This window comes from Rhyacophila brunnea, unplaced genomic scaffold (assembly GCF_057557595.1).
Source record: "Rhyacophila brunnea isolate RB1 unplaced genomic scaffold, BYU_Rbru_1.0 scaffold_23, whole genome shotgun sequence".
NCBI lineage: Eukaryota > Metazoa > Arthropoda > Insecta > Trichoptera > Rhyacophilidae > Rhyacophila > Rhyacophila brunnea.
In genome coordinates this window covers 15,193,918-15,338,096 of record NW_028232893.1, presented here as the reverse complement: position 1 = coordinate 15,338,096, position 144,179 = coordinate 15,193,918, and positions in this window count along the sequence as shown.

Here is a 144,179-nt window from a genome sequence, read left to right as displayed (position 1 = left end):
GCTCATAAATACTGTCATGTAAATTTAATGAAATGCCTCTTTTCTCCTCATGTATGTATATTGTACGTATATACAGAGTGAAACATGGCAGGGTATAATATTATGACCTAAGGGAAAGATTTATATTAGGGATAAGTAAGCAGACTACATCTTTTTTTATACTCTGCGACAGCGGGTTGCAACATTTTTATAATCAAATGCATGTTAATTTGAATATATTATGTATTATTGGGAAAACCTCAACATACACTTATAAGAAAATATCTGGATTTTATTTTAGACCAAATAAAATTTGAACCCACATACTTAATATCGTAATAATAACTTCGAATAAAACAGTGAACGATACATAATTTGAAAGGTAATAATATTTGGGGATGATGGGGGTGTATGAATATAAAGTCATTGTTGCTTCGATGTTGTGAGGAGAGAGTTTATTTATCGTTACAAGAAGTCGCAAAACAGAATAGGATTAAACCATATTTTCACTTCGTAATCTTCACTCACAGTTTCTTAACTTCAGCTTAGTCTGAGTAGCTCTGACTCTTTTAATCATCCAGGTCCTCTATTTTGAGACTAAGCACCTTACACTATTGACATCTGTTTCTAGTACTTAGTGTGGTTATCTAGTTGTCAAATGCGATACACACTGAAAGTGAACTAATCCTTTGGCAAGTTCATCTGCTCATTGGATCGAGTTATCTTAACTTATTAATTTATTTCCGTGTACCGTTTGTATTAACCTTTATTGTTGATCAATCTCTGTGAACGTTTGTGAAGTGTTTCTATTTTTTTTTTTTTAATAAACAATCTTATAATGTTAAATTAAGATAATGTGCAGTGATGTCCCGTGGGGGTAGGCAGATTGAGTGTCACTTGGGGGCGGCAGTTACTCGAAGGGCGGCAAATCGAGGAGAATAATTAATTAGGCATATATAAAAATCGTTACACGGTTGGAACAAAATTTATTAATTAACATGGTTTAACAGGGCTGTTCGCGATGTCTAGCTTATTTTCGTTGTCCTCGGACGTCATTTTCTTGATGACAAGCAATGACAAGTGCAGATTTGCAAATTATATATAGGTACCTATTTACCTGAAACCGTGGAAACTCGCAATATTGTCTATTTAAGTAGTGATGGCATTTAAATTAGATATAGTGGTATATATCTTGTTTGTAATATCTGGGGGTACATACAGCACATTTTTCAGATATTGGAGTCATGAAAGGATGATAAAAAAATATGTATAAAAATGGGGGGGGGGGGGGGGGGATTTTGGCGCTGCTTAGCGGCGGCATTTTGTCTAGGGAAGTCACTGATAATGTGTATTTATTTAGACAATTGTGACAAATTTTGATTCCTACTGAGTGTTTATAGCATACTATTTGACAGTGACATACCAAAGGAACGACATTATTTTTATCATTCAGTGCTCGCGGACAGCGAGTTGTTGACTACTGATCTGTAAAACTTTTTATATAATATGATAATGGCAATTATTAACGTACATAATTATAAATTCTTTAGTTTAATGCTAATAATATATCAACATGATATTAAAAACGTTAAAATTAATAAAAAATTCACGGACGATACATTATGAAAGGTCACTATAGAGTAGATTGGCATTTCTCAATTAATTTTACCAAGGATTCTGATTAATATAACGCAGCACATACTACATTATGAAAATAATTCAAAATAAAAATACATTACGACTGAAGAACTTTGGTTCAAAATAGCGTTAGTTTTATTGGCCGCTCAGGTTAGAGTTCAGGTGTAAATAATATCGCAACTTCACACCATATTGCGTTAATGAGTACCTACCAAAAACTTTACAAATTGGGTGTTAATAGGGGGTTAATGTTCAAGCCTCAGGAATAGGGTAGGCTTAATATTTATACATACCGATAATAGTAACGATAGGTTATATTTCAAGTTGTATTAACCCTTGCCAAACATTTTGTACCTGTAATTCAAATATACTATTGGGTAGTCAGTGTGTATTATTTTATAAGAAACATTCATTCGCAATATTTAGTCGTAGCAGATTTTTAAACCGTTGGTGATCTGGATACGATTGAGCCAGAATAGGAAGATGTAGTCTAATAACCTATAAATAAATAAATAAACGGTTTAAGCTTTCTTGCATAAGTCTATATTATATCATTATAAAGTAAAAAAATACCATTCCAATCATAAAAGCATACAAACTAGTAAATATATTAACTAATTCAGTATTTCTATACGAAGCAAGAGGTAAAAACATAAGCAGAGTAACTGCTGCAACTCTCTTCCTTGCGCACAAGTGAAACCGTGCTTGGATAGCTGAAACGAATGAAAAAGCAGCTTTAGCACATGCAGCGATGCGACATTTTGCTATTATACCTGAGCCCCATGTCCCATCGACGCTATAATGTGGCAGTAGGTACATTAAAAGTTCAAACACAATAATATGATCATGTTACGTGCTGTCACAAGCTGGGGCTACGGAAAAAAGTATGTAGTGTCATTTTTTTGGCATCAGACTGATGCTTCCATCCCGTAGCACATTTTGAACATTTAAACGAACATTGTCTTGTAATTTTCTAAGTCTGCCGAAATCACCAGAACAGTGACCTCACCTCACGCGTACCGTGCTATATCGACACCCGCATGGCTCAATGAACGTTTTTTTTTATCATTTTATACATGTTTACACATTTTTGGCTCACGTGTTTTTTGTTTTTAGTGGTTGGCACTACGAATTTTCTATAAGAATAGAGTTATGTTCAAAATATTATCTAGTAATTTTAATAAAATTATTTAAAATTAGCATGAGTATTGAATAATAATTAATAATACTAAGTAATACATTAGAGTTGGCACTCTCCATTATTAAATTTATAGAGATAGTAATCATTCAAAATATTCTGCGGAATGATGAAACCATAGACAAATTTTTTCGCCGTACCTACCAGCATTTGACAGCACATGACATGACCATAATGTAATTGCAGTATAATCTTACTTAATGTTGTAATATAGTAATAACGTAGTGTGTTTTGTGAATGACAACACAATAATTACATCGATAAAGTCAACGTGTTGAAGTCCACACAATTGTCTATGTGTGACCGGACTAAAACTATTTGGGGGTGAGATTGTAACTGAAAAATTGACATAAATTATTATCAACCAAGGCCTGAACAAAAATGAACCAAATATCTCCACTCTATGCGTTAGAGTAAGATAGAATTTCTACGGCTGAATTTTAAAACTTTGAAAACGTCGCCAGAAAAAAAATATTTGGCTGATTACATGCATTTAAAAACTCCGAGCACGTGTTACTGAAGTTTATTGTTTTTGTGTTAAATATAAAGTTTGAGGTTAGTTATTTTATGGTTAACTATGTTGTGTTTAAATTTGGTATACGTACTGAGAAGCAACACGATGGTATAACGTTTCATAGTTAAGTTGATAATAATAAAATCGTTGTTATACTGTGCGTTATACGCTAGAAACACGGCTCCGTTTTGCCGAAAAATAGGCATTCTCCATACATCATTACTCTAAGTTATTAACGCTAATAAAACTCCCATAGAGGTGTCTCATTGACAAAGGCAGTTCTTAATAATTACACATTGTAATTTTCTTTAAAATGCTTTTAGTTTTGTAACTTTTTATCCCAAACTATATTAGGTTTGTAAAGAGTTTCACTTGATTATTAAAAAACTGATGCCAGTGATAACAAAGTCATTGTTATGAGACAACTCGAACTCTTGTTTAAAAGCACAAAGAATAATAATAATATAAGCACGCTGAAAGGCGCCGTGACGCTGCCGACGTCGTCGCGTCATTTTTTGAACGCGTTTTATCCCTCATTTTATATTTTAAGCCAGTGAGAATAACGTGTTTTGTTCATATATTACGTTTCAACGTAGATAACGACAGACGGTATCAGTGTGTCATTAATACTACACCTATATTCAAAGAGGCCATTTTGCACACACTGAATGTTTAATAATATTACTATGTATATATTAATTAAAATAATTAGTTCCAAGTACCTAATTATAATAACAATAACAATCACTACCGATTTCGTCGGTTTTAATAAGACATTAGCAACTAATATACGAAACTCATTTTAAAGCTATTATAATTAACAATTTAATGGTAAAAATATTTATTAATGAGACAAACACTAATTAAAATTAATATGTTAATATATAATATAATAATATATTAAATGGTTTACTAAAAACATACGATTGCGTCGGTTACATTAAAAATAATAATTCTGAAAGCTTGTTTTGACAAATGAAATATAATTCTTAATTAAATTGAAGTTTGGTTATGAGACTGCCAAAAAGCTGATTCTGGTCTAACTGCAATTGTTTTTTTTAACGTTATATCTCATATATCATGTCGATATATAGCATATATTTCCTTCACCGAGAAAAAAAAAAAGAATCGCATTCGTTATGTTTACAATAATTCAGAAAATTTGGTTTGACAAATGAAATAATATTCATAATTAATTGAAATCAGCATGAATAATGAGAAATAATTAAAAATACTAATATATATTAGAGTTGGCACTATCCATCATTGAATTTACCGAGGTGGTGATCGTTCAAAATATTCTGCATAATGACGAAACCGTAGATCAACTTTTCGGCGTGATAGCGTGACAGTATGCGACATGCATCGCAATATTTATTTATTTTATTTAAGGTTATACTTCAACTGAAGCATGGTCTAAAATGATCGTGACTACGCGACGCGCAGATTGTGAAGACGACGCGTGACGAAAAAAACATAATTTGTCATAAAAATTCAAGATGTGTGCATTTAATGTTATGTTTATTGTAATTTAAGTAATAATATATTCATTGACATGTTTTGTTTTTCGAGTAAATACTTAATGTTTTTTAGTCATTTTTACACGATTTAAGAATTAATTCCTCCGACGCCATTACAAAACAAATTGACGTGCTCACAAATGGACTATCGCTCTCCGACTGGCAACACATGCGAAATTACGTCCCACCTATTACTGAAAATTATTTGCCGTTTCGCCCTTTCGCCGTTATTTGAACATGTACCGTTTTTTTAAAAAAAAAAATCTGTTAGGTTAGGTTAGTTAACATGATCTTACTCCCTACTTCATTTATCGTTTGTCAGTTTAAGTGCTACGGCCGTATGTTCTAGCTTAACCACTGGGGAATGCCAATAAAAATGGCGTATTTCAAAAAAATACTACCTTATTCTTAAGTCAATAATTGTTATAAAGCAAACATTATTCGTAGAATGTTTATCACATTTGAATGATCAAAGACATAGCTTATAATCAGTACCTTTAGAATTATCTTAAAATGTGTAAATTTTGCCCATTTTTTTTAATAATAAAATGCCTAATTCATGTCAAATTTGGGATAACAGAGATTATCAATATAATTTTTTGTCGTAAATATTTCACTATATGTCAAGATAAATTTTATTAATGGTTTTATAAATGCTTTTAAAAATTAATAAATATAAAATCTTAACACAGTGTGCACATGGATGTACTGAAATATGACTATATTCTAAAACATTAGAGCGAGAGGTTAAAAAGAATACTATTTTATGTAATAAAAATACTTTATGCAGTCATCAACTGTTTAAAATAAATATAAAGGATAATAAGGCTTCAAAATTATATAAATATATTATCTACAACGTTTAAAGAGTGTCCAGGGTTATGCTCTGAAAATAGCATAAAACCTCCATTTTGACCTACGCTGAGCATGTGAGCCGTTAAGAAGAGGCCTTTATCCAGCAATAATAATATATGGAGAGTAGTTAATATTAATAATATATATCATACTTTATATTATTATAGATTGATGTAAAGTTATAAATGTGAAAAAAAATATATTGGTATAATTAAAACAAATTGCTCTGTTATTGATTGGTTCGTCGGTAGACAGAGCAGACGTTGCCGACGAGAAGATATTGTGTCAAAAGCACTCCCCCATTACAATTATTTGCTCTCTAGTCGTGTTCTGGTCTAGCAATTTCGATGCGCGCAAAACGTAACATTTTTTTATAAGAGATAGCTATGTACACGGTCGCGGAGAATATTCAAATCGAATGACTCCTTCTGAGAAATTGACGAAAAAAATATAGGGGTACGAAAAGTATTTGGCCACCTCGGTAGGTGATGTTTTAGTATGCATTTGGTAAACTTTTGGAGTCTTTGTATCATGTCAGATTATGGCTACATGTAAATTGTACGTATTACATTTCACCGTAGCACAGTTCGCCTTCGATGATCTTATACTATACCAGTGGCGAAGGGTGACTTTTGGAAAGAGGTAGGCTGTGGAGATTTGATACTAATGAATAGGTACACACTAGTAAATGACAACGACACACTAATTCAATGAAACTTCAAAAACTCATTGACGACATAAAAATGAGCGACGTGTTTAAATTACGTATTTTTCAAAACATGTATACCCATCAAAAATCATTAAATAAAATTTATTTTTATTCATAAAAACAATCTATACTTACTTATTTATTAATATTCGATTAAAAGCCGTTAAAATATTTTTTTTAATTATCTCATTATTAATGATTTTGGACGAAGTGCGCAGTCGTGACAACATTATTATGCGCGAATGTTTTAGGCTCTGCGATAGGAGCTTACTTTATTTCGTACAAATCAGCAGACTTGCTGAGGTTACGAGACGTAAAGTCCATACGAAAAATATTCAGAATTATTTCACACATAATCGGAGATTTATTTACGTCGAGACGTCGCGGCGTTTATTATTTATTTACGGCGCGCTGTGGTATATTTTTTAATACTTTTGCAGTTTTTTTGTAAACTGTGTAATACTATAATACATTCCTATATATACGACATCTCTCGTTGGCAAAATAAATTATTTTTATATAACATAAAATAATGAAGTGATGAAGTATATAAATATGTCAATATGCAATTAAAAAATATTTTTCTTAAGGAAGGTAGGCTTTAAATAATCGCCTAGTATGGAGTCTTCGCCACTGTACCATACGAGATGAAAAAATTAGGCGTTGTTTATGGAGCACTGCAGACAATAATGTTTCAATTTTATTAGATTCAATATGAACATTAATTTGATTGGTTTCAAATATCTGAAAATAGCGCTACCATTATTGAACATATTAAATAACTCTGAAGACATCCATGAAAAAATATTGCCAATAGAAAAAAATCTTTTTTGGAAAAAGGAATCGAACCTGCGTGTCTTGAGTATCGCACCCTGTCAATTACCACTATAATACGACTGCCATGCTTAATTGCGACACATTATAACTATTGGCCTTTATTGTTATGCTACCATTATTGTTATCGGATATTAAATTTGATATGTTCGATTTGATATTTTACCTAACTTAACCTAACCTAACTTAACTTAACTTAACCTAACCCAGGGATTGGCAATCCGCGGCTCGCGAGCCACATGCGGCTCTTTGCCAAATTCCCAATTCACAAGTTTTACAAAAACTTTTGCAAAATTCACAATTTTTATTTTATGTCATTATTTGTACACTTATTATATTATATAATGACATTAGCGCGAGCATAATTTTTGCTCCGTGATGGTTGATGCAAAAAGGTATGATTGTTGTTGTTTTAAATCTGCCCATTGCAAAAGTCGACAAATTAAACTTTTCTCCATTTGATATTGACACGAGTACTTTTGAAATACAATTTTATTGGTGGATTTAACAAGCAAAGTGTTATGGAGCTCCAAATTTGTAGGTCTTGCCACCAAAATTGAAGATTTGGAGAGAGAAAAATGCAATTGAATTTCACAACACAAGTGGAGCGCTCTAAGAGATCTACATATCATTATAAGGTAGATACTACGATTTTTAATACATGGAATAGCTTTCCGAACTCATATTCGAGTCTACGTAATAATATGTATGTGAACAATCATTTTCAAACATGAACAATATAAATAGCATTCAGAGAAGCCAAATAACCGATGAGAATTTGGAGTCGTGCCTGAAATTAAAAACTACAAGTTACATACCAAACATACAGAAACTCTCAAAAGAAATGCAAGGTAGGCCATTGTTTACATTAGTTTTAAGAAATGCGTGAAAATTAAGTGTAATTCATATTCTGTAAAAAATATATTTATAATTTCAACAATATAAAACATATAAATTTCGTTAGTTTTATTCGGGAAATCTTCTTCACTTAATACTTAATAAATAATCAATTATAACATGTAATTAATTCACTTAAATACCTATATCATATTTATAAAAATATATGTATGGCTCTCGAAATTGTTTTTAACCGTTCTGATACTCATATTTGGCTCTTTTGGTCCAAGAGTTTGCCGACCCCTGACCTAACCTAAGAAAATTTCTTATTTAGTAATCCAGTATATCGGCTATTTTCAAAATTTGCTTGCCGCTGGCTTCCTGTAAAGTTTAGAACCATATTCTCTGTATATTCCATTGGTAAGATTATATTATGTAAGTTGTATGTATTACATTTCAACGTGAGTTTTCTTATCAGAAAAAGATGAGCGTATATGGTACCGAGATGAAAAATTTACGCGTTGTTCGTGGAGCATTGAAGATAATAATGTTTTAATTTTATTAGATTCATTATGAACATTAATTTGATATTGATCAGTTTTAAATATCCGATAATAACGGTGTCATTATTGTTATCAGATAATAAATTTGATATTTTACCTAACCTAACATAACAAATAATCCAGTATATCGGCTATTTTCAAAATTTGTTTACCGCTGGCTTCCTGTACAGCGACAAGAACCGTGTTTTATTTAGACATGATTATTTTATGTCAGTAGGTACTACACGATTCAAATGCGACAAGAAGTATCCATTAGTTGAAGGCTGGGTTAATGTAGATGCCAGTGGTGCCTGCCCTTGTTAACCCCGCTCCATCCCTTCGCTTTTATAATCAATAAAAAAATATTATAGATATTTTTTAAAATGGGCCTCCCCTAAAACGCTTTCATGTGTGCGCGCCTGATAGGTACCTACTATAAAACACAAAGTTTGTCCGGAATTTAAAGGCTTCATTACAACTAGCTATAAAGCGCTGAAATTTTTACTGAAGGTTCCTTGGCTGAACATAAAATAATATATTATTTTACTTATTAAAAAAAAAAGACAAAATGCACTAAAATAAATATATTACTTGATACACAATGTGCATTAAACTTGTGCCAAATATCACTGTTTCATTTATCCACTTTGGTATCCTCTAGGACAGTGTTATCCAAATATTGTACACCGGTAAAAATAGGAGAAATATTTCGGGGACCACTAATGCAGAAAAAAAACCATTATTTATATAGTATTTTGTTTATTAGTGCTATATACTCGTATTATAATATTACAACAAAAATGCAGTCATACAAAAGTCTGCGAATAAAAAAAAGTAATACGTAAATTCTTTTGTTAATTGAAATAATCAGAAACCTTTTACTTAAATAATATATTGTTAAATAATAATAATGCAAAGTCTGCTGCTGGATCTTAGCTAGATCAGTTAATAATCTTGGCTTCAATGCATTAACATCTATTTCCGTTTCTATGTTTTGTTTTTATTACTGACATGGTTGAAAAAATCTTCACACATGAATAGGTGGTCGAAAATGTGAACAATTTATGGACTTACTACTAACAATCTTTGTATTTTATGTCTGGATACTAAATTAGTATTACAGGACAACTAGATTAGGTTTCCTTAACCTCGAGTATTAATTTCACACTGATTAACGTCTTCCAGATAGATTACTTTTTTTGAATGACAGTTGGGTTGGGATTTTTGGTACGAGTATATATAATTATTTGCGGACCAGCGGTTGAGAAATACTGCTCTAAGCCACGACTGGACAGGAGTTTTAGGAGGTATTTTGATAGGTTGATATTTTTATATTCAACCATTCTAATTTCAAAATAAATTATTCTTATACTACATTATTTTATACAAGATTTTAAAAAAATAAACAAAATAACGCCACATCTAATGTGACTTGCATACAATATATATAACAATCAGTGTTCATGTTTGTTTTGTGATTTTACCGAGGCTTTGACTGCGACTTGCTGTCACAACGCCTGTTCTCTTCTAGAAGGGGATCCGCCGATCAGGTCCTCACTCCTATTCTGTTAAAGAACTTTACAATTTTGCCAAGCTCTTCCATCTTACTCACCGTCAGGGCATCTTTCAATTCATCGACAGTTTCATAGATCCGTAATTCGCAGCTGTACTCTGTGAAGTTCATATTTATGGCATTGTACTGCTATATGTACAATGTCCTCTAAAACATCACATTCATCGCAAAGCTGCGATTCGCTTCTTCCCATGAGGACATCAAATCATTTGCCCATTGTGTGCCCTCTTCAAAGGAGACTCTACAAACCAGGACACCAACCGTGGTGATGGTAGAATAGACTTATTCCATTTCCCCTTTTCTAATGATGCCCTATGGTAAAAATTTATCCACATACTTTGGTACATTTTCTTTATAGCCTCATTCCAGTCCATGTTTTCTGGTATTCACTGATATGGCACCCCTGAATGGCCAGCTTCCTTTGCCAGATCATCCGCTCTTTTATTGCCCTCAATACCCATTGAAGGCATAGATCTCCTCCTCTATTTTTCCTGGCGTCGATCTGGTCAGTGTTAATGTTAGAAGATGTATTTTTTTAAAATGAATTTTCTCTTTTAAATAATAAATCTTACACCACACCACATTTGCTCCTATAGGGATAAGTTTCTGGCAACTAGTTATAGTATTAAAATTTAGTTAAGTATAAAAGCATAAAATAAAATATAAATATAAGAAACGCTGAGGTTATTGATTTATAACTAGATGAGAATTTTGCCACAGTGGCAACAGAACTACAACCAGTCCTGCATGTAAGCGATAAGTTGGGTATGTCGACTGGTCTGCGAACGGCCCATGGCCCCGAATGTCTGAGATGGGGCGTCAACCTTTTTTTCGGCTGAAAACTCAATCGAGTGAAAAAACTTGCAACATTTCAATACATTCGCCGAATCAGCATTTATTCTTCGATAAAATTCCAGAATGGAATTATTTCGCTGCAAAAAAAGTTCAACTCAAATTTATTGAATTGGATTTGGCTTGGCGTAGGTGCTGGAAACTTTTATATTATTCTCTCATTGTGCTCGTCTTATTAAGTTTTGTAGATTTTAAATTTTGAATAAATTTAAAATGCAAAACATACTTAAGTTAAGTAAGTGCCACACCTCGCTCTAATTTAATTTGAATAAGATATTCTATTCAACTATGCAGATGCATATTGTGTGTGCAAATGTCTCAATCTTTTTTATTTGAAAGATTTATCGTTCGATTATATTTTTTTCAAGTAAAACCTTTTAAGGAAAAAGAGGAAGGATGGGAAAGCAAACCACTTAATCGTAATAATGATAGTAATTTCAAAATTTTTCAATGCAAATCTAAAATAATAGTTTATATTTAAATAAAAATAAAGACATTAAAAGTAATAACATATCGACTGTACAAAAGAAAAAGGGAGTAATCCTCAGTTTTTTTTCAAAATAGGTTTATTGCATAATAACGTTGTATACGACTAAATTCACGTGGTGTCCAAAGGATATAAGCTACAAATCTTGATTTATTATCTAAATTTAGCTAATAATTAAAAAAAAAAGAAGAAAGTGACATGGGAAAAATGACTTAACTATCATTTTTGTTGTTTTTTTTTATTAACAAAATAGTTAATAGAAGATTATAAATATAAAAACCAACGTGGAAATTTAATTTATTATAATGCATTTTATCTATTTTGTATTTTAACTTTTACCGAAAATAATAACAAAAACGTTTTTGTGCCTCCTGTAACATTTGGTTTGTGTGGATTACGTCTTTTTTCCTTCCCACATTCGATATTAACAAAAAAATAAATCTAAATTAGTTCAATAAAAACATATGCGTTTGACTGACAAAGTTTAGCGTATACTATTTATGTCGAATCTTAACAGCCTACCTCCACCCTTCGCTACACATACGTATACTATGACCGTAATGAATGTGACTTACATACTTTTTGCTTTAAGATAACATTGTATATTCTTCGCATGGTATTACGCTCAAACAACTTAAATAAAACTGGGATAGAAATCTCTCGAAGATATAATCTTGTTCTGCAAAGTTAGAAGTGTTCAAAAGCCAGTAAATCGTGACAGTAGCCTGTGTTGCAAGTATTATTTACGAGCCTAGAGCAGAGCAATAAATAAACATTCAAAATGAGTAAACACTGCGGGGAACTGATAAAATATAATATTTGATAAAATATAATTTTGCAACCATTTGAAAATTGAGTGTGTGTAACACTTTGCTGAACAAAATATATAATTAAAATTACAATTCGGATTGAATTTTGTACTATTCCATTTGAGTAATTTTTTTGCGACCCAGATTTTGCTTTTCGGCATCTTCAGGTACAATGCGCACTCAACGATAGCACAATACACAATGACAACGAATGCAGTTGATTATTACTTATGCAGTTATGTAAAAAAACATATTACCAAAGTAACGGATCAACGAGGCTATTCTAACATTTTGTCACTTAACATCCGACAAGAGCTAATTGTGATAAATTATCAAATTTATCACTTTACGTATTCTGGCGGTAAATTATGTAAAAAAGTTAACCGTCTGAACTATTAACAGCTCCTTTCTTGGCTGTGTTAACTTTTAGAGCGAGATAGAGTCCGTCAATTTATTTTACATATTTAGAATTGAGATGCAAGTTACGAATGGCTTGTACATGCTGCAATCCCAATGAGATAAATGTCACTTGACTAATACAGTTGTAGGTTATGTTGATATATTTGACGTTTCAATACAAAATTTTGTTGTTCGGGTGTCTACACCAGCACGAACATACCAAAATTTGACCGACATGTCTACCAACCTAAATTTACGCCATATTACGAATTTACCAATTATTGTAGATAAACGTCGAAGCCACCGATAGCCGTTTTGTGTATGAAATGCTTCCTTATAAATTTTAAACTACCTAATGAAAATAACAGAAATATGTGTGCTAACTGTTAAGAATAGCTGCGCAGAGATCAAGTGTTTGTAAAAACCAGTAGTAAATAACTTATATACGATGTGAAGCGTATTTAGGTTAAAAAAAATATTCCGACTATTATAATACTAATACACGATTTATAAGTCTTATATTCAATATTTATCGCAGGTTCGCTCTAATTGGAATGAGTTGTTGACAACGCCTGTAATTTCAGTGATCATCATCCTCAGTAATGAGAGAAATTATATTATGGAGAAGAGTTACAAGTCTCATCAACGCATTATCATGCTTGTGCTAATAGGTATATTATTAGTATGTTATCCATTCTGTCAATTTGTCCAAAACAATTAACTGATACTGGAAAATGTTTTATGGAAAATCTAAGTAAAGTTCCAAACTAAGTTATGTAACGATTTTCTTCACCCGAAATATTATTATTTTTATAGGATTCGTTTTCTTTGGGTACTCTATAAGTGCTTACATATTTTCTTTATTGTTTTAATTAAGTTACTTTGGTGAGAGTTTTTCGTAGTGATAATCTTATCCGATTCTAAGTTTATGGTACAATATTTAATAGCTGTATACGATATTTTTCAAAGTTATCTAATGCTGTTAAACTATAAGAAAGGTATTTTTAACGATCACTCATGATGCATTTTTTAATACCTTTCTAAACAAAAGAAAAACCTTTGCTATATAGACGAAGCTCGAATATAATATGAAAGTTTTGCTAAAAATGCTATTTTGCTTGACGTTATTTGCAGTAAAATTGAAAATGATATCGATAGAATACAAATTTAATTTTTCTTCTTCTTCTTCTTCTTTCACCCTGTCACGTCATAACATTGGGGCATAGGGCAAGCACAAGTTGGCGCCACTTCCCTCGCTCCATCGCCAACTCTTGCGCCTCCCGCCATGTCAGACCTGCAGCACGTAGGTCGCTCTTGTAGCAGGGTGAAGGAGGGCCGGCCACAGCGACGGAATCCTTGAGACTGTGCCACAAGGGTACGAAGTGTCGCACTCTTTGGCGGCATCCGGAATACGTGTCCCAGCCACGTAAAGCGAAAAGTAAACTTCAATCACCGAAGGCTGTTGTGTCTGCTCACGATCTCGGGTGTTTGTAACGCGGTCGTACCAATGTACCCCTTAAGATTCGGCGGAGACTTCAAAGCTTAAAAGCCGAGACTCTTGAAGCTTAGCTTGCCATGTCTCACAGCCATACAGGAGCACAGGTAGCACGCACGCGTTAAACAAACGACATTTGGTCATCACAGAATATAGCCTTTAAGACAAATTTAATTAACTACACAAATTATATCTATACCTCAGAGCGAGTATTCTCATTAGACCGATTTTATAAAAGTACCAACAAATTTTAGACATGCATTTACATATTATTTTTCAGGATCAATCCACCATTTTTGCGTGTATGTATTCGTAATAGAAATATGAATATGTATTTTAAAACCATAAAAACGTCTCTTCTATTATTGATCGTTTCCTTGTGGCTGAGTTATTAAACAAAGTGTATTAATAAACATAATAGGTTTAACAGGACTGTATTTTTTTTGTCCGGTTCGCGATATCTAGTTGACTTCAATTGTCCTTGCACGTCACGTCGTTGGTGACCAACAATCACACGTGCAGATTTGCGAATTATATTTATATTATAGGTGGATGCATGTACTCAAGTACCTAATTAATTTATCCAGATATTCTTGGCATTCATTCGCGAGTTTTGAATGTTGTCAGGTGTATTTTTAAATGTATCTGAAACTGTGGACTCCCAATTTTGTCTATTGAAGTAGGATGGCATTTAAATTAGATTTAGTGGAATATATTTTGTTGGTAATAGATATTGGAGTCATGAAAGGGTGATAAAAATACTGTATACAAATGGGCGGTATTTTGGCGCTGCCTAGGGGCGGTATTGTGTCTAGAGACGTCACTGATTGTGAGTATTATAATAATTAAAAACTCTTTTATATGATTACTCCAGGAATTGGTATATTCTGTGGCATGTATAATAAGTATTGGGTTAATTAATGCGAAATTAGGCAGGCAAAATACATTGTAAGCTACGTAATAACTAATAACTTTCTAAGAATAATACTTGTAGGGTAACAACCTAATCAGAATGTTTTCCATATAACACTGCTTCTGTGTGTTGCAAAGCATTTTGGCGGGAAATATATATGAGGATCTTTAGTTATGCTGCTAGTTTGCAGAGCTAATGTTAAATAAATAATTATATTATTATTACATGTTCGAGCAGTAACGGCACATCAATTTGGGTAGAATAATAAATGAATAATAAATATGGTATGGAAGTATGGATGCTAAACCAAGAGATGTCACGGAGACTTGAAGCTTTCGAGATGTAGCTGTATAGAAGAATCCTCAAAATTCCTTGGACTGACCGGGTGACAAATGTCGAAGTTCTCAATCGAATGGGGAAGGACCGAGAAGTTCTACGTAGTATCAAAACCAGGAAACTACAATACCTCGGCCACATTATGAGAGGACAGAAATACAGCATTCCCCAACTCGTCATTCAAGGAAAGATCAATGGGAAGCGTAGCAGAGGACGGCGCCGCATTTCGTGGCTTAAGAGCCTCCGTGATTGGTACGAGAACTTTTCCGGGTAGCAGACGACAAAGATAAGATCGCCTTGATGGTAGCCGACCTCCGCTAGGGGATGGCACAATAAGAAGAAGAATAAATAATAACTAATTATCACGATCCCTTTATATCATTAAAACCCTATGATAATTTCTCTAAAATTTTTGATAACACACTGATTTCTTGTTTAAACGCCAATTTGTGGGTACCAAAAAATCTGGACTGGAATGAGACCATAAAAAATGTACTAAAGCATCTGGATAGATTTTCACCACAGGGGATCCTTAGAAAAGGGGTAATGGAGTAAATCCATTCTACCATCCCCACGTTTGGTGCCCTGATTTGTAGTCTCTTTTGAAAAGAAATGAGCTTAAGCTAATACTGGGGCTAAGAAGAGACCAGACAATGCGTAAAAGATTTGATGTGCTCATTGGAAGAAGCAATTCACAGCTCTGCAATGAATGTGATGTCTTGGAGGACACTGTACATATAGCAGTATAATGGCCTAAATATGAACGACACAGAGTACAGCTGCGAATTGCGGACATCTTTGAAAGTGTCAACGAAATGAAAGGTGCTCTGGCTGGGAAGACGGAAGAATTTGGCAAACTTGTAAAGTTATTTAACAGAATTGGAGTGAGGACCTGATAGATTCACCTCTAGATGAGAAGAGGCAATATGATAGCGAGTCGCAGTCAAAACCTCAGTAAAATCATAAAAAAACGCCACTTTTTTGATTATTTAATATTTACACTTCGATTTTTAGACTCCCGAAATCTCTAAATTTTTACAAACTACTTGTAGTATCATTTAATTTTTTCTATATAATACTCAATATATCAAATAACATTCTACAAAACTATTAAAATCTGAAATCGGAATAATTGTGTACAATACTGCCCTTCAAGTAAAAAAACAGTGTTTTTGGTTATAGTGAAATGAGAACCCAGGTTTTAAATAACCATTTCTGTTATATTATGTAAAATTATTAGATTGTTCTGACATAATCTCTAAATATACACTATTTATTTATAGGATAAGTTAAAACAATCCAATATTTTTACATAATATAAGAGAAAATACAATTTTAATCCTGGGTTCTAATTTTACTAAAACAAAAAAACACTGTATTTTTACTTAGCAAGGCAGAATAAGTTTTGACCATATAAAAAAGGATATTTCTCCACTAATTACATCAAAAATAATTATAATCTGGAAACAGGACACCGTACCTACCTATCTGTCAAACTAATACGGGAATAATTAATTGTCATTTTTTTTCTTACGTGATCCGGTTATAAAGGATTTCTTTATTATTCTGTCGTGTCAGTTCAATTTCAAATTTAGAATTTGCCATGTCTGAGAAAACATCGAAATAATTACAAGATAAAAAGAACTTTTTATACACAACGTTTTTAAATTTCGTTAAACCATATAAACTTGACTTGACTAGCTTAAACGATCAAAAAGATTTGTACTTGACATGTCATATTGAATTTCCATAGTAACGTAACGCACGTATATAGTAATAATTTAGTTGCTAGGACCCCAGACCCCTAGCAACCAATAATGGTGTCGAAATAACTTTTCATACAAAACAGAATTAACTGAAAATGAATTCAATTCTACTTAAAGATGGCTAAAAGTATTTAAAAAATGCATTGGCATCGTGTTCTGATATATTCTAAATGTTTTAATTGCCTAGCTAGTCGGGAAGTTAGTTAAAAATCGATTGCAAGATTTGTACCTGACAAACAATTACCGGACAAATAAGAATACGACCTAAGAAAAACGTTGTTAAATGATGTGACTCTTCTATTAACATACATTTATTGTAATATGATTTAACTATGTTTATTACCAATAATTATATATAGAATTTTAATACTTCTATTAATAAATTATTTAATGCTTAAATATAATAATATAGGGAATTACATTGTATTATTATGTACTATGAAAACTAGATTGCAGTAAAGTTGTGTTAAGGGGGGACATTCTCAGTGTAGGTCAAAATGGAACTTTTATTGCATTTTCAAAGCATGATCCTGGACATTCCTTAAACGTTGTAGATAATCTATGTATATAATTTTTAAGCCTTATTATCCTTTATATTTATTTTAAACACATGATGACTACATAAAGTATTTTTATTACATAAAATAGTATTCTTACCGTTTAAAAAAAAAAAATCGGTTAGGTACTTAGGTGTTCAAACACGCGCGTTAACATGATCTTACTCCCTACTTCGGTTTTAGTTTGTCAATTTATGGCTACGGCCGTATGTTGTAGCTTAACCACTGGGGAATGCCAAAAGAAATGGCGTATTTCAAAAAAACACTACCTTATTCTTAGGTCAATAATTAATTATATAAATAGATTATCTACAACGTTTAAGGAATGTCCAGGATCATGCTTTGAAAATACAATAAAAACTCTATTTTGACCTACGCTGAGCACGTCCGCCCTTAATATGACTGGTTCGAAGCAATTTAGGGCTCCCCTTTTTAAAATCTTTTGATGAATCGATATATGCGTTGAAGAAACTCGCTGCTGGATTGCTTGCTCGAACCCAATTCCATCATCATTTTTTGTATCTACCACTGTAAAAGTATTATTTAATAACGAAGTTATCTAAATATTCTTAACGACCAAAATATCTTCTCTAATATTTTTTTAGTTCTACACCATGTTGTTCCGCCAATGTACCCAAGATTACGTTTCAAAGCTTTACACTGAGTTGCTACAAAGTTCAAAAGCTCGATTTTGTTTTTTTAGAGTGTGTTAATAGTTAATTAATAATATCTCCTCATTTATTAATATATAGTTTGCGTTTAACAATTTTGAAGTGCTCATTATAACTTCGTCTGGAAGCTTTCTTGGAGTGGCTCTCTTGATGAATTTTATGTCTATTCAGTCATAATGAGCCTGTGTATGATTCCCAATGCGCCAAGATGAAAATAAAGTTTTTATTACTGATACTTCACGTTTAATAACCCATTTATCTCAAGATATTCTTAACCTGTCGTTTCTCAATCCGGTTAAGATGTCGATAGAAGTTGCTCAATACCGTCTATATGGTTTACACAATGGAGCTATAGGATATGCCATGGAAAGACGTAACTGGTGAACAACATGGCGTCATCTTGCAGGCGCTACATGGTGTTTATATTCTAATTAAGATCCTAAGGAGCTTCTGAACTGTAAAAATATACGTTCCGCTAAAAAAAAACGAATACTAAAATCGATGATAAAACTTGTGGCAAATGTATACTTGACTGCAATAAAATACACTGAAAACATTGCGATTAAAAGAGGAGTGAGACAAGGCGATATCTTATCTCCGATAATATTATTTAATATATTGTATTCCAAAGACATTTTTGAAGAATTTCTGATGTGATTACAAAGTAGATGGAGCCACTCTTAATAAAAGTTGTGTATATTATAAAAATATGATAATGTATTTTATATAAAAAAAACTTGTTATCATCATTCGCGGACAGCCACGAGTGAAGCATGACCTTAAAATATCTTTCTCTCGCACGTAGATTTTCTGAAATTTTCTTCTTATCCGGAATTCCGATTGCTCATGAATTCAGGGTCACGCTGTCCAACCCTCTCAATACTCCTCAGTCTACATGGCTTCGCTTCAAAAACTTTCTAGACTCACCGGACATGTTGATGATTTAGATTATGTTGGGTTCTTCAAATTCTTCGTTGACTTCGCGGTTGTGAAGTTTGCGACATACTCTATATTTTATTAATGAGTCCAAAGATTTTTCGTTTGAAATTAAGAAAACTATTTTCAGATTCGTTGTCCAATATGTGAGGTTCTGTCCTAACTGTATTTTTATGTTTCGAGATAACACTTTTGTCTACGGATTCCAAACTAAAACTTGACCGGTATCTGTATTCGTCTTTTGATTTCTATATCCAATAATCAATGGAGCCCAACTAAGTGAAGCCATTGGTTTTCTCGAATGAGTAATTCCCAATGGTAATTTTCTCACTTTTTATCACACATGCTCAATGAAGGTATACGCGAATGACCTAAATATAATAGACCTATCAAAAGTGGATATTAACAATTCATTTAAGAAACTGGTATGCATAAACACGTGATATTCTCCAAAGCCACAAATCTGATGCAACTACATGGAAATAATAATATAAAACTTATAGCAATAGATTATTTTTTACAGCGTTTTTCTTAGCTCGTATTTTTATTTGTCCGGTGGTTCTTTGTACAGTACAAATCTTGCAATCAATTTTTAACTAACTTCCCGACAAGCTAGATATTTGAAACTTTTAGAATATATCAGAACACGTTGCCAATGCATTTTTTAAATACTTTTAGCCATCTTGAAGTGGAATTGAATTTATTTTAAGTTAATTCTGTTTTGTATGAAAAGTTATTTCGACACCATTATTGGTTGCTAGGGGTCTGGGGTCCTAGCAACTAAATTATTAATATATACGTGCGTTACTATGGAAATCAATATGACATGTCAAAATGACATTTCAGTATTATTTCAAATCAAGTTTATATTATGATTCAACAGAAAATTTAAAAACTTTGTGTATAAAAAGTTTTTGTAATTATTAATTATAATAACCATGTACTTACTTGCTTTTTCGTATAAGTGGTTGTTAGTGATTTCGAATAATCACAAATACCCAGGATTTGAGAACCAGAAATCGAACCCAGAGTTCCCAGGTGGATGCCCAGCGCCTCGCCGACATAATTGGTTGTATTATTGATTAATATTTTTGTTGTTATTTTTTAGCAATTCTGGCTTGAACCATTAATTTATTAATTTTATATTTAGAGCATTTTTCCGTTTAACATGGCTTGGAGAGTTTGATAATAAATGGGCTAATGAAAGCATGAAATGAAAAATTAAAGATGGCGCAGAGAAACGTAGAGAAGTTGGCACTAAAAACTGCTGACGTGAAATTGTTATGCGTTGCTGGTTCAGAAAACCGCGAGTTTCTACATTTCGTTCTAATTTCCGCAAATGACACAATATTTCCAATTCATAAGTTAACCTACTTGGCAAATAAATACTCGTAAATAGGCCGAGATGCCTGTTAGCTCCTAACTCAATAATCATAAAGAAGATATTTTAAATTAAGAACTCATTAGAATTTTCGATGAAACCGAACTGTAGGCAACTTATATTACAATACATCACCATGTTCTATGTTATATTATTATGAGCCTCCATGGAGTAGAGATAGTATTACCTAACAGATATTTTGTTTTGAAGAATAATGGATGTCAGCCAATTAATCAATCTATCAGGTCCAAAGACATATTGAAAAACAATATTTTATGTATTTACCAGACCCGGGATAAGAATCTGGGACCCACGAAATTATAAGTTGACATGTTATCTCTCGGCCATGGTGGGCGTTTCTTGATTGTCTCCGTGACGAGCTTGTCCAGATGACGCGTGTCTCGCCGCGGTACTCCGTGAGTGCATGTGGACAGTTCAATGAGGTCACCTGTACCTCGACCGCGTGCGAGAGGTGACACGCGGTAAGTACATGTGGACGGCTCAATAAGGTAACATGTAAGCGCGAGTCAAATAACGCCACCTGGAAAAGGCCTAGTGCTGGGTATTCATTAGCGAGTCGTAACTGTGACCACTGCAGATACAGTAACCAAACAATTAGTTCACGAACCTAATAAATAATCATTTCGCATCTAGAGTTGGTTACAGTATCAGTGGGTCTATTCTATACTTATCGAACACTAAATTGATAAATAGTATCAAACTTAGGGTAGGTTTGTATCAAAATATTAGCACTTATTGTAACAATTACACGAAGCCGGTTTTTATTGTTGCAATAAGTGCGATATTTTAACAGCAGCAAGATAGGTGCTGTTAAAATATAGCACTTATTGCAACAATAAAAACCGGCTTCGTGTAATTGTTACAATAAGTGCTAATATTTTGATACAAACCTACCCTAAGTTTGATAATATTTTTCACTTTATCACTTTAGCAGTCGATAAGCATAGAATAGACCCACTGGAGCGGTTACAGTTACGGGTCGCTAATGAGTACCCGGTTTTAGGTGACGTAAAGTATTACTAGAAAACACTATATTATAAAAAATGTTAAATCAAAACATTATATGGAAAGTTTATATGAACAAAAGATACGAGTAAAAAAAAAACAAAACTTAAATCAATTAGAATATGAATACATAAACAATGCGTCTTTGATTATACTTTATATTATATTACTTTGTTTTATAAAATATTGTATAAATAAGGAAAGAATATTAATATATTCGTATAGGTAGAGGCCCACGGTGGCCGCGCGGCTTAAGCGTTGGACTATAACGCCGTGGGTCGCAGGTTCGAATCCTGGGTCTGGCAAGTACACATATTATTTGTCAATTTGTGTGTATCAGGGTATGGACCTAATAGGTTGAGCAAGCGGCTGACATCCATTTCTCGTAAAAAACAAAATCTGTCAATACAAACCTCTACTCTGTGGAGGCCCATATGATCCTATTAGGATCAAACATGGTCGAAAGAATAAGTACACAGTATTGATAAAAGTATTAACATGAAATTAGTTTTTAAAAGCGTGATGGGGTGCCTGGCAGAATAAAATTGCTATCGAGACATTTTCAGAACAAAAAATCTTATCATCAATTACACCTCGTGATACGTCTGATTAAGATCGGGTTAAGAAGGTACTGGATAGAGTTTATTATGTTTTGGTTCCACTAAAGTATTCCATACACAAACAAAAAAAGTTTTTTACTACACAAGATTGAGAAGATAAAATTTTATTAACGTAGTAACAAACCGTAGATAGTATGAAAAACATTAAATACAACATCCTCATTAAACTCTTATAAACATAAATAAATACAATACATAAATGATACAATGATAATGCTGCTACGATAGTGCTACGGCGTAGGTCGTAGTTGATAACGTAGAGCCTGCTACGAGCCAGACTGCTACGGAATATTAAGACATGTAATATACGCATTTAAATTCGGAGATAACTCGAATTGATCTTTACTATTGCCGCATTACTAAGTAATTTATTATATTGTATGGATATTGCACTGTGGAAAATATTAAATACAATTAAATACATAAATGATACAATGATAATGCTGCTACGATAGTGCTACGGCGTAGGTCGTAGCTGATAACGTAGAGCCTGCTACGAGCCAGACTGCTACGGAATTTAAGACTTGTAATACACGCATTTAAATTTGGAGATGACTCGAATTGATCTTTAATATTGCCTGCATTAATAAGTAATTTATTATATTGTATGGATATTGCACTGTGGAATATATTATTTATTAGCGTTGGTTGAGCGATTTGTTGTCGCCGTCATTCCAATATTTCCCTCCTACCTCAAATCTAAATTACTATCGCGAGTCCAGGGACTCAACGCAATTACGGGACATCAGTCGACCGTAATTGATACACAGTTAATTATTCTTAGACCACGACCATGTCAACTTGTTATAGTGTGACCGTCGTCAAAGCAATAATTCAATTCGAATCTCATTACGAACTCCGTGAACCTGGCAAGCCGTGATACCGGCTCTTGTGATTTAACAACCGTAAATGCCTACAAAGTGACTCATCGAACGAATATCCTTTCGAGTGTCATCATTAACCTTAAAACCCCAGTGTACTGTGCGAGTACCATTTGCATAATAGTGCGTGAGTGCATGATTCGGGACCTGCATAAAGCCAACAACAGCAAGGATTAACTCCTGTTTAAACCGCCCTCCCCCAGCATCCACATGCACAATCATCCCAAATTACAGTCCACTAAAAAGCGCCGTCAGCATTATTTAAATGGTAGGAAATGAACAGAAAATGAATACTGCTTACTTACTCATACAATACAGTTGTGAATGTGAATTTCATTAAATCAGCGGAATGCAAGCCCTGCGCCAATTTATTCAAACAGGATTCGAACACTTATTTTTTTTAAATTCTTTTAATATGCAAACCAATTATGTTATTGTCAATTTGTTTAATAATAATAATAATTTGATCACCTTCTATATAATTTATCAAACTATATTTAAATTACATTAATATATTATATTTTGTATTGATTTATCTACCTGTATTGGATAAGCTGTGTCGCTTTGAAGCACGTAAATTTTCATGCGAAATGGTTTGCATCTTTGTTGCGTGATCGCATAAATAGAACACCCACATTGTATCTCTCATGCGCACTGCATAATATACTTGCTCTGTCACGTATATGAATTTCGCTAACATAATTACGTAAAATATACCGGTTTTATCGATATAGTTACCTACCCATCTATATTGGCATCAAATCGATGCGATCTTTAGCTATGAATATTCAATATTGTTACACAATATTGTTTTTCTTGTGATTACAAAATACGCACATCTATGTTTGATATATTATATTACAATAAGTTCTGTTAAATTAATTAACTAAGATAGTTATATATATTATATGTAATATAAACTGCACGCTTAATTAAGGCAAATTTGTATCTCTCCATTATATTCTAATTAAGATTATGTAACGAGTAATTCCTTCATCGTTTTTATGTGTTAATGTTATATGCAAAGCAATAAAGCATTCATAAATTCTTTCTTATTTGATGACAAAAGTGGAATACTCCTTTCTCTTAACGAGTCTGTTTATCTTATTTGCTGTCCTATTTAATGAAAAAGGAGAGATTATCATGAAAAGTGGGTTAATTACACCATAACTGCCAGGGCTTATACGAATATTCTGCAAAACGTTGAAACGTTTTCTCGTTTAAATTGTATACGAGTTCAACTATATTTTGAATACTATTATATAGTTTGCATGTTTGAAATTTTTGAGTCTACTATACTAGAGGCTGTATTTAAATAAAAATAAAAATAACATTGTATAGTGAACTTTACAATTTAATAATTACAAGATAAAAAGAACTTTTTATTTACCACGTTTTTAAATTTTCTGTTGAATCATATAAACTTGACAATTCTATGTAATAATAATTTAGGATAAATAAGGCAATTGTCAACAAATCATTTTTTTGCTATTTTGCAACAAACAAACAATTAATATAGAATACTGAAATGTCATTTTGATTTTCATAGTAACGCACGTATATATTAATAATTTAGTTGATAGGACCACCCCTTAGCAACCAATAATAGTGGATTGGATTATGGATTTCTTCTGAAATAACTTTTCATACGAAACAGCTGAAAATGAATTCAATTCTACTTAAAGATGGCTAAAATTAAATAAATTAAAAGAATCCATTGGCTTCGTGTTCTGATATATTCTAAAAGTTTCAAATGTCTAGCTAGTCGGGAAGTTAGTTAAAAATCGATTGCAAGATTTGTACTGGATAAACAACCACCGGATAAACAAGAATACGAGCTAAGAAAAACGTGGTAAAAATTCAAACCGTTCATTACATGACATTTTAAAACAAAGAATTAATATTATATGTTATAAAAATATAAACCATTCAAGAATCCAAATGTCATATGTACACTCTACGTTTCGTTAGTGCGTAGTATTTTTGAATATGAATCTATTATCTGGAGTCCTTATGAAGTTTACTACAAGCTTATTTTACACGACTTCACACGATTTTCGCTCTCATTTCACTCCAAACCTACTTCGTTGGAATGACAGATTATTAATCAGATATTTTTTGCTTTTTCTGAAAAAATGTGATATTTTGAGAGTCTTCCAAAAAACAAGTTCAAAGCAAAGCTGCCCAGTTTCGGGAAGACAGGCCAAATATACTAGGTCATGCTTCCCCCTACGCCAGTACAATATGCTAATACTTTCCAAAAACACATCGTTACGTGGACCCCGCCTGTGAATACCTTTCGATTCCTCGGCCTCGCAACTCTGTACTTATCCTGTAGATATCTTTGATCTTAAAATAAATACCGTTATCCGCCACAAATTTCGATTATCAATATTATTATTATTATTATACGTACTGTGAAAAATAAAATGGCTACAAAATTGTAGTCTACCCAGAATCATTCGATATTTTTTTATTCTTCCGTAACGAACGCGGCTTAAGCGTTGGACTATAAAGCCGTGGGTCCCAGGTTGGAATTCTGGGTCTGGCAAGTACACATTGTTTTTCAATTCGTGTGTGTCAGGGTATGGACCTAATGGTTGAGCAAGTGGCTAACATCCATTTCTCGTAAAAAACAAAATCTGCTAATACAAACCTCCCCTCTGTGGAGGCCCATATGATCCTATCAAGATCGGACATGGTCGAAAAAAAAAGAACAGATACGTATAGATCAAAGTAACAGCCAAATAAATTAATTTAATTTTTTTTGTGATAAAGGTAATTTTTCAAACTGCGTTAAATTTTATACGTCAATTTTTATTTTTACTTTAATTTAAAATAAAAGAAAATAATTACATTTTGTATAATATTTTTAAAGATAATTAATGTAAAAAAATATATACTCACATAATATATTGTAATAAGGGTGATTCTTACAGTTTTTTTGTCATATATCTATATTTTTTTCTGGTTTTATTTTTCTATAACCTATTTTTCTGTTTGAATTCTATGTAGTGGTGTACTCTGTTGATTTATTAATGAACCCTACTTACTGTAGTATTTATTATAACTAAGGTGTGCTGCAGAATATAATCCCGTTTCAAGTATTATCACTTGTATACCAATGGTTGCTCAGTTCTATCGTTTCTGTTATTTTCATAATTTAAAATATTATTTTATTCCGACCTCGATTGCTATCCCCTGGACACTGGGCTGTTAATAAGTAGAGAAAGTAGATAGGGTGACATCTGTCCTATGCAAAAGCAGGGTTGTCGACATAATTTATACAGAACAACTACTTGTTTTATAATATAGGTCACAGAATCCCACTGGAAATGTTTTTGAATAATTATATCAAAAGGAATCCGGTTTGTGTCGCGGATATACCCGAATTAAAATGATAGTGTTTTATATAATAATATACAATAATTATAATGCGGAAATGACGTATTATAAAATACTGTCATTATATTTTGGCTTTCGGCTGAAACCTTTTACATTTTCATCTTGAATATTAGCAGACAGTTATTAATGATGCTAAATATTGCTAACGTTAGATAATAATTGATGCTGCTTTTTAGAAATAGGGTGTCATTTAAAGGCAGAGTGAAAGAATTTTGACTCAAGATAATAGAAAGCATTCCGAATTAATTTTAAAGATAGTTCGAAACGAACGTCTGTACATGTGGTTGTATTACTGGTAACAAGTTCATCATTTTACTTCTTATTTTGTCAGCTCAAAAAATGGAGGCTTGCATTCTGGTTTGTAGTCTGTTGCTTTATTTATATCTTCTTCTTATTGTGCCATCCCCTAGCAGAGGTCGGGCACCATCAAGGCGATCTTAGCTTTGTCGTCTGCTACCCGGAATGGTTCAGTGGAGCTGCACTCGTACCAATCATGTAGGTTCTTAAACCACAAAATGCGGCGCCGTCCTCTGCTACGCTTACCGTTGATCTTTCCTTGAATGACAAGTTGGGGAGCGCTGTACTTTTGTCATCTCATAGTGTGGCAAAGGTACTGTAGTTTCCTGGTTTTGATACTACGTAGAACTTCTCGGTCCTTCCCCATTCGATTGAGAACTTCAACATTTGTCACCCGGTCAGTCCAAGGATTTTTGAGGATGCGTCTATACAGCCACATCTCAAAACCTTCAAGTCTCCGTGACATCTCTTGGTTTAGGGTTCATACTTCCATACCATAGAAAAAAATTGAGGAAACATAACGACGTACCATACGCAGTCTCAGACCTAGCTTAAGGTCTCGATTGCTAAGGAGGCGTCTCATTTTGAGAAAGGCGCTCCTTGCATATATATACATTTTATTTTATAAATACTGACCAACTTAATACACCAAATTAACGATAGAGTATCTATTAACATTTTATATTTAAAGCAAAATTTTATATTCATATGTCTGCTTTGTACAGTATGACAGATGCATGAAATGTCGAATTAAAGTTGAATTCATTTATAAACTATCCAACCTTATAATTTTTAGTATTCAAAGCATATTTTGGCAAATCTTCCACATATAATCAGGCATATTATTAACTCATTGGATGAATCTGAAATGAATATCATAGTAGAAGTATGTATGAAGTTCTCTTCAAATAAACCTGCAATGTGAAGTCATTTGTAGCTAATAAAATCAGTGAATCAGAGGCCTTTTTTGTTTGAATTTCATATATTACTCGTATTTAGATTTCATCTTTATAGAATACGATTTTTGGCAATATTTTTGGCAAAATTCCATATTGTCAGGGTTGTAAATACATAGTATGGAATAAATTATTCTGTTTAGTTCTGTGCTATAATATTTGTTATTAGATATCGACGATGATTTTAGCGATAGTTTGATTAGTAGTTGAATAATTAGCTTAATTAATCAGTAAACGCTTTCTTAAATACATTACGATATGATGAAAAAATAACATAACCGTACAATCATTTTAACGATATATGAAATATCGTGTCCGGAAACTTGAACGTGTGCAGTTCGCCGTAGCACACACCGTGAAATATAATATTGTAGTATATTAAAGACCGTCCAACCTCTTTGGGTCGTATAGTAGTGACATAAAATTCATGTCTAAATAAAATAGGGTTCTTGTCGGTTTACACTTTACAGGAAGCCAGCAGCGAACAAATTTTGAAAATAGCCGATATACTGGATTATTTGTTAGTTGTTAGGTTAGGTTAGGTTTTCATTCTTGAATTCATGAATATTGCCAAAATCAGCTATGGAAATTGAATTAATGTTCATACTGAATGTAATAAAATTGGAGACCGTATAGTATACGGTCATCTCTTTCCGATAAGAAAGTTCACGGCGAACTGTGTCACGGTGAAATGTTTTACGTATAATTTATATGTAACCACGAAACATAGGTCAGTACGTAGACTATTCTATGAATATCGTTTTGAGGTTAGTATTTTGACAGATTGTTCGATTAGGAAAATAAAGTCGATATGCGCATGCGCCAAAAATTGAGAAAACAGTTTGAATTGTCGAGTGGATATGGATTTCAGACTTTATGAAGCCAATGTGATGAAGACATTCTTGTGTAGACAACAACCAAATCATTTGGAGATTTCCAGTTGATCCTGTTGTGTCGTGCATAAGGTTGCATTGAAAAGCTATCATATTTATTTGTATATATTATTAATGGTGAGAATAATAAATTATATGATGTGAAAATTTGAAAGAATTTATAAAAGAGGTGTTTAACGCCATTCTACATGGGCAGATGAGCCGCTACGGGTTAACGGTTATCAACCGCGCCATCGAATAAAATCATATGTTTATAATGAGTTTGTCGCGATAAACGTTTTATCAGCAGCAGAGAGAGGCGTTAGGAAAGTGAGCGGCGGTCAGAACGCGTCGGTAGGCGTTAGCGAACGGTTGCAACATGTTACATGTTACAACGTTTATGTTTTACGCACTCAAATTTGCCGCGGTTTTACCGCCTGGTATATAGTTTGCACACCCACGGTAGGCGCGCGGCTTAAGCGTTGGTTTATCATGCCGTGGATCTCAGGTTATAAACCTGGGTCTGGCAATTACACATATGGTTTTTTCAATTTGTGTGTGAGTCAGGATATGGGCCTACTCGGTTGAACAAGCGGCTGACAACCATTTCTCGTAAAAAACAACATCTGTTAATACAAACCTCTACCCTGTGGAGGCCCATATGATCCTATTAGGATCGGAGATGCTCGAAAAAAAATATAGTTTGCAAAATTTAGAGGCGGTTGGTGGTTGGCAAATTGCAGCGATTCACTTGCTCGTGTAGAATGGGCCTTAAAATGCGTGCGTTCTTCAAAATTATTGCTTACTTCAATAACATGAGCGATTAAATTGTCCAGACATTAATATCGAAGCGAAATTAGCAATCTATTAGATTACTTATATACCTGAGTAGAAAAACACCCCTGAGCTTTGTTCCTAACAAGATTACAATCAAATTGGTAACGTAGTCTTACGCTAAAATTCATTTAAGTCACTTGTCACCGGATAAAAAAATAATTACGTTGATTGTTGCTGTAGAAGTTTTTTGTCCATTTTATGAATGTCTCTTTGCCGGTTTAAATCAGTCGGAGAGCTTTAGAGCTTTTCTGGGAATCTCAATTAAAAAAAGAAAAGGTTGGAACGCCTGTTTTTAGAATCACATAAATAAAGGTTAGTTGTTTTGTTGTGAAAAATGTAGCTCTGAGGGTAATGATCCTTATTCACAATAATTAGCATACATTATTTGGGTTGCCTAACGATTCTATTCTCAAATAATTTAAGAACACTCTTACGTATTGTATAAATCGTCATTAAGGGGTATTTTCCGATATACGTTTTTTTTAGTTAGATCTAACCATTCTAAATTCAAAACGCTCTATTCTGATATCCGCAAATTGTATACAAGATTAAAAAAAAACAAAAGAAAGTCGCAAATACTGTCAGGTGCATTATTATCTACACTAATTTTTGGGCAGTATAGATCTAGCAAAAATGCATCTGAAGTGGGCAAGCTGAACATTATTATCTTATTTATAAATATTTTTTTGACATTTACTTTGATATTATTCCACTTTTTTGTAATATTGAAACCAAAATTTGAAATTTTCACTGTGCCAATTTTATTTTTCATTTGAAAATAGAAAATCTCACACTATACCACATTAGTTTTGTAGAGAGTTGTTCCGGGCAGTTAGTATATTTTAATTTTTTACAACGCTTTTCTTAGCTCGTATTCTTATTTGTCCGGTGGTTGTTTGTCCGGTACAAATATTGCAATCGATTTTTAACTAACTTCCCGACTAGCTAGAGATTTGAAACTTTTAGAATATATCAGAACATCGTGTTCTGATATATTCTACTATACGGAAATTGTACTACATGGAAATAATAATATAAAACTAACATAATAGATTATTTTTACAACGTTTTTCTTAGCTCGTATTCTTATTTGTCCGGTGGTTCTTTGTCCGGTACAAATCTTGCAATCGATATTTAACTAACATCCCGATAAGCTTAGACATTTAAAACTATTAGAATATATCAGAACACGATGCCAATTCATTTTTTAAATACTTTTAGCAATCTTTAAGTAGAATTGATTTCATTTTCAGTTCATTCTGTTTTGTATGAAAAGTTATTTCGGAAGAAATTCGTAAAAAGTAAAACTATTATTGGTTGCTCAGTGGGTCCTAGCAACTAAATTATTAATATTAATATATACGTGCATTACTATGGAAATCAATATGACATTTCAGTATTATTTCTATCAAGTAATTTTTTTTTGATCGTTTAAGCCAATCAAGTCAAGTTTATATGATTCAACAGAAAATTTAAAAACGTTGTGTATAAAAAGTTCTTTTTATCTTGCAATTATTAATTATTAATAACCATGTGCTTACTTGCTTTTTTGTGTAAGGTGGTTGTTAGTTATTTTGAACAATCACAAATACGAGATTCAACAGAAAATTTAAAAACGTTGGATATAAAAAGTTCTTTTTATCTTGTAATTATGATTTAATTTATTCGTTTACAATTATTATAGGTACCAGTATTTATAATTACGTATATCGTCTATCACGAAGACTAGACTCAAGACCATAAGATTAAGCTCAAGAATAAAATGAAAAGAAGGATTTGATGATTATTCACGTTATCCGGAATCCGATGGATTTTTTTCAAACTACGAATGTTTGATAAAAAATAGTAACAGTTGCACTTTGAGTAAAGTTGTCTAATATATTATTAACCATTTATTAGGTCGATACACAAATATGTAGATAGGCAACCTTTTCTGTTAAAGTTTGTGAATATTCAATTTTTTTTTACTTGAAAACTTATGATCAATTATTATTGCGCTAGTTGTGTGCAGCGTTGCCGACTTACCGTTTTACTTTCCAGATCTCCCATTTTTAATTAAGCATCTGACTTACAAAAAACCCAATTGACATATTGGCATTAAATCTATGATTTTTGGATACGGCAAACAGATTAAAACTTCTTATGAACAAGCTAGAATAGTAAACTAGATTTACTACTAGCATTCATTTTTAGTAGTACGACTTGTTAGTGGCAAGACAATAATAATTGTATTTTTCCTCGTGAAAATAATATTCATTATTATACCGCATTTTTTTGTAATGCTTGTCTCGTTATATTTTTTTGCACTTTTCTCTATCAAATAGCATATTTTCTTACTCTATTTGGCATATTTTTGCCAATGACACTTGGCAACATTGTTGTATTGTTACCGCATAAATCATGGCATCCTCAGAGGATCCAAGGCCATGAGGCCTGAATCATCATTGGGCGGATTCATGCAAACATGAGCAGATCGACTGCGTAAAAATCAAATTCGTCAAATTTCTAGCCGTAAGCTTAGACGTATGACAATTTATAGTCACCTTTTAGAAACTTAACCAACAAAGTCTAAACTAAATAAGTATTATTCCATGAATACGTGGGTATTAAGAATAATTACTTTCTCAGCATTAATAATTTTATCAGAAGCCTTGCCATTAAATTCGTCCCTAGCATAAAAAAAAATCATTATCCTAGCGTAAAAAAAGAGCATCCTAAAATCACTTACCTACTTATATTAAAGTCATGCATAATAATAATTAAATACCTATAAATTCATTCATTCCAAGCCATTCAATGTCTAATGTATTTAGATTAAAATTATGTATATTAAGATTTTATTTATAAGAATAAGTCTGTGTTCATTTTGTTTAGATATTTCAAAATATTATGTACCTACCAAGCAAAGAAATGCAGTAATAATAATTCCAAGAAATGCACAGCCCCTTTTCAAAGCATGTATTTAGAAAAGGTCTGAAATATGAGACCCAAGGTACCTACCTACAAGCCAGGTACATATGCCAGAGGCTGTTTTTGTCATTTTTTCAGTGACAGAATTTGTAGGTAATATTTTTAATTCTTGTCTAGAGTTAACCTACTCCAAAAAGGTTGATTGTCATTCGGTTTTCGGACTCTCAAGCGTGACGTCGGCCGCGGCGCCGCGCTGGCCGACGTCTCCCGCCAATTTAAATTATTTTATTTTTTAAAATAATTTTGATAAAAATTTTCTACGCTGTAAATTTACTGCAATGTATTCCAAACAATAAAACGCCCTTTTTTCGCCTGTAATTCCGTGTTGTCAATCAATAAGCATGTCCCCGGAAGAAGAAGCCAGCAGACGATATCACCGTGACCTTACATCATCAGGGGGGTCCAGCGCTACTCCTACACCCCCCCTTTTTTGGAGGTGACAGTATGACATCGTTTCCTGACGTATCCATACAAAATATTAACTAAAACAGAAATGTCGATTAGCAAATATTGCCAGAGTGCCCGTAAAATTCAATTTAATATTGAATCTTAATAATAGCTATTGTTTTTATTGACCGAATCTCAAATGAATAAACTAAAAATGGAAGCAGGAAGCGTCCCAAATCGGGCCCCTTGCTCGGCCCAAAAGTTAATCGACAAGAAAGAGTTTCAGAAGCGATAATGTCTATGGCCGTCCCCCCTCCGTCGAAGATTTATGGTGGGCCTGATAAAATATAAAACCTGAAACACAAGATCTCAAACAGATTTCGAGGAATTTCTCTGAAAACTTTCCGGCATAACACGGCGCCCACGCCCCTCGCTACGCCGAAGAATTGTCGGATATTTCCGCCAAAACAACGATGTCACAATCTATAATTCCATAATAATGAGTAGGTAAACGGAAGTATTGATATCAATCCATTTTAATATAATTATATTCATTAGTTACTGCGAGTATAGAATATTAATATAAATATAAATTAATAAACATATTTAAGACAAGTGATAATCCACAACTAGTCTGTATTACATTCTGAAATAAAATGTAAACAAAATGAAGAAAAAAACTAATTAAATTTTAAAAATTTCAAATAAATTAGATATATTTACACAGTCGTTCTATTTCTATACATATCGAGAAATTGTCTAAGAACGTAGGTACTTCGACTGAGTCCGTGAGATTGACACTGGATTTTATGAGAAATTAACGTTAGCCACTTGCTCAACAAAGTCCATGATCTGTGTCCAAACGCTCATTGAATTTTTCCAGACTCGGGATTCAAACCTGAGATCCTTGAATTATCAAGTAGATACGTTAACACTCGGCCATCATGGGCGCTGACCACTTTAATTACTTGTGAAAATGCATTACATTCGAAAAGTTAAACTTTTAACTTCAGAACTTTTTTTTATATCAAAATATAACTCCACTTAATTGGTATCAACATTGAAGTAGTCGATAAGCTGTGTGAGTTTCATCAACATTAGTTAAATAGTTTACTATTTATAATGGAACAACAGAGCCAAAAAACTATATGTCGTACTTATAACAGATATGGATAAAATGCTCATCAAAATGCAAGTATTTAAAAATAACAGACGCTTGTCTATCTTGACTATCAAAGGATGATGACTAACTTGCAGTACACTTCTGTATCATGAGTCAGCCGTATCAAATCTCGAATACCTTGGATATTGAGCCACTTACGGATGTCTCTTTTTATCCACGCTTTTGCTGCGCTCTATCTTTCCCTGTATTAAAGAAAATTTGACATTTAGTCGGCAAAAATCAATATAATATAATTTGAAAACACCTCTAATAGAAAAAAAACAATAAAACCCAGTGGGTCTCGCACCCACATCCACTAGATTTGTGCCAATGTACTTTGCCAAATGGAGCCATGTGCATGATATCTTATTAAGATGAAATTAATTAGTAATTGTAACATTTTGAAGCACTTTGACGAATTGTGTTAAATGTTGGCTTTCGGCTTTCACTTATCTACTTTAATTTATTAATATTAAAACTCTTTGAAAAAAGGACGCCCAGTGGGACTCGATCCTGCGCCTACTCGATTTGCGACAATATGATTTACCAATTGAGCGATGTGGGACCTATTTAATTATGACAAAATTAACTAGTAGTTTTTACATTTTAAAATGCTTTAAAAATACGTTTATTTTTCGCTATCGGCTTTTGTGTTTTAAATTAACAAAATCACTGCTGAAATTTTAATTACCTTTTAATTACCACATTTAAATAACACGTAATTATATCTAATAATTGCCAAGTACACCAAACGAGCCAGTCGCGGTATTAGCACTAAATGCATGCAATGGTATCAATTACTTTAGTTACTAACTGGTTAACTAACTCGTTAATTGACTTGCATAAACAAAAATAGTTTAATTAAATAGTAATTTAAAAACTGATATAAGTATGCTAGTTAGCTGCCAAAAAAAAAGTAATCATTTAACGCAATAGAGATTGAAAAATTAAAAATAGGTAAGTTTATTACTCTGATAATTTATCAATGCTGTTGTGAGAGTCCCGTGAAAACGGATTTTGCGACATCCGCCGGATAAACCTCCCATTTAATATAAAAGGGAAAACCCAAAATGAAGTATGCGCACAGTCCGTCAATGTCTCGCAAGACACTCCTTTAAATAAACTCCATTGAATATTTTCCTATACCATCAATGACGAAATGGGATTTCCCCTTAAGGAAGAAACATGAAAAATCTATTGCGAAAAATGTATAGACGACGTACGGTTCAATTGCTCTAAAGGGGAAAATTGATTCTTTGAACAAGACGTAAAATAAAAATCATTATTTATAATTTACATCATTATTCATGATCCAAACTTTTTTTGAAGTTATACTTCTTTAGGCGCGTTTGGAAAATCAGATCAGACTGTATTTTTTGCGTGTGACATGTAACACAAAATTTATTTTTTCACACAAAAAAACACACTCGATTGGATTCGAACCCAACAATTGTTCGGTTATCAGCCGAACGCACAACCATTACGCCACAGAATGATACTGCAATCGTGACGATTATACAGTATATAGTTTAGAATTGTTCCATTGCTAGGCAGCGAAGTTGTTATTGTCGGACATTTGCAATTCCTTACGTAAACAAACTATTAAATGTCATAGTGGCAGTTGCTACTTTAAAAATAAAAACAACCTAAAAATATACCAACGGCGTTCCAATAAGCGGTCCTTTTTCTTGAGTGTGTAATTTAACAAGATAAAAGTTAGTCAAAGAATCTAGTTTATCAGAAGTTTTGTTTTTGTTTTGTTACGCCAAATAAGTATAACTTCTAACGCGCGTACATAAGTGCACACCGATTTTTCTCTGATATAAAGCATTTATTGAGAATTGATACTGTATACTTAGGTACTCTTTGTCAAGAATTTCCAACCAAACCACCAAAAAGTCAATTCATGAGTCAAGTCAATCAATTCATTAAAATGCGTGTCTGGAAATTTGTACGTATGTAGTTCGCCGTATCACACTTCACCGTGAAATGTTGTATCGGAAATATAGTCGTATATTAAAGACCGTCCAACCTCTTTGGGTTGTATTATAGTACTGACATAAAATTATGTCTAAATAAAACACGGTTCTTATCGGTTTACAGGAAGCCAGCGGCAAACAAATTTTGGTAAAATAGCCGATATACTGGTTATAGGTTCGTATATTATTAGGTTCGGTTAAAATTTCATTCTTGAATTAATCTTAATAATAATAATTAATCTTACATTATTGTCTGCAATGCTCCACGTACAACGCATATTTTTTTTTTATCTCGGTGCTATATCGGTACAGTCATCGTATAGATTGCAACTGAGGTATTTTATAAGGTCCAACCTCTTTACAAACCTGTCGTCAAATTTTTGATTTCTAATGACAATAAAATAATTGATTTGTTTGCAAATTAATTGCGGACCAAAATATATTTTACAACGTTTTTATTAGGTCGTATTCTTATTTGTCCGGTGGTTGTTTATCTGGTACAAATCTTACAATCGATTTTTAACTAACTTCCCGACTAGCTAGACATTTGAAACCTTTAGAATATATCAGAGCACGATGCCAATGCATTTTTTAAATACTTTTAGCCATCTTTAAGTAGAATTGAATTCATTTTCAGTTAATTCTGTTTTGTATCAAAAGTTATTTCGGAAGGAATCCGTAATCCAATCCACTATTATTGGTTGCTAGGGGTCTGGGGTCCTAGCAAATAAATTATTAATATATACGTGCGTTACTATGGAAACAAATATGAATGTCAAAGTGACATTTCATTATTATTTCTATCAAGTACATTTTTTTTGATCGTTTAAGCTAGTCAAGTCAAGTTTATATGATGCAACAGAAAATTTAAAGACTTTGTATATAAAAAGTTCTTTTTATCTTGTAATTATTACCATATTATGATGTTTATTTAGCTAATTAAAAATGGCTTTCTATATAAATGAAGCAATTTAAAAAAGATTGGGTACCTGTGATCTAAGCATTCAAGATTGTTTGTGAAAATAATACTACCAATCAGCTATGACAGTCGAATAAAACATTTAAGCCCTAAGATATTCGCTAAATAAATCTTATTTGCCTTCGTAGAGACAGAAAAAGTATTCGTAGAATCTCACTCAAATAAGATGGCATCGGATTTGTTAGTTTAAAAGTTAAACAGGATAAAAATAATTACGTTTGCGGTCAGTTGCTTGAATAAAAGCTCTCACTTGAGAGGGTCCGGGTTCGATTCCCGTCTCTTAGGGACCCTTTTGCGGGGATAATGGGTTTACTCCAGTGGCGTGGGTCACACCCGTAAATAATTAATCAACGGTTAACATATTATTGTCATACGAGGGTATTTACATAACGTATTTTCAATGAAATATCAAATGAATAGATTGGGACATGGGTTTCCAACCACTTTATAGTCGCGGCCCGTTTTAACTATAGTCAAGTACCCTGCACCCCCAGAAACGTATACGTAAAAAGACAATTTTAATCGGACAAAGAAAACTCGTTAAAAGTTATTATTAATTACTATATCAGGCATATCCAAGCTTCAAGAAGGTTGTGATATAATACACCGTATCAAAACTGGCAGAGATTTCTACATTTTCAGCGTCATTCTTCATCCTGAATAGACGTACTATATTTGGCTTAGCCATTACAAATTCAACAAAACTTTTCTTACATCACAATAAATAAATAAATACTTACTAAATTTTCCATTCGTAAAAATGATAAGTTTTGTTATTAACAATAACGTTTTATTCACAAAACACACGTTGCCAAATGGAGCTCCGCACATTGGTGGAATGCGACTTTTTAGTATAAAAAAAGGTCTAGTGTTGCTAGAAACAAATCGCATGCGTCTCGGGCTGCGAGTCGAAGCCACTAGTACGGATACGCACACGCTACGAATTGGTAATTTCTATACGGGCTCGCCGGTCGCCGCATCCCATACATATCCACGTTTCGAGACGTTACGCGCAACTGTCGCTAGGCGCCTATGTGCGCAGTCTTCATAAGCGACATAGCTGCGACGTTCCTAGAAGGTTTGATTTATGGCTGTGTGGCAGACGGGCGAGGTGTAAATCACTGAGATCAAGGGCCCAGCAAAAAAGATAAATTACTAACTCTAGGGAACTGGATCGAACATCCAAGCGCCGAGACCTGACGAGAAGTCGGACGGAAGGAAGAATTCTGCAACGCTGGAAGCCGAGAAGAGGAACAACTGCGCGACTGGAAGAGCTACGCGGTGGCCTATGTCGACGGATGTCCTCGTGTTGATTGGTCACTTTGAAACAGTTTTTTTTTTTTTTAAACTTAATAGAGATCCATTAATCCAGACCTCCAACCTGGCCTCGGTCGGGCGCGAAGCCACCGAAGCCAGGTTCATCTAACTGAATAACCATGCTTCACTACAGATAGGAACTAGATATAAAGAGGATAGGCCTCAACAGTCGCCTAGGTGGCCCAAATTTATAAGCACATTACCCTAAGCAAGGGCGAGGTTTGATGTGCTAGTCGGCTAAAGCTCCTGAGTGATGCAATATGAATCAAGCAATACGACGAGGTCACACAGATTTTCTCATGAAACTACTTTCACGTAAGCTGGTCAAGATAGTTAATCCTTCCCTCAGTGATATAATATTAGATTACAACTGAGTGTCTATGCTTTTACGTTTTCACGACTAAATTCTTATAATCATATGGTGCGATTGACCAAAATACATCCCACGATCGACGCGTTGGACATGCCTGACCTATCAATCAATCAATTTTCTCTCACCTCATCACCTATGTTCACGTCATGCGAATAAAATTAGCAATCCACATATTTTTTTCACGTTACTGTGAAATAAATTTCATATGGATTATCAATCATTATAATATATTTTACATTCACTTTTACTAGTCTTTATTTATTTTTTACGTTACAACTTCCATTATCTTTTTAAGCGTATTTTTTTTATCTTTTCTACCGGTACCAGTTTTTTATGTGCTACATTTTATTAATTTTAACCTAATACTTATTTTTAGTTTATTATTTAAGTGAACATACATAATTTGAAAAAATCCATGCATATTAATACCCACTAGCAAAATCTGTTTTAGAAAAAAAATACGATACCAGTGGGTTTATTCTATACTTATCGACCGCTAAAGTGATAAAGTGATAGATATTATCAAACTTAGGGTAGGTACGTATCAAAATATTAGCACTTATTGCAACAATTACAACCAACGTGTTGTAAGGCCCGTTTCAGACGGAACGCCGGTGTCGCGCTCGATATAATATAGTAGGCCCTTGTATTCGAATAAACTGGCCTTTGTATTATGTTTATGAACGCCCCAGAGCTAATGAGTCAACGCATAATTTCGCGTTATAAATTAGAATATACAACTGGCTGCTGTAATAAAAACAAGTGCATCGGCGGCTGGAGAATGTAGCGGCCGACAGAAACATGTACAGGACACGCGTTGACTCATTATCCTGGGGCATTCATAAACATAATACAAAGGCCCCTTTATTCGAATACAAAGGTCTCCTTATTATATACGAGCGCGACACCTGTGTCCCGTCTGAAACGGGCCTAATTGTTACAAGTGCTAATACTTTGTTACAAACCTACCCTAAGTTTAGCGCACTTTAGCGGTCGATAAGTACAGAATAGACCCACTGAGGCCCCTGACGGGACTTAAACCTATAACCGCTGGATTCACGCCAATGTGATTTTCCAATTAAGTTACGAGCATCCAACTTAATTACGACGATTTTAACTTGTAGTACTGACATGAAGTGCTTATCAAATTGCGTTACTGATCCATGACGTCGGTAAGTAATTAAGGCATTTAATTGATACATACCTAGATTTAATATACACAAACCGAAAGCCATGTTGCAACGCAATTTGATAAGCATTTCATGTAAGTACTACTATTTAAAATCGTCGTAATTACGTAGGATGTCCGTAGCTTAATTGGAGAAGCACACTGGTGCAAATCCAGCGGTTACAGGTTGAAGTCCAGTCGGGTGTCGTTTTATTTTATAAAAAAATTTTTTTCTAGTGGGTAACATGCATGATATGTTTTCAAAATATCTTCTTCTTCTTCTTCTTCCACCCTGTCACGTCCCAACAATGGGGCATAGGGCGAGCACAAGTTGGCGCCACTTCCCTCGGTCCATCGCCAACTTTTGCGCCTCCCGCCATGTCAAGCCTGCAGCACGTAGGTCTCTCTTGCAGCACCGCTGCAGGGTGAGGGAGGGCCGGCCACGGCGACGGAACCCTTGACGCTGTGCCACAAGGGTGCGAAGTGTCGCACTCTTTGGCGGCATCCGGAATACGTGACCCAGCCACGTAAAGCGTCGAAGTTACCGGATGCTGCTGTGTTTGCTCACGAACTCGGGTATTTATAACGCGGTCGTACCAATGTACCCTAAGATTCGGCGGAGACATCGATTCTCAAATCTCAAAAACCGAGACTCTTGAAGCTTAGTAAGATGCCGTGTCTCACAGCCATACAGGAATATTACAGCCAATCAGAATGTTACATTCTGAAGTCTTGTGAATTATTCGTCGAATAAAAGAACTAGTTTTTTTTATATTATTTAGTGTTTAAAAAAATAATTATACGTGAATATGTCCTTAAAGAATGTAGGTACAAATTAGGCAGTTTTTATTAATTTATACGTGTGTCGTTTTCAATTAACGAACTATCTATTATAGGGTCTAGTTCTAGTACAAGCATACATACACTTGGGAGCAAACAAAATATAATCAAAGTGTAAAAACTGTTTATGAAATTCTATTAATCCTGCGGGCCCATTAGATGACCTGGTTGGTGGGTTAATCACCAGACGTTTTTCATGTAGAGCGATCCCCTCAGAGAAAACAAAATTAATGGAAACTCTAAAGTAGCTTGCCGGTACTTGTAGCCATCTGGATTCCGGTGCCCTGGGAGTCCGCTACATACAGTCTACAGAGTGTATACGTTGGAGCTACGGACTGATAGTATCACCTGGAATGACGCAAGAAAACTGGCGAGCGACAGGGATTATTGGAGTCAACCTGTGGTGTTCATATGCTCCAACTAAGGGGCTGACATATTTAAAGACAGATATCCCCGACCATGTCCGATCCTAATAAGATCATATGGGCCTCCACAGAGTGGAGGTATGTATTAACAGATTTTGTTTAACAGAGAAATAACTCTGACTCATACAAAAAATGAAAAACAATATGTGCACTTGTCTCAGGATACGAACCTGGGACCCACGCCGCTATAGATCAACGCTTAAACCGCGCGGCCAAGAATGCTAAAAAGTTTCGTGATTCAGATAAAACTTACTTAAGAAAATATTCGTCACGAGTAGATGAAATGTTCAGATAGCAATGGTGGATTGGTGAGGTGAGGCATATAACCGTTGTCGATTGCGTGCTATTAATAAAATTGAATTACGAGAAGAGTATTTGCTTCATAATTCTGCACTCCGCTCTAGGATGAAAATGATGTAATATATTCTGAAAATATTTTATTTATATTATCAATTTATTTATTTTTATTACTTCATAATATTATTACAAGTAAATATCATTTTATCTAATTTTATGCGTACCTCGCAATCAATTAAAGAGGCGTATCAGTGTAGTAAAAAGTGAAAAAAAATTATATTATATAAAGTCATCTCATAAAAAATTGAATTCTGTATATCTGTCTATTTTTTTATTTCCGAATTTAACGCGAATAAATGTCGCTAGTATCTTAAGACAATCGAGCAGTAGGCATGCCACAGGGCACCGTTGTTCTAAATCGGAGTGTTTATAGATATATTGGGAAAAGCTACAAAATCCGAATCAATTTCGTTTTACTCGTTTTATTCGGCGACGCCACTGTGAAAGACCATAGGGATTAAGGTTTGACCTTTCCCTAGCATGGGGATTTGGCAGGATGTGGATGGAAATAAAGCAAACGCACATATTCTACTTTCATGCTTATTAGTTTCGGAAATTTGGAGGTGTTGACACTAGAGAAATATTTGAATTTCGAGTAATTTGTTTGAGCATATTATTATAATATTATTTTGACAGCTAAAAGAACAGTATATCATAGCTAAGAGTAAAGTATTTGTATTGAGCCCAGGGCCGTTGCTAGGGGTATATCCGCCCGTATGTGAAATAAAATTGAACTGAAAATTATACGTAACGTGTCACGCTGACAAGAACAATGTTAGTGATATTTTTTGTGTATATTAATACGTTTTTGATAAGAAGTTGATTTTGATATGGCTTCCATTTTGGAAGTTTTTTCATGACTCAATATTGAGCGTTCAAACAATGTATCGTCCACAGAACAGATAATAAATAGAATACCGATAGACTATATTCAATACGCCGCACGTCGAAGCAGGGTTTTTGAATGTGTGAATGTCCTACGAAAATGAAGCACGCATTATGCACGTGCAATAGTGTGTGTAATACACCAATATTAAATGAGCGTAAATGCATAAACCGAGAGCAGTTTTTAGTATTCGAAGTACAACGTATTCGACACATGTGTAAGTTTAACCCGGCTTCTTCCTTACTCGAGACGGTTACCTGCCATCGCCTTACCCGTTGGGTATTTTAGTTTCCATTATTTCTGAGTTCCCTGGTATCGTCTATACTGTAGTTAATGAAGAATAATTTCGTACGTAATATGGTTAATCTGAGTTTGAAAAATCACTTCCCATAATAATTGTTTTATTAGAGTTTAGTTTCAATAATTGTGTTTATAGTTATATGTTTATTTGTCACAGTTGCGCACCGCATCGAAGAGATTTATGTTGTTATTATAAATTATTTTTATTAAATTAAATTAAGCTTAAGCATTAAATTAAGATTACTGGTGGCGCTTTTGCAGTGGACTGTATTTTGATGATGCTGGTGGATTACGGATATAGGGGGGGGGTTACATAGAATGCCAGACACTGACCTGTTATGTTGAGAGGGCTGCGCGCTGTGGCAGTTGTGCACGCACTCACGCACTGGTAAATAGACGGTTCGGAATGTCACTCTCACGGTTTCACTTGGTTTTGTGATGAATGGTGATGACAAGTTCAGGACGGATGATAGACATGACGTTCACTCAAACCGTATCAGATTTAGAGCAAGGAAGGTCAAACATATGCGTTTTGAGTCACTATGTGGTTAATGATGGCTAAGCTATAACAAGCCCGCACACGACCGCTTTCTTGATGTCACTCGAGCTTACTCAATGTTATGCAATTACGGTTGATTGATGACCCATAATTTTTGCTGATTGCCAGATCTTGTGTCAATAATAAATAAGGATGTGAGGTAAGGTGGGGAAATAAGGAATGATGGCCACCATATTTGGCCCAACCAATTACATTAAATTATATTAGCTTACATGTTCGAAAGAAACACAATGTGCGGCTCGGCTCCACAAAGTGGAGATTTTATTAACAAAATTTTGTTGTTACGAAAAATGGATGTGAATATATTATTAAGTACAAACACACACTGAAACCCGAGACCACCACATTATACGCATGTAGTCTATTTTGTTACGGCTCGACTATCGCGGGCGTGAATTAAGATCATTATAGGATTTTAGCATGGATACATGCTTTTGTCTTGACCTCCCGGACGGATTCGTTACGAAAAATCGCACAGGCGCAGCGGTAATGTAAAATAGTAACAAAAGTAGCGCGGCGCGAGCCATGAGAGACTTTATAACCAGCCAGCAGACCAGCATTCAGAGAATCCGTAGGCAAAGCATGTTCCATGTTTAATAATTTTAGCCGTCAGTGTTTAAGTAACCATCATCTGAGGGGCCCACGGGGAGCGGAGTTTTTTGCAAACAGCACTAGGTACTTCCTGGGAATTGTCGTGTCCGGAAATATATGGCCGTATATTAAAAACCGCCCAACCTCTTTGGGTCGAATAAAATTAGAGGCCCTATAGTGTACGGTCATCTCTTTCCGATAAGAAAGCTCACGGCGAACTGTGCTACGGTGAAATGTTTTACGTACAATTTACATGTAACCGGGAATTGTCGACTTTAAATACCAACAGCCAAAACAGTTTACTGTTGAATTTATAGTAATTTGTCAAGTTATTATTAAAACCAATTCTTCATACAATGAATAACGTTAGCCATTACGCCTCTTAGCATGTGAGTGAGTAACTCACGAGTGTCAGCTATATTGTAAATTGCGGAATAAGTGGCATGTCGGCAATGACTCTCTTCATTCCGTATTATTATTCCATCAGACCAACAAAGGGGAACATCTCCGCTCGTACTGAGAACCAGAAGAGTGTCTGAGAAGAGGTTGCTAATATCCAGAGCGTGTCGCAAATCCCCCATCCCTATTTTCGTATCTCTTTCATCACATACCATTTGACACGTTTGTGGCCTCAGAAAATACAATTATTTTTTTAACATGTAATAATTAAAAGATAATCTAATTTTATTTTATTCAATACCGAATACACACAAACTATAAAAATGCTATATTCTTCAATATAGAATAATTACAAGACAACAAGAACTTTTTATATAACACGTTTTTAAATTTTCTACTGAATCATATATCACTCGACAATTCTATGTATTAATAAATATTTTTTTTGTACTTGATAGAAATACTGAATAAATATAGAATACTAAAATATCATTTTGACATTTCATATTGATTTCCATAGTAACGCACGTATATATTAATAATTTAGTTGCTAGGACTGGACACAAGAAAAAATGTGTAGGTACTGGACAAATAAGAATACGTGCTAATAAAAACGTGGTAAAGTACACAATGACCTAAAAACAAAGGAAAATATTAAAAAAAAATCTTGTGAGCTTGCACAAGGGAGGGGGGGGGGGCGACAGTACTCTAGCTAGTAGGGAGCCCGGTATAGCTGCTCGACTAGCTAAGTGAGATAAAAACACACAACAAATTAGCTCTATTAGTAAAAAAAAGTTGCCTGGTGCGCTATTTTACTTCAAAAATATTAAAATTTTAAAGTACGTGATTATATTATGTAAGATGCAATTTGATGTGCGATTGCAATATGATGGTTAATATATTTGATGATTTTTTAATAATCATTTTTGGTGTATTTCCTGATTCTACTAAAAGTGTTTTATACAATACGGTGAGGGATCACATGCTACTTTTGGCTATGTACCACAAAAGGTACAAGGTAAAGGTGGTCGTGATCAGTGCTTCATAATAATATGATGCCGAGTGCTGGCCGAATTCAATTGGATTTATTTAAAAATACACAAAAATCACTAAAAATACACAGAATTCCTTTAATTTTACCTCTCGAACCATTGAATTTCACAGAATACCGTCTGAGAAATTCTGTTATAGAGCATCACACTGCTCTTATGCCGCGTTGACATGGTCCAAGTACGATCCAAGTACACTTGGTACTCGTAGCTAGCTTGGATAGGAATAATTAGTATGAAGATGTCTCATATGAGTGCGCTTGGATGGCACTCGGTCCAAGTGTACTTGGATCGTACTTGGACCGTGTCAACGTGGATTTAACGTTAGGGGGCATGTATTTAGTATTTAAGTTATAGTTATATATAATTTATATATATTATTACCCAAATGTCAATATAAATTATATGTGAATCATGATTGTAGACAGTATAGAGGACAATATTCAGTGATGCATTTTAGTTGTATTGTGGTGTATTTAAATATAGCCTAAAGCATATAATTGAATCAAATCAAATCAAATTTATTTATTTTATATATAATGAACATAATAAATTATAAATTCAAAGCGTTCACGACATGACATTAAAATAATTTTTAAAAATAAAAATACAGAGAAATGTGAGTTAATAATACAATAAGTAATAAAATAAGAAATAAAATAAAATAACAAAGGAAACACACAGAGTGAAGTTTAATAGACCCAATCTTAATAACATATAAAACAACGTCCACCTAAATTCAACCTAACGTAAGTGTAATATATCAATATCCGAAGCGATTTCATTAAACATGGTTATTGCCCTCCCAATTGGCATTACTAATGGCAGGTTAGTTCTACACCATGGCAGAACAAAAAACGGATGCCATTGATTCCTAAAGTAATTATCAGAGACACACAAGCCAACAACACCAAGAATGGCAGAGTTAATATTTACGCCGCGTATAAGTCTGAAAAAATATGTAGCTAAATAAAGATCCCTTCTAAATTTTAAGCTACAGTAACACCAAGAATGGAGTTAAAATTTACGCCGCGTTTAAGGCATAAAGCCCATCAAGACGGACGAGCGGGCGCAGTCGGCGTAAGAAGCGTATATTCATAACCATAATCACACGCCTCTTGCCGCGCATTACCCTTCACCTATGTAATAAGGGGCCCAAGAAGCACAAAATAATTATTATTACAGCGTCTCTCATAACAAAGCAATAAAAATATTATATTATTTCTCGGGGCTTGTAATTAAATATCGGACACGCAATAACTAAACAAAGCGTACACTGTTCTTAATAATGGCTTATCGCCCGTCTTATTGACGACGCTTCGAGGAGCGTGATTTTGCTTGCTGTGTTCAATGAATGGACTCCGTTGTATTTTCGTTAAATCGTATCGCTGAGAAGCGAAAAACGGTGACTCATGCGGCACGCGGGCACAAGGCGTCGTCAAATCCAGTGTGCGCTGGCGTATTTGATTACGTTGTATTTTCGACGATTTACGCGCCACTTGTAGAGATTTTGCGCGAGCGCCCCACTAGCTGCGTCAATGAGCTTTATGCCTAAGGTATCAAGAGGCCTGTGTCGACTATTGATTATTAATTAACCAATTATTGGTCGGACGATCTTGTAGATGATCTCCTTTTAAGGTTACGGCATGTTTGCTGATGATGACTTTTCACTTCTCGCTATGTAGCCAAAAATACTGCAGATCTATAGAAATATATTTTGAAAAGCCAGTCTTTAACCTATTTTAAAACTTAGCGATAATATATTTTTGAAACATTAATCAAAGCTAAAAGCATATCAATCGGTCGGCACTAATTGATGAATTAATAGGTATAATTAAAATGATATTTTTAGAAACGGCAGAATAAATTGGCTGAATCCGGTAGAACGTTGTGAGTCCAAAGAGTTTCAATCTCTGTGTGTGAGTCAAAAATTAATTTTGATTTTAACATCTAATTTTAGATAGGCAACTAAGACGTCATAGACAATAATTCTTATCCCTCGCGAATTTCACAAGGTTTCGAATTACTTTTCCATGAGCCCAAGTAGGTAGTCAGTTTTATTGTTGGCGGTTTTACTCAGCTCGCGACCTAAGCTTGCGCGCTTATTGCTGTTTTTACAGTGGAGTGTTATGAAATTAGAAACATCTAGGTGTAAGTAAATATTATTCATCGCTAAGGCGTCATAATATGGAGGATGGAATAATTCCGATCTCCCCTTGGATTTATCACTTTCAACTCGCGACTAAGCGTTTCAGTATACATGTACAATAGAAAATGTTGGCAGAGCAAGACAAGATTCTTTTTATTATCTAAAACTTTTTCTTTAAGCACTAATGTGCATGGTTTTATACATCAGTCCCGTGCAGCATCGTTTCGGGACAAGGAAGTGTGCCACTAAAATATTTTCATTCCAACATGTGTATAGCGTCACGGAAGGCGGCCGTGCACAAATTGCGGCTGCATATATATGGCGAGTGGAGATGGGGTAACTCAAATCACCGTTAAGGTAATTTAATGGCTTAAGAATCTCCGTGATTGGTGCGTGTGCAGATCTACTGGACTGTTCCGGGTAACAGATGACAAAACTAAGAACGCCCTGATGGCATAATAAAAAGATTGTAAATGTGATTGTGATTGGAATAAATTGTAATGGAGGTAGAGTTCAGTTTTAAGTACATACCTAATATCGTTATAGATCTTTGGGTTGTTCTTTCTCTTTCTTTCCTAGACGTTTCAGGGTTTTGGATTTTCTAGATTCTACAAAGAAACAAAACTACATGATAATGTATTCACCAGGGAACTCAGAAATAATCTTTATCAAACGCATTCTCAGCTATTCATTATGCATGCCTATTAACATTCTTGGTAATAATACAAAAATAAGCTCAAAGCTGCTGGGATATAACCATGCCCCCCACATCCTGAAGCGAGCCCCCAGGATAGGATCTTTGTAGGGCCCCCCTACCTATCGCTAAGGATAAAGGTACTGTGATGCTCTTCAGTGGCGTTTTTCAAATGGTGTACGTGGTAAAATTAATGTGAATATTTAGTGTTTTTTTTAGTAAAATACATCTATATGAATTATAAAGTGGTCGAGTATAGATACACAATTAAAAATTGTATCGTAATAGCACATAATTTAAAATTATAACATTAATGAAGGAAAATAGCGCCTTTTTTTTACTGTTAGAGCAAATTTGTGATGTGTGTTTATCTCAATTATCTGGTGGACACGCCACATCGGGGCCCTCCTGAATATGGGCCCCCAGGCTAGAGCTGACTATAACACTATAATGTGTAGTTAATTTTCGTAGGACACACACATTCAAAATCTTGCAACACAATGTAGTGTATTTGGGGTATAGCCTATCGGAATTCTATTTATTAATCAGCTGTTCTATGGTATTCACCATTTATAATAACCGGACAATTACGTTATTTTCTTATATTTCCTATAATTTTCTTATTATTGTTAAATAATACTAACTGTTGTACTTACTACCAATCACTGGCATAATTCATTTCTTTTATATCAATTATTTATTTATCCCCATGTAGATTGAATAGTAACACGGTGAAGTGTCAGTCTTCAATTATTAGTTTTGTTTGAGTAATAATAAACTTCACGTAGTATTACTATGGAATGAAAATATTGCGTAGAAATTTTACACGTAAGAGTCAAAGTTATCCAAATTACATACATGTTATCCCTTTTTCTTATACAAGACTAATAATTACACTAAGAATGGCTTGAAGTAGAAAATTACTCGGGGATGTGAAGGTGTTAGGTCGTTTCTAATGGTTACTCATAGTGGCGTAGCGAAGGATGTCTCGGAATGGAAAGAGAGGCGGCTCGAGGAAACGTTAAAGCGGGTGCGCAGAGTTTAAGAGCTAATGCAAAGCGAGTTAAAAACACATTACAGCAGCTACTAAAACGACTTAAGCACTATGAATATATTATTAATATTACACAGAATATTATTCTTTTAATCATGAAAATAATTAAATATGCACCATGGAGGATCAGTATTAGTAGTATACCGCCAGTCCTTGAAACCACGGTTACTGGTTTGAATACTACGTCTGGAAAGAGAGGAGAGTTTTAATATTATAGGTGCTCCACCTAAAGTAGCTCTCACGCAATAATTGTAGTAGGGTGAATCGTATAGCTATTGGCCGGTTGAGGATTTTTTTGACTTTGGCTGGTTATAACTTTCTTGATATTTAACATTTTTGAAGTTTCAGAATGGAATTGTACTGATCAATGCTTTGCGTTTTCATTTTTTTTTAACATATACTTCATTACTTTGACCATTTCTTGGTTATTAGGGTTTATCTAGATGGAGAGCAAAAATACAGTAATCGAACACTTTTTTATAGCTATTGGCCACTTCAAATCTGATCAAAATGTGTGTTTAAAATACAACCTTTGATTATTAATAATTCAGAGTAAATAAAGAAAACCATGACAATTTTATAGAAAAAATATATTTAATTGAAAAAAAAACACAGACGAAATATAAAAAAATACAAAAAAAATATATGGTCTGTAATTTATAAGAGAATCTAGTTTTTAGTAATCTCTATTACGAAACAAGTTAAGCATCTCTTCTGAATCCATCAAGTCAGAATCTTCCGATAGATTCAATTCTCTGGTTGATATGTCCAAATCATAACAGATACATCACTTGGTACCACACAGCACAAGTGTCTAATTCTGGGGTATGTTCTTTGTGATGTATTAAAATATTGCCATAATTGATAGAAAACGTTTGAAATTTTGGAGCTTTTTTCACCGCATATCTGGTGTATACTATTCTCAAATTGTTGTATTCTCTCTTCACCAACAACCTCTTTGAAAAAATCAAAGAGTATAGTTTTGACTTCATTTATATATCAATTTTAGAATTTTGGTTAGTTAAAATTCGTTTTGCTAATCATTTTGTATAATCAACAGCGTATGCATTGAAGGGAAAGAGACCAAATGCCCTGAAACCATTAATTAGATATTCCGGCTTAATTTTATCAACAACTTGTTTGAAACAAAATTGTTTTTGGAGACCACTCATGGACAGCCTTCTTCCACATTTTCTTCACCGGTCCAAAAACTGATACATCTGAGAAAGAATTAAGAAACGACACACAAATTCACAGACTTTTAGGTTTGACAGCCAAGAAGACACTAACACCTTCTGGTGGTAACTTCTGAAATGTGGCATACTAAGAAGAGGAGGGGGGAGCTATACATGGCGACAAATGTGAGAAAAAGATGGCTAACACCTTATTTTATCAACTAGAAGTTGAAATGGCCAATTACTATAACACGGCCAATTACTATACCAGTCACCCTACCTATATCGATATAAGAAGCAATCTGGTAGAACAAAAGTTTCTAGTCTAGTTTTAGTATAGTTCTAGTATAGTTCTAGTATAGTCCCAGTATAGTTCTAGTATAGTTCTAGTATAGTTCTAAAATAGTTCTAGTATAGTTCTAATATAGCTCTAGTATAGTTCTAATGAAGTTCTAGTATAGTTACAGTATAGTTCTAGTATAGTTCTGGTATAATTCTAGTATAGTTCTAGTATAGTTCTTGTATAGTTCTTGTATAGTTCTAGTATAGTTCTGGTATAGTTCTAGTATATTTCTAGTATAGTTCTAGTATAGTTCTAGTGCAGTTCTGGTATAGTTACAGTATAGTTCTAGTATAGTTATGGTATAGTTCTAGTATGGTTCTAGTATAGTTCTAATATAGTTATAGTATAGTTCTAGTGCAGTTCTATTATAGTTATAGTATAGTTCTAGTATAGTTCTGGTATAATTCTGGTATAGTTCTAGTATAGTTCTGGTATAGTTCTGGTATAGTTCTAGTATAGTTCTGGTATAGTTCTGGTATAGTTCTAGTATGGTTCTAGTATATTTCTAGTATATTTCTAGTATAGTTCTAGTATAGTTATGGTATGGTTCTAGTTAGTCTAGTTTTGGGATAATCCTAGTCTAGTTCTGGCCAAGTTCCTGTCTGGTCTAGTTCTTGTGTAAATTATTTGCAGTCTTGTGGAGGTAGTTCTATATAATTTTTATACAACGTTCATTTGTTCGCAGACCGATTCTAGTTACTTTATTGTCATGACTTGTATTTGTATAGTGTTATAGTTTTCTAGTCCAGTTTTAATCTAGTTCTAATTAATGCGGAGGTGCACGATCACATTGTCTTAGTTTCTGTATTCTTCAAGTGACCACATCTGCTTAAACTTTGAACTGCTCTTTTCTTATTGAAGAAGTTATGCACATAGAAAAATCGGATATGTCTACATTTACCAATGGCCAGTGACCGATTAAAATGTTGTAGAAAGGCTACAAAATAAAAAAAGTTGTCGAATGTGATTCTGAAGGGGAGATAGTCAATTGACAGCAAAGAAAAATTAAAAAATGTCTTAATGACATTCTGAATGGTAGTCAATTGAGAGGTAAATGAAAAAAAACTCTACAATAATATTATTCTGAATGTTAATTATTTAAGAGGTAGTACAGGAAAGCCAAAAACTCTCACATGCGATTTTAATAGGATGTTTTTTGTTCCCAAGCTCAAAAGATAAAAAAGGACTTGTCACTAGAGAAAAACAATCCCGACCTCACAGTAATAATAATATAAAGATAGTGGGTATTGTTCGGTAAAACGAAGCCGTGTTTTTTGCGTATAACGCACAACAGAACCACAATTTTATTATAACTTAATTATGAAACGTTATACCATTATATTATTGCGTCTCAGTACGGCTACCAAATTTAAACACAACATAGTTAAAAATATTTTCTACTGAATTAACTAAACATAATTACCGAGATTCTATCTAGACATATTGCGAAGAATTAAGCGTGCGGAATACTTTCTCACTCGCACTTATGGTTCGTTTTTGTCCAGGCCTTGATCCCGGCTTATTTGTTTTTATACCTCCATATTTTTTGGATAAATATTTTGATTACAAATTTGGATACAACGAATATTGATGGATAACAATTTTTAAAATTCATAAGTAAATCACTGAAGTGTGCCAACAATCTTTATAATATGACTTACGGATTAATTAGAGACAGGTGTCTTTTTTTAATATTTTCCCGAGGGTTTATGATAAATGAATAAAACTTTACAATAGTTCTGTAAGTGAGTTTTACTTCTGAATTAGTGATAATAATTTATAATTTTATGTAGTTTGAGATTAGTTTAGTATTGTAAACATTGTTTATTGAATAGTTTGAAAAACGTTTCAATTTGTTCATAACGAATGCTCAGTCAAAATTTTAAAAGCTTTCCGTATTAATATATTTTCTGCACACATATTTTCCATACCGATACACCTTTCATTTCTACCTAACACCCGACCATATCTGTCCATTATTTTACACATGACCGCTTTTACCAACGATGCAAGAGAAACTGGATAATGGCAGATGTTAAAAACTTATTTAACACCGGTTTTAAACTTATTTATCTTGAGATATAATATGTCGATAATAAGAAAATTTTAATATTCCAGTAATAACAGCATAGTAATACCTAAGTTAATAAAATTGAAGTTTTTATAATGCCATAAATGTAGCCGAGATTTAAAACTAAGAATATATATTATCAATGTTAAGATTAATCATAGTCAAATATATATTGGCGCTGATTTTTGGCAGACTGTAATTTGGAATGGTTATGGATGTAGATGCTGTGGGAGGGCGGTTTCAACGGGAGTAAACCCAGGTACTTACCTTGGTGTTGTTTGGCTTTATGGCTAGAGCAGGTCCTAAGTTCATGTACTCACGTCTTAGTAGATGGATGATTTTGAGCATCACTCTCACTGTTATACTTATGAATGATTATACTTATGATGATGACAAGTTTGTATGAATTATGAGATGCAACGTTCGCTCAAACCATACCAGATTTAGCGCTTTGCATGTCATACAGATTTGTTATGTATAAGACACTCTACCGATATCACGGCTTGATAGGTGGTCTAATTGACTGAGTTCGCAAGGAGACTCGAACGACGGTCACACTGTAGCAAGTTGACACGGTCGCGGTCTACAAATAACTGCCTTTGTATCAATCACGGGCGACTGATGACTCGTTAAATTGTTAAGCACCTTGATGACAACAATTAATGAGAATATTAGGTATAATATTTATGTGGGTATAAGGATAGGATTGGTATCATAGTCGGCCAACTATAGATTATAGAGGGGATGTATCGACGCATTCAATTTGACTATTTCAGGATATAACTATTTAAAAATATATTTAGTACTCAAATTAACCATCGCATAATAATAGTATATATACTTAAAGAAGGAAAAGGATGCGTTGAAACAATTAATTCAGTAAATTTCATATAAGAACATAACAACCCAGTGTTTATTTTGAATAACTATCTGAATTATTAATAAGTTGGCACCTAACCATTGTTAACTTAAAGATTACGTCGATATATTTAGAATAGTAAGTATTATTGGAATGATCAGTTAAACCTCAATTATTCTGATTAATTGGGAATGCAGATGGTCCGGATAACGATATATTCGGATAATCTAAATATGTTAAAATACCTATTTTACTTCTAGTTTTTATTAACAGCTAAATTCACCTTGTGTACTAATTATTTTTTCTTATAATCATAAATAACTGTTGACCACATAGAAATCCAAATAATTGTGGTCCGGATAACTGAAGTTTTACTGTGGACGTGGAACATAACTATGACGCTCCAACATGTTTGACGGTAACCCCCGTTTCACACGCATATAATAATACTATCGCGTGATAACATTAGCTCTATGTGAAACGGGGCTTATAAGTTGAAAACACTATAATATCTTGATAGCAAAGAGGGACATCCATCTCATAAAATTTAAACCCTATTTTCATTTCACAAAACAACTGTTTATTAATTTCAAAGTGTCATTTAAAGACGGATTCTACGCAAGATGCAGAAATATATCTACGTACGAATTGGAAAATTAGTTAAGTATGCAAAATTAATTACAAATAGAATATATAATAATATGCGTTAATGAGAAAATGGAAGACTCGAATTGATGCTGGTTAATTACTTAATTTACACTAAAAATAGTGGAGTTTCTATCGAAAGCTGTTTACAACTTAATCTTCTTTTGTCTTTTCTAACGAGCGGTAATTTACCTTTTTTAATTTTGGTAAAATACCATTTTTCTTTGGCACACATCATTGCAGTTCAATTTATTCTAAAAAGAATTTTTCACGACGATTCCGTCAATTATATAAATGGTGATGTATTTTTTTTTAATTTAAATCGTTTGTACAAAATGTTTTGAATCACTTAGCCCAGAGCGCATTGCAAAAGTGCGAGGGATTGAGTGGATGTATTATTTCGTCGCCATTTTGCAATTTTATTTCAATGTACAGCTACCAGTTTGCGATTTCAACACAATTTACCTTAACCCCATGCTTTTATACTATACTATATAGTTGGTATAGAGATAGTAGCGTTTTTGGTGGAATATAATTTAGTTGTATTTTTGCCAATATGGCTGTTACCTTCTGTCTACGTCTGTTTCAATATTAAGTTTATATGAAAATTTTTATTTGTTATACTTTGGAAACTATATTAATATATCAATGTTCTTTATATTAGGTAATTTAAAGATTGTATCGTTTGCTAAAAATGCATTATTTGCTTGATAATTAGTGTAAAAAATTATTTTCCTTATTCAACGGATAATTTACAAGAATTGTAATAATATTTGTAACGTTGAAACGATATAATTATTAGTACCTAGGTATACTGCCAAAAGTTGGTAAGTCTCAAAATCACGTTATAGAGTAATTGCAATTTAAAGTTTGACATTTACTTTAAAATTATGGATAATGATAATTTCTCTGTGCTTTATGTGCACTCGCGATGGCCGCGTGGCGTATGAGTCGTGGGTCCCAGGTTCGAATCCTGGGTCTGTAAAGTACACATACTGTTTTTCAATTAGTGTATGAGTCAGTGAGAAAGTGGCTAACATCCATTTCTCGTAGAAACAACATCTGTTAATACAAACCTCCCCTCTGTGGAGGCCCATATGATCTTATTAGCATTGGGCATGGTCCGAGTTATGTGCATGCCCAATATATCGGATGATCTTATTTTTTTTTCTATCATACATATTTATACATGACACGTAATCCATTATTAGCTCTAAATACCTAAAATATCGACTTATCAACTTTTGGCAGCAACCTCACGAATTATTATATCTCTGCCCGACAATAAAAATAATATTTCTATGATTTTTAGAATAATGGAAAATATACGTTATTTCACCCCCAGGTGGCTTGAAGATAAAGATAATACTCAGTCCGCAACGAGTCTAGAATCGCCGTCGCAAAAACCGAGGAACACCACCTTTCATGCCAAAGTGTCCGTACCCATCGATATTTTAATAATAATTCATAACCTGAATACAAAGTCCTTAAATTCAGTGAGTAAAGAAAATAAATCATTCTTTTACCCCTAATGACTAACAAACTGCCCGTGGCATCCTGATAATTATTAGATAAACTTTCATCTAGTATGATTTTATTAGTTCAGTAAACGACATTGTTCTTTTTATCTTGTGGAAAAAAATACCCAATACTCAATTGCTCCGAAGCTGTGGTTTTAATTGATAAGTCAAACAAACCTTGTGACATGCAGCTTCCATAGCAATAATTATTACTAAAACGATCTCAAAAATAATATACCTACCCTAGAAAGCTTATTATTATTATTTTCTGAATACTTGAAAGGTTAGGGGTGCAATGAACTGAAGTGGATAAAAAGAAGATTATTGATGTCACGAGTCTGTGTATTATGCTTCATATAAAGTGTCATGGCAATTAATCATAATATATTCTTTCATACAACGATGTGGAAAAAGCAGAATTTCTTGAAGAAAAATGCAGGAAATATTATAATGTTTATCCCTCTTTACTTTATCGTCTCTTTTCAACTCAATTTTCGTTCAACTTTCAAGTCAAAATATTAATATTGTATCTATATGTAAAGTAAATCAAATAGAAAATACAAAAAGTCATGTTACTATGCAGACCAGACAGTCTGGCTGCTGGGATGCCTTCACCGAGGTAAGGCAAACATTGGTATTTATTTTTTTAAATGTGCAATGGTGAATGGAGAAAACCGCTTTGACTCCTGACTACTACTATTATACCAGTCAATTTTTGACTGGACTCACACAATACTAACAAAATACACTTGAGTGCGTGATGACCTTAGTTTTTGGGTGTCTGCTCCTGAGACATTCCCAGGCGAAAAAAAACTGCTGATGATTCACATCAAATGTAGGGCCTCGTGATACGTTTGATTAAGATCGAGTGTAGTGCTGGGTTGGTTGGTTTGGAGAGGTATATGTTTTTGTAGTTTGGCTCAACAGATTTTGACAGGAACTAATAGAACTGACGATAGTCAAGCGGCTAATCATTAGGCCTATAATATCGTGGCTCGCGGGTTCGAATCCCGGGTCTGGAAAATATTCACATATTGTTTTTCAATTTGTATTTGGACTCAGCGTATGAACTAAATAGGTTGATCAAGTGACTAACATATATCTATCATAAAACCAAAATCTGTTAAGAAACCTCTTCGTGAGGCAACCTAGATCCACATAGAATTAAAGAGACAAATAAAAGAAGTAGAATTAAGTGCGAAAGTTAGTGTCCAAAATCTAATAAAAAGTTTTTATTAAATAACAAAGATTTTTTTTAAGTCACTTATTTATCGCCAATCCTATTGACGCTTCTCACTCATTATCCTCGTTTTCCAGTGCATAAGGCGCTGGCTTTTCATCTGGGGGCCCTCAGTTTAATTCTAGGTGAGGTCACAATATATTTATGTGATTTTCTCAAAGCCGGGTGTTTATGATTGGTCCTCTTCTATCACTAAATACTACCGTTTCACTATACTACTATCATTGGACCTCATGTCTTATTGGTATGTGAAATTAATTATTGTTTTATAAATACATCGCAAATAATAAGTATACTGCTTGTCAGATTCACATCATAATTCCTTATATTATGTAATATATAATACACGAAGAAGTGGTAAAAGTGTAACAAGGTGTATTTTCGAAATATAGGTAGGTACGAGTATTTATTTTAATATTATCACTTCATTTCATCAAAGTTAAGTTTATCCATAATATGTTTTCTAGGTCTATTTTTACTGACTTACTATTTCGTCTCTTTTCATATCGACTGTAGAAAAGCATAAGGATTTATTCCTTTTTTTCTTTAAAATACCTATTTTGATTGGATAATAATATTAAACACTACTAAATATACATGTTGTATTTAAAGGATATAAGCTGCAAATTCTTAATTATTGTCTAAATTTATCTTGTATTTATTTAAAAAAAATAATAAGAAAATGAAATGGGAAAAAAGACTTAACCATCATTTTTGTTGGGTAACCTTTAATTAAGTAACTCAATATTTAATATCATATATGGAAAATAAAACAGCAAATTATTATTCATCACATAGTTTATATTTATGTGTATTTTACATCTTATCTATGATCGAAAACCATAAACATTTTTATATCTCCTGTAAATTTTCCTTTGTGTGGGTTAAGTCATTTTGTCTTTTAAAAATCAATATGTATGTATAAAAAATAAAACATCTCAGTGTTCAACTGTCATGGGCTATTCGCCTATTTTCTGTAACCGCAGATACTTGGAAACTCGGCAGACAGGTGCTAATATGGCTACAATACATTATGTCCGGTCCGGTGCTTCAACCCTTAAGTCGCCTTCAAGTCACCGTACAACGTTCTTTAAAAAAAAAAAACGAAAAATAAACTGATAAATACTATTGATCAAAAATCTTGAGTGATTCCTCACAAATGCGCCAATGAATAGTGGAAATTTCATTTAACGTGGCTTTTAAATCACATACTATTTTGTTATTCCACGAACAGTGCATCTATTCTATACACAAGACTGTTATCGGCAGCTGGTTAGTAATTAAGACAGGTAATTGATACTTTGATTTCAAACACAAAAGTAAAGAAAGGATTTTTATGGTTTAAAATAAACCCCAAGAAAATAAAATTATTTAGAGTATCAAAAATAGCGACACCAAATACCAACAGAAGTTTTGTTATTAACGGTGAACCGATCAAACGTGTGACCCACTATAAATATTTAGGAACACGGATCGATGAGAAATGGGACATTTGCTTTTCCTTCCACCACCCGCCACGTCTCAAAACCCGTTATGCAGGCGTATACCGTGGCGTAACGAACGTTAGGCGCCTTTCAAATTTGTGCCGAAAGTATCCCAGGAGTAACTTTTCAAGACCTTGGTTGGTGTGCACTAGAGTGTGCGTGATTCCTACTTCGATAATATAATGTATTACGGTCAATTCTCGATTTGAAAATACCTTCTTGGTTGCCGTAAAATGCCGAAAACATTTTAAAAACTGAGAAAAGTTGCCAGGGACCAGTCTCAGGAAATAAAAACAAGAATTGAGATAGCAAAAATTGCCTATCTCAAAATGAGATGCCTTCTTAGCAATCAAAACCTTGATCTAGATTTGAGACTACGTATGGTTCATTGTTATGTTCTCTCAAATCTTTTTTATGGACGCTAAATCAGGAGATTTCACGGAGAGTTGAGGCCATCATATTGATGCATCTTCAAAATTCCGTGAATTGTTGACGTTATCAATATTTCTTTTCTTCTTCGACCATGTCCGATCCTAATAAGATCACATGGGCCTCCACAGAATGTAGGTTTTGTATTAACAGAATTTTTTTTACGAGAAATGGATGTGAGCCACTTGCTCAACCTATTAGGTCCATACTCTGACTCATAAATAAATTGAAAAAACACTGCCAGACCTAGGATTCGGACCTGGGACTCATAACGCTATATGCCGACGCTTAAGGCTATACTTCAGTTGAGGCATGATTTAAAAAGATCGTGGCTAGGCGATGCGCGGATTGTGCAAATGACGCGTGACGAACGAAATATAATTTGTCACAAAAATTCAACATGCGTACATTTAATGTTATGTTTATTGTTATATTACTAATAATCATAGTATATTCATTGACATGTTTTCTTTTTTAAGTAGGTACATACGTAAAGTTTTTTAGTCATCTTTACACGATTTAGGAATATTTTCAACCGACGCCATGACAAAACAAATCGACGTGCGCACACTTCTCTGTCGGTCTCCGATTAGCGACGAGTGAGAAATTTCGTCGCACCTACTGTTGAAAATTATTTGCCGTTTCACTGTATGTACACTATTCCCGAACTTGTTATCCAAGGAAATATCAATGTAAAACGTAGTAGAGGTTATACGCCACCTTTTTAGGCATATGAACTTCCGTTATTGGTACACTTCAGCTCCGCCAAACTTATTCCGGGTGATGATAAAAAGAAAGATGGCACAATAAGAAGATAAGGCTTGTTTTCTGAAGATTTGTTTATTTTTAATTTTTCATTGAAAAATAGGATTGCGTATTTATTGCAAAGTAATCTAACGTAATCGAATACTTTTTAAGGCCAAGTAATTTGATATAGGTAAATAAAAATAAAATAAATTGGTTTCATCCCACACGCTCAGAGGCAGAATCGATAACTCTAAATGAAGCAGTCGAAATTAATAGAGCATGGTACAATTGGATGGAAACCAATTTCCCCAAATACAAACCCACTCTTTCCAACTACAATGTTATACATCTAAATCTATTAGGTAAGTACTGGACCTTTTTCTTATTGGGGTACTCAATAAGGTGAAGCCCTATGTAGGAGCTGTTAGTGGCAGTCATTTAAGCAAGCTAGAATACTGATTTCAATTACTGTTCTACATGTGTATCTATTTAAATACAACACTAAAACGAAATAATTATTATAGTATCGGTCAAATTTAATATAGTTTGTATTATAAAAGCTTAAATAATCATGTGCATTTTTTTTTATTAAAATGGATGTTTGAATCTATGAAAAATTATCATTATAATCAGCAGGGGTCGATCCACTGCTGGATGAAGTTGAAAGCTTCCCCTAGCTCCCTCGACTCTTCTCGGTCCACAGTTCTTTGCTGCCACGTGTAAAGGTTTTACTCAACTCTACAACTGACATGTATATGCTCTAAAAAAGCAGACGGAAATGTCAAAAACGTCAGTTGTCAAAAGTAGACATTACGGGACACTAGTCCTTTCCTAAAAATATCAAGTTAAAAGTATCATTATAAACCTGTACGTGTACATCATAGATTAATAAACTTTTGTGCATTCTGCCATGTAAATATCACAAGAAGTGTATTTATTGTGATTTATACAAATTACAAAACGATAAAAATGCTCACGCGTGTTTCCTTTTGTAAAGATCCACATAATATCACATCGACACATCCAAACGCAACCAGGATGAATATATAATATTTTTTTTTGTGATTTTACCGAGGCTTTGACTGCGACTTGCTGTCATATTGTCTCTTCTATTTTAGAAGGGGATCCGTCGATCAGGTCCTCACTCCTATTCTGTTAAATAACTTTACAATTTTGCCTAGCTCTTCTGTCTTACCCACCGCCAGGACACACTTAAATTCCGCAAATCGTAGCTGTACTCTGTGAAGTTCATATTTAGGGTATTGTAGTGCTATATTATGTACAATGTCCTCTAAAACATGACATTTATCGCAGAGTTGCGATTCGCTTCTTCCCATAAGGACATCAAATCTTTTGCCCATTGTGTGCCTTCTTAGCCTCAGTATTAACTTAAGCTCATTCTTCGTCAAAGATGAATCTACAAACCAGGGCACCTCTCGTGGTGATGGTAGAATAGATTTACTCCATTTCCCCTTTTCTAATGATGCCCTATGGTGAAAATTTATCCACATATTTTGGCCCATTTTATTTATAGCTTCATTCCTGTCCAGGTTTTCTGGTATCCACTGATATGGTACCCCTGAATGGCCAGCTTTCTTTGCCAGATCATCCGCCCTTTCATTGCCCTCAATGCCCATGTGCGATGGGAATATACAATATTAACGGAGGTACTTGAAAAACACAACATCTACACCCCTAATACATACACCGAACTTTTTGAGTTTGTCTATCTAGCGGATTTTAGAGTATCCTTGTGGATACCACTGTATGACGGCAATTGTCCAGCGGTATTCCACTTGCCATGCGACATGTCCAGCCCATTGCTTAGCGACCTCTATCACATCGCGTACTATTGTCTAGTCCCTGATCCATTGGTTTCTTTTGAGATCTTTACGCGTTATGCCGAACATGTACCTTTCCGTAACACGTTGCGCTAGTCGTAATTTGTGTCTATTATATCAGTAGGTGTATCCAGTGGCGAACTTAGGGGCGTGGATGCCCGAGACACTGAGACATTATTATTGACAATTGGGAGGGCAATATCTGTATACAACCACATCGCTTGGCCAATAATTAATAATTATATTGCATTTAAAAAATTTGCGGCGTCTTATCACGGATGTGAAGATCTTTTCACATAGTTTTTGTATGTCCATATTATTTAGCTTGGTTTTAATATTATATCTATAATTAAATAAAATAATTTTATTTTATGTTAGTTCTTCGTGTTTTTCTCTCCTATGGCACTTTTTTTTAACTTAAGTGAATTCAGTAAACTCAGTCATAGCTCGCTTGAGAGCGTGGTGACCTCAGTATTGGGTATCTGCTCCTGAGACATTACCAGGCGTAAAACCTGCTGATGATTTACTTACAAACGTATGGTCTCATGATACGCTCGATTAAGACCGAGTGTGGTGCGGGTTGGGTTGGTTTTGGAAGGTCTATATTTGTATATTGATCCTCAAGTCTAATGATAACTAAAAACGGTCAAGTTTTCTGTCCTATCGGAGTTGTCATAAAGCGGAAAAATAAATTGTCTGTCAAATAACATACATATTGGAATGCAAACAGTAGAATTTTGGCAATTGTAGTACTCCGAATCTCTGTTGCTATTTACCCCGTTTTACGGTAGTTCGAATTCAAATTTATTTATTTTACATATAATGAACATTAAAAATTAGAAATTCAAAGCGTTCACGACATGGCATATAGTAAGTGTCAACAAAGTGGTAAATAATACAATAATTAATAAAAATAAGAAAAAAAGTTACGAAGCATACAGAGTGAACTAGGTTGATAAGACCCTATCTTAAAAACTCCACGTCCACCTAAATTCCATTCCAATCTACCCAGGCGTCGATCTAAATTCACCTCACGTAAGTGGAATATATCAATATCCGAAGCGATTTGATTAAAAATAATTATTGGCCTTTCAATTATTGGCATTACTAATGGCAGATTAGTTCCGCACCTTAGGAGAACAAACAAGGGGTGCCCTCGATTTAGTAATAGAAGAGAAACAATCACAAATACCCAAGCTTTAAGAAAATCATGTAAATATAATATGGTGAACTCACTAAGAATCGAACTCGGGAGAAAAAAGATATTGATTATTACGTTTGTCGTTTTTTTTTTTTTTTTAATTGTAGTGTCTTTTCCACCTGTATAATAATATCTTCTTCTTCTTCGCCCATATCTGCCCCGTAGTTAGAGCATATGGACACTACGAGGCGCCTCCAAGAATCACTGTCGCTCGCCAGTCCTCCTGCATTGTTCCAGTAGCTCCGTAGTTCCGCCGTATACACTCTAAAATATATAGTATTTAGCGGCCTTCCAGAACGCCGAAATTCGGTTAGCTTGAAGAACAGGAAAGCCTAGTTGAAATTCTCTTATGGCATCCGCAGCACGTTGCCGAGCCAAGTCCAACGTTGTCTCTTCATTCTCAGCGTGATGAGAAGCTGATTGGTGCATTCTCTTATTTCCTCGTTGGTCTTAAAATCATATCCCCAGTATCCGTCGCAAACATTTGTTTTCGAAGCTCAGTATACGGTTGCTCTGAGCCTTCGTAAGGTGCCATGATTTCCTACCGTAAAGCAACATCGCCAGAATACAAGCATCGAATAGGTGGCATTTGGTTTTGACCGAGTACAATTGTGAGTCCCAGACACTACGCATCGAGTTAAATGTCGCTCCAGCCATTCCCATTCGGATAACGAGCTCTCTCTACAAAATGCGATCTCCCGTGATGTGTACCCCCAGGTATTGAAAGGTCTCGACGCTCTCGATGTTTTGCCCTCGGCGTTTATATAATACCAATTTATTATTGATAAATTGAATATAGGTAGCGTACGTAAGTGCTAGGTATTAGTGACTTCACCTCTTATTTAACCAATAATTCTGTGTAAGCAGATTACCTAACGTTCTTACCTACACAGTGTTTGTTTATATACTAGAATTTTCTTAGTGTTTTTCTTACGTATTGTGTATTATATTCTAGTTTCTACGCGGTGTAAGAAAATAGAGTCAAGTAGATACTCTTTCATTTTCCTTCACGTCAAATGTTATAACAGTGAAGTTTCCCGGTACAACCTTCACATGCTTTGGATCGAAAACGAGCCACGTAAGTACATACGGATAAAAGCAAAGCTTTCCTAAAAAAAAAACCTCGTTATATATTAACCTACATGTGCAAAAAATTGGAGTGTTTATTACAGAGAAATCGTTGCTTATAACGTTATTGTGAGAAAATCAGTGTTTTTTTTTCTAGATAATATAGCGCCCCCAAGTGTGATACGCAACGCACTAGTTTTTTATTCGGGAGCTTTGGGTTCATTTAACCACGAAGTAACAATATGTGAATCATTATTTTTTATGATTGAGAATGTCTAAGGAACAGTTACTTAAGATTGAGGTTGCTATCTACTCAAATGTGCTTTGACTGAATTAATATGACTTTAAGTTAAGAGTGTAGAGGTTTACTCAACCCTACAACTGACGCATTATAACCAAATTGCCTCCAGACCATTGGACTTCTCAGTTCTTACGGACACGGTGGTTACGTCTCCATACTCTTTCAGCTAATCAGCCTAATAGAATTTTCGACTTGCTTATGTGGCGAATTGCAGGATGCTGATCACAGCTTCTGGGAGTGTCCCCATATGTCTCGTTGAAAGGGAAGAGTTTTTTAAGTCGGTCCGACCCTCAGTTGGACCGGTCGGCCATTGAGACTTAATAGCTACGAGGAAAAATTTCTCAACAGCGTTTTACGGCGAGGTCTTTTCGAGAATTGACCATAAAAAAAATTATAGCGAAGGAGGAATCACGCACACTCTGGTTCCCGCCAAATAAGGTCTTGGGATGTTGCTCCTGGGACAAAAACGATTTAAATCCTTTTAAAAAACGATTTTTTTCGGTTAGGTACATGTTTAAACACGCGCGTTAACATGATCTTACTCCCTACTTCATTTATCGTTTGTCAATCTATGGCTACGGCCGTATGTTGTAGCTTAACAACTGGGAAATGCTAATAGAAATTGCGTATTTGAAAAAAATTCTATTTTATTTTTAGGTAAATAATTATTATAAAACAATCATTATTTGTAGGATGTTTATCACATTTGAATGGTTAAAGACATAGCTTATAGTCAATATCTTTAGAATTATCTTCAAATGTGTTAATCGTGCCCATTTTTTGAATTATAAAATGCCTAATTCTTGTCAAATTTGGGATCACAGAGATTATAAAATATTTTATCGTAATATAATATTAACGTTAATTTTACTAATCGTTTTATAAAGGCGTTTAAAAATTAATAAATCTAAACAATCTAATTTGTACTCAGAATATTGACATTTTATATTATATTTATTTTTTAAACGATTGCAGAAATTAAATAACAAACACCCCTTTTCGAACAACTTCTAGATTCCAATTATATAACCAATAAATCATATTATCTTATCCCTGCGTAATAGGAAAACTGAAAGGTTATAAATTTTTCGTGCAAACAAATATTTTAGCAAAATAATTTATTGTCAATAGCGCACCATTCGCAGCCGGGATCTATTTGAATATTAAAGAAAGCTGTTTTTTTTTTTGAAAAATCTTTCGCACTATTTCTTGTAAAGAAAATTTACAGCATGTTTACAAAGTGCCACCTTATTGTATTTTGTGAACCATCATCGCCGATACATATTCCTTTGATGGTAGCATTATTCAATGGAATAGCCCCCCATTCAAGGTGACATGTTTATTTGCAAACAATATACAGATTTCACACAGCATTTTTTCCTCCAGCGGTAAAAATGAATTTCGATATGTAAATGATTTGTTATCCGCGTTGTAGGTATACAATTATTTTTCGAATAATTTTTTTATCGTTTTCTTCATTTTATTCACTCCAGGCGGAGCATATGGTCATCATAATGCCGAGGTAATTCAATAATATTATATTAAATTCCTTTTATACGAACTATATTATGGTGTTTGCGCCCACCGCTGAGTTATATAATGATGGTGTGTTTTAAGCTGAGAGCTATGGGCTTAAATCTCTAGATGAGGTTAAATTTACACGTTGTTTTGTACAAGTATCCAGACCATACAGACAATAGGTACTTACCTAAAACAATGTCACGATTCTCTGCCTTGTGATTGGAGATAGCGATTTACATAATGTTTAATGTTATGTATTTCACTACTTCAAATCTCGTGGTAGTGGTAACTAAGCAGATGAAATGGTAATGGGCCGGAAAAGTTTCTCGACGAATGGACAACCACTGGACAAATACAATCATACCCAAGGCGCACTAATACCCGGTAAAGTTCTAAAGAACGCTAAAAGTTCGGTGGATATACGTAGCAGCAAATAACTGAGAGCTGAGAAGAGTGGAAAGACCTAAGGGAGGCCTTCATTCAGTAGTGGATTGATACCGGCTGATTTATTTGTGTACGAAATAATTTTTATATGTGGTAAATACCAAGTAATTGATAAATTCACTGTCAGCACATGTAGCACTGTGACATAGAAAATTTGATATAGAAGTTCGTCTATAACTACAGTCGGCGCGGTATACGTGCGCAGGGTCAAGATGGGAATTAATAGATAAAAACACAACCACAGGCGGCGTTAATGGGCGCGCGCAATATATAACGCGTAATAATTACATATACTGCAGATACTAAAGAATGCAGGACTTACCTATCTTTAAGATTGTTAAAAAAAATATGTAAATAAAACACGATTAACTATTAGTATAATTATTGGTGACCCTATTTTCAAACAAATATCATACAAAAAAATGGTGAGAGTAAAATTTTTTATGGTACTGTTATTAGAACTCTAGGCTTAAGGTGGCTCATTATCTAGTGACAAGTATGTCTATTGCATTATTTTGTATATCAAATGCCATGCTTATGCATTGGAGTAAAAAGGCAAACAATATAATATTATTTATATTCTCTTAGAGAATCTCTCTTACTTTCATTATCTTATAATATCTGTTTTACCATGCGCTTATTAAAAATAAAGATTTTGCCCATCAACGCATTGAAATATGATAGGGGCGGTATATTTTGACAGTGATGATGCTGGTTTCGATGCTCATGTCGAGATCACCACTTTGACCGTGATGATATTGGAGGAGAAAAAAGAGGATGGTTGGAGGTTTCTCGGATGAATCGAGGAGCGATAATTTATTGCTGCGTAAACGATATACAAGTGGTACAAGAATAAATAACGTAGGAGAGGTTTTAGCGGTCCGAAGCTCGGTGGAAGGAATAAATTATTGAGACCCAGGAACGGTGAGAGAATGCTTCAGGGCTAGGCGTACCGAGAGAGTACGTTGGTCTGAGGCTCGGTGGAAGTGAGTGGTACTGAAACTGATCTGAGAGACTGAGACTGAATTTAATATTCCATCAATTATGACTCGCTATTTATATAGGTGAATATTCGATAATTTAAAGCAAGCCATTATTGATAACTATTGGTAATATGCTGATCGACACACCGTCGTAACTTCGCGCCGTTTTGCTAACCTGGCTTTGTTGTTTGACCTTCATAAAAGTATGTCACCCTTTCAGAATGTACTGACCGTTAGGTGATGTGCCATACTTTGTAACTCGCTGATCTGCACATTGTCGCAATTGCGCTGACATGGCCTGAGGTTATTGACCGTGACATATTTGAAAGCGGCACTTTGCGTAAGGACATTACTAATGATTCTAGTTATATATTGATCTCTTAGTATCATCAGTGCCTCATTAAATGTTCAAAATAGATCGTTAATACATATCAAAGCCTTACCGGAAAGCTCTGTCTGCAAACGGCTATAAAACAAATACATAAAAAGTTTTTATTATCAATATTGTTAAAAAACGAATTCGCAAAAAAAGACTATAATAATTTTTAGGCCTGATGTCACACCAACGCCTTCAAGATTCTGTGCTCTAACACATTACTACAGCCTCGCTATTATAAACTAAGGCTATTTTACTATAGACATACCAAAGACGCTAACTTACAAATACACCTAGCGTACAATATAATCCGTATGATTCCCCCATGTCTCCACATGAGACATAAGCGGTATTCACCACCGACCATAGTGGGTAATATTATCTATCTTATTTTCAGCATATCTTTGAAATCTCAGAGCGGGGTTTTTTGCCTCCTCCCCCAACCCTCCGATCGATCGATTGTAGGGGTTGAGTAGGGGTAGTAGGGGTTAACACTCGCCCACGGTTAGGAACTGGGTTGACATTTAACACTCTGTGCCACGGTGACGAATGTCTGCGGATCTTCACTGAGATTCGGCATATTGGTTTTTATAATATTGAAAGCAATGAGACAGTTGAATTCGCTGTCAAATTTTGCTTCTTCTTTGGAGGCTTCATGACTAGTGTAACTTTACGAATTCAGGGTTAGCTTCCAATATTAAACAAGGAACAACATAGTGTGATTTTAATGTAAGGTTAGGAGCACTTAAAATAGTAAAAGTAAAATTATTATGTAGTTATTATTTATTTATAGGTACGCTGGATGAGAAAGGTTTTGCACCAGGAAAATAATTGTAAGATTAACATGATTACATTAGACATGTATGACGAGATTGCTCGAAGAACCAAACTGGTAACGAGAGCATTTGAGTGCCAGAATAGTATCTTTAAAAGTGATCTCCTACAGTGTATTAAGCGTTAAGTATTCAGCCAATGTTTGCTACTAGTGCTCACGTACGAGTGTGAAACATTGACTCTTAATGTAATGTTACATTCCCAAATGGTCTCCATTTGGGGATGTCTATGTGAATCTGGAGAGGCCCAAATCGATGCCAAATCGACAAATAGTAAGGGTTGATTACGAAAATAAATATTAATAAACCGGCAACGTTGTACATGGTTGCCGGCAAAATTTCATATTGGGAACGCCGTATTGTGTCGCTTCGCAAGCGGCCGTTTTTGGTTTTGTTTTGGCGCGTCAATACGTGGCCGGCTACCAGACAGTAAAGATTGTTAACTTGCGCTACATATAAATAAATTATATAAAATGTAGTAGATATTAACGCAAATAAACGTCATCGTTTCCAACACAATTCCGGTGTGTTATTTGCCCACCTTCAAGCCCTGAATCCAGACGAAAATCCATACAAAGAACAAAGTGACAGCGTGTTTTCCACTTGCGAAAATGGAGGGAAATGACAGTAAGATATATCTAAAAATAATTACAAGATAAAAAAAACTTTTTATAAACAACGTTTTTAAATTTTCTGTCGAATCATATAAACTTAACTTGACTAGCTTAAACGATCAAAATAATCTGTACTTGATAGAAATAATACTGAAATGTCATTTCGCGATGTCATAGTGATTTCCATAGTAACGCACGTATATATTAATAATTTAGCTTCTACGACCCCAGACCCCTAACGAATAATGATGTCGAAATAATTTTTCATACAAAACAGAATTAACTGAAAATTAATTCAATTCCACTTAAAGATGGCTAAAAGTATTAAAAAAATGCATTGGCACCGTGTTCTGATATATTCTAAAAGTTTAAAATGTCTAGCTAGTCGGGAAGTTAGTTAAAATTTGATTGCAAGATTTGTACCGGACAAAGAACCACCGGAAAAATAAGAATACGAGCTAAAAAAACGTTGTAATTACAAGTAGCGCAAAGGCGCATATTGGGCATAACGCGGAAAGACCACAAAAGAGACTAATGGATAAGGAAGCAAACAAGCGTACGATACGTGATAGAGGTCGCTAAGCAGCAGATAAAATGGCAATTGTCTGAATATGCTGACAAATTTAATGCGGTCATATAGTGATACCAAAGTGGCACTACAGGGAGACCTTAAAACTAGCTGGATAAACGAACTTATAAAGTTCGGTGGATGTCAGTGGCACTAAACAACTACGAACAGAGAAAAGTGGAAAGATTTAGGGGAGACCTTCATCCAGCAGTGGATCCACCCCGGCTAATGATGGTGATTATACAGTGGTTATAAATTTATTGCGTACAACATGCCAAGTACAGACTAGTATTTATAGATCTGTGTTCAAACAGATAAACTATTTACAATAATTTAAAACCTGTAAAAAGTCTATTAAAATGAAAATATTCAAAATGTTTTTTTATACAAATGCCCACGTTCTTTTTGTATTCCATTGCGAATAAAAACATGTAAAAAAGCAGTGATAAAACAAGTGTGAACATAAACTGGATTCGTGAATTAGTATGTTTTGATTAAATACGTATTTTTTTAACGATGATTACTATCTAAATTTCATTTAATTTCATAGTAATATTAAATTTGCAGGTTGTTAAAGTGGATTTGTGTAGAAGCAAAACTCTCTAAATATATAATTTACTTGCGGAAGATGTCTATGTAAGTGTGTGATTTTTCGATGCTTGTCTACTGGAGTTTAGGAGTAGAAAGTGTTAAGACACAAGGCTTCAGATTTACCCGTGGAAATTCCATTTTATCTCTTGTGCAGAGGAAACTTTTTAATAGTGAGTGGAACAGTTACGCCATGAGACATGTCAGTTTGAAGAGATCCTCTTGTCTTGGTGGCATAACTTAGAATCACTTCTATCAGCTGTCTTTTTACGAGGAACTGCTACTGCATCTCTGTATCATCGTCATCATTATTCAAGACCAATCCACTGATTGATAGACTGAATGATTTACTTGAGACTGTATGGACACTACTCGTGACTTTATTCAACTGATTTTCTCTTAGGTAGGCAACACGCTGTAGTATAAAAGTTAGGTGTGATTATTTTTCTCGATTTATACGCGGTATAGTAATGGCATAGTAATAGGCAATTCAGAAATAAAGGTAACTGATATACCTAACGGGTGTGGAGAAGCAGAAAACCAATCTCGAGTCCGGAAGAATGCGGGATAATCTTAAACACGTGTCAAGAATACGTCATACGTCGAATACTAATAACTGCTCTCGGTTTATGCAATGACGCTCATTTAATATTGAGGTATTGAAGGTTGCAACACACACCATTGCACGTCTATTATAATGCGTGGTATCAAACTGTATTTGGATATAGCCTATCGGAATTCTATTTATTAATCTGTTCTGTGCATAGTATTGTGTAATCCTTATAACTATCTAAAAAATTACTAAGTAAAAAGTATCTATAAGTAAGTGCTAAATGCAAAACTATTCTAACTCATATTTGAAATATTTCACCGAAGTACTCTTTGAAATAGCCAACTATTGATTTTATTATTTATACAGGCAGATTTATACATTTTTTTTTTCATCAATAGTCCTAATGAATTCGTGTTTGTTATACCAATTTGCAGAACTAACCTGCCATCGGTAATGCCAACTAAGGGCAGGTGAGGTGTTGACTGTGTGTTTTAGGGTGGCACTGTATTCGTTAAGTACTGTTTAGATACCATGCTGGGGACACTACAGTATAAGGAAAGTGGTTTGCCTTTTGGGTGTGGCTGTAAGAAGGTGTGTGGATAAATATGAGATAAAATGTATTAAAAAATGTTATAAATATGTTATTTTCAATATTTCTTACGTATGGATAATAATATGCATTAAAAATTGTCACGTAAACAAAATGTGCATTTATAGGGTTGTATTTTTGTTATGGCCTAACTATAATTAGTAGTTATGAAGCAAAACTGGTTTCTAAGAGGCTTTTGCATATCTCTTTTGTCAATCTATTCTTTGGTACCACGAACAACTCAAACAAAGCACACTTGACTGTGTGAACAGCTCTTCTTATTTAACCATATCCAACCCTTAGTTGGAGCGTATGGACACCACACGACGCTTCAAAGAATTCCTGTCACTCTTGTCTTATTCCAGGTCAGCCACCATCCAACAGATTCTCCATATACACACCGTGTCGATTGTATATAGTAGTGGCTTTTTAGAACGCTAAATCTAGTTGGCTTGAAGAACAGGCGAGTCAGGTTGAAATTCTCTTCAGCACGTGGCCTAGCCAGGTTCAACGTTACCTCTACAATCTCAGTGTGATGAGAGGCTACATGGTTTGCTCTCTTATCTCCTCGTGACTCCTAAAGTATTCATCGCAAATATCTGTTCTCGAAGCTCAGTGCACGATTTCTCAAGGTGCCATGACTGGTGGCCAATTCAATCTTTGCAATATTCCCAAACTGCTGATGCTTGAAAACCAAGTGTGGTGTGGGGCGGGTTGGTTTGGTGGGTCTCTGTTTGCGTTGTCATGAATACATCCGGAACGAGGAGGTGATGTAATATTTATCTTTATAATGAAATTATTGTACAAGATATTTCTATTTGGAAAATTTCTTTTCCGAGTTAATATCATCTTCTTTTGATAATGTAATATATCAAAGATGAAAGAAAGATTTCCGTCCGCAAATGCAAAATAAGCCAACTTTTCTTTGTGGGATTTGAGCATTCTTTTTACACGAGCACGCAAGGCGATTGCACGAGAATATTATGTTACGATGTAGCAAGTACTTCGTATAGAAGAGTTCAATAATCTTTTTGAAATATATTATATGAAAAATAAAAAAAGCGATCAATAACATTATTAGGTTGACACGTATAATCAGCAAATACGTCGTGCATTGTTTGCAGATTTAACTTATGTTCACGTACCTTTTAAAAATTTAACGTATCTTGTAGAACCATCAATGTAATATTTGAGGTTTTGTATTATAACTATAGTAATAAAGCTCAATTTGGTTTAAATAAAACATTTGAAATTATATACCTACGTTGTTTAAATAAAATATTATTCTAATACATTCATTACTAATTTATGAAAATTAGACATGGGGTTAAAATAAACCAAGTCGAGTCAATTAATATTTATAATTTAAATATGCGATTTTAAATTCATGATAACTATTAATTAAATTATCTATTTTTTTATTCAATGAATAATTCACAAGATTTATGAATGTAATATTCTAATTATTGAACATACATAATTTTGAAAACACTTCTGAGAAAATAATATAGAAAAAACCTTTTTTTGAAAAAACCAGCACCAGACCAGCACCTCTCGGGTAAGTTACAACAAAAAATCTTGGTATAATCAGTGAAGTGATCATGCAAAAGGGTCTATAAGCAAAAACAAAAATGTTCAGGAGAGTGATGAAAAACCCTTAGCGAAATAAATAACAACAATTTAATGTTTTATGGATATATTTTGAAAAATAAGCATTTTCTTATCTCAAAAATAATATTTTAATAGAGTAAACAATAAAAACATAAAAAATCAAAGTCAAAGTATCAAATTGTACATCGCATGTAGACCCCTCCACGTTAGCTAACCTTTACGAACGAATTTTGATAAAAAGTGTGGCGATATTATGAAAATTAAATTCCTCACGGTGTGTAGGTATACACTGTATACTATTATATTATGGGCCCTTTAAATACAATAAAATCACTTTTGACACCAATATATTATATTGACCCTTTTTAGAGGGGCACATTCAATTTATCAAAGCATGGGAGATTGAGTTGTATTTCTTTGTGATGGTAAAAAAATGTTGTAGATCACTGCCACTTTTGATACTGGATAGTCAGTAGATCAAAATCTACTTGAAGATAATCTACACACGTTGGTTACATTATATTAATAGAATGTATACATTTAATATTCTCGAGTATTTTAGTAACTTTGTAATAAATAGGCTAGAACTTTAAAAGCCAATAATATGTGAGACAAGAAGTCAAGCCTACGTAGTTTTGGCGTAGAGTCACGTCTCTTGTGTGATGTGCTTAAAATTGAATGTGTTATTTGCCCATTAATTATCTAATTACCAAGTGTGTGTGACGCGTGCTGTGAATTTTAATTTAAGAAGGGCAATGTATCAAAATAATACATCGATTATCCATACCTACATAAGAAATCGTCACAGAATATTATTATTTGTGGTCTTTCACGATCAAACTAACATCTAGTACAGGGGTGGTGAACCTTTTTACGTACGCGTGCTAAAATTTCCCAAAATAATATTTTTCAACTGTTCGACGTGCCAGCAGATTTTCATGTCGAAAAAATTTTTTTTTTAAAGTTTTCTAAAAAATAGTTTTTAAGAATTCTATTAAAAAAGTTTAAAAATTACAATTGATTTGATATTCTATCTTTTACTATATTTCTAGCCAAAGGCATATCTTTTATTCTTTTAATATTTTCCCCCTTGTTTTCTGAACGGTTTTTCATTTATAAAGATTATGTTTGAGGCAAAATAACAAGCAGTTATTATATTTGAATGACTCACAATAATTATTTTATAAGGTTTGTTGATTAAATATTTTTATTTTTAGTTGCCCGATCCTAAGGACCCACCTATGAAATTGTCTATTCTCATTAAACGTAATGATTATTCTTGAAAAGGATTTGCCTGCTATTTTTTATACAATGCGACTTGTCATTTATACATGAATTTCGTCGTTTCCGTTTGCGCTGGGAATGGGCGATGGGAAAAACCATAAGAAAATACGCATGGCTATGTCGTCATTATTTTTTATTATTATGTAAAAGTACCTGTACTTATATATTTATTTGTAAAACTTTTTATAAAAAAAAACACTTTTTAAAATACATATATTATAGTAATTTCTTTTCCCTTCAAAATGAAAGATTCGCGTGCCATGCAAAATCATCTCGCGTGCCATAGGTTCGCCATCCCTGATCTATTATAACAGTGATTTTAAGGCCCTACCAAACCAAACCCGCTCCGCCCCGCACCACACCCAGTCTTAATCGTGCGTAAAACGGGATCCTACGTTTGATGATAATTTTTTTTAATGACTGGGAATGTCTCAGAAGCAGTTATCCAATAATTCTAAAGTCACCATGCACTCAAATGTGCTTTAACTGAATTAACACTACTTTAAGTTAAGAGTACCCATGGGAAAGAGGAGCACGTAGAGGTGAATTGAACGTAGTTATACAGAATGTAGCCAGTCCACAATAATGTCGAGCTGAGATAATGGCACTTTAGCAACAACATGATATTAAAAATGTATGTAAAATTGTAAATAGTAATTTATTTCAAGAATATTTTTTTTGCGGCTTGGCTATTTTCAGCAGAACGTAGAGAAAACCTTCTCGCATCTGATCTATATCATATCTCATTTTTATGGACAGGCTACTTTCTGCATAACTATGTCCAATTAAAGGTGAAGAAAATTATAGTAAGTAACAAAAAGCTAATATTATACAACTGCCAAACAATCTAAATGAATAGATCTTACGTTTGATGTGAAGAATATTTTTTATATGACTGGGAATGTCTCAGGAGCAGTTAAACAAAACTAAAGTCACTATACACTTAAATATGCTTTAATTGAATTAACATTATTTTAAGTTAAGAGTATCCATGAGAAGAAAGAAGAAATAAATTATAATAAGTAACAAAAAGCTAATATACAAATGCCAAACAATATATGTGAATAGATCTTCATGTTGGCAGTATGACGCCGCAAATTTTCTAATTGCAACAAAATTGGCCTTTGTGGCGACCAGATCAGGCGGTTCGATAGACCCAACAACTGGCTGAACCGACTTGAGCAGTTCTACCCTTTCCGTAGATATTTTAGGATATTCACAGATGATGTGATTTGCATCCTGTACCTATTTCTCCGTCACATGGACATATTGAATTGGTAATGAGACCATGTTCATAGAGCCTGCCAGTAAAGCCACAATGTCCAGTCAAGAATAGACTGGTGTAGTGATCTGGAGTCAAATTTGCCATTTGATATTTGGAAGAAAAATTATGTGTGCCTGCCCTTGGTTGAGGCATCCCATTTATGCTAAGTCATCTACTAAAACATCATCACTCGCGTAAAAGCAGTGTGTAGACGACAATATAAAAATAAAACCATATGCACTTATACAAAAGTATACCAGGTATCTGATACAGCATACAGCGAATTTACAATCGTATATTTGATATCAATTTACACATTTTTCATTCATGCATTTAGATCTATTTTGTCGTCAGATCCTTCATTATATTCAGTTCATTCAAATGTTACCATTGTTAAATAGTTGAAATAGCGGAGGCAATTAGTACATTTCCTTGGTGCTAATTTGAAATAAAGATATATATATATATATATTATACGTTAGTACTTTGTTAACTGTCTGTGAGTATAAACGATAGTTATATGGAACAATAATAGGAATAGTTTCATGTATATTTTCTAAAGTTTAACTCAAGTTATGCAAAGAGATATTACGAGTAACTAAGAATTTAACTACATTATTCCTAAATAAAATGACCAATATGACACTCTTGATTTGATCCGTCTATATTATAGCTCTTTCTCGTCTTCTTCAACTTCAACTTGATCAAATAACTTGAGTTTCCCAGGTTTTCACCCTCCCTGCGACGTAATGTGACCAAATAAGGCTGTGCGCACACGGCAAAGCGAAGTTTCGGATTCATCCGCCAAACGACGTTTGCGTTTTGTTTGCGAGCCGATTGCGTTTTAAATGCGTGTCAAATGCGTCAATGTTTCGACGATGCTGTCCAAGAGAAAACACGGTTTTCAAGGGGATTCATAAACGCCTTTTTTTGAAACTGCACCCTGCTGCGAGAGTATTTATCTTTCATTACAGTGGCGTACAAGGGTAAATAAATCAATATAAAATCAGTACATAATATTGCATTATACCTACATTTATTTTCCCACTATTGCTTCTTTTGGAGCTGGACTGTTTTATATCGAAAGCGTTTTAAAAATTACCTATTGTTGAGCCTATTATATACCATCATCATCAATACTATCGACCGGAAGCCATAATATATAATAGTAAAAAAAATACGAAATCTAACATAAATTTGGATATTTTATAGATAGGATAATACAATTTATCTATTACAGTTTGGTTTAGGCATAGCTTGATGAATTAAAAAAATTAACTTACAATATGTGTGATACGTATTTTTAATCTAAAGTTAAAAAAATAAGTAAGAATGAAAAAATGTGCACAATTTTGTCATATCGCCTAAAATATACCAATACTATTATGGCTTGGTAAGACAGGGCTTAATTGATTTTTAAAATCCAACCAATACCATCTGTAAATTGTAGTCGTATTTCAATAAGAACATATACAATTGACTGAAAAAGGTTAATGTGCACTATTTATGGCGGACCTTAACAGCTTACCTGCACCCTTCGCCACTGTACCTACATTTATTTTCCCACTATTGCTTCTTTTGGAACTGGACTATTTTATATCGAAAGCGTTTTTAAAATTACCTATTATTGAGCCTTGTATGTATCATGATAAAATTTGTCTGATTAATACTATCAACCGAGGGTACTTGATGGAGTTTGAATTTAAATTCTAATTAATTTAAGTTTTGTACTATTCCACTTGTGTATTTTTTTGCGATCAGGCTTTTGCCTTTCAGCATTTTGCGCACTCGCCAATGGCAAATACACATTGACATCAAATTCTAGCTACAATAAAAAAATATTATAACTTAATACACGAAGAAAGGGTAAAAACCTTATTACCTAGATACCTACTAAGTAAATGATGAAGTATAAAAACATAATATTTTGAATAATTTGAATATTTGCAGTGTTTCTAAAAAAACCCGTTGTAAATACGATTAATACATTCGGTAGGTAAGCGTATTAAAATGTCATTTCTCGTAAACAATAGTTTTCTCGTTGTGCAATATGTTGGGAGTTTAATAATATTAACTAATGAGAGATGTCACCAACTGTAACTACTCACTTAATAAAAAAAACGAATAAACAATGTTAAGGTATAGTTCGTAATATGCAAATTTAAATAATTTTTGATGAATACCTATATACCTATACCGAAAATATTTATATAAGTACCTATAGATACGTATTGAATTACCCACCTACCTATTCATATTATTATGAAATACATATTTAAAATAACACCATTCTTTTGGGAAGAATACAAGTAGGTGTGCATTTGGTTATATTCGATATTAAATAAGTATGTATCTTTAATAGAATCATGCCTCCTTTTTATGATTGTAGAATCTTTATGTAGGTATCGAATCTATAAAATATTTTTATTAAATTTAATCTGTTTTTAAACGTGAAGGCTCGCCATAACTATAAGGTAAACTAAACCATTATTATTTATTTTGTAGTAAGTATGTACTTCTTTAATTATTTTTTTTATTAGTTGACACTTTTATTTTCTATAGATACACTAAAATGGAAACGGGTGCCAATAATAACATATTGAAGTGAGAATAATGAATACCTTCCTACTACTATCGATAGGTATGTTCCTGTGTACTTGTGTAGGTACATGTATATTTATATTAATTATTGTTTTCGTGTTATAATATATTATTTGCGATTAATTGATAACAAAATTTAGATAATTTATCTATTCACCCGCTACAGTAAAATCTATAAAATATTTTAATTAAATTATATCTGTTGCTCTACATTGCATGAACGCCACTGAAGCAATGGAGTAATTAATTATGTCATACAATACGTGCCATCTTACCTACCACATGTTCTTTTAAATCTTCCCATTTAGGCCAGGACCGAACTTTTGAAAGCTGAAATTTATGGGGGCGCGTATTAAGAAATATTACTGATTAACCACATAATTATGTTCAGAAAGGCCTAATAAATTTTATTTACCAATGACAAACTCATGACCGGATGAGTGGGTATTTTTCATTAAAAACTTGGGTATAATGTAAAGGTTTAAGCCTACGCAATCTGCACCTAGCACATTGTCATATATAATAATATGAAGAATGTTAAATCTCAATCGGTTCCATGACAAAACAGGACAGTGACAAAACAGAACATGACAAAACAGAACACCTGGAGAAAACCTGGCTGTTCTGTTTTATCATGTTCTGTATTGTTATTGTTGTCGAAGTCATGATGAATTGTTTGCAACCAGAAAGATTCACTTGAATGATTAATGCATATTTAGACTATGTCTGCATTTGCGTATAGCTAACAAAAATCCGCATGAAAGTCATTAAAAATAATTTCTACACTATGAAAATATCATCAAATTAAAAAACGCTTTCGATATAATATAACAGAATTCTATTCCAAATCAAGCAATAGTGGAAAAAATAAATATAGGTAAAATGGTAAAAAAGAAATACTTAATAATTATGTAGGTAATGTTTACATATTATATTTTTATATTTTATTTATCTTAGTTCGCCACTGGCGACAAAAAAAAGGTTTTTTTTAATTCTTCGGATAGTGCAATAAATAAATTCTTACATAATAACACTAACGGTGAAAACAAAAAGTACTAATATCCATAATAGCTACAAGTTCGTCGAACACAATAAGGCACATATTGTATGACATAATTTATTACTTTAGTCCGTAAAAATTAAAAAAATCTTCCTTCTTTCTTAATTAGTGTCATCAAGAATTTCACAGTGGCGTTAATGCAATGGGGAAAACAGATATAATTTAATTAAAATATTTTATAGGTTTTTTGTATATAATTTGTTAGAACAATGTAATATATTATTATACCTATTGTATCTTTTATTAAATAAACATTTAAAACATATTATTCATAAACATTTGAAATATCTCCCCTTAAAATCTGTTCATATTTCCAATAGAATATTATTGCCTAGAATTCAATAGCTACATATTAAACAGAGAGCTATTGTAATGAGACTATATCAGGTAATTTCGTGTTAGTGTACCTACTAATATTTCAATCTATTTTTTATGAAAGGTGTTTTGAATTCATAACTACCAACTTTTTTTGAATATGTAATTGAATAATATGGTACTGTAGCGGCTAAATAGATAAATTATCTAAATTTTATTGTCAATTAATCGCAAACAATAATTAATATAAATATACTTGTACCGATACAAGTACACAAGCACATACCTATCAATAGTATCGATCGTTTCGTTTCCGATTTTACAATCAATCGTTTCCATTTTAGTGTATCTATAGAAGATGACAGTGTCAACTAATAAAAAAATTAATTAAATAAGTACATACTACAATATAAATAATAATAGTTTAGTTTACCGTATAGATATGGCGAGCCTTTCTTCTCGTGAAATACTTCTTCTCATAGCTGTGCTGTGTCACAACTTTTTATTATATTTTGTAAAATTGCTTACCTACCGAATGTATTAATAGTATTTACAACAGGTTTTTAGAATACTGCAAATATTCAAATTATTCAAAATATTATGTTTTTGTACTTAATCCTTTACTTAGTAGGTATCTAGGTAATAAGGTTTTTACCCTTTCTTCGTGTATTAACTTATAATCTTTTTTTATTGTATTAATAAATAATAATAGTACAAAACTTAAATCAATTAGAATTTAAATTCAAACTCCATCAAGTACCCTCGGTCGATGGTATTGATGATGATGGTATATAATAGGCTCAACAATAGGTAATTTTCAAAACGCTTTCGATATAAAACAGTCCAGCTCCAAAAGAAGCAATAGTGGGAAAATAAATGTAGGTATAATGCAATATTATGTACTGATTTTATATTGATTTATTTACCCTTGTACGCCACTGTAATGAAAGATAAATACTCTCGCAGCAGGGTGCAGTTTCAAAAAAAGGCGTTTATGAATCCCCTTGAAAACCGTGTTTTCTCTTGGACAGCATCGTCGAAATATTGACGCATTTGACACGCATTTAAAACGCAATCGGCTCGCAAACAAAACGCAAACGTCGTTTGGCGGATGAATCCGAAACTTCGCTTTGCCGTGTGCGCGCAGCCTAACAAGACTGCAGGCACACTAGGCAGACGAATTAGTTTAACATAATAAACAACATAATGGTTTATTAAGATAAAAAAGAACTGATATCCCTGTCATAAGTTTGAGATACAAAATGGTTCATGAAGCTCATATTCGTACCCAAAATCTATTTGCAAATATAACAATACATAAAAGGTACAGAGTAACTACATACTACACTAGGTAAACATAGGTTTACAGTTAAAGAAAACTACGCCAATGCTCTATCTATTATCTGATAAATATATTTTTACATCTTCTATGACTTATGTCTATAGCGTTTAAGTCTCGATTATTTATTTTTTAATGCCGAAATGCCAAAACGTGCGACCAATTATTCCAGTATTTATCGTAGGGCTACGTGATATTTGCAGTAATTGAAGTAGATAATAAATGGAAATTGGTTAACTGAGAAATTTTGAGTAAATTAATTGTAAATGTCAGTCGGTGGACCATATTGATTAAAATGCTTTCAAGTATTTATTGTGTTTAAATATAAAATACACGAAATAAACTATTTATTTTATTCAACGAACAATTATCAGGATTTAGAAATGTAATATTATTTATAAATAGAACATAAATATTTAATTGAAAACACAGTGAGATAAAGTTAAAAAAAAGTCAATTTTGAGATAAGTATGCCAAAAAATTGCTGAAACCTTCAGTTTTCGACTAGAAGACGTGTAAAATTTCAAGTAGGTAGTAGTTCAAAAAATAATTGGTAGTGATCTAAAAAGACACGGTCACTGACATTCTTTAACATAAACAAGCGTATTATATGTTGACTAATGATATTGAGGCCGCTACATATTAAACAACCATCACCATTCACCATCATAAAGAATTTTTGCACTCATCACCAAACTATTTGCATACTGTACAAAGAGCCTACTGCGCGACGGTAAAAGGAAAATTCAGAGACTCACATCAACTCTTTCTCTCACTTCGGTAGCAGACCGTGAGTATTGCAATATGACTCACATGATAAATGAGGTCACGTTGACTTGATTGATTTGAAAACGACTATTACATAAGTTGGTTAAGCGTCAATTACATTGAGCTTCTTTACGAGCTGTTTGTTGGCGAATTTAAAAGCGGGCGATTCAGCTACTGCGATTTGATGATTACAAACAAAACTTTCCATTCGCTGAGAAGCCACAAGCCAGCGACTATTTTGACAGAACGTAGTTCGTTTTTTTACCGGGAGGTTGCTACTGCGCTCTACTGCGCAGACGCAGAAGGCCCATACGCCGGCGTGTAGCGTGTAAAGTTGACCGGCTGTCAACTTTTCTCGTTAGAGTGTTTACAACCTGCTTGTTAGCTTATTCGATGATTATACTGGGCGACTTTACAGGCAGATTGTAAATTCGCCAACAACCAGCTCGTAAAGAAGCTCAATTTAATTGACGCTTTAAGGAAATAAAAATAATTAGTGCTTCCCTTTCAATACATCAATGAAATCATATTATATTACAACTGGTATAAACACTTTTAAAATTTTCACGAAATCCTATGGGTTTATTGACGCGTTGGAGATGCCTGGATTGAACATACAACAGTATTTCACAATATTGAACATTGATATCATTTCCCGGTATGATAAAATTCGTCAATCGTTATATTATATCGTGTGGCTAAAAATATATAAAATATATTATTGAACAATGAAGACAAATTTGTGAATATTTTTGTACAATATCTATTATAGTTCAGTACAAGATTTACAAATGTGAAAAGACAACATCGACATGAGTCGGTGTAATAACCATAATTCTCGCTTTATTATATTATGTAACCAGATACCCACTTTGTATTAAACTTGATTGTCTATTTGCTGGTTTAAATCATAACGCACGTGTATTTTTCGCACATTTCATTAATCTGTGCGGTACCCAATTGTCTAAAACCCAGTTGTTTCATCGCCCAGCTGTCTTTCTTAGCTACTTGAATGCCAGTGGCTACCAGGCACCTGCAAAGTACTGTAATATTGTTTCTGTGTATACTTACAACTGTCTAACCATTTAATTTATTTATGGTAAATAGAATGACAAAATATTGCCAGTGGGTAAAACGGTAAACTGCATGGTCGACTTAAATCAGATTTCAAATGTAGAACATCCGTTCGGGAAGAGGCGCCAATGTAGAATCGCTTTGAACGTCATCCGCCTTTCGTAATTACCTCAATTTCCGCTTTTTGTTTAGCGGCGCTGCGTTCGCAAATTTATGGGGTGACCGTAAATCACAGAAACATCGCGCGGTTTCAGTCGCCATTTTGTGAAAATGTGCGATTCGTCGTTATAATGGTATTACTGAAGCCAGAAGAGAGATTAGAATGGCATATTAACGAAATTGCTGCAGTTGATTCGAAGCCTCTAATAATGGGTTCCAGTAATTATCTACTAGCCACTGGAATGCCTTATATTTCACCCCGAATCTGTTTAGGTTAGGTATTTCTGTATAAGTTGTGTTTTTTAAATGACAATATTTCCATCAGATTATATTCTTACCTATGTTTGAAGTATTGAAACACCTTGCTGTTTGTATCAATTTTACTGTAATATAATAAAATTAAATAGCCCAATATAAGATAGTATCATAAAATATAGATAATAGTTTTGAATACCAGTAGAATTTGTTTGTTGTATGATGTCATTGGTTGGTGATTAATGAAACCGTGAGGGCACTTTCGATATTTTGTTTGTATGTAATTGGAATTTAGACTTATATGCATGATTGTGTAATGTGCGTGTGCACTAGTTCGAGGTTTACAGCGGACTGGTTGGATCATATTTGATACAATACCCCCCTAGTAGTGAAATATCAAATGATTCACCCATAAGCCATTCATAAAGAATACAATGTAATTTAAAATTTATTCGATATTGGTGTTTTCGAATAATGGTTTTTTGATAAATAAGTTTTGCAGAAGGTTTCTATGGCTATATTTTTTAATTGTTTACCTAATGAAATTTTATCGGTTACGATTTATAGCTTTCTTCTTCTTATTCTTTTTCCATTCTGTCACGTCCCAACATTGGAGCATAGGGCAAGCACAAGTTGGCGCCACTTCCCTCGGTCCATCGCCAACTCCTGCGCCTCCCACCATGTCAGACCTGCAGTACGTAGGTCGCTTTTGTAGCACCGCTGCAGGGTGAGGGAAGGCCAGCCACGGCGACGGAACCCTTGAGGCTGTGCCACAAGGGTACGAAGTGACGCACTCTTTGGCGGCATCCGGAATACGTGTCCCAGCCACGTAAATCGTCTCTTCGTGATAACTTCAATCACCGAAGGCTGTTGTGTCTGCTCACGAACTCGGGTGTTTGTAACGTGGTCGTACCAATGTACCGCTAAGATTCGACGGAGACATCGATTCTCAAAAGCTTGGTTCAACCAGCTTGGAGTCGCATAGAGGTGTAGGCTGACATTCTGTGAGGACTATAGCTGTAAACAAAGAATATATTTGATTTTTATCGAAACTAAGATTTTAAAGGTTAACACTGTTTTATTCCGAGGCTTTCAATATAATGATTTATCTAAAAACGAAATTATATTATTTAATAATACTTATACACACTATTATTTTAATAGGATGTACCCAGGCTATCCTAGTGAACACGATATCAGTAAGGCCTTGGTCAGATGGCGCGATTTGACTCGCGCGCATTCCAGGTACACGTGACCTCATTGAGCCGTCCACATGTACTCATCGCGGCAAGACACGCGTCATCTAGAAAAGCTCTTAGACTAACTTAGGTTCCGATACTAATATTGAAAAAATAACTAGGATTTTTTTGCTGGATTTGAAGCCGTCTTTACCGCGGCTTTTCAGAGGTGAGTGATCTACCAATTACTTCACCGTTGGGGCAATATTGTATTAATAACGATTGTGTCTTACTTAGAGTATAGTATACTGCAACCATAAGATTTTACGGGTCAGGTGTTCAGTGCAGGCACCGTTTGGTCATGGGGCGGGTCCTGATCTTATGAAAGTTTCGGTACTTAACCATCAAAATGTCGAAAAAATGGTATTTAAAATACCGTTATCCGCACTATTTTATTAAGCACTACACTACTAAACTGATAACAGTATACTTTTATAAATTTAACTCAGCGAATAAAAATTTGTCTCGGACTAACAGATCACGAGTGAATCTTTGCTAAAATTAGTTTAACGTTTGCCAAAATTGCTTATACCCAGTGTTCTAGTAAACTGGAGAAGCATACAATATGGCCGGGGCATATCCTGTAGTTTTTAGTTCTAAGAGACAGTCATAAATCAGTGTGACATACCGCGGTTTTCCAAATGAATGCAAAGGAAAGAGCGGGGAAAGGGGAGTATCCATTTCGACCGGCCGCCTTTTGTTTTAACAAAGACGCCAATTAACATAATGGATGCCTCGATTCGAATTTGGTTACCATAGTGATGATAGGTGGACTTCCGACTGTCATGACGGCGCCATTTTGTTTGAAATGATAAATTCCGGTTTCGAATTTAGAACGTCACAAGGACAAGAATATAATGACAATGTGTATTGTTGTACGCGTTGTATGTATTTATTTTGGATTATCTGTAACGCATTAAAACATATATTAGAGTTAGAGAGAGCGTAACAGGATGAATACGTATTAAATACGCATAGCATATAAATGCAAATACTAAATTTGAAAAATTTGATGAATCCCTTTTTTCACCAGATCGTGAAAGAAAACAAATTATACTCTCATAATAGTTTGACATATGTTTACAGTGTAGTAATAGCATATCGAGTGATTAGAGTAGGTATCGAGAAATGAGTGTGTTGTCCAAGAGATTTAAGGAAAATTATAATAATAATAGGGTGCTGTAACCTACTGTAAATTTAGGTCACGTACACAATCAATCAAAAATAGAAACATTATGCATGAGAAATAACCATCAGCTAAGCGCCGCCACTTGACAAATGAACGAGTTCAGTGATGGCGTGCTCAGCAAAATCAGGAGACTCTACAAAGAGTCCGACAGATTGATGCAGCAGCTCATAGACAAATAAATTAGTTTGAAACACCAGGACAAAGACACATTACAAGAAATTACACATAATCGTAAATGTATGAGAGAAAGGGAGACTGAAAAATAAAACGTATGTAAATGTTGACAGGTGGCACTGATACCTGTTAATATTATTTGTCAGTTGTTCATATAATTACGCGAATTAAGAGAAAAATAGACATGTTTCACATTTGCAAATTACTATAATATTGACATCTTTTAAAGAAATAAATATAACCATGAATTATAACTACTTATCGAATTTTCAAATTCAAATTTCAAATTTGTAAGTATGCCAATTAAGAGGGCAATCATCAAAAAGTTTCGGGTTTTGATATATCTATACTAGATATATCTATACTATCTTAGAAATAGAGAACATCAGTTGTTTATTCTCTTAAGGTGCATAACCAACCTGCCACTGGTAATGACAATTGGGAGGGCAATAACTATGTTCAACGAAATTGCTTCGGGTGTTGATATATTTCACCTACGTGAGGATGAGTATAGGTGGACGTTGTTTTATAAATTCTTAAAATAGGTTCTGCATAACTCATCTGGTGTAGGTACTTCCTTGTATCTATCCAATTTATATTTTTTGTATGTAAGTACTAATTTCTACTGTTTAATAACTACTCTCTTTCTCTATACTGATCTATCTCTTTTTTATGTAATACTGTTTTATATTTCTTTGTTTCTAAATCTCATGTTGTGAACGTCTTAAACTTCTGATTTGTAATGTCCATATATTCCTTTTACATGAGACGAGTTCAGATGAACACTGTTTTTATAAGTATATTTATTTTATAAAAAAATCTCACTATAAAAGTATTCTGTGGCTAATGGGTATACTATAATTTATTATCGTGAAATTATATTATTGTAATTATATCTAAATAATGTGTAATATGTATGTACATACTTGGACGTCGGATGGAATAAATAAGCGAAAAACAACAAGTCATATTGTTTTATTATAACAAGAAGTTTCTCTCCGAATATAATGTAGTAAATATTTGGATAAAAACTTCATATAATATTTACATTCTTACATATTGATACGATCTAGCTTTAAAATTTGGGATACGTACCTACTTTCTAATATAATACATAATATATTAGGAGAAATCAAAGGTAAAATTGACTATAAAAGAAATACGCTTTGAAAGATTTTGAATTTTATTAGCTCATAAAACCCGGACGGAAAGATTTCCTCTGTAAAATAGTAGACATAAAATGCAACTGATCTGCCCAAAATTGCCCATTTCGTACATGCGAATCCTACGTCTAGAAGCCCCAGCGCAATGAAATTGGGATTAAAATCCAGCAGTAACGGTTGAAAATATCTAAAATTGGTTTTAAATATCTACCTATATTATATTATATTTGCATGCCATACGAAAATATTCGAAAGATTAGTTTGTAATAATATGTACCAGGGGTCTTGAAGGCAATATTATATAAATAGGGAATATTATAATATGATGATGGGAATGAATGTAAACAATTGAATTGTAGAACATTTAATGAATATAAGTACACAGCAGTGGCGAAGATTCCATACTAGGCGATTATTTCAAGCCTACCTTCTTAAGAAAAATATTTTTTAATTTTATATTGACATATTAAATAATATAATCACATACTAAAATATTCAATATGCCCAACGACATCTATCGTATAATTGTCATAATAATTTTACGATCTTTTCCACTATGTCAATAAGCACTATTTATAGCATGTCTCGAAGGTTTAAAAAATAAGCGACATCTCGTTTCGCTTCACATATTGTATGGATTACGTTCGCGTGAATCGAAAACTTTTTTATATGAAGTTTGTTTCTCACAATTTCAAGACGTCTGCGGCGGCCCATATAAATTGGTAAGCTATTTAAGGAGCGCTTACATTTTACGTAAGTGCACATTTATTCAAAATAATTTATAAGATAATTTAAAAAAATTATTTCTAGGGATTCAATCACATATAAATATTGATTGTTGTTAAAAATAATAAATAATTTATCTCGTGATTTTTATTTGTCAGTTAGTTTATTCATAGACTAAGACAATTTATTCAGCCAATTATGTAAATTGAAATCTGATATTGTATCTAAGTCTGTGTTTTAAATATAGAAGTATTTTAAAATGTCTAGTTTACGGGTTAAATTATAAATTGTTATTTAATTGTGATTCACAACAACGGATATTTTCAATATATTTTGAGCGTATCTTGCGTTCATATTTAAGAAAATACATAATTCAAATCAATTGCTTAATTTTATATGATCAGTGAGCTTTTGAAATTTTATCGGTTTTTGTGTACCTACCTATTCATCAGTAGTTATGTCGGATTATCTTCTCATTTCCCGTAAATAAATCTAACAAGTGTGCTTTCTCCACAGCCTACCTGTTTCCAAAAGTCACCCTTCGCCATTGGTACACAGGTGATCAAGTTGAGTAAAAGCTCTTGAAACTTCAATATAATTGTACCACAAAACATATTATAAATAGAATTCCGATAGGCTATATCCCAATATAGTACATTTTGATGTAGGGTTTTGAATGTGCGAGTATCCTAAGAACATGAACCACGCATTATAGACGTGATATGAATCTGATAATAACGCTGTCATTATTATCACATACCTATCTTATATTTACGACTTATATAAGTACTTAATCATATACTACTTCATTCTATTTCTAATTTTACTTACTTACCTAAATATTTTCTTCTGTTTTCCCCTTGTATTCCGGTGTTTTATTTAGTCATGAATTTTATCTTAATCTTATTCGACCACCGGTTCCCGATACAACAGCTCACTGTGATATTATGTAATACGATGAACTTACAATTTTCTGGATACGTTTTACAGTCACTAACAGCATGTTTACAAATATGGGGTGGATCCATCCTATTAAAAATACAATTATTTCGTTTTTAGATAGGTAAATATTATATTGAATTCGGAATAAAACAGTGTTAACTTTTTCTCAAAGTACGAGTATCACGATACAATAGCTCACGATTAGGGATTCCAATCCCGGGGTCCCGGGATCCCGAGCTATTTTCGATACCTATGAATCCCGGGATTGATAAACATAATCCCGGGATTTCGGGATTGATTTTTTTATCAATTTTTATGGAAAATAAAATAAAAGCGAAAATATAACAAAAAAAATACTTTTAATAAAAAATAACTTCATTAGAAATAAACTGAGTTTGAATGAAGTTTGATTTATATCCATGTGTAGGTTGCCGATTCATTTTATTTTTTCACATAAATTATTAAAAATGAGAAAGATTGGGAAAAAACAATGTTTCGCACTTTTAACAAAGTAATTCCACCATGATAATATCATACGTTTTACGGCAGTTTCATATTTGGCTGACTAATTAGATTTATGAAGCGGAAAGGCCATAAGTACGCCATGATTATTTGCTTTACTATTTTAAATCTCGCAAATCCATTCATTATGTCTTTACTATCAAAAACAGCAATCTCATATTAAATTCACATTATTATTTATATTACAATATTATTTACTCCATTAAACTTGTGTATGTCCAAGATTGAACGTATACAATATTAACAATAAATGTCTTAAATAGTATAAATTATACTAGATTTATTTTTGACCGATTTTATCAATGTTATTTGTAAATATAAAATTTTTATATTAAGGGGGGACATGCTCGTCGAAGGTCAAAATTGAGTTTTTATTGTATTTTCAAACCATGATCCTCGACACTCCTTAAACGTTGTAGATAATCTATTTATATAATTTTAAAGCCTTATTATCCTTTATAGTTATTTTAAACATTTGATGACTGCATAAAGTATTTTTGTTACATAAAATAGTATTCTTTTAAACCTCTCGCTCTAATGTTTTAGAATATAGTCATATTTCGGTACATATCTGTGCAGTGGTGTTAAGATTTTTTACATTTATTAATTTTTAAACGCATTTATAAAACTATTGGCATAATTTATTACGAGATAATTTTTGTAAAATATTCACGATAAAAAATTATATTGATAATCTCTGTGATCCCAAATTTGACAAGAATTAGGCATTTTATTATTAAAAAAATCGGCAAGATTAACACATTTAAAGATGATTTTAAAGATATTTATTATAAGCTATGTTTTTGACCATTCAAGTGTGATAAACATCTTATGAATAATGATTGCTTTATAATAATTATTGACCTAAGAATAAGGTAGTGTTTTTTTGAAATACGCCATTTCTTTTGTCATTCCCCAGTGGTTAAGCTACAACATACGGCCGTAGCCATAAATTGACAAACTATAATTAAAGTAGGGAGTAAACTTATGTTAACGCGCGTGTTTGAACATGTACCTAACCGATTTTTTTTTTATTTTTTTTTAAACGGTACATGTGCAAACACGCGCGTTAATATCATTTTACTCCCTACTTTAATTATAGTTTGTCAATTTATGGCTAAGGCCGTATGTTGTAGCTTAACCACTGGGGAATGACAAAAGAAATGGCGTATTTCAAAAAAACACTACCTTATTCTTAGGTCAATAATTATTATAAAGCAATCATTATTCATAAAATGTTTATCACACTTGAATGGTCAAAGACATAGCTTATGATAAATATCTTTAGAATTATCTTCAAATGCGTTAATCTTGCCGATTTTTTGAATAATAAAATGCCTAATTCTTGTCAAATTTGGGATCACAGAGATTATCAATATAATTTTTTATCGTGAATATTTTACAAAAATTATCTCTTAATAAATTATACTAATAGTTTTATAAATGCGTTTAAAAATTAATAAATGTAAAAAATCTTAACACCACTGCACAGTTATGTACCGAAATATGACTATATTCTAAAACATAAGAGCGAGAGGTTTAAAAGAACACTATTTTATGTAACAAAAATACTTTATGCAGTCATCAAATGTTTAAAATAACTATAAAGGATAATAAGGCTTCAAAATTATATAAATAGATTATCTACAACGTTTAAGGAGTGTTCAGGATCATGGTTTGAAAATACAATAAAAACTCAATTTTGATCTCGACGAGCATGTCCCCCCTTAACAATGGAAAAAAATGCCAATCCCGGGATCAAAATTTTGGCTCGGGATTGGATTACCTACTCACGATGAACCGTAATACGGCCAACTGCATACGTATAAATTTACTGACACATAGAATTATTAGAGGGAACGTTGCATATCATAATATCATGATTTTTAAACTGTCTTATTAAGTTAAATTACAGGATATATTTACCATGCACAAGCAAAATTTCATTTTGTGGATATTTTTAGTGTCTATCATAATGTGGCGAGGGGGGGTTGTGTGGTCGAAAGTTACTTGCGTATTATAATGGTCGCTACTCGAAAAAGTTTGGGAACCCGTGCATCAGCCAAATCATAATATCCCATTATTTACCACGCAAAATTTAGTCTTTAAAATAAATTTTGGGTGAAGACAATAATATTTTGTGCTAAAATTTCGGTTTATAATTTGATTAATAAAACATAAACCTCACTTAATTAGGGTGGAAACAACCTTTCTTAAATGCTGTTATACAATATGTAGGGCGGCTTTATATTTTTCAAGGGAAACTCATCCTAGATTTTGGGGTTTAACTCCCGAGAGGCTTGCATCATTTTAAGGCTATTATCGCATTAGCGGGAAACCCCGTAATAATAATTTCCAACCCTTCAGGTGAAAGAGTGCGTTTTATTTATTTATGGGTATTTTATGAAGGTTTTGCTGTGAATGAAAATGATATTTTTGAATATTTTGTGGTATCAAAGAGAACGGATTGTTGATATTAATAATTATAATATGTACATACACGATTCAAAGATAAAATGAAAAAAGAGTCTGGAACAGGTGACCTAAGAACGACCAAACATTTTTTCTATCGGCCAAAATATATAGAAAGTATAAATCTTGTATACCTTCTTGAACTAGTTTATATAAATAATTCAGAAACACCTTATAATCATCATACATTTTAGGAAAACTCTTGAAAAAAATATGATGCCGAGTCTTTCATCAGCGTATAGCCGGAATCCAATGGATTCCATCCGGAACCAATATTGTTTTAGAGATTTTATGTAATGGGTTGTTTCTGAGATGTTTCCGAATTATATACCCTTACCTTTGAACTGGCACTTCAGACCATTTAGCTCCATGGTCGACTGCACAACTATCCTCTAGGAATCTCAATCGCAAATTTTCTCTCTCCAGTCAGCCAGTCAGTCAGACTCAGCCTCTGTGCGTCATTGCTGACGTTATCCGTTCATTACTCCACACAGAGACTGAGTGATTCCAAGGGTTCCTTCATATACTTTAAGGAGATTTATTCTAGATATTGACTATACATATTTAACTTAACATGTTTGCAGACCTCAGTATTCGTACGGATATTCCACCTTTGGTTTTCTTTAACCAATCCAAGCATTCTTTGAATTTTGTATGTACTTCTTCCCTTGTTTATCCGTTAGACTTCAGGTTTCACATCCATATAGAGTAATTGCTTTCACAGTCACTTCTATACTCGCAATTTTATCTTTTTGGACATCAGCTTGGATCTGAACAGACTCTTCAATGCAAAATACCCTGCATTTATTTTACACTTTTCACTCTGCTGGCATGATCGTGGCAGACTATCAGGGTAGACAATCGCCGTGAGAATCTGCCAATGTTATTTTAAATTAACCAAATCAACGCGTCTTGTTAATAAATTAATTTACAAACAATTAAATGCAACTAATGCATAAATTTTGTCTTAAAAATAACACTAAAATAATAACAAGATAAAAATATTTTTTTATATACAATGTTTTAAAATTTTCTATTGAATTATTATGCTCAATATGCCCAAAATTGTACTTTGTATGAAGTACATAAAAAACAAACAAATATAGAATACTGAAATGTCATTTTGATTTTCATAGTAACGCACGTATATATTAATAATTTAGTTGCTAGGACCACCCCCTTAGCAACCAATAATGGCCTTTAACTTTTTACGGATTTTTCTGAAATAACTTTCCATACAAAACAAAATTAACTGAAAATGAATTCAATTCTGCTTAAAGATGGCTAAAAGTTATATTATTAAATGCATTAGCATCGTGTTCTGATATATTCTAAAAGTTTCAAATGTCTAGCTAGTCGGGAAGTTAGTTAAAAATCGATTGTAAGATTTGTACTGGATAAACAACCACCGGACAAACAAGAATACGAGCTAATAAAAACGTTGTAATCGATTTTATAAATAAGTATCATAAACTACCTCTAAGTAAACCCTGACTCACTTGAGATGATACTAAACCTGCAAAATATTTTTTATTAATTTTTTTTGTGCTTGGAATGAATAGCAGGTATAATAAATGAATTTATATTTATCTAGTTAGGTTTATTCACTGCTTAGTATGTAAATACTTAATAATATTGGATTTAAAAAATCGTTCACGTGCAAATATTTGCCGAGTGAGCCTTAAACTCGAAAATATATTATTTCCGTTCTTTTTCGAGAATCGACGCCGGCTTATGAAAATATTTTGAAGGGGCGAAAACTTTTGGACGATTCAATATTAAGATATCACACTTTAAACACGAACTTTAAAGTTTCCATCGAGTTTAGCAACCGGATTAGGGATGGCTTTGAACTTCTCGGCCTTTCAACAAGTTTTGGGGAGTAAATTATGATGCCAATTAATTGACGGGATTGCTGAATAATTTGCATCGGTTAATTTTGATCACTCTCGTATAAATAAATAACCATTATAACATTGAAAGGTATTATGTAGGAACAAATAACCGTAAATATACACAATTAAAACAAGCATAGCAATTATACCACTCAGCATTAAACGAATGACACACTTTAATGCCAGCGCTCCATTGGCGAGTCAAAAGTCCGAGGATAATATCCATATAGATCAATTCAAATCAAATCAACGAATAAAAAAGTCGAGCTGTCTAAAGTCAAAAGTTGCGATTATCGAAATGTCTTCCGATAATCCTATAATTTTGTGTTATTTATATTATATAGACTTGCATAAAATAATATAGCAGTGAAAATAACACAAGTTTTACGTTTTTTTTTTTACGAATTTCATAAACATAAATAAAAAAAGAATTAATAAATCTCTCATTTTCTAATGTGTAATTTAACAAATTAATCAATGAAAATGTTTAAAACAATTACCGATTTTCCTTCGGTCCGAATGATCGCGTATTAATATCAAATCGAATTTGTATAGTAATCGAAGGACGAGCAACTCGGAGAGTGAAATATCAAACATGTTTGAAATCCAACGAGCCTGGTCTGCGGATTAAAAAGTCCGCCGATCTGTGGTGCTCCACGCGAAATAAAAGTCGTCTGACTTGCGTGCCAATGGAGCACCGGCATAATAATATGTATAGCGTCACCTCAAGACTACAACATGATAACTCTGATTGTCACTATTTTTGAGATATATATTAAACTAGCTGACCCGGCGAACTTCGTACCGCCTCAGAATCAATAATCTTGTGTTAACTTATTAGCTGAATTAAATTCATTTTTTTATTAAGTTAAAATGAATATTCAAAATGAATTAAGTTCAATAAATGTGCAAAAATCAAACCAAAATGAAATGGATTACATAGTTTTGGTTGGTTGGGATTTCGAAACATGATGACTACCGAGCCAACCTTCAGTTGTAAATTGTGCGGTGGCAAGCCAGGAAGATCCAATGAGTTTAAAAATTCAGTTGGCTAGTTGGTTGCTTCGTCTTCGTTTGTTAGTGCAAGAACGTAGTGGTCACGCGGGGGTGGCGCGCCGGCATCTTGCGAAACTCAAACGTATAACCGTGTGTAAAATGTTCTTAGACAGTGTCTTTTTTCGGGCATAATACACATGGCTATACGTGTGAGTTTCGCAAGATGCCGCCGCACCACGCCCGCCAAATTACTACGGCCGAGCACTTACACAGTCGATAGATTTGAAGGAATGCAGTAGACCAACGATTTGATTTTGAATTGTGAAGTTTAAGTGATCCACATCTTTGTTCTTTGCCGCAAGAATTGCTCGTTCACTCAACCAATTGTTGACACAAAATTGCAAAAATTCAGCGGAAACGAAATCAATCCGTTTGATTCGTCGACAGGTACACGGCCGTTACCGATAGTCAGAAATTGCTTAGAGAAATTTTCGGCAGACGGATCGTTTAGCAATATAACTCGCATGTTTGTCGTCAGCTGAAGGTTCTTTACATAGCGCCACAGAGTCAATGATTTGAGGCAAGCATTTATTTCAACGGCAGCGGTCGATCTTGGAATGACTGGTAGTGTTTGGCAGAAATCGCCAGATAGTAGAATCATTTCGCCTCCAAAACATCTCTCACAATGCGCGTTTGTGCGCCATTCTAAATTCATCCCAGGTGATGATTTTACTTGCTACCAAAACTGTGGCCATTGCTGAATGTTTCGCAATATTGCATATCGGTTTTTCAGTCGTTTGAAGGTTTAACGGCAATTTCAACGCTGAATGAGCCGTTCGGCATCCTTTTAGCAACGTGGCCGCTATCCCGGAAGAAGCAACTACTACAGCAATTTCGGATCTCACACGAACAGTGGCTAAAATCAATGACATGAGGAATGTCTTTCCAGTTCCACTGGGCGCATCGAGGAAAAATAAGCCACCATTTCCATCATCAATTGCCTTCATTAACGTATCGTGCACTACCTTCTGTTGGGGGTTCAACATTAGTACATTCGTTCGAACTAATTAGTTAAATGCATCTCGATCATTTTCACGTTCACGTTCCAATTCTAGATTGAAAGCGTAATTCACTCCACGATGTGGCATTGACATTCCTAACTTGACTAACAAACTGCCGCACATGAGGTAACACATGTCTTCGATCAAAAGGAAAACCTGGCTATGTATCTCCTTATTCACCTCGAGATCAGGATTCCCTGAAATGACACGAATTCGATGTAAAATGTCTTCTGACATGTCATCCTTGTAGTTTTTCTACAGTTCAGGTGGATTCGATGGGAAGCATGTCGAAATAATGATAGCAAATAATGTGCGTATCTGACTTGGAGATGCAGAAACAAATGCTTTAGCGATTGTCATGTCCCAATGAGTATCATTTTCAAGCAAATTGAGCTTTTGACATGCAGCACGAAATGTTGGGCACACTAAACCATTGACAGTTCGAAGTGATTCAAATGATGTCGGCCCACGAACATTTACCAGCAACAACCGCAAGTTGAATCATTCGCCATTCTTCGGATGAACTGTGTAAATGCGACCAAGAGCATCAGCAGAATGCACATCCGGATGATCAGGAACCACATCGCCTTACTTCCGACGTTGAAATTTCTACGATGAAGCGTTCCAAGTGTAATATCGTGGCATCTTAGAGTAGAATAACGTTCGTGCAAACGGATCGCTTTGGCAAATCGAAAAGAAACTGGTCAATGTTGGCGCTGGAGATATTTCAGCACGTTGAGCAACATTCGATGCGTTGAAATAAACTTGTTGACCATTCTTCAGATGCACCGCCAAATGTACAGCAGTGGGATGACGTTCATGAATGGGAAATGAGAGAATACGCCAAATTGCTTCATTGCAGCTCACATATCGACCAACTTGATAGTGCGTGATTTCATCGTTGGTATTGGGAGTTTGAACGCCAAAAACTACAATATCGCTGCCTTTGCTGACATATTTGCAGATGTATTTGATGGATTTCACTGAATTGCAAAACTCCACGTTGCAATTCGCCTTGAATGTTTTTGAAAAAAGTGGCGAATACGGAACAATCCAAGTGTTGTCGACCACGATATCGTTTCACTTCATTTTCGTTGTGATAGTTCTACCGTTATTATTGGGTGATCGACGCCGTTACAGTGGATAACCATAATTGGCAGTGATAGTCTCCGCCGATAAACTTCATGGATAACGCTTGGAACACTTGCCGTCGACCATGCACGCTGATTGGGGGGGGGGGGGGTTGATGGCGCCACACTGTCCATGAATCATTTAAGTAATTACAACCATCATGCAGGTCTGGATCGGTTTCGGGATCAGGAATCTCGGCACATATGATGTCATCTTTTTGGTCTGGTCGAATTCTTTCGACTAACCAAATAAGAATGTGTGCATGCGGCAAGCTTCGTTTTTGTCATTCAATCGAATACATCCAGCATCGAGTTTCCCAAAGACGCGATGCTTAACAATGTAGTTTATCAGCGACAGGATTTTTTGTTTGAAGACACGTGCCGATCACTTGATGTTTGTCCGGGGGTAGCAGTTGAACAATTTCTATTCATTTCGGATTTCATGTAAAGGTGATGAATAGATCTGGACGACCGTAATGACGAACATATTTCATTGCATCTAGCGCATATTCATGCATATGACGTGGGCTGCCAATGTACATCGCCGATAAAATAGTCAATCGACCAACATTAGCTGCATCTCCTACGGTGCTCATTGCATCGCGTAAATGAATATACTCCTCCGATCGCAGTTTGGCTTGGTTCAACCGAATGAAAGTGAGGCGCTCCGTCTCGATTTTAAGCAATCAACAAAATCGCAGCAAATAGTTGTCAGCATTTTGACGAATCATCAAATGATAAACACTGGAAAATTAATCACATAATTCAAAATTACATAATGAAGCAGTTATCGATGCACACACAATCACAAATTTGATAACCTCACAAAGTGACCATCTTCGAAGGCAACTTACCGTTTTAAAATCACGATCGAAATAGCTATTTGCGCACCTAGCTGGTAATCGGCTCGATTATTCACGTAGATCGATTGTCGAATGAAGTTCGAAGGATGGATTTTGAAATTGGTAGGTAAATAATGAGCAATACCAGCAATGAGATCATGTAATTTTATCCTTGGCTTTATTTTTGGACGCTGTCGAAGAAGTAAAAAAGATTCAGGCAGGACAACTTCCTCCAAAATTCACCGGGGTATACAACAAAGTCTTTCTGGATTATCTGAGGCTGAACTTAATCAACTGTCAAAGGATAGATAATGCACACAACGCCTTTCATTTGTTTCTTGTTGTGATTGTGATTGTTTGTGATTTTCTTTTATTTTCGAATGCGCGAGGTCATTTTTCAAAATGTCAAAATGTATGAGAAAATGAATTGTCTTCATAATGTATTTTTTTCGTGATTTATCCGATATTTTAATAGTTATTCTGCTATTCCGAGCGGAGACAAATCTAACAAATTAAAGATCATAAAAATCGGTCCAGCCGTTCTCGAGTTATAAATGGTGTAACTAACCCGATATATATAGATAATATGATTCTACATTTCCTCCTCTACAAAATGATAAAACTAGGTGAGTCAGAAGTTAATGGGGACTGTATTAAATTTGTGTTTGAAAATATTAAATAGGTAACTTTAAAACCACAAATCCATTAAATAATTAAACTAATATATTTTTTCATACAATTGAACATTATTTAACCGATTTCAATTAGACAAGCACCATTTTTAATTTTTATTTTAAATAATAATTATAGCTTAGATTTATGTCAATCAAGTAAAGTTTAAATTTCATTTTCCCAACAATGACCAAATCAGAGTCATCTAGTTGTAGTATGACCTGTAGTTGAGGTGACGAATGCATGTTTTGTTGTCAAAACAAAACAATAGAGCGATAACAATAGTCAGCGTTTCCTCAAACATAACTAGTTTAGTACGTGTCCGGAAACTTGTACGTATGCAGTTCGCCATATCACACTTCACCGTGAAATTTTGTATCGGAAATATAAGGTCGTATATTAAAGACCGACCAAACTCATTGGGTCGTATAAATAGTCCTGAGATAAAATTCATGTCTAAATAAAACAGAAAGCCAGCGGCAAACAATTTTGAAAATAGTCTATATATTGGATTATTTGTTAGGTTAGGTTAGATTAGGTTTTCATTCTTGAATTCATGAATTTTGCCAAAATTGACTATGAAAATTGGAGCTGTTCCCGCGTAATAAAAACCACCTAAATACAAGGGTAGGACAATATAAAATAAGTATGTAACTAAATTAGAAATACAGAACAACGCGTGGTTTTTTCATCTCGGTATAGTATACGGTCATCTCTTTCCGATAAGAAAGCTCACGGCGAACTGTGCTACGGTGAAATGTAATACGTATAATTTACATGTAACCAGATTATTAGGGTCTGTTATGACTTGTTAATTACGACAATATCTCTCGTAATATATTGACTGCATTTGTATATATTGGAAGGACAGTGAATGAATCCTCACTCACTCATCGAGTCCGTCACGAGACACATTATTATTGTCATGAGTCTCCTACTCGAATTAAGTCTCTCAGTTCATTAATATTATCAATCTCTTGATCACGTTGATCTCACTAGTACATCATTACCCGCGATTATAATCTCACGGTGTCATCATTTCATTATCATTAAAGTATTATTGTATTTTACTGTATTCTTGTATCGATAAATAAACTCTCCTCCAAACAACTTCAAGCAACAACAACCTTCTCTCTCCTCCGCCTTCATCAAACATAATATTATTATCGTGTCAGGAAACTTGTACGTATGCAGTTCGCCGTATCACTTGAAACTTGTATACGACACTTCACCGTGAAATGTTGTATCGGAAATATAATATGGCCGTATATTATAAACCGTTCAAACTCTTTAGGCCGTATAGTACTGACATAAAATTCATGTCTAAATAAAACACGGTTATTATCGGTTTATACTTTACAGGAAGCCAGCAGCAAACGAATTTTGCAAATAGCTGATATACTGGATTATTTGTTAGGTTTTCTTTCTTGAATTCATGAATTTTGCCAAAATCAGCTATGAAAATTGAATTAATGTTCAAATCGATTCTAATAAAATTGGAGACCGCATATTATAGGGTCACCTCTTTTCTTAAGAAAGCTCACGGTGAACTGAGCAACGGTGAAATGTTTTACGTACAATTTACATGTAACCAATTATTATAATGTAACGAATTTGATAAACGCAGGAATTTCATGCATGCACATCATTTTTGTTGATTGTTTGACACTTTTACTTCGATTTATATTTTATACACTACCGCGAGGTCCTTAGATTTGTTAAGAAATATCGATTTATGGTTTAAACTGTGATAATAACAATGTCAAAAATCATTTCGTAGGGGAAGGCCAAGTGAGCTTTTTTATATTATAATAATATATAATTAGTATGCAGACACTGTCCATAATATACCTACCCTTACATTTTACCGTTTTATTTTCCGCTGTTTTAAATTCAAAACATACGAATAAAAGTAAATTCCATACGTTTTTACAGAGCTTCAAAAAAAAGTTTCCCCCGCCCAGAGCCGCAGATAAGAGAGTCGCATTTGGAACGGATAGAGTCAGGTAAGAGCCCAAAAAGCCATTAGACCACGCCAATTTGGAAGAGAAAAGCCTCATTTTAAAGAAAGTTTATACACGCCGGGACAATAATTATTGTTATCGACAGCCATCTTGATTCGTAAAGCCTGGATTAGCAGACGTGAGTAAATGGGGAGCTATTATCTGTACATGATTAGCATGTTTGAATAGTTTAAATATTTTTCATACATGATTTCATGTAGGTAGGTATTTCATTTCAATGTAATTCTTTAAACTAAATATTGATTGACTTCTCAATGGCTCTATATAGGTACGATAACAAATGAAATAATGTGCACTTTTGTATAAAAATATGAAAAAGCGTAATATAGAATAATATAATTTTGACCGCCATCTTGGTATTATAATAGGCTTCCAATTACAAAATATCAAGTATCATTAAAATTAGTAAGTATTCAGAAAATATATTATATCAAAATACTATTAATGATTTATATTTTGTACTACTCCATTTGAGTCGTTTTGCGATCCGAGTATCGCCTTTCGGCATCTTAAATGCACACTGACAAAGAATGGTATCAACAAAGAACAGTTAATTTTCCTTTGTATAACAATTTAATACTATAAAATAACATGAAAACCTTTTTACTAAGTAAAGGAGCAAGTATAAAAACTAATGTTGGGTTATAGCTCAAAAATTACTCGGCCAATATTGCTGAAGTTCTAGGTGTGTTTCATCTTTTTCTGGGGTTTCAAAGATGCTGACCCTATTCAATTATACGTACCTACACGTTTTTATTGAGGATGTTATCAATCTAAAACCTTCAGTTCGTGGTCGATTTTCATATAAAATGAAAAAATAATGTGACACCTCAGAACACCTCAGATATAATACTTACTAAAAAAAAATACGACACCCAACGGGATTTGAGCACGCATATCCACTGGTATCGCACCAATATGCTTTAATCAATTAAGCTAAGGCCTCCTACCTAATCGCGTTATTTTTTTACTATCGGTTTTTGTGTTTTTAAATTATGGACTCGTCAACTTGCCTTAATTACCAACTGACGCCCAGCTCTCGCCAAATATTTAGTTATAACGTCTACATACATCCTAACTTAAAAACGCCTCAGATAATATACCTACTATAAAAATCACGACAAAAAAATACGACGTCCGAAGTTATGTATGTTCAATATATAGAATGTTACATTCTCAAATCTTGTGAATTATTCGTTGAATAAAAGAAATGGTGATTAAAAATATATACATAGTAGAAATAATAATAATTACAAGATAAAAAGAACTTTTTATGTACAAAGTTTTTAAATTTTCTGTGGAATCATATAAACTTGATTTGACTAGCTTAAACGATCAAAAAATTTGTAATTGATAGAAATAATACTGAAATGTCATTTTGACATGCCATATTGATTTCCATAGTAACGCACGTATATATTAATAATTTAGAAGCTAGCTACCCTAGACCCCTTAGCAACCTCCCAAAGGTGTTGAAAGAACTTTTCATACAAAACAGAATTAACTGAAAATGAATTCAATTCTACTTAAAGATGGCTAAAAGTATTAAAAAAAGCATTGGCATCGTGTTCTGATATATTATAAAAGTTTCAAATCTCTAGCTAGTCAGTAAGTTAGTTAAAAATCGATTGCAAGATTTGTACCGGAAAATAAGAATACGAGCTAAGAAAAACGTTGTAAAATATCGAGGCCTATAATATTAAATATTAAATACCTACCATAAATCATATACGAGTGAAGCAAAGTATTTCAGTTTATTTTATATAAAATACTGTAATTATGATAGACAATATTGAGAATTAAATTACGTTGCATACTATATAAGTTCGTATATGCAAATCGTATTATTCTACCCATTTCACATGAAAAACTACAGACAAGACAAACAAATTATATTATAATAATATGCGCAGTAAATTTCTAGATAATAATTAATCACTGCTGCCTGGTATCTGTTCACTGCAGGAAGTCAGGAAGTACGTCTCCAGTTTTTTCTTCATTTCTTCCGGTTGCGTAACGCAGAGCTTCCCAACCGTTGTGCTGCAATCATTTAATTTATAAATACAGAATACACCATTCCATTCAAAATCTTATCAACAAATGAGTATTTTTTTCCAGAACGGGCTATAAACATCTGATAGCAATCTGCACAACTCACTCTTATTGCAATAATAGGTCAGTAGTGATAGTTGTAGCCGTGTCCGGAAACATGTACGTATGCAGTTTCTCTATTATAAAGCATTATTATTTTATTGAGAATTGATATTCCTTATTTAATTTTGAATTTCTCACCAAACCACCAAAAAGTTAATTTATGAATCATTAAAATGCGTGTCCGGAAATTTGTACGTAGGTACCTGTGCAGTTCGCCGTGAAATGTTGTATCGTAAATATATGGCCGTATATTAAAGACTGTCCAACCTCATACATAAAATTTATGTCTAAATAAAACACGGTACTTGTCGGTTTACACTTTACAGGAAGCCGGCAGCAAACAATTTTTGAAAAAAGCCGATATACTGGAGTATTTGTTAGGTTAGGTTTTCATTCTTGAATTGATGAATTTTGCCAAAATCAGCTATGAAAATTGAATTCATTTTCATATTGAATCTAATAAAATTTGAGACGGTATAGTATACGGTCATCTCTTTCCGATAAGAAATCTCACGGCAAACTGTGCCATGGTGAAATGTTTTACTTACAATTTACATGTAACCATAAAATTCATGTCTAAATAATACACGGTTCTTGTCGGTTTACACTTTACAGGAAGCCAGCAGCAAACAAATTGTGAAAATAGCCGATATACTGCAGTATTTGTTAGGTTAGGTTTTCATTCTTGAATTCATGAATTTTTCCAAAATCAGCTATGGAAATTGAATTAATGTTCATATTGAATCTAATAAAATTGGAGACCGTATAGCATACGGTTATCTCTTTCCGATAAGAAATCTCACGGCGAACTGTGCCACGGTGAAATGTTTTACTTACAATTTACATGTAGCCATAAAATTCATGTCTAAAGAAAACACGGTTCTTGTCGGCTTACACTTTACAGGAAGCCGGCCTACAGCAAACAATTTTCGAAAATAGCCGATATACTGGATTATTTGTTAGGTTAGGTTTTCATTCTTGAATTCATGAATTTTGCCAAAATCAGCTACGAAAATTGAATTAATCTTCATATTCGATATCATAAAATTGGAGACCGTATAGCAGTGCTCCGCAACCCTTTTTACACCCACGGCACACCAAAGGTCTTTCCAGAATTCCGCGGCACACCACACGTAAAACAATTTATACACCAAAACATGGACCCCACATCCAGAAGGGGGACCCCAGACCAATATCTTTGGTGGGCCCCCCCTACCTGTCGCTAAGATTAAAGACAGCGTGATACTCTAAAATAGCGTTTTTCAAATAGTGTTCGAGGTAACATTAATGGTATTGATTTTATGTCTAGCGATTTTTCGTATGGTTATACGAGTATTATATTAATATTATTATGGTTAGTTGTCGGGTTCGGAATAATTTTTAGTCGAGTATTGACCCAATAGTAATAAATTGTATCCTATAATGAGATGTTTTAAAATATTGCTACTGATGTAGTAAAATAGTTCGCAGGCGACTTTTTTTGATTCGAAAGTTCGAGTTTATTTATTTTTGAATTCTTCTAATTTATCAGAGCACGTCAATATATTTTCATTCTGACCTTGCATTGTTTTATTTAGTTCACACAGGTGCTAAAATATATTACCAGCTATGTACGCAAATTTGGCTATTGCACCGCGGCACACCTAGCATCGTCTCACGGCACACAGGTTGCGGAGCACTGCCGTATAGTATACGGTCATCTCTTTCCGATAAGAAAGCTCACGGCGAACTGTGCCACGGTCAATGATGATATATACGCCATGGTGAAATGTTTTACGTACAATTTACATGTCACCAGTTTTACCTTGCAAAATATACAGTTGTTTTGATTTTTAGTAAAAAATCCAAGTGTTAGACGCACGCCAGATAACGCTGTTATCTTGAAAAAATGGTGCACAAAATCGGGATTTTTCACATTATCACTTCACCAGTAGGTACAACGATAAAAATGGTTATTATCACTTTTATATAAAACATAATTGTTGATGACGTTAAATGTCTGAAATATTTTTTTATATTGAACAGATAGCAAGCTACAAAAAAATACAAAACGATCCTTTTTGTGCAAATATTTTATTTTAATCAATGTTTATTAATTATAAAATTAAATCGTTTTAAAGAGTAATGAAATTGTTCTATTTATCGTGATAAATTGCATACATATACCTTAAAATACACTTAAATAACATATTATTATTTCTTGATAATGGCTTCTGTACCGAGCCCAACGCGTTTAGAAAAGAGAACACACGATGACAACCCAAAAATCTATTGCGATAAAAAAAAACCGTGCAAGTTGCAAACATTCTAAAAAAATAATTATATTCATTTTATTTTAAATTAAAGTAACAATAAAAATAATCATCGTTCCCTTTTTTAACTGTTTTCTCTTTTACCTGAAGTTGTCACTGGCTGAGGTGCTATGTGACCTTCTTAGAATTTTGCTACGGTTCGATCGAGCAGGTATTTGGTTACAATTTACAAATTCTTATACTTAGATAATTAAATTTGTACTGAAACAAAACATAAGACAAATCTTAATAATGTCATTACAAAAATCAAGCAAACTCATAGTTATACGACTACGAAAAGTTAGCTCCAGCCTAATCCTCTGTCAATTTAATAGGTATTAGTAGGTAGCCTTTCTGACTATCACATCGCCCCAGTCATAAGATAAGATGTGTTATTCTAGACCAGAGGTCGGCATATCATAGTTGGCGATTTGGTACACACGCATGGGTATTCAAAAATACACATAACAGGTAACTGTTTTAAGAATGTGGAAATCACTTCTGTGAAGGTTTCTGCAATTCACGAAAAGTGGAGCGGTCCTAGCGTTATACACAAATCCTCTTATTGCCAATATCAATTAGGTAAATTAATTTTTCTCTATTTGGTATTGACGAGGGCGCTTTTGAAATGCAATTGTTGTTCTAAACGAGGGAAGAGTTATGTGGTTCCAGATTTTTACGTTTGGGCACTGAATATGAACACATGAAGAAAGAGAAATGACGTCACAATATAAACGGGCAGATATCTGCTAGATACAGAATGCAGACCAGTGGCTGGTAGTAACTTTTACTTGTAGGTATACCTATTAGAGGTGAGTTGGAAATACTGTCACCAGTTTGTGTACTTAAGTTTCGGATGAAACTACCCATACTAAGTATTTGTGGCCCAATAAACTTGTTTCAAGAAACTTGAAACGTATAAGATGTTCGAATTCGAACGCATTCGATGATAATAATATCATCGCCGTGACTCGCCATTCGGTAATGTTGGTTGACTTTCAATGCTATTGATATTAAATGCGCGCGAGCGAGATATCATGATACACGTATGTCTAGCCGTGATATTATACTCAACTGTCATTGTTCTGTCATTGTTCTCCCTTTCTCCTCTGTTGTAAAGTTGGTATAGTGAAGGACAGAAATGGTCACATGTTCGTTTTATAGTATACTATTTGAGTTCGCCTTAGTTTTAGTTTTAAGAGTTTTGGTTTCAGTTGAGTATGAGACTTTATCGAGTCCAGGGGTTCGACGCATGGTATGAGATCTCGCCGTACGCTAGCTAGTTCCTAGTCTTGCTACGTATGAAATCAACGCCTCGGACTTTGCGACTCGCGTATGTTTAGTATAATACTACGGAATTAGTTTAAGTTGAGTATGACATTTACATCGAGTTGACGTCAGTCGCAAGCCGGAATAGCGGAGTTCTGATAACGCTAACTGACTACGCGTTTATCTGGTTTTGTCACGTCGAGTTTCTCGATTTTTTAGTGTTATAATTGGAACTTATAAACATAAACTGAATTCAAATTGTATACGTGATTGTCATCATCATCATCATCATAAGCCTGAATCTATCCACTGCTGGATGAAAGCCTCTTCAAGTTGCTTCCACTTCTCTCGGTCCTGTGCATTGCGTTGCCACGTACTTCCGCAGAACTTTATCATTTCATCGATCCAGCGGCCTCTAGGTCTACCTTGTGGACGTTTTGTACTTCTTGGATACCACTGGATGACTAGATTTGTCCAACGATTGTCTCTTCTTCGAGCTATGTGTCCAGCCCATCTCCATTTAAGGCTTTTAATAAACTCTATTACATCGCAAACCCTTGTCTGCTTCCTTATCCACTCATTCCTCTTTTTGTCCTTTCGCGTTATGCCCAGCATGCACCTCTCCATACCACGTTGTGCTACTCTAAGTTTCTGGATCTCTCTTTTACTTAGGGTCCATGTTTCACACGCATATGTCATCACGGGAAGCACACACTGGTTGAACACTTTGCGCTTTAGGCACAGTGGAAGGTCACTTTTGAAGACATTATTCAGGCGGCCAAAAGCACTCCAGCCTAGCTTTACTCTGCGAACAATTTCATCAAATATACATCCATCTATAGATACTTGTTGTCCCAGATAGATGTAGCTTTTCACCTGTTCGAGCTGAGTGCCATTGATGAGGATCTCTTTTTAGCCTGCAAAGCAGTTGAACATGACTTTCGTCTTTGTTACATTTATTTTCAAACCTACTTTGTTGCTTACTTCAGCGAGTTCCTGCATTCTGCTTTGGAGGTCTTCTGAGTCTTGCGAGAAAATTACTATGTCATCGGCAAAGCGCAGATGACTCAGGTATTCTCCATTTATGGGGATCCCTTTGTCATTCCAGTCAAGTTGCCTGAATAAGTCTTCAAGGGTAGCTGTAAATAGTTTAGGTGAGATTGTATCACCTTGTCGGACTCCTTTGCTGATAGGAAATCTGCGCGATGGTTTATGGAGATTTACAGACGTGATTGTATAAATGGATAATAATTATATTATACTTAATAAACAATTTGTGTAAAAATGGCTACTAAAAGGTTAAGTTTCGTGTGGAATCGTTCCAAAGAAATAGTTACATAATATTATGCCATCTGTAATGTTTGTAAAATAAAAAATTCATACAAGTCAATGTCAAATTTGAAGAAACTTTTACAGCGCAAGCACCCAACTATTCATATTGAATTTGCCAGGCAAAATATAGCTCCACCTGTAAATGAAAATGCTTTACAGATAAATGAAACCAGTGCTATTAATGCTTCAGTATTTTCAACTGAAACAGGAGTGACTAGTGCCATAGTTCCAGCGGTACCTGTCTCGAAAATGAGACTTTTCGAAAAGCGGATGTATTTTTAACGATTCTATTATAGCCGATATTTCAAATACTAGTAAGTATTTTGGAACAAGTTTCGATACTAAGTATTTTTTAATACTGGTAGTAAGTATACTTAGTCTTCAAAATCGACCAGTTTTTCCACCTCTAATACATATTATATAAAAAAACATGTATTGCGGAGTGGTAGCTCTGCGATATTCTGAAAAAATTATATAGAATCTTTATAGATACAATTATATTACATTATTGTACGATAAATACATACTATCGATTATTTCTAGGAATGCTCGTCGTCTACAACTCTACAATATCTATGGACCACTCGTAATTGATACAATTGTAGTGTTCGATGTGTGGGTTATCACTTTGAGAGTCGTCAATGTGTCGTAGGTTATGGTGTTGAGGATGATGATCAAGAAGTCGAAGATATTATGCAGGAGAGAATTTTATTAGGCGTAACGGTTGGTGCAATAGTATGTTTTACAGCAGTTATTTTACAATACTAAACTTATGATAGGTACGGATCCGAGGTCCGCATCTCGGTACAATTAGATGTTGGGCGAAGCGATATAGAGACTGCGATGGTAACAGACTGGAAACGTATATTCAAGTGACATTCTGATAAATCATTATTCGTAATTTATACAGTCGAAAGTAATACCTAAATATTATATTCCAGTACATAATTATATTGAACGAGTCAGCAGCTTAAATACGAGTAGCTGTGAATTTTATTTATTATTACAGTCATAATATAATATGATACTATGGGAATGGATATTAAACTAATTTTCCACTGCGATACCGTATTTCATATCGCTAATCAATCTGCTGACACAGGTAATGAGTTGTTAACCGGCATTTGAGTCACTGAGAATTTATTATTGCGGTCGAATAATTTGATACATTAAAAATAGATATTTGATCAATAATATACTGACAGCTAAACAATTGTCATATACAATGATTTGGAATATATTGGGTATTTTTCATTTTTTTTTTACCGATTTCTAATAGTACAGTCTCTCTAAGCAATTTTTCATCCACGTTTACATAATATATCCATGATTCTCGAGGAAAATCCAAATTACTGTTATTTATTATATTGGCGCTACTGTGTAATTATATTTGTAGACCACTGCCGTATTCGTTTCTATTTAAATGAAGAATTTTATTTTTAAATATTTTAAACAATGTTTTTGTTTTGTTTCAGATCCCTTTCGTCCAGAAACGTCCAGAACATCCAGAAAACAAACGGTTAATACATTACGGTAAAAAAGTATGATTAATAATAAAAATAATTTAGAAAAAAAATATAAACCCTCGTTTATAAGTTTCTTTAATATTTCCATAAATCAAACAGGCATTGTATAAATACCTTACAAGTTTATTTAATAATTAATTTATAAATATTTACATACATTTTTTTGTACAGCTAACAAATACTTACCACGTGTTCAAAATAATTTATAAAGAATATAATTAGATTTTTCTTACAAAAAGCTTATTATACAAAAATTCTATTCAATTCGTCTCATAATATTAAACAGTATTTCATGTTGAAAATTAAACGTATTTTTACTACATGACATCCCTTAAAGCTGAGAGTATTTAATATAAGACCATTCTCGATTCTTACTAGAATATTATTATAATACTGAGGAATACTTCTAGTATCCGGCATTGTTCGGGTGTGATCTACCGCGCGCTTTTGTCTCTTTTATTAACCGTCTGAAATATCGAATAATAAAATATTCAAAATTAATTATTTTGAAAAGTAAATCGACGACTCTACTATACATACTATTGGCACGGATACTTTTATACTTTTATATAATATTTTATTTTTTAGTAGTATACATAATATGCATTATAATATATTTCACAATAAATTAATTCTTGATGGAACAAATTATTATAATTAATAATACATTGATTTTTGTTTTAATTATTTTATTCCACATTAATTATTATATTACCGATTACCTTTTAACGGATATTCACTGTCAATTGGTAGTATACTGTTTTATTCATTCATTCGTTCATTTATTCATTCATTCAATCGTTCATTCATTCCTTCCTAGGGGCGGCAGGTTATTATGAAAGTATGGTGAGGCAGGCTGGTAATCAATTTGCGGCAAAATTTCCACGTTAAAATTATATTATATGAGTACGTTATAATGACCAAAGTAAATCCTCCGAGATGCCCTGCACTTTTTTTATAGCTTCGCTATTTCTCGTAAGTTGTTGGTTATTGTTGGCCTGCTTCATTCAGTTGCTCCTCTTTTTATTTAAAAACTCTATGATTCCTTCATTAGTTCGTTCTTTATATATTAGTCCATTCGTTTGTTTGTTCATTTATTCGTTCACTCAGTCATTTGTTAATTAGTTCGTTCATTTATTCATCGTTTGTTCGTTCATTCGCCCATTCATTCTTTCATTATTTATAAACGGCGCATGCATATATGAAACAAATACAACATTTACAACACACTAGGTATTTATGAAATCTCTGTTGCCACATTTAAATAATAACTTCTAAACATCACAAAAAATACAAAACAAAGAAATCTTTGTATTGTAAAGTGCACACCAAAGTACACATGAATTTTACTAAAATATTTCACAATTCACTGGAATAAGTTTTACGGCGTCTCCAAAGAAAGTTTGAGAAACACTGCACTATAGTGCGAATGATTCCTAATTCGAATATAAATATTCTTATTGTCATTCTGTCGATCAAGTCAAGTAGAAGACCGCCTTTGATTCGTATAAAATACGATCTGTCTGGTATTATGCAAACTATCATTATCATAGCCCCTAGCAACGCCGGGTACTTCACCCAGCTTCTTTGTACTATTACCTAGAAAATTAATTTTCTTTACGCGCAATATAAAGACTTCATTTTGAGCTCAAATAATTCCTATGATAGCCCGCAGACTGAAATCACTTTCACAGGGTTGGTTATCTAAGATTTCATGTTTACTTTTTAGCGAAAGTTTTTCGATCGCTTTCTTGCAATAATATTCTTCAAAATTGTCACATATTTTTTCTCTTCCAATTCATTATTTCTCATTGATGACGAATGTGATGTTCCACGACAATGCTTCAATTAAGTTTCTCTATATCCTTACAATGTCATCTTCATCACATACTTCAGAATCAGTATAGGGCAAGGTTGGTGATCTTCCTTAATCGTCATAAAATATTGGTTTCCTCTATCAACAACATCGTTTAATAGAATACGCCTCTCACACCACTCGTCAGTTGTGTTTTATAATCGATCAGAAACCTTTATCAATCGGTTGGTCTCCAAATATATTATATACAAAGAATATTATAGCATTGATATATTTTCCGAGATAATTAAATGTAAATATTTGAAAATACTCTTTTGTGTACGGTGAGCTGTCAAGGAGCTAGGTTATCTTCTGCGTGAAGCAGTAAGAAGGTATAATTTTAATCTCAGTGCGTAGAAGTATGGGATAAAGTTAAACACATGTTAAGGAATGTCACTTTAAATATTAATACGTTTGTATCATAGTACAATACGCATTTAATATTAGTTTATTTTATTGTATTACATATAGATAATATAATATACTTATATATATATGTTTTTTAACATCACTAAAAGCCGTAAGCCTCAATGACGGTAGCGTAGTTAATAATAGAAGTGAAACAATCGCAACCACGCAGTCTTTGAGAAAATCTAGATATTTATATACTGTGACCTCATCGGGTCGAAGCCGGAACCCTCAGCACATTACGCTTATTTGAAGACACTATAATTATATCTTTGGCATTTTATGACTTGGTTGTCATTAAGTAATGCACCGAAACTAGCGTCAAAGCCTTGGTCTATAGAGACTGTCTTTCGCATTTCTATTTTATTAATCAAGCGCTTCCGATGGCCGAGTGGTAGGTAATGTATCCACTTGGTGAGTCTCGCGTTTAAATCCCAGATCTAGCAAAATTAACATAATGTTTTTCAATGTGTATTTGAATCCAGAGCATGGATCTAATAGGTTGAGCAAGTGGTTAACATCTATTTCTCGTAAAAAATGTAACGAAACTTTTTCTTGAGGTGGGCAAGATCCAGACCGGTTTGTGAAGCTTATTAATAATAGTTTTATATTTTCATGTGCGCTGAGCATGCTATGAAAGACCCCCCGAGTCAACAGCGAATTTTGCATCCTCGCCATGCCGTCTTTTATAGGTCCTCCGCCTTGGAAATTAAAAAAATACTTTTGCATCCTGCTGGCAAACGTCCTTGAAAACTCAAGCGTACCCTTTAAAACAGATGTCTAGGACAAGTTACATAAAACGATTATTCCGTAAACTGTAACTTTTTCGTGACTAAAAAATACTTAATAACGAAACGAGCAATTGGCAACCCTGTCACGCGCCGCGCTTTCAAAATATAATTAAACAAGGACATAATTATTTGTAGCGAAAGTAATTACACCCAAGATCCAAAGTAAATGTTTAGCTAATCTCCGCACAACGATTTTGTTCGTTTGAGGGGTTGTAATCCCCCGACCAAGGCTTTGTCAGTGTTTGTATATTTTTAACCTATTATAGTTGCGATATATACACATAAGTTTTATTAATTTTGTATTATTAACTTGCCTTGGGCTTTTATTATCGTCACAATTTTTTGTTACCATGTCTGGTCTTCAGCCATAGCATAGTATGGGTACAATCTGGTGTCTCTAAGAATTGCTGTCGCTTGCCAGTCTTCTTTCATCTCCTCAAGTCATGCCAGCATTCTGTAGCTCCGCCATATACACCATGCATATTTAAGGAATTACAAAAAGATGACCCTATATCAGCGATTTCCAAACTGGGGGGCGCGCCTCCCTGGGGAGGCGCGGAGTGTTGCAAACGGAGGCGCGAAAAGTTGAACACAATTAATGTATACACAGGTACCAACTACATACGAAAAACAGTCCTATAAAAGGTTGTTTGGAAACCTGTCTGAAAATATGGAGACTAATTTTATAATACCTCACTTCTATACGTGAAGCGCGCTGGCTATCTCGTAAAAATGAAATAAAAGAGTCAAATGATAATGTTGAAATTTGAGGCAAATTTGTTTAGGAACGATAATATTTTGTTAAACTTGTCTACTTGGTTGAAATTTAAAAAACAAAATTGAATAAATCAATGCAAGGACCACTAATGCATTCACTGATTTAAAAAGACAAAGTGAAGGCATTCATAAAAAAATGGAGTTTTGGAAATCAAAATTAGAAAAAAATAAGTTCGCCATGTTTCCACTTTTAAATGATTTCTGCGCCAGATATATTGAAGCAAGCAAGTCTATTTACTGAGTTCTTGGTTAGTTGGCTAATGCACTTTTCACATTATTTTATTAATAGTAAAAAAAAGTCGCCTACGGAGTTTCTATGTTTCAGGGCTATTAAATATTTAAAATAGGAAACACTAAATTAGAACACCACACTGCCCTTATCTAGAATCCATTTGTCAATGAACGATTATGAATTTGGATTGACTACTATAGAAATTGATTGTGCTAATAAACAAGCACATTCATCACATGAAAAACAGATTAATTTAAAAATTAATATAATATACCTAAGCAATAAAACGTTGTTTATTTTTATAATATTTTTTTTAATTTTTGTGTTAGTACCTACATTGTTGACTATTTAAAAAGGTGTCTGTATTATTTAATGAAATAAAGGGGGGGGGGAGGCGCCAAGATTAGATATTTTTAAAAGGGAGGCGTAGTAACATAAAGTTTGGAAACCACTGCCCTATATTATAATAGTCCAATGCGTAAGAATTGATCTAGATTTAAATTGGGATGTGCCTGGTTTGAATCATGGTGAGGTCACAATAAATCTATGTAAAAAAAATACCATCAATTCTTTACTATATACACGAATGATGGAATTAGCGATATTCAATTTTTGTTTTTTCTAGTACCTCTTTCTACCTCTAGTCCTTTACTTAGTAGGTAATAAGGTTTTTACATTCTTTTATTGTAATAATTTATTATATAAATGAGGATTAACTGTATTCATTATCAGTATGCATTTACCATTGGTGAGTGCGTATGGTGGCTGAAGATGCCGAAAGGCGAAACGCGTGTCGTAAAAAACGACTCAAATGGAATAAGTAGTCTAACACTTAAACCGATAAGAATATAAATAGGTATATGTGATTATCTCAAAGTCCGTGTATTTTACTGCCTCTTCTAACAACTGTGTTCAACCAAATCGCGATATATTCCACTTACGTCAGAACGAGTTTATACGGACGTTGTTTATATAAATATATTTTTTAATTTAATCTGCTTAGCTCATTGGATGTCCTTGTATGTACTTTGTTTAAATGCCATGTTGTGGACGTCTTAAATTTCGTAAGGCGCTGGCCTTTCATTCGGGGGCTACGAGTTCGATTCCCGTTAAGGTCAAAATATATTAATATGATTTTCTTAAATCCTGGCTGTTTGCGATTGTTTTACTTATACTATTAACTACACTTCTGTCCTTGAGCCTCGTGGACCTAGTTTTAAAAAGAATAATAATGATTAAGAAGAATAGAATAATACTTTCTGGAATAATATCATTCTCGTTTATTGCAATTGCTTATCTGATTCAGTTAAGAATTTATCGGAGAAGATAATACAACAGTATAAAATGCATTTCCTGGATGTATAATCTGCTTCAGTGGTTCGACAAATCACTTACTGTTTATTGCGTAGATAAATGAGGGGTTATTAAAGGCTTCAACGCAGTAGTTAAAGTAGTAAAAGTCCTTTCCAGTACCACCAATGCCTTCATTGCCAGGCGGCTATTAATTGTAAAAAAAAACGTGGCCACAGAGCGACTGGTTCGTGTTGCCAGGCAATTGCGGTGGGTTACCAAGCAACTGCGGTGTTGCCAGGCAACTGCGTCTTCCATGCAAAACGGCGCGTGTTTTTGATTTTTTTTCTTTTCCATTGTTGACCGGTTGTCGCGGTAGATTAGCGTTTGAATGAGACGATGTTATTGTTTGAATTGAAAGATTAAAAGGAATTAAGATGACGGTTTGTATTTTAATTTTTGTTATTTATTTTTTTGCTAAATTCTTTGGGTTTATCCGCATAGCTAATTCAAATTGAGTAGGTACAACTTGATAAAATATTACATCTTCACAATAATTGTGTTGGCAAACTCAAGAAATGTTTTTTTTTGGGAATATAATACCTATAATTATTTTTTATATACCTGATACAACCGTTTACAAAGACATTTTATTACGTATGTTGGCTATTATTTGATGAAGGATTACATAATTATATCAAACTGTTCAATTCTTTATCTTTATATGTACCTATCCCCCCCTGACCATACCCGATCCTAATATGATCATATGGGCCTCCACAGAGTAGAGGTTTGTATTAACAGATTTTGTTTTTTACGAGAAATGGATGTCAGCCACTTGCTCAACTTATTAGGTCCATACCCCGACTCACACACAAATTGAAAAACAATATGTGTACTTGCCAGACCCAGGATTCGAATCTGGGACCCATAGCGTTATAGTCCAATACTTAAGCCGCGCGGCCACCGTGGACCTATACTCTGGGTAAAAGCCTAGCACCTTCCACTTACCTCAGACCATAATTCTATCCTGCTACGTACATCCACCAAACTTTGACGGCATTTATCCAGCGGTTGTCAATTCGTCGTACGACATAACATCTAGCTCGTTACTACTTCACCTGCTTGGCGATCTCTATCACATAGTATACTCTTCTCTGCATCTCAATCCATTGGTTTCTGTTGTGGTCTTTAAGCTCAACATGCACATTTCCATGCCACATTGCGCTACTCCTAATTTTTAGATTTCTCTTACATGAATGGTCCATGCTTAACATGCATACGTCTGCAATGATAACACATATTGGCTGAATACTTTACGCTTAACCTGATCCGTGCCACGGACGAATTAACTCGCCAATGCATGTATGTCGCGCCAGGCCACGGACGAATATATTCGCGGGTTCTTGTAAACGTCATAACTTCTGAATAAACATTCTGTGTATATTTTTTAAACAATATTTATCATTTTAGTGTAAAAATATTTACGATAAACTTGATAAACATGTTGTGTTGCTAAGTTTTCACAAATATTTGTCATTCCGTTCCTATTTCATATTTTTAAAGGATTTATTTTATTTCTAAAATAGCTGGCCTACAAGTATCCACCTAGTAAAAATTGCCTGGCAGTGATAAAGTTAAGAGACAACGAGAGATCGACACCTAGTATCTTTTAAAGATACTAGGTGTCAAATCTGCTCCATGCTTGCAATTTGACTGTCTTATTTTATAATACAAAATATATTTTGTAATATTATGTAGGTACAGATAAAAATAAAACTTATGTATATTACGTATGTTAATATTATTCTACTAAAATAATTATAGTCTATGGAATTATTCATGCTATGCAGTTGGACCCTCAAATAGAATAAAATCGTAATATTAAAAAGCTCTGTGTAACCATTGACAATCTTGTAGTATTATAAAAAAATTAATAGATTCCTCGTTCATGTATTATTGGGAGATGAAAGAAGGATATTGAAGCTTTTTGTCCCATATAAATAAATTCTCTTTATAAAGAAAATTTATTATTAAAATTACCAAGATGGCGAAAACTTTTTTCATTTCATTGAAATAGGTTATAAATAATTGAATGAATTATACTGAAAACTTATTTAGATAGATAATATATAAATAAAACAAATCGACGTAGTATGTCTTTATTCTACGATTGACATCAAATATTTATAATATAATATTATGGTTAAAATAATATTTATAAGTAAATGGCAAAACAACTTTAATGTAAACATATTATTATATTTGTTTCAATTATATTAATATGTAACTGCGATGGAAATATTTTATTGGGAAAAAATCGTTCACATATGTTTTCAATAATAAATAATTTTACATTCCTAAATCTTGTGTCTAATTGATAATAAATACATATATAAAACATATTCAACTTTAATCTAAATAAATATAATATTTTAAAGATAATATTTTGTCAATTATATTTACGGTGACCATATTTTCTTGGAAAGTATAATTAATGATATATTCCAAAAAAGCAGATCGTACATAATATTTTTAATTATGTTGAGGCAATTTAAATACATTAAAGTAAAATGCGATGTTTGTTCATAAAATGTACAAGCAAAAAGTTTAGTCAAATATATAAAATTTAAATTGCAACTAAAATGCGATGTATGTCTTTATACATACAACGTACTTATATACTTATTAAATTATTCATTTAGGTGGACAATTTGTAAACAATTGAAATCACAATCATTGCATTTATAGGATTTTTATCCACTCAAAACAAATTTAAATACAATCATATATATTATATACAGAAAGTGAGCCAAATAAAGGTCATTAAGTAGTGGGTTTTTGAAAATAAAATAAATATCTTTAATAAAGAACTGTCCTGTGTAATAAAATACGTATTATCACCGTATTTATATTTAAATATCATGTAACTATTTTATTTTATACAGTGCCCGGTTTAAAAACAAATCACAAACCTTAAACCTTGAAATTATAAAATCCAGTGTCCACGTGGTGGTTCATACAATTAAGTCGTCAGAGACCACAGCGCCATGGTCCTCAGAAGTGGGATACTGATCATCCGCTAGTGGTTTTCGCTTGAGGATGAAGCTCAGCGTGTCGGCGTACAGGGCGCACGCGTCAGCACACAAGAAGATCCTGTCGTCGGCATACCAGTACAATTATGGGAGCACAGCACCGGTCCCGTCTTCGCTGCCTCAGTTTACGGTGAGATTTGTTTTATTTTATCATATTACTTACCTTATTATTGAACCGATATTTAATTTATGTTTGCGCATATAAATAGAGTTGTGATAATGACACAGAGTTTAAAAGATAAATAAATAACAACAGTCTCTAAGGGTTGTCCATAACCACCCCTTCATTCTTTATAAAACAAATTTGTTGAAAATTATGGAATGTTTTATTCTCAGAATACATGATTGAGTTTGTATTTTCCGTCACATTTTCTACAACCCCATAACCACTTAATCACAATTAATTAGACTATATCAGAAGGCTTCCCCGTAATGTGATGTCATATATGGACGACCCTTAACATTATTGAAGCCTATACCCAAGTGAAAAGACGCGCAGCATTGTTTATAAGTATTTATACATGATTCAGTAATAATAAATATCTTAGTACAAAGTTTTTTTTATTGTTATTATTAACCTACAATGTTTCAGTTGAGGCTTATTTAGATGTAAGTACATTTATACACTTACTTTATTACATTTATATAAGATTTACGATTATAAAAACAAAAAAATCATATTATTCATAATATGTATATAGGTACATCCACTTACATGTGAGCTTCAATCATGTGGAATTATTTATACTTACAGGCCACATTCTCTCATAAACATTTGGATACACAAAAATGCTTTGATGTTTGGCTGAGCTATAAACATTTCAAGACTATGCGGTAATTGATAATTTTGACTTAAATTTTCAAGGAGCATTCGTCTTTGACCATCATAAATCGGACATTGTCAAAGAACGTGATTTATATTTTCCTTGTCGCTACCATATTTATTATCCCTAAGCGAGCTAGAGATGCTTTTGGATTATAATGATCAACTCTGTAGTGACTCATATTATTGTTACATTTATTTTACATAGAAGACGTATTCGTTGAAACTGGTTGAAATGCACATACGGAACCAAATCCAATATCGTTTTCCAACACAATGTAATTTATTATTATATTTTTTTTTAATACAAAAACGTGAAATTATTATGTTCTCATGCTTTCAAAAACATCCGTTGCATACATAATTTACACGTATTAACACATTTTTGTATCGTATATGTTGAGTATAATACGTATCATATTAAAATACAACAATAATTGGACGATTGGAATAGTAGGAATGTAGGAACGAGTTGGAAATAGGTGGACACGAGCTTTTATATATATTTTTTTTACGAAAACAGCTTATTCCATGTGGACAATTATAATAAATAGCTTTTTCTTTCGGCGCATCGGCTTTTTGATCCAATAATCGTTAATAATTGAAAATTTGAAATTTTCATACATTTTGAAATACCATTTTCACAAACTAAGATTATATGAGGTAATATTAGGTTGGGGTAGGCTAGGTTAGGTTAGATTAGGTTTGGTTTGGTCTAAAAAGAAAGTTGTAAAATCTCACCTCTGCGGCACATTTACCATTTAGTCTCTCATTACGTTGCCATTACTTTTGTACAAGTTGATTGACTTTTTATTCAATGATTATTTTTATTATCATAATATTATAAAAAAAAACACGCATGTTTTCTGATGGAGCCACCGGTTACATATGCATTTTGCCAAAGCATAGTAAGTTAATCGTGAACTGTTGAATTTGGAAAGCGATGGCCGTATAGTATTGAGATCAAAAATGTTGCGGAGAAAATCACTGTAAGTCAAATTGTACGCAAATATGATACAAAACTATTTAGCTTGTTTGCAGACAGTGATTTTCCAATTTTATTAAATTCAATAAGAATATTGATCGTTTAAGCTAGTCAAGTCAAGTTTATATGGTTCAAAAGAATTTAAAAACGTTGTATATAAAAAGTTCTTTTTATCTTGTAATTATTATGTATTTTATTCGTACATTATTTGATCTCAATACTAAACGGCCATATGTTTCCGATATAACAGTTCACAGTGAACAATGATTCGGCGAATTAAATGCGTACAATCTTCAGACACGGCTGGTGACCATTATATTATAGTTTATGGAAAACAACCCATTTGCATTAATAATTGTTTAATACTGATATATCTCATTAGTTAACCCCATTAAATTCCCAATACGTTCCATTAATTTCCCAGTATTGACGATTTTACACTTATTGAATGTAGCATTGTATTGATTATTATCTAATGATTTATTATTAGTAAAGTTTTTACCTAGGCTTTAATGCATTAATTTAGTAATCATAGCATAATTATCAGTATGCATTTAAATTTAGGTGAGTGCACTTGGTACCTGAAGATACCGAAAGACGAAATCCGGGTCGTAAAAAACGACTCAAATGGAACAGTGCAAAACTTAAATCCATTAGAATTTAAATTGAAATTCCATCAAGGACCTTCGGTCGATAGTATCATCTAATATTTAATACTATGTTTATTAAATGAAAAATTTCTATTTGTAGTCTTGCATGACAGTTGAATTTTGCAACGAGTAACCTCAATTATATTCCAGTCAGTCTGGAATAGAATGACACCGTACCAGTGACGTCCCTAGACAAAATGCCCCTGGGCAGCGTCAAAATGCCGCTCCATTTATTTTATACTTCAGTGTTTTTTATCATCCTTTCATGACTCCAATATCTAAGAAATATGTTATATGGATACATTACTAACAAAATATAATACCACTTAAATAAGATTAAATTAAAAATATTTTCCCCCCATAAGTGGGGATCTTTTTGACGTTGGTAATTCAGTGGTTTCTTACGTGTCATTTTTGTGATATATTAATTTGTTTTATTTTGATGAATTAAGAGCGATCCATGTCTCTTTTCTTCTTCACAAAACTTGGAAACATTTGTAATTATATTTTTAGCCTGAGATCGCAAAGGTTTAAGCGTTATTATATCGATAATAGATTAATGACGACGCGACCAAAAGTGGTAGTCGGGGGCCAACGCAACTTCTGTGCGCACAGGCTATACTTCAGCTGGGGCACGGTCTCTGTGAGAGTAAAAAAATGTGCAAATGACGCGTGCAGAACAAAACATAATTTTTCATAAAAAGTCAACATGCGTCCATTTAATGTTATGTTTATTGATCTATTACTAATAATTATAATATAATCATTGACATGATTTCTTTTTCAAGTAAATGGGAAACGTTTTTTAGTCATCTTTACACGATTTAAGAATTAATTCCCCGTCGCCATCACAAAACAAATTGACGTGTTCATAGCTCCACTTTCGCCCTTCGATTGCCAGCCAGTCCGAAATTTCGTTGCACCTATAGTTGAAAATTATTTGCCGTTTCATTGAAGTACCATCTTAATAAGTCAGACTATAATTATTCGCAAATCTGCACGTGTCGTTTCTGGTCACCAACGACGTCGAAAGGCAACGGAAGTAAACTAGACATCGTGAACCCGACAAAAAATCCTGTTAAACCTTTTATGTTAATAATTACATCTTTTTTCAACCAGTAAGCTGATTTTTTTAATGGAAAGATATTTTCATTATTAGTAGGTATGTTTACGTGCGTAGCTATTTTGATATAATACCAAATGATTTTCCTCGATTTGCCGCCCCCAAGCGACGCTTAATCTACCTTCCCCCACGGGACGTCACTGCTCCGTACTCAGTGTACATTTTTGCTAATGCGATATAAATACATATATAAAGTTAGAGCAGTGAATTTAAGCCAAGAGTAAGTGCACGGGGTCTGAATCTAATTTGGTCAGACAACGAAAAGTTGTTAAACTAAATTTGGTCGAAGTTTTGGGATACAAACTTTCGACCTTTAGCCGAAACACTCTGCTCGTGAGTATTTATTTACCCGCGTTCCAAATCCGAGTGTCACCCGAACGGATAAAGAGATTCCCGCCCAAAATAATCGACGGCAGTCGCGAACGCGCTCGTGTATTTTAAGTTTTTGGCTTCAGTTTATGAACGCCAATCTTTGGCGAGGGAAATGGGTATTGTAATAGGCAGATTGATTGGAGCTTAAATTAATGTTAACGGCCATGCTAAGGGGCTCGCTGATTGTCTACATTAATTTCGTATTTTGACGAAACGATCATTCTGCGTTGCAAAAATGATATTAGTATAATGACAACATTATTTATGTAAGTTAGGTACATACCCCATCGCCCTCCTACCTATCACTGAAGTTAAGGGTAGTGTGATGCTCTGCAAAAGCGATTCCTAAATGGTGTTTTGCAGAATACAATTTAGTTACTCGAGTTAAAATTAAGGGTAGATATTCGTTGTCTCATTAGTAATTTATATTTTTAAATAAATTTACTTGAATTATTGAGTTATCAGCACTCGGCTTCATATTATATGAAGCACTGATCGCGACCCCCTTTTGTAGTCGCCAAGCAATATTGCGACTCATCGCTACATTGGATAAATAGCAATTTTTATTAGTCAGGAAACACACATAATATAAAATTCTACAAGTGAATTATCATTTAAATAATATAACACGTCAAATTATGTCGCAATTTAAAAACCTCTTTCACAAATATTACTTCAGTAAAATACCACCACATGCGACTTATTTTTTACTATCAGTGCAATTTTGTGTGTTTATCTCACTTAGATGGTTGTCCCGTTTTGCCGGGCCCCTCCTAAGTACGGACCCCCACGCAAGAGCCCTGTCAGCCTCCTCTTGTGGTGGCCATGACCTACCCCCTCCAACGGATCTGCAAATAAACAAAATATTAACAATTATTTTCCAATACACCACTTTCACAATTCTATACAGACACCGAAACGTCAGAAAATAGAATAGTAATAATAGTTATTGTTCATTGAATCAATATTATCACTGAATAATAATGTTCAATTGAGATTATTAAAATGAATTTTAAGCGTAAATCCACAGTGAAAACATTATCATCATAATAGACTAAGGCAGGGGTCGGTAAACCGCGGTTCGCGAGCCGTATGCGGCTCTTTGGGTATTGGCGTGCGCCTCTTTATCAAATTCTCAATTCCCAATTTTTACAAAGTCTTTTGCAAAATTCACAATTTTTATTTTTTTTCATTGATTTGTACACTTATTATATAATATAATGACAATATCGCGAGCCTAATATTTCATCTGTGATGGTTGATGCAAAAAGGTATGATTGTTGTTGTTTTAAATCGGCCCATTGCAAAAGTCGACAAATTAAATGCCACCAAAATTGAGGATTTGGAGAGAGAAAAATGCAATTAACTTCACAACACAAGTGGAGCGCTCTAAAAGATCTGCATGAGGTAGATACTACGATTTTTAATACATGGAATAGCTTTCCGAACTCATATTCGAGTCTACATAATAAATGTATTTGAACAATCATTTTCAAACATGAACAATATAAATAGCATTTAGAGAAGCCAAATAACCGATGAGAATCTGGAGTCGCGCCTGAAATTCAAAACTACAAGTTACATACCTAACATACAGAAACTCTCCAAAGAAATGCAAGGAAGGACATTGTTCACACTAGTTTTAGGGAATGCGTGAAAATTGTATGTAATTAACACTTTATAAATAAACAATTATAAAATATAATTAATTCATTTAAATAAATCATATTTATAAAAATATACGTATGGCTCTCGATTTTTTTTAACCGTTGTGCCACTCATATTTGGCTCCTTTGGTCCAAGAGTTTGCCGATCCGACTAGGGTATTTATTTGTGCATTCTATCAGTGTCAAATCAATATAATAATATAACGTTGAGGTATTTTTATTAAATTCAGAATTAATTAAAAATTACCAAATTGTGTATTTTAAACATCTATTTGAAAACCGATGACGAGGTTTTAAATTAAGCGGTGAGGGTGTTAGCACACCCTATTTGTAGATTGCACTTATAATAAATGACCTATAAAATATAAATAATTAGAAAAACCTCAGAAATATACACAATAGAAAAATTCTAGAAAAAAAGTTTGACCGAGTATGACTCACTCACAGGTCACATTATTCAGTTTCCGGAGTGCTGTAGTCTGTCTGCATATTATGATTAATAGGAATTATTTTTAATAATTACGTTTTATCATCTACTTCAAATTCCGCCAATCGAAAGATGATCACTGATCAGCTTTATAAACAATTACTGTAAATGGTATGATTAAATTAATTGTAACAGACGTTCTTGTACTTGCGTTGTGAATAATGTTTGATTACAACGTTTTTATTAGCTCGTATTCTTGTTTTTCCGGTGGTTGTTTGTCCAGTACAAATCTTGCAATCGATTTTTAACTAACTTCCCGACTAGCTAGACATTTTAAATTTTTAGAATATATCAGAACACGATGCCAATGCGTTCTTTTAATACTTTTAGCCATCTTTAAGTAGAATTGAATTCATTTTCAAATAGTTCTGTTTTGCATGGAAAGTTATTTCAGAAAAATCCGTAAAAAGTAAAAGACTATTATTGGTTATTAAGAGAATGGTCCTAGCAACTAAATTATTAATATATACGTGCGTCAAAATGACATTTCAGTATTCTATATTTGTTTGTGTTTTTTTTATTTACTTCATATCAAGTACAAGTTTGAGCATATTGAGCATAATAATTCAACAGAAAAATTAAAAACGTTGTCCCTAAACAGTTATTTTTATCTTATAATTATTTTGTTATTCAACTTCGTCTTTTTTTCTTTCTTTTGATCATGTCCGATCCTTTTAGGAACATATATGAGCCTCTACAGAGTGAAGGTTTGTATTAATGTGGATGTTGGCCACTTGCTTAACTTATTAGGTCCATACTCTGATTCCTAACATAAATTGAAAAACAATATATGTATTTGCCCAGAATTCGAACCTGGGACCGACGACATTATATTCCGACGCGCAAGCCACTCGGTCATCGTAGAAATAACCTTATTCAACACTTGCTGTGTAGTATAGGATGTAGGTTTTTGTCCCATTCTTTCTAATAAGTAGGTTTCTGATTTTTTTACAATCAATTTATATATTTTCTATAATAAAGAATATAATATTCTTAAATCTTGTGAAAACATATATATTATATACATATTATGTATAGAATGCAAGTGAAGTTAATATAAATGCAACGTCAGTAAAAACAAAGATTTACCAGTTTACGACTATCATACATCGGAAGTGAGTTCAGAATAGTTTTAGATAGATAGTTAGGATTTGTAAATTATAGTAGTCTTATTTCAATGAAACCAAATACATATAACTGACAAAGTTAAGTGTGCACTATTTTTGGCGGATCTTAACAGCTTACCTCCACCCTTCGCCACTGATATAAATAATATAACATACTTCTATTTTAATAACTTAACGCTTTATATACCTAATATATAAAAAAAAACTGAAATGCTCTAGTTTTGATTGGATACAAAAACTATAAATATCTACAGGATAAAAGAACAATGCTATTATTCCTCCTAATCTACTAAGTTCATGTCTGAAGTGAATTTGAAAAAAACGAACGAAGTGCTCTTAAAACCTGGATTTAATTTGTTCCTATATGAGAAGTAGTGACTTGTATGTTTTCCAATGTTTCAATCGAGGGAAACATTTTCTATGTTAATTCACATTTATCCAGGCATAGACGAAGCAGTCACGCTTACACTCTTTGGCCAATGACCAGCGGTAAACAACCTTTCGCAAATAAGCACAACATTTCAGTTTTCTGAAAAAAAAAATTGATTGAATTTTTGATTAATTTTATTCTTCTTCAATGTTCTTGCCATATACTTATTTATTTCACCCTGTCACGGCCCAGAAGCACACGGTCGCGCCATTTCTATTGGTCCATCGCCACGTCTCGCACCTCATACGATGTGAAACATACAGCACGTAGATTGTTTTTTTAGAACCGGTGTAGGGTGAGGGAGGGTCTGTCACTGCCTGGCGGCATCCAGAGAACATGTCCCAACCACGTGAAGCGTCTCCTCGCGATTATTTCAATCCTTCAATCATACAAGACGTTGTATCACTATATCACTACTTATATCTTTTTTTTTTTTAACCATTTATCAGTTATCACGTCGATTTTGGAGCACGCGCGAATTTAACATGTAAACACCACTTTTATTGATTACATAACACTTTTACTTTGGTTTATTCACATTTACCAGGGCTTTCAATGAAATATCACAGTTTTTTAAAGACATCAACACACCCGAAGATATATATTGCTTAAAATCACATCTGTCAGAGCCATCTACAAAAAAATCATTTCATAGTCGATTATGACATTGTAATATTTACAAATTGCAAACTATTTGCGAATAAAAAATGAATATTGAAGTTGTTGTTTGGGGGTAAAGGGGTAAACAGCCCTTTAAAAACACGTATTTGCCTATAATTTGCATTTTGACACTACACTGCTTAATATATTTTACACACCTTATTGTAATCTGTCTTTTGTTTTTTTCCCCCATAATATTTTGAAATTAGAATATGCGGTTTCCATGAAACCATAATGGCGCCTGACACGTGCATGGAATTACTGCAGCCAATACCTAGTGCTTATTTTAAACTATCATGACAATAACTGTTTACACGTAAAAGTGCTGACTGTCTTTCCAATCTCATTCTTCAAGAGTACGCGAGACGCGATGTTGTCATTTTATACTACTATTTGACAGGACGTATTGAAAATCGGTTAACCTCAAATGAGTCGTTCATTTTTTACCGGCAGATTCGCACATTATTGTTCTACTGCGTAGGCGCAGGTCATACTTGCGCGTAATACATCACCACAATTTGGAAGTTTCCAAACTTGTTTGATTCATGCACGCAATCTTGCCAACTGCAGGATAATACATGTTTCCCCATACATTTTCTTACTGTGCACAGTAAATCTATGCACGTGTAAACGGGGTATAATATTACTATTATCATAATATTACAATGGTTATACAGGTTATTACAAACTGGTGTAAAAATGGGAACAAAGTAACTCTGACAGGGAGTGATATTTATATTATAAATATTGTAGTAGTCAAGCAGATTTTATGTTGTTTTATAAAGTTTTCTACAAAATGAATTTCAGTGGTTGTTTATAACTAATACAGCCCGTTGTCACCGGTTTTCCAAAGGCAAAAGAGTCGCGGCCGCCATTTGCATTTAAAGTGCGCAATTTAAAGTTAAGGCTCGCCCGAGACTTCGGCGGAAAGAACATAAAACAACTGATCGGCATGCGCCATTTTGAGTGACATACCTCATATCTAGTCAACATTCATCAATTACTATTGTTTTAAACTACGGATTGTAAATAATTCCAGTGGCTTCTTGTCACTTTGCATGATTATTCGTTTTTATGATATTTAACTTATTTGGCTACTCCCTCCTCATTGTTTAGAAAAAGAAACAACGTCTATATGGAAATATACCTTCTTCAAATGATAATACCAACAATAGTACTAACTAATAAATCTAGCGTATTTAAGTTGGAATGTCGTCTGTAATAAATTACTTAGTTCCTTTTAAGAATTAATAGTTTAAACATATCAGTTTCAAGTTAGCTTATTTTCAAAATAGATTTTTACTAAATTCAAAAGTTTAAATTTTTATTATTCTGACTGAAACTATTATCTGAAGAAGAATTTATTAGGACTGAATATTTGGTTAGATTTGTACTAGGTGTATGTCCATACGATACTACTAAATAACAAATACAATTATAAATACTGACAGAAACGTATGTGTACGTATAATAAGTTTAAAAGCAATCGGCCCGATATTTTCATCTAAGTATATAATATTATTATGTGAGTTAGGCAGTCAGCGACTGTTTGTGTAAACTAACCTTAAGCCTGGGTCACTACTAGGTCAGTTGTAAAGTTTTTGGCTAGCGATGGTATCCAAATAAATATCTGTATCACAAATTAAACCTAACCACGAGGACACCTTTTGTCCACAAGAAAAGTTATAATACGAGTATATTGCTTCAGACTTTCACTGTTGTTATCGTGTTAGGTTTTTTGGTTGTCACTGTGTATTCTTTATAATATACACTCAAAAGGTAATATTACATTGAAATATACTGTAAGGTATATGAATATAAACGCTGGTCTAAGTGTGTCGAAAAGGGATATGTTTAGCTGAGGGCGAATGTTGTTTAGAGAGGAAGATGGGTGATGTACGTTTTCAGCTACAATACAGGAATCTTTTCGAATAGACTCTCTAGAAAAATATTTTTCATATTTGCCCACTATCTTGCTCTTATTCATGGTTTTGTTCAAAATAATATTATCTATCAGTAGCGAAGGGTGAAGGTAGGCTGTTAAGATCCGACATAAATAGTGCACTCTAAACTTTGTCAGTCATACATATTTGTTTTAATTGAATACATACTAACATCTATAGATGGCGTTGGGTAGTTTTTAAAATTCAATTAAACCCTGTGAAAACCTAGCCATAATAGATAATAGTTAAAAAGTATCCATCTATCTATAAAATATCTAAAATTATTTCATTTAATCATACATAATTTTAGATATTTTATAGATAGAATAATAATTTTTTATCTAATTTGGTTTGCTTTAGGCAGGGCTTAAAGAATTAAAAAAACTAACCAAAACCATGTGTAATATTATGTATTCTTAATGATTCAACGAATGAAAAAGTATGCATAATTTTGTCGAATCACTTATGCCCTTTCTATAGCACACCAAAACTATAATGGTTTGGTTTAGGCAGAGTTTAATTTATTTTTAAAAACTAACCAACACCATCTGTAAATTGTGGTCATAGGTTCAATAAAAACAACGATGTATGACTGATAAAATTTAGTGTGCACTGTTTATGTTGGATCTTAACAGCCTACCTCCACCCTTCGCCACTGTTATCTAAGCATGCAATATTGCAAGTAATTTGACGTACGTCACGATGAAATCATAGATTAAATTTTTCAGGATGTGACGGTTTGCCAAATTAAAGTATTTTATTATTTATAGATACGCACATCGTGAACGACACATACCTATATAGCTGTCAGCAGATAATTGATCGATGAAATTAAATACTGTAACTCAATTATAAATTATTTATCCATTTCCGTAGTGTTGAATTATAGTAAAATCAGCAATTTTATACAATAGTCAGCTATTCGGATGCATATTGACGCAAATGACAGTAAGTAGCTGACTCGATTAATATTGGTTATTTCCCAAATTATAATGTTTAGATATTATTTTGAGTGTATAAATAGCGAATAAGAATTCATCGAAAAGGTCACCCGAATCTGAGTACCTGGCTCGTTACTATCTCAGTACCTATATGTACTGTCATTTTATTTTTTTTTATATATATATATATATATATATATATATATTTATTTTTTTATTAAGCTACGAAGTCTCAATTGAGTCTTATTTAGCTTTTCTTTAAAACATATACTGTTAATACATATTATTACAATAATTACTCATACAGTTATTACAATACAAATTTACAGGAGAGGAAAAAAAAACAAAAACAATTTAAACTTGTAGGCCATTATATTTATATAAACATAAATAAACTCTCACTTCTCCATCATCACGAATAACCACTACAAATACCATCGACCCTCCCATCGACGACTCCTACACATATAAGTAATAAATATTCGTTTTGGTAGGCAACATGCTATAAAAATTTGACTATACAGTCTCATATGTTCCAATTAGCGAATATGATTTTTTTCACTTTGCAACGAGTCCGAAACGGTTACATGTAAGTTGTACGTATGCAGTTCATCGTCGGACACTTATTCGTGCGCCGCAGTACGTGAAACATGATTTCTTATAACATTTTATCAATTGACGAGTTATTCATTGAAAATTTCACCTTGGAATATGTTTTTAGATATCTTAATGCGGCGATAGTTTGCAAATAGTACTGTTCCAATTAGAAAAACCCTAACCTAACCTAACCTAACCTAGTAAAGACATCTCATAAAATTCGCCACATGTTGTAGCATACGTACAAATATACTCCACGGTAAAATTTTCAACGAAGAACTCGTCATTTGATTAAATGTTACACGAACTCATTTTTCACGTACTGCGGCCCACGAATAAGTGTCCTGCGGTGAACTGTTTACGTACAAATTTCCGGATACGGTCCGAAACGTGGAAAACAGTAGGTGAAAGAACACACGTTGACAACCCAAAAACCTAATACGATATATTATGAAACGTGTATCTATGTAATTTACTTGGCTCTTCGAGTTTTACCCCAACCCTATGCCTACCAAATTATAAGTGGCATTTCGTTATGGAAAATGTTAGTATTCACACGGCGGTGAAGAATCGCAGTAATGAGCGCGTAGATCCATTAAATTGTGTTCGACTCGCGGCATACTAATCGCCCGGAGTCAAAGTGGCGCACACTTTTATATTGCGTACTTCGCCGCGGTCTGGCACGCCACTGGGTTAAGGCTTAAACTTGTCACAAATAGAACAAACAAGATGAAACTCGACAGTGCGGTCACGTGATTTACCATAAGGCGTAGAAGTTTCCTAAAACCGTTCGTCAGCACTTGGTAGTATGTACATATATAATATATACAAACCATGGAGGGATGAAATTATATCTGAAGTGAGAGAATTTTATGCGAATTTAACATTTGAGAAGCCGTGGATTAATAAAATATAATTAACAATCTCAGACGACAATCAAGCATATTATTGCATTGTATTAGATAATATAATGATTAGTCGATATCAACCCTTTCAATCAAACATGATTTGAGTTGGCCCATCTCCATCCACCATATATATGCAGCCGCGATTTGTGCACAGCCGCCTTCCATGACAATATAAACGTGTCAGAATAAAAAGATTTTAGTACCTTACTTCTTTGTCCCAAAACGAAGCAGCACGGGACTGATGTGGCAACCATGCACCTTCGTGCTTAAAGAAAGAGTTTTAGAAAATAAAAAAGTATTTTGACTTGCTCTGCCGTCATTTATCTATAATGGACATGGAGTAAGTATCCTCTGTACCCGTGTACTGAAACTCTGCCGAAACAGAGGAGTCAGGAGTTAAAAGTGATGAATCTAATGAGAGATGGGTAACATTTCGTCCTCGATTAATTTATGACGCAGCAAATTTTTCGAATACCTCAAAGTTGGCATTGGTTGATATCAAGTCGGCGTGGCTAATCGGGCCCGTATGTGGACAGACCCTGGCAAATAGCTCCGATCGGTCAGATCCCATCAGCGGGCAGTCCCAGAGTACGTGCTCAGCGTCTTGATGGTCGTGGCTGCATGTATCAGTACACACATACTATCGCAATTAAAATCGTTCCTTGCATACTGTATTGGTCCGTAATATACAGAAAACTATCAAAATAATAAAGCCATACTATCATGTAATATTAAAATATATATGAAACAATAAACAACCATAAAAACAGTTCTGTGTTCATTAATCAAATATGTACCCATATAAAATTAAACTTAATAGTTACCAAATTCAAATGCCAAACAACTACAAATGGTCATTACAGAATTAATTATTTGTAATCAAAATCATCCCTTACAGAATTAGAAATATTCAAATGAATTGGTCTACTTGGCTTATGAAACACTCATATTACACAGTAATGCGTCAATTACATTGAGCTACTTTACGAGCTGTTTGATGACGTTGTTAAAAGCGGGCGATTCAGCTACTGCTATTGTGATGAAGACACACAAAAATTTCCATTTGCTGAGAAACCAACAAGCTAGCGACTATTTTGACAGAACGTAATTCGCTTTTTACTGGGAGGTCGCTACTGCGCAGACGCAGTAGGCCCACACGCCGGCGTGTAGCGTGTAAAGTTGACCGGCTTTCAACTTTTCTCGGTAGATTGCTTACAATCTGCTTGTTAGCTTGTTCGATGATGACACTGGGCGACTTTACAGGCAGATTGTAAATTCGCCAACAAGCAGCTCCTAAAGTAGCTCAATGTCATCGATGCATTATGTTATTTTTTTATCTATTTCATGGCTACTGCTTATAATTATTGTAAAACTACTTGATTTGTATTTTATTATATATTATGGCGCATTCGTCTATAGTTATTATTTTTTTTTTAAAATAACAAGATAACCCAAAGATTGAAAAAGAGTTTGAATCCCACCAGGTCAAACTATTTATTTTGGATTTTTTTTAAATAAGTATGTTTCTAAGGTTTGAAAAAAATATGTTCCTATTTATATTTGTTTTTTATTATGTTTTATTTTTGTTACGTGCACTGCAATGAATACTTTGAGAAACGTTGATACGCATAATAAACAAAAATTACCAACAGAACGTTTCAAACTTAATGACATTTTCCAAAAACTTTCAGTTCGTTGGGGACCCGGGTACGGGATCCTCTGCCCGAGACTCTAAAACTACCAAGGTTTGTACTATTGAGTTTTATTATGCACAATTTTATAACATTATAATTACATATTAAAAACCTAACAATATTTAAAATGTTCATAAATAAAAGAATTTGCGGTTTTCTACTAGTAGTCCGTAAACTTTGTAGGAAAAATATTTGTGTCATGAAGAATATCTCTTCATATGAAAAAAATATTAAATTTAGAAAAAAACCAGATCGCCGAAATATCTTAAGAAACTCATACTTACCATTGTAGATTATTATCTTTCTCTTCGTAATACTCAAGACTGAAGATCGTGGTTACTCTGAAAGAGGTGCTGCAAAAATCTGGATCAATCCTCCTCCTTCTTTCCCTATCATTTGCTAACTTCGTGGTGGATGATTTTGTATTTCTATTGAATTCCTTAACTGGTCACTCCACCATTTATTGGTGTTCGCCTTCTGGCACAATGTCCAAAACAATTACCTAATAATTGTATAATTATTATAAAAAAAAATATTTTTTCCGGAAAAAAGTTATTTCATTTTATGAGGTTTACGAGATAAAATGACGATATTTCCTTTCATAACAAATGTGTGTTTCATAACAATATTGCATTTTTTTAAATAATTTTTGTCAATACGTATTTTATAATATTGATTTAGATTATCAATTATTCTTTTTCCCTTGTTAGATTCTTTTGAAAATACGTCATTTTGAAAAACCACAGTGATATTTTTATTAATATTAGAATAAATGTATTGTAAGTAATAGCACAAAGAATCAAACGATCACGTGGAAGGTGAAAGATATATTCGAATTACACTTGATCTCATAAGTATATTTCTGATGTTTTTCTTAAAAAAATATTTTTTCAAGAATTAGAATTTCACTACACGTTACTGATCATTTAACATACTTAAGGCGATGTCTTTACCTACAAGAGGCACCTAGGGGAAAAATAAGAAAAAAAGGATTTCAAGTTATACACACAAACTATGAATTAGTCAAGAATCTCTTAGACTATGATTAGAAAACTTGATAAACTAAATTTTAATAATAACTATGAGCATAAAATATATGTAATAATAATATGGGGTCCGATTCAAAAAATCACATTTTATTACATTTTTTACAATTGTAAGTTTATCTTTGACTTAAAATAAAAAAAATATTTATCTTTTTAATTTTTCAGATACTTATATATTTTTAATTAACACAGTTGAAATTGTAAAATATCAAAGAAATGTCTCAAAGTGCAAGCATCGTATTTTTCCGCTAGGTGCCTCTGGTGGGTAAAAACATCACCTTAATAATATATATTCGGTAACACTTTCTAATTTTTTCTAGGTATCCTATAATTATTTAATATATCATTAGGTACATTCAGGTTTATTTTTTACCATACCTGCCAATAAATACTAAAATATAATAAAAATACATACTTACCGGTTTTGTATAGTAAACTATGGTAGTATAATGTCCGCCTTGGCATTAGTGCTTCAAGTCACCGACATATTATTATCATCAAAATATCTTTCTTACAAAACTTACAAACTGTTGAGGGTTAATCACGGTTACTTAAATTCTTAATTTTGAACCTGCTAAAAAGACATACTTTTATTTTCAATGTGTATACTTAATAAATAATAAGATTGATTCGTCGGCACGTAGAAATAATTTATATCTAAGTAGTCGTATAAATTTAAATATGTTTGTAGTGCATGCGGTGAAGTAGTGAATAACCGAGTCAAAATATGTATCAAATTAGTTGACTGAATCAAATTTACATGTTTTTTTCAGGTGTGTTTGGTTCGAAAGCATGTTGTATCTATTTTTATGTATTATGGAGACAGTGATCCCCTAACCGGCGACTGATTGTTGTTAGGATGCGGTGTAAGGTGGGTCCAGGATTCATCAAGCGGAGAATTGTGTTTATTCAAAGAAAAAAAAATACAATTAGAGATATTTGTAACGAATTTAATTTAAAAATCCGTTAAACGCTGGCTCTGGGTTGTTTTCGAAGGGCACCCGACATGTAAGTTACCTACACTATATTCTAAATATAATAATATATTTAAGGAAAACATAAAATTTATTATTAAATTGTATTTAAAAAAATCGGTGTGTGTACTTATGTATGCGCGTTAGAAGTTATACTTCTTTGGCGTAACTACACAAAAATAACAAAACAAAAAAACGTGAGTAGAATATACGATAAAAAATATTTAATACAACCAATAAAGTTTTGATTAAAAAGCGTAATCAAATTTGAATGATATGTATTTATAAACAATTTATGTTGTTGTATTGTTAAATAAAATTATTGAAGCGCCGCTGGTTTATTTCTATATACTTTAACTCATATTACTAAATTATATTATTATTTCTCATTGTTTTTTGTTATTTTTAAAGTAACAACTACTGTCACTCTGACGTTTAATCCTTTGTTTATGTAAGGAATTGCAAATGGCCGACAATAATAACATCATCTGACGTTTACGACGTTTAGTAAGAAAATTTTAATGGCGGACTAGACTCCAGTGTTACCATATCGGGAAAAATCACGGGCTCTAAAAATCACTTATTCGCTAATTGCAGAGACATTAAATTATATTAATTGTGTTTTTATAGTCATTGAATTTATTTTGTATAGTTTTCATATTTTTGCCATCGTTTAATAATTACAAAATAATTTACCTAAACAATGGGAAAGAGAAATTTAAAATATGGTATTATTTTGAATAGAAAAACGGAACGAAGCTATTTATGACGAGGTGAACCATACGCGGACGACGTCATTTCCACTTCCGTAACGGTTCCTCAATACGGTTTCTCAAAAGAAGTATAACATCAAAAATATAAAATAGTAAGTATATTAACAAAACGGTACATCAATGGTCAAGATTCATACTAGATTGCCGATGAAAATAAATGCTTACACACAAAACTATTTTGGTATATTTCATGAATGTCTTGTTGTTGGAATGTGCCATTGGGAAATTGAAATTCGGTCGCATGCTTGACTGCTATAAAAATGAAATACATAATAAATTTTAATACTTCATTAAAATAATAAATTTTATAATTAATATAATTATACAGGTTAAGTATAGCTACGCGGCGATTGGCTATTATTTTTTATATTTTATTTATGACTGACTGTAGTTACTAGTAAAGATAATTTAAATAAATAAAAAACAGCCAATATCAGCCAATTATTAATACATATTACAAATAATTTCAATAAAAATAATTACAAGATTGAAAAAACTTTTAATATACAACGTTTTTAAAGTTTCTGTTGAATCATATAAACTTGACTTGACTAGCTTAATAGAATAGTGCTTGATAGAAATAATACTGAAATGTCATATTGATTTCCATAGGAACGCACGTATATATTAATGATTTAGTTGCTAGGACCCACTTAGCAACCAATAATAGTTTTACTTTTTACGGATTTCTTCCGAAATAACTTTTCATACAAAACAGAATTAACTGAAAATGAATTTAATTCTACTTAAATATGGCTAAAAGTATTAAAAAAATATATTGGCATCGTGTGCATTCTAAAAGTTTCAAATGTCTAGCTAGTCGGGAAGTTAGTTAAAAATCGATTGCAAGATTTGTACCGGACAAACAACCACCGGACAAATAAGAATACGAGCTAAGAAAAACGTTGTAAAATAAGAAGAAAGAACTTGAATGGAGAACTATTTATATTATTTTTTTTAATCCATTAGTAGATTTTGCTGAATGAGGTAAGAGGCACTCTGATCACTAAAAGTAATAAGTATAACTCATTAATTTATATTCATTCAATTCAAATAAACCCTTTAATTATTAATAGGTATCAAATTATTCTATTTTTTCAGTGGAGTCAAGGAAACATGTCAAATAATATTTTTTTTTGTTTTTTAACCCTTTTTAATAAAAAAAACAAAGGTTAAAAGTGTATGACAAGTAAATGATAAAAGAAAGATGTACTAAAACTGGAGTTAAATATAATACTTTTCAAGATGGAGGATTTAGAAGATGGAGGGTCATTATGTGTTTTACTCACTCAAACAGCTCATACCTACCGAACTGATTATCATTTAAAAATAATTCTTAAAAATATATAGCGGAGTCCATATAACATCATGAGATGATAGCTATATCTATTATTAAGTAACTTCAACTTACAAAAAATCAAAATATGATTAAAAATGTTTGATTTTCAACGTGTCCCTGCATCTTGTAACAGTGTCTAAATATTGGCACCGAGTGTCTCCAATGGGTTAAAGACAAAGACAGGTTACAATAATTATTTTATAAATAAAATTATGCAATTAAAATGCGTCTGGCAATGGATTAAGGCACCCCATATGGAAACACCTCAGAAACCATTCCCATTAAAAAACCTAACGGGTATGTTACTGTGGTGTTGCCTACTTAAATATCTTGTATTACTCATTATCATTAGACTATACATTGCTTATATTAACTAGTTATCTATATACTGTAACTTGAAAATAAACCGATATTATTTATCACATAATACTGTAAGTAAATAAAAATAAGGATCTCGCGAAAAAATTATCTCGAACTGAAAAAATAAACAAAAGGGGATGCTTTGTTTGATCCCCAGGGAGGGAAAACGTAGGCTTTGAGTGTGGAGGGATAGTCAGTGGAAGAAAAAATCGGAAAGCGGGGGTTGAATTATTATACTGAAAGCTTTGCTGAGCAGTTAAAAAAAATACTATTATAAAGAGATTTGTAGATAATTAATTAGTCATTTTTTAATAAAGGATACTTTGCGAAGTCAGTTGAAACATTTTTTTGAGAGAAATGTCAATAAGCAGCCATAGAAAATAATACTCAGGGTGACCTTAAGTAATTTAATAAATATTTTTTTTAAATAAATAGCTTACTTTATAAAATAAATAATTATCAGGCTGAGGATTAAATGAGTACAAATAAAAAAAATAATTCAAACGTAAAAATTATAAAAAGTTGCTATTATATTCGTAGTTATTGTTCACAATTCAATACACATAAATCGCATAGAAACTGATTTAAGTGTTAAACATAGTTTATGAGTTCTCAACTTTTTTCGTGTCCTGAGATTCAGAAATTTGTAATTTTATTTCTCATTTGATTTATTAATTTCTTGGTCCACAAAAAACCCATTGTTTTGTGCAGTACTGTGTGTTTTCAGAAAAAAAAAAGATTTGTACAATTAAATAATATAAATATTCATTGTTTTATAGATTCATTAATCTGACTGGAAAATCAATCCTATTCGTATCGAATATTCTATATTTAAATTTAAATTTAGTTTTAAAATTAACTATTTTTTTATTCAACGAATAATTCACAAGATTGAAGAATGTAACATTCGAATTATTGAACATACATAATTTTGAAAATACTTCTGAGAAAATATAATATAACCAATAGAAAAAATCTTTTAGAAAAAAGTAAGACACCCAGCAGGAATCGAACCTGCATCTCTCGGGTATCGCGCCCATGCACATGATTAATTAAAACTTAATAGCAAGTTCAACTAAGTTGGAGTGATCCATGACGTCGGTTAGTAATTAAAGTAATTCCAACTTTGATTTAAAATACAAAAACCGATCGCCAATAGTAGCCCAATTTAGAAAACGCTTCAGAAAGTATTAAAAATCATTAGTTAAAATTTGTCGCAATTAAGTATGACGCCTTTAGCATGGTGGTGTATGTGCAAGGGCGCGATACCCGAGGGATGCAGGTTCTTACAGGTGTCTTACTTTTTTCAAAAAGATTTTTTCTATTGGTCATAATATATATATTTATTCTATTGTATATATATTTTTTCTATTGGTCATAATATATTATACTAACATAAAATTATGTTAGATTTAAAGTTTTAATGTTTATTTTAATTATATTGGAATAAAATACTCTCTCGAATAATATACTTTCCTGATACTTAATGATATTTTCAGATGAATTTATTTTTGCTGCTAAATAAGTACATACATAATATCTAGGTATAGGTATCGTACATACTCTATGTTACCATTTTTATTCACTCAAATAAAAATCAATGTATCATAGTGTATGTGAGTATATCTGATCTTTAAATCTCAATCTTAACCTACTGCGCGAGAAGGCGTCTCTATATAAATAGTTAATAATGGTTGCCAACCAGTGGAGTACGTGTCGAGATCGTTCAGTGGGCAGCGAATCGTGACGCGGTAATGATTGATCACGAACGGCCGCTGTCAACGCGATATGCCCTCAGGGATGAAAAAATATCCTCTTTTCCCTCGGCCGCGATACGCCCTTGGCAGTTTGCAAGCAACTTTTTTTTCATTACTTAACTTAGGAAAGGCGAGATGCTTCGCGAAAATAAACTTTTAAATCAATCGTGAATGTGAATTGAAATTTGAAATTTTGGTCTCTCTGATCACATTCACTGTAGAGAGCAGTGGCGAAGGGTGGAGGTAGGCTATTAAAATTTGACATAAATAGCAAACACGTAACTTTGTCAGTCATTTGTTTCCGTTGAATTAATAATAGAATTTGGTTTTTTAAATTCAATTAAATCCTGACTAACCAAGCCATAATAGTTAATGTATGCTATGGGCAATCCGACAAAAAATAGTGTACATTTTTTCAGTCATACTTATTGGTTTTCATTGAATTATGAATATATCGTCTCTGTTCTGGCAGAACACACTAACTGGAGAATACTAGTTTTGAGTAATTTGACTTTGAAGTTGTTAAAATGTTTGAAATAATGGTCTATCATGTGAGTTTATTAAGTAATCGTAAAAAGGGTGACTTTAAAATAAAGACTGTTTATTTATTAAGAAGGTTTCCAGACGGTAAAGTTTGAAATAAGGAACATTTTGGTACTAACTCAATATGTCATTTTTTCGAATTAGTGTCTTCTGCCAGAACAGTGACGATATATAACAGATGGTGTTGGTTAGATTTTTAAATTCATTAAACCATGCGTACCAAACCGTAATCGATAAAAAATATTCTTCTATCTATAAAATATCTAAAAATATGTATGGTACAATTTGTATAATTTTAGATACTATTTTATGGATAAGCAAATATTTTTTCAATATTATCTACTATGGGTTGGATTGGTTAGGGTTTAATTGAATTTTAAAAACTAACAAACACTATGTGCACATTGTAGCCTGAGTTCAATGAAAACAAATACGTTTGAGTGACAAAGAATTTATAGTGTACACTACTTAATATATTGGATCTTAACAGCCTACCTCCACCCTTCGGCACTGGTAGAGAGAATGATGATTAGTTAGGTTAGTAGTTAAAACATGATAATTTATAAAATGTACCTATAAAATTTGCTTTCCGACTCGACATTTGAGAGCATTGCGTTATTAAAATACAGAAATCAACATCTCCCAAAAGAATGAGTTGAACCTGCGAGTTGAATGAAGAGTGGAAATGCAGCATTATTCATACTGAAGAGTCTATTCAGATCCAAGCTATTATCCAAAAAGACAGAATTCCCGATGTACAATGTGACCCTGTAACCAATCGCTCTGTATGGGTGTGCAACCTGGAGCCCAACGGAGAAACAATTGAAGTCTATCCAAGTATCCGAAAACAAAATACTTGACCAGTTAAATACAATCAAAGAATGCTGAGCTCTGCGAACAATTTAAGCCCGATATAGTCAAAGGCGCAAAGACTCAGATGGGTCACGTTAGATCACGATAGATCTAGAGATTTCTATAAAATTAATAAAGTAATCTTTTTAGATACTCCACCCCCGGAAAAAAATGGACGGATTATGTCAAGAGGGACGTAGAGAAGAGTGTGATCGACTGGAGAGAGAGAGAGAGAGAGAGAGAGAGAGCTCAGTATAGAGATTCTTAAAGGAGGATTATGCAGTTAAGTAAATAAGTTTCCGACACGTGCTTCGCTCCCATGGTGAGCTTTATCAAGTACGAGTACCTTACGTTTGAGCTCATGTAATATGTGGCCTAGAGTCACAAACTCACAAACTCACATTTTCAATTTTGTATTTTTTTAGTTAAATATACCAAGTGATTCTAAAGGCATTAATCTAATATAAAGACGAACAGTTGGGTATTAAAAATCATTTTAAACCATGTGAAAATCGTTGAAAAAGTTCACCGTTGGTATCATAACTTCTGTCATCAAGTCCTTTCTAACCAATCAGGGAGCTCTATTTCTCATAGTGTGTTGTATGTCTGCAGCTTTAGGAGTATTATATTTAAAAAATAATGTAAATCAACTCTCTCACTCATTAATATTCAAGGGGGTTCCATACTTTCCTTTCAATTACCTACAAAAACAGTGGTCTTTTGTTTTTTGAAAACTTGATTTTTGGAATATGTGAGTTATGACTCTAGGAAACTCATGTTATAAATAAAAAAAATATATAGGTAGTTAAGAATTCATACGAATAGTTTGAAACAAGCAATAACACATTAATTTACTACGTTTTAAATGCTAATTATTGGTGTCCACGCTTCATGATTTTCTCATTAAAAATTAACACCCACCCATATGAATTTGCGTTTGAGTTAGGTAGTTTAATTTTCCATATACGCACCGACATAAACATGTTTTTCATTAGTGTTACAAGACTAAATTGACTTACACGATGGTAGTATATAATAGTTCGTACTTACATGTCGTGGGCGTACAGGCAGAAGTCACTAACTCCAGTTTTGACGAAATTGAGATTTTAATGTCATTATATAGAAAAAGTAATGCTGGTTGAATGGCATAAGTCACGATTTACGATTATTGAACATATAAAAAAATAAAAGTAATGAAGAACTCAAAAAATAAAGATTTTACAATCATTTTAAGAAAAAAAAAACATTGATTATCTCAGAACTGTGTATTTGGAGTTAGTGACTTCTGCCTGTACGCCCGTGATGTCGACTTAACACAAAATTTTATTTTATCTTAAAAACATCGTACTATCGACTGAGCATACTTGATAGAATTTTAATTGATTTAGCTTGATTACTTTTTCATTTGAATAGTTTTTTGCGACTCGCCTTTTGCCTTTCAATATAAGCTTCAAGGCAAATTTACAAATACAAAGAATAAAATTAATTATAACCGTTTTAATACCAATTTAGTATTGCAAACTTGTAAAGTAATAATTTGGTATATGACATGTAAGTAATTAAGTAAATATAATATATTTGGTGTTAGTTGTACATTTCACTTAAGCGAGTGCTTAAAGATGTCGAAAGGCGAAACCCGGATTGTGAAAAACGATTAAAATATAAATATACGTCATGTAAATCAATTAGAGTATTATGATTTTTTCTATTGTTACCAATTAATGACAATACTCCATACTTTCGATGATTTAAAACAAACCTATTATTAAAAATAAGTATTTAAATAATATTTTCAGTAATTTTGTGTTTTACAAAAATATTTGCCCACTACATCTGTCTGTAGAAATGTATTATAAATCGATTTTCGACTTGGTCAATCAGACGGCACGTAGCAATTTCACTAATAATGGTTTAAATAAATTGCTATATTTCACTCATATAACACATACAAACGTTTACAAAAGTATTCTAAAAAACACACTCACACAATGTAGAAACCTGAGGCTATAGGTATAAAACCTGATTTGTTTAAAATATATATTCATTATTTTTTCGCGCTGCGAATGTGCTCGATGCGAAACGGTTCCTTCGACAAAGCTCTGAACTACCGAGACCTTTTACTTTTTAATCTGAGTTCGAATCGCAGTTGGCCGCTACTTTTTTTATATTTGTTTTAGTGCATACTATATTTTTTGTACAATACATCCTATTTATATCATATCTATTAATATTATAATAATAATAAAGTCATTTAATTATGACTGTCAGTGTCTTGTCTTATGACTTTCTTTCAGTTACCTATTACAGCCTAATTACCTTCAACAGGCACTCTTTGCCACTGGTATCAACCTAATCTCAATAAAGTGTTGACAAATAGTTAGGTATTGTGTATTTTATAGTATTACATTCTCTTTGTTTGAAACTAAGTTATCGTTTGAAATCAAGCGTGTAGGTAGATAGTGACACCATCCATTAATTAAGGCTTAGGAAACAAATTTAAATGTTTGTAATTACGTAGCACCAATATGACAATAGCTCTCGAGCAATTCAAAGATTAAGGAATAGAGACGACCCTCGTTGGAGAGATTAGGGTTGACCCATCGGGGGGGAGGGGGGTCTACAAAATAACAGATTGGCACACATGCTTTAAAATAGAAGTCGCTGAGGAAATAAAATAAATATGCGTCATCATCATTTACCACGTTTCTTCTCGTTCTCTAGTTCTTTGCTGCTACATACTTCACCGAACTTACGTTATTAATTGTGGTCTTTTGGTATTGGTACTTAGTATTGCCACCAAATGTATTCAGTGTTGCTACCAAATGGAAAAGTTTACTGGCAATACTTTATCCTTTCGTACAGTAGAATAATTATAAAATAAATGTGATAAAATAGCTGATAAATTATTTAAAGTTCATAATATAATTATTAAATTTATATGTTACCGTTCGCACACTTTCAGACACATTTACAATTTCAAAATTTTGAATTATTTATCAGGGAATAAAATTTTATAATACGAACACCATGACACATGAGATGTCACATTCGTGACGTCACTTAACACCTAATTACGTTTGTATTCATGCATACAAACGTGCAATATATAGCCTATAAGGTTTTTGGGAATCTCATGCATACGACCCAATTAGTGCCCCTTGCACAGTGTAGCAATGCATATTACATTTTAATTGTATTATTTTGAATTAAAAGGTAGACAACTTAATAGTCGAAACAAATAGTTTCACATTCTAAGATCATGACAATCAGTATTCGTCATTAATCAATTATTTTTTGGTGTTTTTGGATAATAATATTGTCCAATACAATAAAACCCTTTTCAGTAATGCCATTTTCAACAGCTCATACCTATAGGTAGACATAAAAAAATAAGACTCTTAGCCGGCTCTTACATTAAAACTCGTCTCGCCTGCAACGTGTCGAATACGTCGATGCGACATCATCGTTATTCACAAAACAAACGTTGCAAAATGGAGCTGCGCAGATTCGTCGAATGCAACTTTTTAGTTTGAAAAAAAAAAATCTATTGTTGCAATCGACAAGTTGTATGCATCTCGAGCTGCGAGTTGAAGACGCCAGAACGCAAACAAATACATAAGAATTGGTCATTCCTATACCGGCTCGCCGCATCCAAATATCTATACGTTTCGAAGGTTACGTGCGACTGTCGCTAGGTAGATGCGCGCGGTTTTCATAATTATGCAACACCGGATCGTCATTCTTGGAAGGTTTGATTTATGGCTGTGCGGCAGACGCGGCGAGTTTAACTGGCTATGAGTTCATTTTGACTGGTGGTTGTTCACTCGCCGACTGACATGTCTGGCTCATTGTTCATTTCATCAGCCTGGCGACTTCTATTGTATAACGTACTCTCGTCTACGTCCTCGTTCACTTGTTTGCCTCGTCAGTAAAGTACTAAAAAAGCTCTCAAATGTGAATCCGAGTGGAAAAATTTCTGTTCAGAACAAACATTCTTTTAGGATTCCGTAAAAAAAGGTTTGGAAAATATTGATATAAAATATATTATTAAAACCATAATGAATATTATTGTAAAATTTGTTGTATTAAAATCGACAATAAAGCAATATTTTACTATATGTATGTCAGTGGTTATAGCATATTATTTTAATTAATTTTTGTCTAAAATTATATAAGTAGTAAATTGGAGTTTACACATGACACGCAATTTTAGAGAGATTACAATATTTATCATTACATTTTTTCTAAGATACTTATATTATATTTAATTTTAGTTGAATGTCTTACCCAAAGGTCAATTTTTTCCCATTCAATGAATTTACCACTATATTCATGCTGCTTTAAATATTTTTTTTCTATTTTCTTGCAACTACGTGAAAAAAATTAATGCGGATTTGACGAATATAGCAGACGTCTTGCGGAGTAATTTTTTAACTGTAATTAGTCCCAGCAAATTAGAATAATTTATATGCTTATTATCAATCTAATTTCTAAGTGAATCAAAAAACTAAATAGCTAAAGAGGTAGTTAATCACTATTATGATACTAGAAAAAAATACCAGAAGACCAGAATAATAGGAGGCCACCTGTCAAAATTCTTGTCGAAGCGCTCAATAAGCCTATTTTTATATCATAAATAAAGCAATATAGGGTCACCATATTCATAGGTTAGGAAGTGTCGATTTGAATACCAATATAAATTGCTTGTATCTATTTTGATAAAGCCGACATATTTAATGTGAGTTTTGTCTTAAATTTTAAATTAAAAAAATGACGTAACTTTAATTAAATACAGTAAATAGGCTAAAAAGCATATAAGCGAAATGCATAATGTATTATATGATGAAGCAATTAAGTATAGCGCGTATGAGAGGGTTGTAATATGGGTGTTATATTTATGCGATCGCGCAGAAAAGACGTATTATTTTTTGCATGCAAATTTACGTGCCTCAAAAAGTTAACTGTGCACACCTTTGGTTGACAGAGAGTGTGTGTATGTATGAAAG